At 42.3% G+C, this 121,896-nt stretch overlaps 1 protein-coding gene across 12 annotated transcripts; it reads left to right on the top strand.

Moving 5' to 3' along the window:
- The first annotated feature begins 1,344 nt into the window (after positions 1-1,344).
- On the top strand, positions 1,345-101,497 carry LOC121147703 (cytidine monophosphate-N-acetylneuraminic acid hydroxylase-like). 12 transcript variants are annotated; one of them, XM_040967601.1, is made up of 17 exons: positions 24,917-24,938; positions 45,607-45,698; positions 47,068-47,168; positions 47,409-47,612; positions 50,555-50,646; positions 71,202-71,311; positions 73,179-73,369; positions 77,451-77,598; positions 77,969-78,050; positions 78,848-78,985; positions 79,776-79,911; positions 87,354-87,494; positions 88,613-88,787; positions 90,996-91,112; positions 95,557-95,672; positions 98,058-98,154; positions 101,264-101,492. In XM_040967601.1, exons 3-16 carry the CDS (start codon positions 47,161-47,163, stop codon positions 98,131-98,133), a joined length of 1,734 nt encoding a protein of 577 aa, XP_040823535.1. In that variant the 5' UTR covers positions 24,917-24,938; positions 45,607-45,698; positions 47,068-47,160; the 3' UTR covers positions 98,134-98,154; positions 101,264-101,492. The 12 variants fall into 12 exon arrangements, with proteins under 12 accessions (XP_040823541.1, XP_040823535.1, XP_040823534.1 ...); XM_040967600.1 differs by lacking the exon at positions 24,917-24,938 and adding an exon at positions 28,665-28,814; XM_040967599.1 differs by lacking the exon at positions 24,917-24,938 and adding an exon at positions 41,682-41,763.
- The last annotated feature ends 20,399 nt before the right edge of the window (positions 101,498-121,896 follow it).

Below are 121,896 nucleotides of genomic sequence, written 5' to 3'. Positions count from 1 at the left end.
AATTGGGGCCCGGCGCGGTGGCGCAAGTGGTTAAAGGTCCTCGCCTTGCACGCCCGGGATCCCATATGGGCGCCGGTTCTAATCCCGGCAGCCCCGCTTCCCTTCCAGCTCCCTGCCTGTGGCCTGGGAAAGCAGTCGACGATGGCCCAAACTTTGGGACCCTGCACCCTTGTGGGAGACCCGGAAGAGGCTCCTGGCTTCGGATCGGCATAGTATCGGCCGTTGCGCTGACTTTGGGAGTGAATCATCGGACGGAAGATCTTCCTCTCTGTCTCTCCTCTCTGTATATCTGCCTTTCCAATAAAACATAATAAAAATAAATCTTAAAAAAAAAAAGAAAATGCTAAATTGCCCTCCTACCCAAATTTATCAGTTTATATACTGTGAATGTTATGAGCAGGTTCCTTTTCCAATGAGCTCGCAGCACTGAATGTTACTCATCTTGATAGGCGTTCTCTTTACTCATGTTCCTAGAGACTCTGACACCCTTCTAGCTACCAAGAGAGCTTATGTATCCCCTAGGTCCTCCTAGGCCAAACTACATTCACACAACACAGTGTGAAGGTGAGCCCCTTTTTCTGCAAGGCCCTCCCTGTAGTGAAAGATAGTCTTGTGCTGCTGAACATTGCCCACAGTACCTCCAGATCGTCTTGGCCCAGCTCGTGCTGGAGGGTAATTAGAGCTTGCATGATTCCGTGTGCTCTTTGATTTAAGTTTTGCTCTGATAGTTATAGCTATAGCATGTGATGTCTTTAACATGTTTATGACTCTCTAGCATGGCAGTATATGTAAAGTTTTCATTTTACACTCATAGAAACCTAATTCAAAAGAGTAAATGTTCTTTCAGTAGTGAATGCTAACCACTTACTGTGTTCAGATGACCAGTGGTGGGGGGGGGAGGTGGTTAGGCATTCAGTCAGAGCTCAACAGGGAGAGCTAGCCACTGCTTTCTCTCTGAGGCTGATCTGGAAGACTCAGCTCCCAAAGACTCAGCTCCCAGCATGGCATCACAGAGAGGTTGGTGCTCTCAGAAGACTCAGGTTGATGGGTCTGGGCTCTTGGTTGGAGCTGTGGGCAGAAGCTCAGGCCAGGTTCCTGCTTGTAGCTTAGGCTTCCTCAAGACCTGAGGCATGGCTAGCATGACCCACTTGAAAGAAACGCAGTGAAGGAAGCACCATCTGTTGTAAGAATAGTTCAGAAGCCACAGAACCTCGCTTATCTCATTCTCCATGCTTGGAGGCTGTTACGGGCTCTGACACAGCCTGTTTGATGCAAGCCTCACTCACCGGCGGGGAAGTTCAGCCAGGCTCAGCGAGAAGGCACATATGCAAAGACGCAGCAGAGAGTTTGTGGAAAGTGGAATTAAAAAGTAAGTTTTATTTTGCTACAAAAACATTTTGAAATCCATGCCTAACATTTTTCGTAAGATGTGCTTACCAAGAACTTTCTGAAGACTGTGTATGCGTGGCTCTTTCCACAGAGTTAGGACAGCCCTCTTAATACTTTCTCAGGAATTAGAGAGAGGTATGTGGCTAGAACCATCTTTACTCTGTTGCAAAACTTGGTGCAAAACCTGACAATTTGGGTAGGATTCTGTGCTTTCTTGCAAGTGCCGCTTGCTAAGTATTACACCTAGGAATCTTTGTCACTGAATTTGGCTGTGGAAAGATGTACGCATTTTTCTTAACATGAAAATTTTACATGGGATTTCAAACATTAGAAATTATATTCACATTCACATCATCTTCATGTTTAAAATGAAAATTCTTTTATTAAAAAAATCTATGTTTACCTAAGAAATGAAGTTCCAGGTAGCTTGGCACCCTGAGATAGAAGAGGTGTTCAGAGAATAGCTAGTGCCTCGGTCTCTTTTCATATATATATGTTTAAAGATTTATTTATTTTTGATTGAAAGGTAGAATTACAGAAAGGGATAGAGAGAGGGAGAGAAAAGAGAGTGATCTTCCATTTGCTGGTTCACTCTCCAAATGGCTTCCATGGACAGAGCTGAGCTGATCGAAAGCCAGGAATATCTTCTGTGTCTCCCATGTGGGTGCAGGATTCCAAGGATTTGGATCATCCTCTGCTGCTTTCCCAGATCATAAGCAGGGAGCTAGATGGAAAGTGGAGCAGCCAGGATGTAAACTGACATCCGTATGGAGTGCTGGTGCTTGCAGGTGGAGGATTAGCTTGTTGAGCCATTGTACTATCCCCGAGAGTGCTTCAGTCTTATTTGCATCTGGTGACTAGGAGCAGTGAGGAGGTTCCTGCCTGAGCAAGGGCTTCCTTAATTTCACACATCAGCTCTCCTATCAGTTATCTCTCTGCTTGAACACAGAACTAACCTCAAACACCTGCTCCTGGGAGCTGCCACTCTACAACTTAGACAAGAGCCTTTTTCCTTAAGCCTGACAAGCAGAGTTAGCAAGAGTGAGAGACAGAGAAAGAAAAGAGACAGAGGTCTGTCTTGGTTTACTCTTCAAAGGCTGGAAACAGCCAGAGCTGGGCTAGTCTTGAAACCAAGAAATAGACACTCAGCCTACATCTTCTGTGGAGGTGACAGGGACCCAAATGCTTGAGTTATTCCAGTATTCTCTGTGATTTTGTCTGCCCCAAACATCTCATGCTGGTGGAATTGTGCAATGTATGCTCTTTTATGTCTGACTTATTTCACTTAGCCTAATGTCTTTAAATTACATTCACGTAGAAGCATGTAACAGAATTTCATTTTTTAATGTGTGAATAATCCACACTTTTGTTTATATATTTGACCATTACATACCATATTTTGTTGTGATCAATGCAATAGCATTCCGTAATATAGTTAGTGATTTGTATAAAATTATCTGTGTCAGCCTTGGCTTTCAATTTAATGTATTACATATATACATGTATATAATATTATACACACACACACCCCTAGGAATCATCTATAATAATTTGAAAGCACAAGAAGCGTCTCAAATACTAGGAATGATAAGAAGCAGACTGATATGCCCAAAATTCACAGGCAGATGAAGGTGATGATACATCATGCTGTAGGCCAGAATAACCTTTCAACAAATCATGCAAAGGTCTTCAGGAATTACTGTTACTAATACTCAAGTCTTTTGGAGGTGTGGACAGTAAAGAGGAGGCATTGTAGGATGAGCAACATGTAAAGACTTTTCTTTACACAGAATATGCTATCTGGTGAATCCAGATTGGAGATTGAATGTTGGAGCACAGTGTTTCCAGGCCATGGCTAGGAGCTTCCTCGCTGGAGTTTATGGACTGAAGATCATGAGTAACTGGGGGGTCATTGGTGGATTTGCCTCAAGTTAGACCTACAGCCTTAGAGAACTGACTTCACGTCATAGCTCTGAGAAGAGGAATTAGCAATGTGAGGTGTTCCAGGGTTGGATTGAGGATGCAAGGTCTTTTTCAGTTCCTCAAAACAAAACAAAGCCAAAACAAAAACAAAAACCCAGAACTGTAGGTTGCTCTTTAAAACAAAAAATTCATGTTTGAAAGCCAGTGTGACACACAGAGAAACAAACACACAGGCCGTCCTTCTGCCTGTGTGTTTAAAGAGTCACAGCAGTTGAGTTTGGACTGAGTTGGACCCAGAAGGAACTCCATCCGGGTACTCCTTACGAGTGGCATGGCAGAAACTAGAGCACTTGGGCTATCACCAGCTGCTTCCCAGGTGCATCAGAAGGGAGTCGATTAGAAGCGGAGTGTCCAGGACTTGAATTGACACTCCCGCTTGGGATGGACGTCTGGAATAGCAACTTACCTAACTGTCTCACAATACCTGACCCTGCTTTTTTTTTTTTTTAGTTTTTTTAGGGTTGAACTACTGTTTTTAGAAAATCTTTTATGTCCAGGCGTCTAGGCTGTGTTGATGTGTTGCCTGAGCTAACTCCAACTCCTAATTTTAAAAGCTATTGTCTATATCTATCCTGCACACACTTGCTGAGTTAAAATTATGCAATGTGGATGTATCTAACACAGCAAATGTTTCCTCAGGGAATGAACTGTGGGCAGAGCTACTGGATTAGGCAACATTCTAGATCCTGGTAGATTTTTATTATATGTCAGAACAAATAATGGCTCTTTTAAAGGTCATTCTACCCTTGCAGTGGATTTGTGAATACACCTGCCGCTCACCAGCATTTGGCTTTTTCTGTACACTCTTCCTGAAATGACAAATCTGAGAAATGCCCAACCCTCATCACCCTCCCCCAGGCATAGGTATTGTTCAATTGTTTCTCAAGTATACGATGTGTTCATTTATCCGTTAGAAATGACACACCATTTTGGACAGGATCCCATAGTACAGCAGAACAACTATGGCCAGCAAAGATTGATGAACCATTTCAGAATTACTGGAGAGAGAATTTTGAATATTCCTAGCACAAAACATAAATATCTGAGATGACAAGGAATTCTAATTATTCGAATCTGATCCTTGTACTGTAAAGATGTTTTGAAACTCAAATGGCAGGGTCCAGCGCAGTAGCCTAGTGGCTAAAGTCCTTGCCTTGCACAAGCTGGGATCCCATATGAGTGCTGTTTCTAATTCCGGTTGCTCCACTTCTCATCCAGCTCCTTGCTTGTGGTCTGGGAAAGCAGTGGAGGATGGCCCAAAGCCTTGGGACTCTGCACCTGCATGGGAAACCTGGGAGGAGGCACCAGGTTCCTGGCTTCGGATCAGCGCAACTCCAGCCATTGTGGCCACTTGGGGAGTGAATCAAGGGATGGAAAACAGTCGGGGATGATCCAATGCTTTGGGACCCCGCACCTGTGTGGGAGACCCTGAGGAAGCTCCTGGTTCCTGGGTTTGGGTCGGCTCAGCTCTGGCCATCGCGGCCAATTGGGAAGTGAATCAATGTGAAAATCTTCCTCTCTGCTTCTCCTTCTCTCTGTATATCTGACTTTCCAAAAAAAAAGCAAAATAAATCTTTTTTTTTTTTTAAAGAAAATAAACTCACATGGCATACCCCATAAATATGTACAACTACCAGGTGCCATAAAAACACATTTAAACAGTATTTCATCATACCTGATGTTGAAGATGTAACAGTAAAGGCATGGCCTCAGCTCTGCTTTCATCACACCTGGGGATGAAGTGGACATTTAATAGGTAATAACAGAGTGATGAGAAGGAGGAAAGCAAAGTTCTATAAACTATAGAACCTTATGGTGGAACTTCATCAGTCTTGAGAGAGTTCTAGCTGAGTGGCACTTAAGCCCAAATCTAAGTAATGAGTAAGAGCCAGCCTGGCAGCAGTGGGAAGGGAGAATATCTTAATCACAGGTAACAGAGATTAAAAAGTCCAGGGTTGTCGGGCCCGGCGCGGTGGCGCAAGTGGTTAAGGTCCTCGCCTTGCACCCCCGGGATCCCATATGGGCGCCGGTTCTAATCCCGGCAGCCCCGCTTCCCTTCCAGCTCCCTGCCCGTGGCCTGGGAAGGCAGTCGAGGACGGCCCAAAGCTTTGGGACCCTGCACCCGCGTGGGAGACCCGGAAGAGGCTCCTGGCTTTGGATCGGCATAGCATCGGCCCGTTGCGCTCACTTGGGGAGTGAATCATCGGACGGAAGATCTTCCTCTCTGTCTCTCCTCTCTGTATATCCGCCTTTCCAATGAAAAAATAATAAAAATAAATCTTTAAAAAAAAAAAAAAGTCCAGGGTTGTCAGAAAAACCTGAGACCTTGCTGGCTGGAATGAAGAAGTTTGGGGAGAGGAAGAGGACACAGGCTGGTTGATGGATCAGCTCGGGATGCCCTTGGCAGGTCACGGCAAGGATTCTGAACTTGATCCTGATGTGTGTTGGATTTATGTTGAGGACTTAGGGAAGTGATATGATTGAATCTGACATTTTTAAAAAACCTGTTCAGCTGTGTTATGGTAAGTGAGTTGGAGCTGGCTTGAACGGAGAATTCTTTCTCAGGAGAGAGAGGGTGAGTTGACGGTGTTGGTGGTAAGGAATTCTCTATAGACGTCTTCCCTTAAGGATGTGTATCCCTCCTTATTTTCAGATGATGGTGTCCAAGACCTCCAGGGCAAGCCTGAAGTCTTAGAAGTTACTAAGCCCTTAAATCTCAGGCTGAGCATCCCTAATCTGAAAATACAAAGTCTGAAATATTCTAAAATCTGAAATTTTCAAAACAGGATTTGTTTATTTTACTTGAAAGATTTTTATAGAGGGGGTGGGATTTAGAGAGGATTATCCGTCTGTTGATTCACTCCCCAAATCACTGTAACCAGCTGGAGCTGAGCTTATCTGAAGCCAGGAGCTTCTTGTGGGTCTTCCACTTGGATGCAGGGTCCCAAGGCTTTGGGCCATCCTCTGTTGCTTTCCCAGGCCACAAGCAGGGAGCTGGATCAGAAATGGAGCAGTTGGAACTAGAATCAATGCCTATATGGGAAGCTGGCCCCACAGGTGGAAGATTAGCTTTCTATATCACCACACCAGTCCCTAAAATTTGGAACTTTCTTTTTCAAACATACAAAACTTTACTTTAAAGATTTATTTTTATTATTTTTTCATTGGAAAGGCGGATATACAGAGAGGAGAGACAGAGAGGAAGATCTTCCGTCCGATGATTCACTCCCCAAGTGAGCGCAACGGGCCGATGCTATGCCGATCCGAAGCCAGGAGCCTCTTCCGGGTCTCCCACGCGGGTGCAGGTTCCCAAAGCTTTGGGCTGTCCTCGACTGCTTTCCCAGGCCACAAGCAGGGAGCTGGAAGGGAAGCGGGGCTGCCGGGATTAGAACCGGCGCCCATATGGGATCCCGGGCGTGCAAGGCGAGGACCTTTAACCACTTGCGCCACCGCGCCGGGCCCCAAAACTTTACTTTAAAAACTGCCTTTATTATAAATTTAAAAGTCTCAAAAAAATTTTTTTTGCCTGCACATAGAGTTCAGGGTGGTATCCAGAAGCACACTCACTTTTAAAAGATTAAAAAGGAACACAATGGTATCCAAAGGCATTAGTCCAGCATTTAAATAATATAATCAATCCCCAGAGAATACCCATGTTAGTAAAATTGCCTTAACCAGCAGAACTTATTACTTCATTTCTTTTTTTTTAAAGATTTATTTTATTTTTATTGTAAAGTCAGATATACAGAGAGGAGGAGAGACAGAGAGGAAGATCTTCCATCCAATGATTCACTCCACAAGTGAGCCCAACAAACGGTGCTACACTGATCGGAAGCCAGGAACCAGGAACTTCTTCCAATTCTCCCATACGCATACAGGATCCCAAGGCTTTGGGCCATGCTCAATTGCTTTCTCAGGCCACAAACAGGGAGCTGGACAGGAAGTGGAGCTGCTGGGATTAGAACCAGTCCCCATTTGGGATCCCAGCTTGTTCAAGATGAGGACTTTAGTCGCTAGGCCACCTGCCGGGCCCACTTCATTTGTTGAGATGAAAGAAGCACAATTAGAACTCCCAAGGGAAAAGCTGTTCACAAAGGAGGACCCTGGCTGAGCCTCCATACTCTGCCTGACACGTTGAAGAATTGTTTTCCATTGGCCCTTGAGATGCTTCTCCAGACGTGCTACCTCTTTTGATATAAAGTTAAACCAGAACATTCTCTCGATGGAGCACCCTATTAGAGTATGACCTCTGATACTTAGAAAGACTGGTTCATATGAAAATGAACTTACAATAAGGATACCCCAAATGCGGTCATATTTCCGGGTGGCACAGGAAAAGAGCGTATAGATGAATTAAAAGTAACTAGGCAACACTCTGGTTACAGGACAGCCAGCCCCAAGGTATAGTTCATGCATCTGGGGTTGCAGTTCATCCACATAAGGTGTTCGTTTATCTTGAACTTGCAGCCAGTGTTTGGTACAGCTTACAAATTTTGTAAACTGCAAACAGGCACAAGAAGCAGGAAGGGCCCTCCCAGCACATCAAAGACCTTCATAATGTCAGATCTAGAGCCAGAGTACTGCAGGAAGCAGGACATCTAAAACTTGGAACTTTTGGAGCTCTGCCTCAACAGCACAAGCAGAAAATTCTACCACTGACCCCATGTGATGGGTCACAGCCTAACATACAGATGCACTAAAAATACTGTACTGAATTACTCTCAGCTTCTGCATATCATGTGCATGTGAAACATGAGAGAATTTTACGTTTAGAGCTCATGTATATGTAAATAGTCCAGCATTTGGAAAAAAACAAATCTGAAATCCAAAGCATCTCTGCTTCCAAATGCCAAATGTCTCAGATAAGGAATAGTTAACCTGTATTATGTTGTTTGCTAGATACACACACCCCTGATAATGAATAATTTCTAAGTTAGACCGAGGAGACTAGCAACCATTAACAAAAAATATAGAATAATTATAAAATATTATAAAATATTGCTTGGTGCTGAAGGGATGAAGGCCTCACAGGCAAGGAACACTGCTCCTTTAAGTGTCTCTGTCAGTGTAGAACAGGGACCTGCACAGGTTCTGTTCCCAAGGGCAAGCAGGTGGTCTTGAAGGTCTGCAGACCTTATTTCTCTGAGGTTTAGCATGCATATGGAAATTAGCCAGCTTCTGTGGAATAATTAGGTGATACCAGAATTTTTCTCTCCTACCAGCAAAGGATAGAAATGGTCTCACAGCATTGGTAGGAAAGAAAGATGGGCAGTGGATACAGGACTTACACACGATCTAAGGAGCTATTTGTTAGTTGACATTTATTAAGCCTTCGTTGTGTGGGCCCAGGCACTCCGTCAAAGATGAGCAGCAGGAAGAAGTAGCAGAGTGCTTGTTCTTCAGAGCTTATCATCATGACTAGGACGAACCTGGCTTTCCCTGATATTTCCTTGAGCTTGTTCTGTGAGGGGTTTTTTGTTTGTTTGTTTGTTTGTTTTTTGTTTTTTGTTTTTTTTTTTTGCAAATAAGCCTTCCTCATACTTGAGTATCCACTTGCTAATGGTTTGGCATATAAAGGGACTTCAAATAATTTGTGAAAATATTCATTCTGGATTTGAAGCTTGTGGAGGTGTGGAGTTTTCAGAGAAGGTTCCCTTAGAAAACCCTCCTTTCCTTTCATATGAAGAGGTTTTGGTCTCTAGAAACCATGGGTCAGGCACTCTGTGATATGATGAGAGCTGTGCATCAAGGCACCTCATGCATGGAACAGTAAAACCAGAGCTAGAGATTCACAGGACAGCATGTCGGCAGATTTCCAGGAGGAGAAAGCTCCTAGGAGGCAATGGGGTTCTGAGTAGGATAAGGGATCTCAATAAGGTAACCTAACCAGGTTCTCTTTGGATTCCCATGATGAGGTCCTTGCTTGCCTCTAACCACAGTCCTGGTCATATAATAGTGCAGAGACAGAGAGGAGGAACAGGGTGATGAAGAAACGTGGCAGTTGGAGGAGGAGAGAGCACCTTTGCTAGAAAGAGGCCATCAACTCCGTGAGGATTGCTTGAAGGGGACGGAAGACAGATGAGCTGAGTAGCCACGAATATGCACCGCCTTGTTCCACTGCAGGGAGGTTCCCGGAGACATGGGGCCAAGAGCGTCGCAGTGCGGGGCGGCAGGGATGCTGCTCTGGAGTACAGGAGAGAAGTGTGTGTTTTGAGTCCTTGTAAGTCTGAAGAGGTCTTGATTTGGTAGGCAGCTTGAGTCACTGGCTCTGGAATTCTCCCAAGGAAACTGGAAACAGCACACAGTGGTGTGCTCTTGCCTTGAGTTCATGAGTAAGTTGGTGATGTCACTGATTTCTCTGTTCCCTCTAGGGGTACCTGGTATCAGGGAAGTCTTTTGTGGTGACAATGCAGGGAAGAGCATAATCCAGACTTCTATGAGATTTCTTTTAGGCTTTTTTTTTTTTTAAATTTGGGAAAGGATCATTTATAAAAATTATCAGAATATCTCCAGTATATGTATTTCCTATATTGCTTCAACATATATGTTAAAGATATTTGCGAGGCAGAAGGATCAAAAGAGAGGCAGACACAGAGCTCCTACCAGGTAGTCCACTCCCGGGAAGCTTACCATGGCCAGAGCTGTCCCCCCAGGTCTCCTGCAGGGTGACAGGACAAGCAGGTGAGTGAACACCTGCTGCTTCCCAGGGTGCCCATGGACAGGAAGCTGGAATCGGAAGGGAAGAGCTGCAAGGTGGCCCCACTTAGCTCTGACGTGTGACATGAGTGTCCCCATAGGTGTCTTAACAGCTGGGCCAATTGCTACCTTCCCTCCGCCCCCCGCTTTTTTTTTTCTGTTCTCTGTTTCACAGATGCTGTTCTTTCTTTTTTCTTTTTTTTAAAGAGTGTTATTCCTGCTACTTACAGCATCTGCAGAAGTTTCTGGGGGGGGGACTCAGGACTTCTATTTTAAAAATCTTTCAGCTCACTCATTGCCCCTCTTTCATCTATGCAACCTTTCCTTTGACATTTCAGTAAAATGCCTCTCTTATTTCTGGAGAGAAATCACAAATTTTTCTTTCTTAGTATTTTTTTCAAAAATTTCTGAGAGCTTTTGTACTTCGAATTCTCCCAAGGTCCAATTTCCTTTTTTTGTGATATCACCCTTTGCTACAACTTACCTGGTTCCTCAGGTGTGGGACACATTTCTTTCCTTTGCTGTTTCCAAATGCTGTGTATGCCATGCTCCTTGTTGGAGTGAGGGGCCAGGGGCTCACTTGACTAAAGGTCTGCGAAGGGGGAGGGGACCACCCCAGGCTTCCAGACAGTGGAGCCCTGTTCTCACAGTTCTTCCATGTTTCCTGTCAGTAGGGATGAGGTATTAACACCTGCCTTGCTGGGAGGCACCATTCTCTGCCCTTCTTGTCCTCCATTTGTTCTCAGAGGTGACTCTTTTGTCTGAATTCTCAGCTTTGTTTTCTTGGTCAATATTGGAAGTCAGAGTGTGATGCCAACCCTGTTCTCTTAAGAAGAATCTAAGCTTCTCATATTAGAATGACGGCATTTCTGCTCTGATGCACCAGTTTTTAAAAGTTTAGAAAGTTCTCTTGCTTTTCTCACTAGATCCACCTTTGGGAAAAACTGAATGAAAGTTCAAGGAATGTGCTAAAATGTGAATTATGAGAAAGTTACACATAATTTTCATTTTTTCACCAAATTTTAAAAAATTTCTTTTTGTCATGATTTTTTGAAGTACCACTGTATCTTTGGTGGCCAAGGTTGCTATTCTTGCAGCTGATTTGCCCCAGAAGTTTAATGTTTTTCATATAAAATAGATCATTCTTATTTCTAAATGGGTACAGGTTTCTAGGTATTGGAAACTGACGTGGGTTCCCTCATCAGTGATGCATGGTAGGGTGGTTTCCTGCTTCCTTTTTAGCTCATGGAGATTTACTAAATGCATAGTAAATATGCAGCCATCGGCAATGACGTGGCTGTAGTGATGCGTCTGCTCTTTGTTCTGTATCTTGAGGAAGTCATTCCCTTGAGCTGACAGACCTATCCCCAAGATGCATACTGAACTTAGCCCGCAGCTGGTCATTATCTGTCAAATCATTGTACACTCAAGCACTGTCAAAATGGTCTACACCAAAAGCCTGCCCTCTCACAGCAAGCATTTTTGTGAGGGATCTAGAATGTGCATGTTATGAAAAATTGCAGATTCCAATTTTTTAAAAGTTTATTTTTCAATTGAATCTTTCTGTGAATAATAAAAAAAAAAGGTTTGTATTTATTTAGAAGGAAGAGTTACAGAGAAAGGAGAGAGAGAGGAGAGAGAACAGAGAGAGAATTCTTTCATCTGCTAGTTCACTCCCCACATGGCAGCAATGGCTGGAGCTGAGCCAATCAGGAAAGAGGAGCTTCTTCTAGGTCTTCTGTGTGCATGTGGGGGCCCAACGACTTAGGCTTATCTTCTGCTGCTGTCTCAGGCCATCAACAGGGAGTGAAACAACGGGGACATGAACTGGTGCCCATAGGGGATCCTGGCACTACAGTTGAGGCTAGGCTTACTATGCCATGACACCCGCCTGGGTGAAGTTTTTCTTGTTCCCCCATACACTTGCAGCTGGGAGTGTAGAAAGTTGATTGGCCACACTTATCAAAGGTAAATGTACACATGCCATGTGGCTCCTACCCCTAGGGCTATTCCTAACCTCAGTGAGTACTTATCTCTACCAAAACTTGTGTTTCAGACTGATCATGGTGCATTTAATCATAATACCACAAAACAAGGGGCATTTCAAGTATGCAATGGTACTGGAATAGGTAAGGATGCACATTTACAAATTAGAATACTACACAGGCACAAAAAGGAATAAATTACTGTTATGCACAGTCATGATGTTAGAAGGAGAAACTACATACAAAAGAATATAAAGTCATATGATTTCAGTTGTCTAAAATTCAAGAGTAGATTAATCTATGGTGATAGTGGTTAGAAGAGTGGTTACTGGTGCACATGTGGGACAGGCGTTAGTGATGCCATTCCATTTAGTGGTGACTGAGTATGAGCCTTTAGGCCTGATGACCTCTCCAGCTTCTAGCTAATGCGTCCCTTTGCAGGTGATGGCTCAAGTGCTCGAGTCCCTGCTACCCACATGAAATGCCTGAATTAGTTTCTGTTCTTGGCTTCTACCTTGCTCAGCTCTGGCTGTTGCAACCATTTGGGGAGAGAACTAGTGGAGGGAAGACTTTTTTGTCTTTATCTGTCTCTGTTTAAAAATGAAGCAGCCTTCAAATAAGATGAAAGTAAATGTTTAAAAAACTGAAGAGGAGATGTGGCTTCTTTGAGCGAGTATTGATTAGGAACGAGTTGACTATAGTCATAGAAATGATGATACTTACATAGATGTATGAAAAAATATAGTACTGTACAGTCAAGATTAGTGCACCTTACTATATATCGGTTCATACTGCAATTAAAAAAATAACGTGTAATGCCTTCAAAGGGGAGAACAAAATTAAAGACTTGTTGGTTTGGAAAAGAAAATAATACTTTAAGAGCTAAATTTGCCTAGAACAATTGCCTTTTTCCCACCAACAAGTATTTTGGCAACTAGAATAGATGTGATAAAAACTTTCCTTTGCACTTTACTGGAGATTGTGTCATCAAGTTATTTCCTTCGTATTTTCTTTTTTTTTTTTTTTAAGATTTATTTATTTTAATTACAAAGTCAGATATACAGAGAGGAGGAGAGACAGAAAGATCTTCCGTCCGATGACTCACTCCCCAAGTGAGCACAAAGGCTGATGCTATGCCGGTCTGAAGCCAGGAGCCAGGAACCTCTTCCGGGTCTCCCACGCGGGTGCAGGGTACCAAGGCTTTGGGCCGTCCTCGACTGCTTTCCCAGGCCACAAGCAGGGAGCTGGATGGGAGGTGGAGCTGCCGGGATTAGAACTGGCAGCCATATGGGATGCCGACGTGTGCAAGGTGAGGACTTTAGCTACTAGGCTGCTGTACCAGGCCCAACCATTCATTTTTTATATTTACATTCAGTGAGATGTGGACAGCTATGTAGAAATATGATGGGATAAAAAAGGAATAATCTAGTGCTCTATCGAGGGAGGAAGCTAACACGGCCTGGCTGTTCAGAGTCCTTGACCCCTTTGAGTGTTCCTTCCTCCAGGACCCTTCTGAAATGAAAAGTTTAGTGTCTATGACCAGACAAGCTGGGGAGTGAATGTCTTTATGGGAAATAGGTGCATAGTCCTCTTAGGTTGTTTTTGAGAAAATTGAGTTCTGCTTTCTGTGTTCTCCACGGGAGGAGAAAGTTTGATTTTTGTGGTTTTCCCTGGGGGAGAATGAAGCTTGAGAGCCAGGAGGACAGGAATCGCGCTCTCTGCTGCAGGATGTAGGCAGCTCAAGTGGTGAAGCTAACCACTAAACCAAACACGTGCCCTTGAGTGTTTCCTCATAGAGTTGTTACCCGTTTGCACTGCTCTCTCTGTGCAAAGCACTTTGTAAAAATGTCCCTGCTGTCCATTTCTTAGCTCGATTGCTTGCTTTTTTGCCACCCAACTTTTGTTTTTCAAGATTTGCTTATTTGAAAGCACAGAGCACCAGAGGGAGAAATCTTTCATCAACTATATTACTTCCCCAAATGGCCACAACAGATTGGGGAAGGGTAGTAAAAGACAGGAGCCTGATACTCCACTCAGGTCCCCAACAAGGATGGCAGGAGCACCAACTCATGGGCCACTGTCAACTGTCTTCCCAGAAGCATTAGTAGGGAGCTGGATTGGAAGTGGAGGAGCTGGAAGTCTAATTGACACTCTGATGTGGGATGCCACTGTCTAAGTGGAGGCTAAACCACTGTGCTACCACACAGGTCCCCATTGTTCAGTTCTTTTAGTTCTTTACATCTTCTGGATTGTACACCTTTATTAGATACACAATTTGCAAATATGTTCTCCCGTTGTATTGGTTTCCTTTAACTCATCTTTTTTTTAAAAAAAAGATTCATTTATTTGAAAGGTTTAGTTTCAGAGACAGAGTGAAAGGGGGAGTGGGGAGAAAGATCTTTATTCCCTGACTCACTTTCCAAATGGTCACGCTAATGGGGACCAGGCCATCAATTCTGGTCTCCCAAGAGGGTGCAGAGGTCCAAGGACTTGGACCATTCTCTGCTGCTTTCCCATGGGTACCAGCAGGGAGTTGGATCAGATGTGGGGTATGTGGAACTTGAACTGGTGCCCACACGGAACACTGGTGTTGCAGTCAGTGGTCTAGCCTACTGTACCACAATGCCGGTCCCAATTTCTCCTTCCTCTGTTGTCTGCTGTGCAGAAGCATCTTGATTTTCTATAATTCCCTTGGTCTGAGTTTCCTTCCGTAGCATATGCTTTGTGGATTTTAATCATTGCCTTACAGATGTCTTGACATGTTTTTCCTGTTTTCTTTGAGTAGTTGTATCCTCTTAGGTCTTATCCTTAAGTCCTTAGTTCATTTTGAAATGATTGTTGGATGGAATGAGAGCAGGGGTAATGGGGTCAAACTCAGACTTCTGTATAGAAAATCTGCCTCCCCAGCACCATTCAGTTTGGAGTCTGTCCTTTCTCCAGTGTGTATTTTTGTTGTATTTGTTGAGAATCAGTTGACTGTAGATGCATGGATTTCATTTTTGGGGTCCTCAGTGTGTTTCATTGGGCCCTGTGTATGTGTTCATGTCAGAGCCATAGCCCAGTGCTGTGTGTTGAGATCAGGTATTATGGTGCCTCTAGTTTGCTTATTTTGTTCAGATTGCTTTGGCTATTTGGGGTCTTTCAAGTGACTTTAGGGGTTTTCCCTTAGTTTTGTGGGGAATGAATTTAACAGTTTGGGGATTGTATAAAATCTGTGATTTGCTTTAGGTATTATGAACATTTAAAAATAATTCTTCCAAAAAATGATAATTCTTCCAATTTATGGTTTTGGGAGGTATTTCCAATTTTTTGTTACAATTTTTTTCATGGCTTGTCTTTTTTATTATAAGAGGTCTTTCGCACCCTTAGTTTAACTGCTTTTATTTGTAGCTATTATGAATGGCACTCCTGTTATAATTTCTTAGTAAAATGTGTAAAAGTGATACTGTCTTTTTGTGCTTATTTTGTATTCTGTAACTTGACTGAATTCATGTGTCAGTTCTAAGTCTTTTGGTGGAGTCTTTAGGTTTTTGTTTATAAAGAATCATATCATTGAAAACAGCCATTGTTGGGCTTGCCCTTTTTCAGTTTATATGCCTCCTATCTAAAACTTTCAATGTTTCATTGAATAAGAGTGTTAAAAACTGATATTCTTGTTTGGCTCCACATGTTAGAGAAAATTCTTTTAGCTCTTCCTTGTTTAGTGTGATACTGCGTATGGGTTTTCATGTATAGCCCTCCCCTCTTTTTGGGGGGTTTAGTTATATATTCTTTATATACCTGGTTTCCTCAAGGGTTTTGTTGAGTTTCATCAAATGCTCTTTCTCCATCCTCCGAGATAATTGTATTTTTGATTCTTCATTCTGTTGATGCAATGTGTTACATTTGTTGACTTTCATACAGTGAATCATTCTTGCAGTCCTGGGATAAATTCTGCTTGGTCACGGTGAACGATCTTTTGATTCTTACTGGATTCACAACCACAGTATTTTGTTAAGGATCTGCATCTATGTTCAGCAGGAATATTGATCTATAATGTCCTTCCTTACTCCCTCCTTCTTTCCATTTCTCCCCTCCCCATCTTGTTCCCCCGCCCTCCCTTTTTGTTATGTTGTTATCAGTTTTGGAGTAAAGGTAATTCTGGCCTCATAGAATGAGTTTGGAAGGTTCTCGCCATTTTGATTATTTGCAGTAGTTTTGGGAATTGTTAGTTCTTTCTTAAAAGTTGGATACAAAGCAGCAGTGAAATCATCTATTCCTAGGAATTTTTTTTTTTGCAGATGGTAAGACATTTTATTATGATTCAATATTAAAACTTTGTTCAGGTTCTCTATAGCTTCATGGTTTAAAATTTGTAATTTATGTATGTTCAGAAGCATATTCATCTTTTCAGGTTTTCTGATTTGTTGGCAGTAGCTGTTTTTAATAATCCCTAATGAGGGCCCGGTGCCGTGGCCTATCAGCTAAAGCCCTCGCCTTGAATGCGCTGGGATCCCATATATGTTCCAGTTCTAATCCCGGCAGCTCCACTTCCCATCCAGCTCCCTGCTTTTGGCCTGGGAGAGCAGTCGAGGATGGCCATTGTGGTCACTTGTGGATTGAATCATTGGATAGAAGATCTTCCTCTCTGTCTCTCCTCCTCTCTGTATATCTGATTTTGCAATAAAAACAAATCTTTAAAAAAAATCCCTAATGAGCCCTGATATTTCTGTAATGTCAGTTGTAATGCCCCCCACTTTTGTTTTTTATCTCCAAATGTATTTGTTGTCTTTCTTTTTTCTTAATTTACCTAAAGTTTATTAAGTTCATCTTTTCAAAAACCCAAATCTTCATTTCTTTGATTTTTGTAATACTTTGAGTTTCAACTTACTTGTGCTCTGATTTTATTTATTTCCTTCCTTCTAACCATGGTTTTGGTGTGTTTTTACTTTTCTTGATCTTTGAGATGCAAAGCCTTTTTATTTAGTTATTTTTATTTGCTGTAAATTTCTTAGTGTTGCATTTGCTGTTTCCCATAAAGTTTTGTTATGTTGTGTTTCCATGGTCATTTGTTCCAAGAAATTTTTACTCTCTTAATTTCTTTAATGAGATTTTGTTCGTCCAGAAGCATGTTTTTAAGTTTTCATGTGTGTGTGTATAACTCCGAGATGCTGTTTTGTTTTCTAGCTTTATGTCATTGTGGTAAAAAAAAAAAAAAAAGATAGTTGATGTGATTTTATATCTGGAATATATTAAGAGCCATTTTTTATCTAATATATGATATATCTCTGTGCTGATAAAAGACATATGTATTCTGCAGCTGTTGGAAGGAATGTTCTGTAAATATTTAATCAGAAAATTTGGTCTGTATTATAGTTCACCTGTTTTCTTGATTTTTTTTTGGTATGATTTTTTTATGGATTTCCCCATTGATGAGAGTGGGGTACTAAGATTCCCCACTGATACCATATTGCAGATTATCTCTTAAAATATAATATTTTGTTTTATAAAATTAAGGGCTCCAAGATTAAGCGTACACACCCATAGAATCATTATATAGTGGCCCTTTTTTGATCTCATAGTTTTTAAAAGTCTGTTTTGTCTGATGTAAAGATAACTGCTGCCCCTCACTTTTGGTTTGCATTGGCATGAACTATCATTTTCCATCCACTCACTTTCACTGAAGTGTCTTCACTGGTGAAATATACTATTAATATGCATTGTATGTGTATACACACACATATGAAAGATAGCATATTGTTGGATTTAAAATAAAGATTGATTTACTTATTTTACTTGAAAGAGAGAGATCTTCCATCTACTGGTTCACTCCTCAAATGGCCGCAGCAGCCAGAGCTGGGCTAGTCCGAAACTGGGAGCTGGCAGCCTCCTCCGGGTCTCCCACGTGGGTGTAAGGTACCAAGGCTTTGGGCCATCCTTTACTGCTTTCACAGGCCAATATAAGGGAGCTTGATTAGAAGTAGAACAGTTGGGTCTAGAACTGATGCTGGTGCTGCAGGCAGAGGATTGGCCTGACATAATACCACTATGCTAAGTCTTTTGTTTTTAAGTGCATCCATCTAGACTGTATCTTTTAATTGAAGTATTAAATGCATTTTTATTCAAGGTTATTTTTGGCAAGTGATGACTTATTCCTATCAATTAAAACTTTTATTTTTAGTAGCCTTTGTTCTGTTTCTACTAGGCTTTTTTGTTTTCACATGCTTTCATGGTGGTAATCATCTTCTGTATGTAGCACTCCCTTAAAAATCTTTTGTAAGGGTGATCTTGTGGTGATGAGTTCCCTCTTTCCTGCTTGCTTTGGAAAGCCTTTATTTCTCCATTTATGAAGTATTGTTTTGCAGGGCAAAGTATCTTGATTGGTAGTTTTTTTTTTCCTTTCAGAACTTAGAATATACAGAATTATAGTCTCTTCTGGCCTGTAGGGTTATTTGCTGAGTTGAATGGGGTCCCCGTTAAGTGTATCCTAGAATCTCGTCTTTGTGTTGCACTTTTGATGGTTAACCCATAGGCGGTGAGACTCTTTTCTGCTCATGTTCACTTGGGGACCTGTGGACCTCCTCAAACGTGTCTGCATCTTTTCCATATTAGGAATGTTTTCAGCTCTTTTTTCTTTGTGTAGGTCTTCTATGCCTTAACTTCTCTCTTCCACTGCGGAGTCCCTACAATTTGAAAACATGTTCATCTAATGATGTCCCTAAATTTTTGGAGGCCGTCTTCATTAGAACACTTATTAATAATGCATTTACTCAAAACAACTTGAAAAAGATTAAACATCATTTTTATTTGGCCAGGTTTCCCATATAATTGAGCATATGAAATAAGTATAATCAATGTTTATAATCAATCTTTAGTTTTCACAAGGTGAGAAACATGTCTTTTGAAATTTTCTTGGGTTGTAAGTAGAAAATGTTAATTTTTGGTCAAAAAGGTTTAATTGAAAGTTTGATTTTGAGAAACTTGTCAAGGTCAAAGATTTAAAACAAGTGGTCAATAAATCATGGTGAAAAAACAGTTTTTCATTTAAGCAAGGTGACTGCAGGAAAAGACTTCAGAAGCAAACAGGAAGCCAAACAGCTGCACTCCCACCCAGTCTCTTTTAAGCAGGAGGGTGAGCCCTCCCAGGCAGCAAAGATGCAGAAGTGACAGAATACTTTGCATTTTTCCCCTGAGTTTCATATTAAGATGAGGAAATTTTTTTCTTTTGAATATTATTTTACTTGAAAGTCAGAATTACAGAAAGAAAAGAGAAAGAATCAGAGAGAGAGAGAGACAGGGAGAGAGAGAGAAAGAAATCTTTTACCTTCTAGCTCACTTCCTAAATGGTCACACTGGCTAGAGCTGAGCAACTCTGAAGCCAGGAGCCAAGAGCTTTCTCTGGGTCTCCCTTGTTAGAGCAGGGACCCAAGACTTTGGCCCATCTTTCTCTGCCTTCCCCAGCCACCATGGAGAAGCTGAGACTTGAACTGGTGTCCATGCCAGCACCAGAAGTGGATTATCTTGGTATGCCACCACATCGGCTCCTATCCCATCTCTTATGAACGCTGCAAGAAAATCTTGTTTTAAGAAGTGAGCCAAATGTTTGCATAGATATATTCTTGACAGTAAGGCTCAGTTTTGCCTGAAAGTCAGTTTGATCACACAGGATCCCTGCCTCTGCTGCCGCCACCAATTTTCTGTAATTTATTCATCATTTGATTCAATTGGAAGCAGCCTTTTAAATTATGTCCAAACTAAATAAAATTCTTTTCAACCTGAAAAACACTTCTTGTAACATTTTAAAAACCAAAATGCATCTTAAGTATTTTTATGATATTTGCACACTCAATTATTTCACTATTTTACTAGCTTTAATTATACATGAATTAGATTTTCAAACTGGGAGATAACCCTGTCTCTCCTGGGGAGGCCGACTGACCTCTGGAGGGTGCTACTGTTAAGGAATCGTGTTAGGCTGTTGTCATTCAGCAACTGATTTCACGTGAGCGACCAAGAAAAAAGGCAAGCAAGCCAGTGGAATGTATGAGGGTTAAGCATGCTTAAACAGATGGCAGCTCGGCTGAGGCCTGAGTCCGCTGTGCGAAAGCAGGAATTGCTACGGGCGAGGTTTCCTCTTTGCTCCTCTTCTCCTGGGATGCGGATGAGATAGATGAGCCTCCTTCTGGGGTTTTATCAGTGTAGTGTTATTGGACCTAATCGCTCTCCTGGCTTACATTAGGAACATTTCTCTGGGAAGTCTCTAGGAATGGGGACCTCTCCCAAGGTTATCAAATGTGGTCTGGGGTTTAAATGTGTAAATGTTAGGCTGCTTTTGGATCATGTTCTAAACGTCTACATCCTTTTTCTCATTTCACCCTGGACGAAGTTCTGTTTTCCTTCAGTGCAGCTCTCACACAGAGACTAAGATCTGCCTTCCTACCGAAAGTGCTAAAGCTTCACCGTGGCCACCTGTGCAAAGCCCGACACCAGAGGCTCAAAACTCAAGTCAGGCTCATTAGAAGATATATGTAAGGCTCAGGGCTTCAGCCGGTAGGTCAACACAGGATGCAAAGCATTCCCATGGCCACATTTCATGACCTTAGAATTTCTAGCAAGGGCACAACCTGTCTGAGCAGCAGACTCAGCCAAGGAAGTCTGTTAAATGAAAATTCTGACACCTTTAAAGACTGTTCTGCATTGTCTACTGCTCTCACATTACCTGCATCTAGCATAAGTAATGAGATCACATGAACTAAATGGCACCTGAGACAGTATTTATTTCCTTATTCAAGAATGGCGTTTGGGACCTCTTGGCTCTCAGCGCAGGTCAGCAGGTGGTGGTGGCGATGAGATCTCAGGCTACTGAGCATTTCTGGAGACTCACCAGAGTGGGTAAGATATCCATTTCTATTAAAACTGTTGTGTTTCCCTCTAATTTAGCCTTAAGTGTTCTCTCAGGAGAGTGACCATCACTTCGTTCTAGTGAGTCAGCCAGCAGAGACCAAGGGAGATCCAAAATGACAGGGAAAAAAAATACAGAGACATTTGCCACAGGAATTTGCAAAAACATTCAGAGATGCGCTTGGGGCAAAGTTCAGCCGCCTGTTCAAAACAGCTTGTGAGTTGAATCTGGGGCTGCATTGATTTTGGTGTGTCTCTACGGGGATGAATAACCTCAGGAGGAATTTGGATTTCTTAATCAGGGATGGAAACCAGGCATGATGCCTAAAACTCTGAAAATGGCCACAAACACTGAGTCACACCCAACCATCGCCTTGTCGGTTTAACTGTTGACACCTTAGAGCATCTTAGCTTCGCCCTCCCCCTGCGTGATACTGTCACTTCTGTGAGTTTGTGTTTGATGCAGGTGTTTGAGGCCTTTCTTACCTAAGCACACAAAGAAACAAAGAGAACAGAATCTACATATTTGAATTCTGAAAGCTGAATTTCAGTAGTTGCCTTAAGAACTGTGGCTCCTAGTTTAGGTGTTTGGCACAGTAGGGAGAAATCTCCGTATCCCCTGTTGTTTCCAGCCTCTGTTTCCAGCTTCCTGCTTGTGTATACTGGGAGGCAACACATTGTTAAGGCAGAGAAGCAGATATAAGCCCAGGCGTGTAAAAGGAACTGAAAATAAGAAAAAAAAAAATTAATGTGCAATGGAATGAGAAAACAAGTCCAGCAAGTAGGAGCCAGCTTCCTTCTTGTCGGTCTCCCCTAGCTCGTGGTCCTTGTCTGCCCATTATTGAAAGGAATTCACTGCATGGAGCGAGCAATACAGCAGGTCTTATAAGGTCATAATTTCATATTATATTGTATCTCCACTAGATAAGACAGTCAGTGTTGTCCAGAGGAGTTTGTTTAGGGGAATTTCACATCCAAAACTCCCATTTACACTTCCCCAGAAGAGAGAGCAGGGGAGAAAGGACAATAAGCCCATACTCATGTCCGTGAGAATGCCAATCTGCATACAGTCCGTGCTTGTGGTCCTTTATGAGATGCTTGCCTGAAGTAGCAGGTGCAGACATTTCTGTTGCTTCACTTTTTTTCAAATAAACTATACGAAACTTGCCTTCACTTCTGCTTGTTCATCAGCCCACATTCTTCATTGCTGATAGAACAAGTTCCCAGAGTTTAAATCAGTAGTAATAAGATGATGGCTCAAGTACGTGGGTCTCTACCACTCACGTGGGAGTCTTGAACGGAATTCTAAACTCCTTATTTCAACTTGGAATAGTCCATTGTTGGGGACATTTGAGATATGTTTCTCTCTCTCTTCTTTCCAAATAAATGGATTAAATAAAAAGTTTAAAGCTATTACACATTTATAATGCACATAGGTTTACAAATGCCCAAAGCAGATTTTATAGATTTTAAAAGTCTTGTCCCTAAAACAAAATTCCTTTTCTTTTTCCACTTTTTAAAAGATTTATTTATATTGGTTGAAAAGGTAGTTCTACAGAGAAAAGAAGAGACAGAAAAGAAATATCTCCCATCTGCTGGTTTACTCCCCAAATGGCTGCAACAGCTAGAGCTGAGCTAATCTGAAGCCAGGAGCAAGGAGCTTCTGGGTGTCCCACGGGGATGCAGGGTCCCAAGGTTTTGGGCCATCCCTCTATTGATTTCCCAGGCCATAAGCAGGGAACTGGATGGGAAGTGCTGTAGCCAGGACATGAATCAGTGCCCATATGGCATCCCAGTGCTTGCAGGGGGAGGATTAGCCAACTGAGCCATTGCACCAGTCCCCTCTCCCCCATTCTTTCTTCTTTTTAAAAAGACTTATTTATGTTTATCGAAAAGTCAGATATACAAAGAGGAGGAAAGACTAAGAGGAAGATCTTCCATACGCTAATTCACTCCCCAAGCGACCACAATGTTGAGCCAATGTTCATCCAGATGTTAGTTATCGGAGAATCAAATGATTTCATGAGTGCTTTTGATAGCCACACCACTCCCTCAACTCACTGAGTTAATTTTAGTAAGGTTGACGTGTCAATTTAAAAGCAAGGCAAGCCCCAGGATATAAGAATTAACCTACAATGAAAAGTTATTCTTCTACATGGCTGGGAGATACCCCAGTTGAAGCATGATGTACTTGGGAAAATTCGTGATAGACACACATTATGATTCTAGAGAGGAGAACAGAGGGGAACAGAGGGGAAAGCTCACTGCCAATTAAATTGTATCAAAAACCAATAAAAGTTATAAAAAATAAAAAATAAAAGCAGGACAAGGACACTTTAAGGGAGGGATGCTGTAGGAGGCTGGTGAGGACTTGCACTTGATTCAAGGTATTTGTGTAAGGGTTCAGTGTCAAACATTATTCTTGAGGGAAAGACATAGCCAGACAGACTAGGCGAAAGATGTTCTGAAGCGTGTTTGTTCCTGTAACAAGAATGGCCTTACTCTCCCTGTAACTGCCAAGTGGAGCAACCCAGAGGAAGTAGCTGAGAGGCAAGCCCTGTGGGATTAGCTTAACTGGTGACTGGGGCACACACCATGCAACATGCCCATTGCTGACTGCTGTGATTAGCGGAGTATTTTCTGCTTGGGATTGGAGCTACAGAGAAGCCTTGTCAATGTTGCCCATCCTCAGCTCCCTGACTCTGTGAGTTCCACAGGTAAAATACTATGCCAATAAATAAGAAGATGGGGAATGGTACAGAGAATAGTCATTCCAGGAAATGGAAAGTTTTAACAGTTCCTATGCAATATGATGAATTAGGAAAACATTGATTATATGAAACCAGGAGAAAAAGAAAAGGGAGAGTCAGGGGCTCATTCTGGTATATTAGAAATAGTTGGTCAGAAAGGTACATGGAAATTGATGGGACTGAAATACAGCAGATTAAAACAGCAGATTGAAAGTGGAATGGACCAAAAGAATACCTTTAGGAGTTCGGCATGGTAGTCTACTAGTTACAGTCTTTGCCTTACATGCCTTGTGATCCCATATGGAGTACCAATTCATATCCTGGCTGCTCCACTTTCCTTCCAGCTCTCTGTTTGTGGCCTGGGAAAGCAGTAGAGGACAGCCCAGGGCCTTGGGACCTTGCACCCCTGTGCGAGACCCAGAAGAGGCTCCTGGCTTCTGACTTAGGATCAGCTCAGCTGTAGCCATTGTGTCACTTGAGGAGTGAACAAGCAGATGAAAGATCTTTCTGCCTTGCCTTCTCTCTGTAAATATGCCTTTCAAACAACAACAACAACAAAATCTTTTTTAAAAAAAGAATGCTTTTTGGGTTCACTAATATTAAAATGTTTCAAACAAGTTTTCTGCATGTACTCCAATTTGGGGAAATTGTAAAAATTTAGAAATCAGAGATTATAATGAGACATCCAATCAGAATTTATGTAGGATAATAGGCAGACTGACCCAGATAAAAATCCATCAAAGGACCAGGGTTTCTTGGCTCTGCACAGTGGAGGAGTAGAGAAGCTAACTTCAGACACACACGCGCGCAAAAGGAAAGGCTTATTGGGGGGCTATTAAAGTTGGAATGTTTACACAGGTTTTACATAAAGAAGTTTTATCTCCTTTACCTAAATGATTTGTGGGCATAGCTACTTTGTCTTACTTGAGAATTCTCCCTTATCCAATATTGTAAAATTCTGTTAATGAGGTCCTAATAGAGGCTATAGTCAGGAATGTAAGGGTTGATGGGATTAAGTTTCATAGAAATGTTGGTGCATTTGGACACACTTCATGGTATTGTGGCATACACTTGTCTCCCACCTAGGTTTATTTCAGGTTCTAGACTTGGTGTGAGAGAAGACTTCAAAGCAGACGTTACAGGATGCTGAAGGTGATCTTGGTTATTTGTCTCATGTTAAATAACTTCCATGTAGGCAAGGACATTAAGGAAAAGAAGACTTAAGTGAGAGACCTCCAGCTACAGCATTTTGGAGGTAAAACTCTAAGGGAAGAGTTTTCTACTAGATTTGCCAGTACTGGGCCTTTTATACTTGGAAGAGGCTACCTAGATCTAACAATTCAAAGGCAAAGCAGAATAATAGATAAACCATTCAGACACCTAGAATAGCAATCAGGAGGCTGGCACAAGCAATCAGAGGCAAGGACGAAAACCATCAGAGATGGAAATGTTACCTTGTCTAGCCTATTCTCATGATAGAAAGACTAGACATAAGGGATTTATGTTCACTAAGGCCAAATTTTTCTATCTTTTAGCTTGTACCCATGCCAGGAAGTGGTGTGAAAAACATTTTTATATATATAACAGGCATTTTTTTTTCTTTAAGCTCTAGGATCAAAGGGATCCCAGTGTCTGTGGATATACCTTGTGAGAACGTTTGCAGTAGATGGCTTATTTCCCATGTGAAACAAAAGGATAAAAACAGAAACATCCATAAATTTTTCTCTTTCCTGAATTGGAGACATATTTTGAACTTTATCAGTGCCTATGTCATTCAGATATACACTGAATCCCACAGGAAGGGGAAGGGAAGAGGTTGCAGGTGGGAGTAGCACATATTATCATTATCTGTGACGTGACTTGTGATACTAACACATGCAAGGCCTGACAAGTTATCTTTACTGGTGGTGTGTGAGAACTGGAACTCAACCTGGTCAAATAGATACTCTCGTTCTGACTCCCTTACCCAAAGAGAAAGTTACTCCGCCTCTTAACCTTGAGTCATATCCTAAGGGTCTAACTGATAACAAGCTTTCATAACAAAAGCCTAAATAAAGATGTTTAGAGCTAGTTTGGAGGGAGGGCACTAGTCCTGGCCACTGCTTGGATTGGTGACTGGGCAGGCAAAGAGATAAAGGAACATGGTGGGGGAATAAAAATTCTCCCCAGTGAGCTGGGAAACACCTGAGGAGAAAGGAAGAGTACACCAGAGGTCATGTCAGAGGACCTGCCTTCCCAAGTCCAGGTTATGAGAAGAGAGCTATACTTACTGAAGTGTCTGGAAGGAACGTCTGCCTTTGCAAAAGGGATATCCAAATTTCGACCCCCAAACTAGCCATATGTTCAAGGAAATAGCAACTAATGGGACGAACAGTTTTGAGTTTGTAAGAAATGAGGACAGGGACCGGGGGCGCGGTGGCGCAAGTGGTTAAGGTCCTCACCTTGCACGCCTGGGAACCCATATGGGTGCCGGTTCTAATCCCGGCAGCCCCGCTTCCCTTCCAGCTCCCTGCCTGTGGCCTGGGAAAGCAGTCGAGGACGGCCCAAAGCTTTGGGACCCTGCACCCGCGTGGGAGACCCGGAAGAGGCTCCTGGCTTCAGATCGGCATAGCATCGGCCATTGCGCTCACTTGGGGAGTGAATCATCAGACGGAAGATCTTCCTCTCTGTATATCCGCCTTTGCAATAAAAAAAAAAAAATAAAAATCTTTAAAAAAAAAAAAGAAATGAGGACAAATGGTGAGATAAGGAGAGCATCTGGAGGCCATGGTGTAGTGTGGCAAGCTGAAAAGTGAAGACCTTGTCTGAGTCTAGGTTAAAGAGTCCTTGGGGCGTGGAGGCCCATGGTCTCAGTCCAGATTACAGCTGCTCTCACCCACAAGTTGATCTGACAGAAAGAACAGGGCGTAGTTTCCAAGTTGACACCCTAACAGGTTGTTGGGTGCAGGTATCCAGTTGAGGAGCCTTTGAAAAACATCAGCGTGTTTCCATTTCCTGATTTTTGCAATTGTTTCAAGACTTCCACCCAGTCTTGTTGGACAGGTTGATACTCATGAAAAGAAAACAGTTGGCAAGAACATTTCCAGAGCTATGATGAGAAGTAGGAAGGGTGGAATTGCCCATGTTACAGTGGATGAGGACTTCAAAATAGCAGGTAGTGAGTGCTTAGGTCTAAGGTAAAGTAAGAAGTCATTGGGGCATGGAGCCCGAGGCTTCACCCTAAACAATGCCCAGTTTTATTAGCGCTGCTCCCTGCAGGGAGTATGTTTCCCAGTCTGCCACTCTTCCAGCTGGATCTGGGTCCAACTTAAAGACCTTCAGTAAGCACCAGGATGTCACTTGGTCATTTCAGGGCTATTTCCAGCCCCTCATGATGGGCTGACCTGAGAGAGATGTTTGAATTGAGTCTTAGCTCCAGGGGATCACTCCAGCCCTCGTCAACAAGCCTGACCTGAATCTTAAATTGACAGTTGTGCTTATTTTGACTGATAAGGGCAGAAAACTTGTGTTCTTGAGAGTTGCCAGGGAGGAGAATGAATCTCTCTGAAAAACAAGCAGATGCAGTCCACTTGTCCACCCATCTACAGGCTGTAAAATAGAAGCTAGAAAGTGATGTGCTGAAATTCTCTGTTAGGTAGCACTTTGAGAAACATTTACATAGATCATTTGGCAAAGTCCTGTGAGTACCCTGACAGGTATGGCTACCGAAAGACCTTGGAGTAGGGAACTTATATGGTTCATAAATGAGCTTGCTACTGAAGTGGTCAAAGGTGTAGTAATTTGTATGTTTTTGGCTCATGTAAAGACAAACATCCTAAGTGTAGACACATGTGAGGTGAACGAAATGATATAATTCATGAGAAAGTAAGAAAATGAATGCACATGCACACATGGGTGTGGGTTGCCCCTCATAAAGAAATACCCATTTTCAGGATAGAGGATTGTCCAAAGGAAGGGGGTGTTGGGGAGAGGAGAGAGAAATGGCACCAGTATAGCACCTCCAGCCCTGGGTCCCAGCAAAAGAGAGCTCCTCACAGCCGCTCTGTTTCATGTGGGAGGTGGTGGAACCTCTGCAGATGTGAAGTCACCTGGGAATTATACAGTATCTCCACAAGTTCCACATGGAGCTTGATTCCCACATTTTCATGGCATTCCCCTTTAGGTCCGATATAAAGCAGGTGCATCCTGGGAAATGGAGCATTTTAATCGACAAGTAAGAGGACAGAATTATACGTGGTGCCTTGCAGTGACTTTCAGCTCAAGCAGACCTAAAGTAGCTACCTAGTTATGCCACATTACTACCTGTCAAACTCAAGTGTATTCTCACCAGCAGGGAGTCTGTTTCTCCCAGGACTAACACTGGAACCATTAGAAGCTGGATTTTACTGAATGCTATAAGTAACTCTCACCTGTCACCAAAATCGGGAATGTGGAGGGAAAGTTCAAGGCAGATGAACATCTTTCTGTGTGTAAGGATGACTCAACCCTGGATAAATAGAGCAAAACCAAATGTGCTCACTGGGGCTGGACTATATGCTGAGGAATTAAGTAACAGTGAAGCCTGTCTCATGAATAGTTGCTACAGAACAAGGCTTGTGCAAACCTGGGTAGGTTTCTACTCCCACCCTAACATTATTTTCCCCTGAGAACAGGAGGACTTAAGGACAAGAATCACCCCAGATATGAATCGGCGAGATCTATAAAGGCTGAAACTTGTGCTTAAATAAACATGCCTCAAACCTCATTACAGATTCATTCCCTTGCTAAAAATTACTCCTGTGACTGTTGACAATGGACCTGGCAAATAGTAGGAGTGACCATAAAAAGGAAGGTTGTTCTTGATTGGGAATTATATTACCCCATGAACCAGGAAACTGTGATTGTTCTTATCTATTAACACGCCGTCATGCTCAAATTCCTGTTGCCTGACAGCCATAACTCCTTAACCCTCAGCTGGATGCTGCTGCTTCTCTATTTTTAGGCCAATGAATAAAGCATGTAAAGCTGTTGCTCATCTTTGGCTATGTTGCTGGCTTCATAACAGCCAGTGGCAAAGGATCTGATTTTGGAGTCGCTTACCTTAACACAGGGAGTAACACTACAAGCAGAAGGACCAAGGAAGCCTACCCAAGTAAGGGGACGCCCCGATTGGTCATGTCCCTATAGAAATTTGAGGGATGCATTAGGACACGTTATTTGTCATTGGTAGAATGCCTTCCAGGGCCTGAAGGTGGCTGGAACTCAAGAGTAGTTATTTCCACCTTCTCAGTTAAGGTGGTGGCTACCTTAGCCCACACAATGAGTGGATGGGATGACCTGCTGGAACAGACATGGGCTGGAGGTTGACATGTTCTTTTATGTTCCAAGGTACAAGGTGTCAATTGGAACTGTTCTATTTTCCAGCAAGAGACAGACTGCTGAGAGTTACAGCAACCTCTTATACATTTGAGAGTCATTTGTGTATAAGAGATAATGGAAACCAAGGGAATGAATTAGTCGCCGTGAAGAAAACCACTTAATGAAAAGGGGTAGGACTAGTTGTGGACCAGAGTAACTATAGCATTTAATGACCAGGAGGAAGAAAAACATGTTTACAAAGGAAACAGAGGATGACCAGAAAGTTAGTAAGCTGATAGGTCGGGGGAAAGCAATCTCTGCTTGGCCTTGGAAGTACAGGAGAGCAAACAGCTGGAGGGTGTGTCAGGCTGAGACATTCTTTTAAGAGATTTGAAAATTTTAAAAGTTCATGTAATACCCTAGAGGGGGTCTTTATGGAGTTGATGGGAGGACCAGCATTGTTGAGCCATGGCTACTGACACTATCACCCTGTGAGAGAACACTGGATCAAGTCCTGGCTTAGTACATGAGCCAGCAAGCGTGATTGGTACATTGTCAAAATAGCCAGGCGTGTTCCCATTGTACTATAAGCCACAGCTCTATTACGTTTAGCTTAGCCCTGCCCATCAGGTTCTACTGGTAGGGAAGGAGGCCTAATCTAGAGGTCACCCCAAATACAGAGAATGTGCTTTCTTGTGAACAAGCAGTGGCAAGATTAACCTTTTGTACAGATGGCTTTCCCTTTCTTTTGATCTTTGATTTCTTTGAACAATGCCTAGTAATTTTCACCAAGCAAATCATGCAATTTTGTTAAATCTATTCCATAGTGCTTATTCATTTTGATGACTTTCAGAATGGATTTCTTTTTTCTGTAAGAGCCTTATGACAAGTTAATGCTGGTGTATTTAAACGTAAGATATAATAAGCATTTATGAGAATTACTAGTACTAAAGCAAGAAGCAATAAAAAAATCTGGGAGAAGAAATCCAGCAACCATAAAGTAAATTACAGAAATAGTAAAAGCAATAAGAAAAATCTCCCCCAAACAGTACAAATGCAGACGATTCTACAGAAAAGGTTTTAGCAGCATTTACTTTTAAAAAAGCAAATGATTTCTCTTTTGTAAATAAAAGTCAAGATTCTCAAGTTTCTCAGCTTCAAATAAACATAACCCTGGTATCTAAACTCTAAGAAACAGAAGAAAAATCTTAAAAAAAAAAGTATGTATAGGGGCAAGAAGAGTGGCACAGTGTTTAATCCTCTGCTCTGTGGCACCAGCATCCTATATGGGCACAAGTTCATGTCCTGCTGCTGCACTTTCCATCCAGGCTTGTGACAGGGGAGAACAGTGAATCATGGTCCAAGGCCTTGGCACCCTGTACCTACGTAGGAGAACCAAGGGGGTCTCCTGGATTTGGATCAGCTCAAGCTCTGGCCATTGTAGCCACCCAGAGAATGAGCCAACAGATGGAAGATCTCTCCCTCTCTCTGTCTCAACTCCTTTCTCTGTAAAATCTGCCTCTAAAATGTAAATTAAAAATCTCAAAAAAATGAAAGAAATAGTTAAACTCCTGTTTAAAGGAGAGAACTGCTGGAGATATTCCTTTCGAAGTTAGAAATCAGATTTGATCTTTTGTTTTCACTAGCTTTCGCAGTTTCATTTGCTAGTAAATTCTTGGCTAATAAAACCAAAACATAAAGCAAGAGGAATTAAGATGTAAATATCCCAAAGAAAAAACAAGGTTGCCAAGAACATCAAAGCACTGAAATAAATAGAAGAGAACTTTAAAAAATATGCTCAGGGTAACAGAGTCCTTTCCAAAACATAAAAGTTAGACTTGGCTACATAGTAAAAGATCCTCTACAATGAAGGGCAAAGTTTAAAAGATAAATGATAAATAGAGAAAAAACCTGCAGTATATATAAGACAAAGGATTTAGCATCATAAAATAGAATCCTACTAACTTGAAAAAAGTTTTAAATAAAAGTTTACTTATTTCAAAAGCAGATTGACAAAGACAGGATGGTAGACAAGGGAGAAGAGTTCTCCTCCATCTGCCGATTCACTCTCCAGATGGTCACAACAGCCAGAGCTGGGTCAGATGGAAGCCTGGAGTTAAGAAATCCATCTGGGTCTCCCATATGGATAACAAGGACCTGTGTACCGGAGTCATTATCACCCACTGCCTCCCAGGTGCATCAGTAGGAAGATGAATTGGAAGTGGTACAGCTGGCACTCAAACTTCAACATAGGGTGCCAGCTTTTGCATTGGTGGCCTAACCAATCTGTGCCACAACATCAGTTTCAAAAAAGTGTTAAAATCTCACTTTGGGCAAAGGCAGAAGCAAGCTAAAGATATGACCAGATAAAGAGGTAAAAGAAGCAGTGAGTATTTCTCACAGTGGCATAAGAGAGGAGTCATTGAACAATACCCCTTACAGTGTATGCGTTCAGTGTCTTCCACCTAGCATTTCCACTTCTTTTTTTTTAAGATAATAGAATTATTTTATTTTTGATGATGTTTATATAGTTGAGAAGGATGCATGCCCATGTGGACTGTTGATTAAGGTGGGAAGGGTCAAGGAATGGGGAAAGCGGATGAGACAATTGTTTCCAAGTTTTTTCTGTATCTGGGAGAGGGGGAGACAAAAGGGGAGAGAGCTGCACTCACCAGCATAACCACATCAATGCCCAGGTATGGAGGAAGGCCACCTGATGTCATCCCAGGGTCCCTGATATGGACCATATGCCAAGGATACTGCTTATGTGGTTTCAATAGTTCTGAGATGCTGTTGATTTCCTTGCTCCAAGGTTGAGAAACTTCTTTCAGGGTCTGTTGGCTGACATAGTGCACTTTAGAGTCTCTACTTGTCCAATTTGTTTTGCCCTGCTATCCAGCCCTTACTTATGTCAATGGGTATTACTGCCTGTCTCTCTAGGCCAGCTCCCAACCCTAGTTCTCCTGCTCACTAGTGGGAGCTGTAACCCATCACAGGGATGCCCACAATTTCCCTGCAAGGCCTATTCTCAGCCCCTAGATGTAGTACTTTCCAGGGGTTCGGTGATCTAGCCTGACAGGACTTGCATTTGCCAGCTGATGCTGCAGCAAAGCCCGACTGAGCTGCACTTACTCTGGCTCATGCATGCACCAGTGGATATAGTTGCTTAGCCCAGACTGACTCTCCCCCAGCCTAGCTCACATGCTAGTGGATTTTGTAGCTCTGCCCAGCCTGGTCCACCCCAAGCCCAGCTCTCACACTTACTAGTGGGAGCAATAACCCAGTAGCGGAGATCCTGCAGGCCCCCTACCAAGCTTGTCCCCCACTCCGGTGGTCTTATATGTGCTGGTGGGTGCTGTGACTCAGTCTGGCATGGCCCACCTTACCTTAGCATTTACTGGCTACAGCCTAGCCTGACTGGGCCTGCCCCCAGTTCCAGCTCATGCTGGTGCATGCTGCCACCTAGCCCAACCCCCAGTCCTGGCCCTAATGTAAACTGGCTGGTGTTGTGGCCCAACCTGGTCTCTCCTGCACCCTGTCCTGGTTCTCACATCTGCCAGTGGGTGCTAGGAAATGTCCCATCCTAGCTCACCCCCACACTGGACCCACATGTATGTCAGCGGGTCCAGTAGTCTTGATTCTTGAGTTCACCTGCAGGGACAGCATCCTGACACAGGAGTTCCCCAAATTCCTCTATCAGGTCACCTTTCAGTGGCAGAGCTCACACACCCTTGGGGTTCTTGGCCCAGCCTGACTTGACCCACTTCTGTCCCTGCAGGTGCAACGACTTGCCCAACTGACCCATACACATTCTGGCTCTTACTAGTGGGTGTTACAGACTAGTCCCTCCTGGTTCAACCTAGACCCAGCCCTTGCATTGTTTGTGGGTGCAGAATCTAGCCCAGCTTGTCCTACAACCACTCTGCCTCTCGTGAGCACCAGGGAGTGCTCATGTCCACACCCATGCTGAGGAGTGTTGCAGCATGTCCAGCCCAGATCGTTGCCCCCATTTTGGCTCTTGTGCTCATTAGTGGGAACCACAGCCCCACTAGGACATCCTCTCAGCTTTCCTACCAAGTCCTCATCCAGCCACAGATCTTGGGCATACCAGTGGTTGCTCCTACCCAGCCTGGCATACCCCAACCCCTGTCTTTGAATATTGAAACCTGGCCTAGCCCAACCTGCCCCTAGTCTCAACTCACTGGTGGGTGCTGCAGTTTAGTTCTGCCCAGCCTGCCCTCATTCCTAGCTTTCATGCAAAGCGGTAGGTGTGATAGCCTAGCCTGACATGGCCTTTACCCTGTCCTGGCACTTGTGCATGCCAGAGTGTTATGGTTTGACCCAACCCTCACATCTGACAATTGGAGCAGCCCTGATCAACCTCACCAACACCCAGCCCTGACTAATGTGCTCACAGTGGGAACTATGGCCCACCAGGGGAATTCCGTAAGTTCTCCCACCAGGCCAACTCCCAGATCTCACTCATGCTTTGGGTACTGGGCTCTTTTTTTTTTTTTTTATTGTTGTTAACATTGTATTATGTGATACAGTTTTATAGGCACTGGGGATTCCCCCCACCCCTCCCATACCCCTCCCCCCATGGTGGATTCCTCCACCTTGATGCATAACCACAGTTCAAGTTCAGTTGAGATTCGTTCCTTGCAAACACATATCTAGCATAAAGTCCAGCGTCTTATTGTCCAGATAAGTTCAGTGGCCTCTTGGGGAGACCTTCTCTAGTCTGAAGATAGGGCTAACCGAATAAAGATCCGGTCAGTTAAAAGCCCCAACAAAACCTCAGTATCAATATACAACATTATGGAATTAATTGACATAGTATTGGGTAAACAATATGTTAAAAATAATGCAAGTTCCATTCTTCGAAACATCTGGGTTGAGACAGTATCAATGACAGATTCAAAAAATAACCAACAACCAAACAAAAATTACAAGTTAAATCAAGGCAAACATGTGGTATCTAATCTTTTGGGATTCGCTCATTTCCCTTAGCATTATAGTTTCCAGTTGGGCCCATTTAGCCACAAAGAACTGCATTTTATTTTTTTTAATAGCTGAGTAGTATTCCATGGAGTAGATGAACCAAAGCTTTCTTATCCAGTCTTCTGCTGATGGGCATTTCGGTTGCTTCCATGTTTTTGCAATTACTGATTGTGCTGCTATGAACATAGGGATGCATGTTGGTTTGTTGTAAAACAGGTGTTTTGGATATATTCCTAGGAGTGCAATTGCTGGGTCATATGGTATGCTGATTTTCAGTTGTTTGAGTGTTCTCCAGACTGATTTCCATAAAGGCTGTACCAATTTGCAGCTCCACCAGCAGTGGAGTAGGGTTCCCTTTTCCCCGCATCCTCGCCAGCAAGCGTCATTGGTATTCTTGTTTATGTGGGCCAATCTAACTGGTGTTAGGTGGTACCTCATCGATGTTTTAATTTGGATTTCCCTTATTGCCAGGGAGCTGGAACATTTTTTCATATGTTTGTTTGCTGTTTGGACTTGTTCCTTTGTGAAATGTTTGCCCATTTCCCATGCCCATTTCTTGAGTGGCTTGTTTGTTTTGGTTTTTTGGTTGTTTTGAAGTTCTTTGTATATCCTGGAAATTAGCCCCCTATCGCCTATATAGTGTGCAAAGATCTTCTCCCACTCTGTGGGTTGCTTTTTCACTTTGTTGATTGTTTCCCTTGCTGTGCAGAAACTTCTTAGTTTGATGAGGTCCCATTTAATGGTACTGGGCTCTTAATTGGTCTAGCCCATTCCCCAGGGTTGGCCATTGTGTATGTGGGTGGATATTGTAGCCAAGCCTGCACCACACCCAATCTTGCATGTGCCTATAGATATTGAAGCCTGGACCAGGCCAGGATGGTCCCAACCCTGCAGTACTCATGAGTGTCGGTGAGTTTCATGTCATGCTTAGTTTGGCCTGTCACCACCTCCAGCCCTCAAACAAACCAGTAGTTATTGCAGTCTCAATAGGGGTGAACCAATATATACTCCACAGAATCTGCCACCAGACCTGTTTCTCTTACATGCTGGCTAGTGTCATGGCCCAACCTAATGTGACTCATCCCCTGTTCTGACACTCACTGGTGGGTACTGTGGTTGAATCCTGCCAGGTAGATCCCTCAGTCCTAGCTTTTGTGTGTGCCAGTGGGAGGTGATTGGTGGTGGTCGATGCTAACTAGCCCAGCTCAGGTCTCCCTCATGGCAGGTGCATTGATATGACCCAGAAGTTCCTCCAATTTCTCTCTTTGAAACTATTCAGTTTTAGCTCTCTTGCTTACGCACAAGTCCAGTGACCGTGTCGGAGGATGTTCCCTAGAAGTCTTTCCTTACCTGCACTGTATTCGCTCAGTGGTCATCCCTCCCTCATTTCTCATATCCCCTTCCCTGAATAATCCATACTCCTAGTGCCTCCAAGTACATGGGTTCCCCAGCCTGATCCTCTGGTGGTGTGCTGTGCTGGAGCCTGCCCACCCAGGACCTCAGCACATGCATGGATTCCCAGACCTAGTCCCCTGGCATGCGTGCCAGCCTACGACCTTGCCTACCTGCCCGAGACCCAAACACATTCACGAGTCCCTAGGCCCAGTCCACCACGACACCATGCCGACATGCCAATTTGGGGCCCTACCTCTTCCTCACCCCCCACTGGCCTGCTCACCACCCAAACATGTTGGTGAGTCCCCACACCCACTCTACTGGTCCCTCACCTGGCGTGACTTCTCCAGACCCTGGATCACAAGCAGCCTGGGTCCTGGTGAGCCAATTAGAAAGAAAAAAAATAGAATAAAGAATAAACAAATATGCTGGCATACTGGTATAGTTGACACAGATTTGGCATTAGCCTGATGCAGAATGCCTGCCAGCTAATGACTGTTTTTTTCCCAGCAGTGTAACACTTGCCTAGGTTCAATGCAGCCTAGGCAGTTGTCTACAGCTGAGCAAGGATTTTTTTCTTAGTCTCTTTTTTTGAATTATTCCTTACTAGCATATAAAAATGCAATTGACTTCTGTAAATCTTATACATGTAACTTTGTTGAATGTGTCTATTACCTCTGGAAATCTTTTAGGGAATGTCTCAGGATTATCTATATACAGGGTCGTGCTTTAAATGGTCCTACTGTGCTTTTCTTCCTTGGGTGCTTTAATTTAGTTATTTGGTCTAATTTTCCTGAATAAAACCTCTAGTAAAATGGAAGGATGTAAGGATGTAAGTAGACATTGTCTTTTTTCCTTGGTTTCTTTCGCCATTTGATGAAATATGACCTATGGATTTTTTTTAGAAATTCCTTTAATCAGATTAAAGAAATTCCTTTCTGTTCTTGGTTTGTAAAGTGCTTTTATATTAATCTTACTGAAGGGATGAGAAGTGATGTGTAAAGTGCTTTTAAACCATGAAACGGTATCAGATATTCTGTCTTTTGAGACTGCCTTTTAGTTTTCCCTTATTTTATTAACATGGCACATTACATTTGTTGATTTGCAGATGCTGAAGCAAGCTGGCATTTCTTGAATAAATTTGAAAATTTGTATGTAATCTATATTATTCATCTAGAAATCTTTGCTAGAACTCAGCAGTAAGCCATCTGGATCTGTATTTTTCTTTCTTTTTTTAAAGATTTATTTATTTTTTATTACAAAGTCAGATATAGAGAGGAAGAGAGATAGAGAGGAAGATCTTCCATCCAATGATTCACTCCCCAAGTGAGAGTAACAGCCGGTGCTGTGCCAATCCTGAGCCAGGAGCCAGGAACTTCTTCCAGGTATCCCACATGGGTGCAGGAACCCAAAGCATTGGGGCATCCTTGACTGCTTTCCCAGGAAAGCAGGGAGCTTTCCCACAAGCAGGGAGCTGGATGGGAAGTGGAGCTGGCGGGATTAGAACCGGCACCCATATGGGATCCCAGCACGTTCAAGGCGAGGACTTTAGCCGCCAGGCCCTATCTTTTTCTTATAAACATATTTTAATTACTATTTCAAGTTCTTTACCTAGCATAGGTTTATTCCGGTTTTCAATTTCTTCATGACTCAGCTTTAGAAATTCATATTTTTCTGGGAATTAATTAATCTAGTTTACCCAAATTACCTAATTTGTTTACATATCATTTAAAATACTCCTTTATAATTTTCTTACTATTTGGTGCATTGATGTTGCCCCTTTGTTTTTATTTTTTGTGACAAAATTTTAAAAAAAATCTATGCCTAAATATTTGGTAATTTCATTGAGTTTTTAAAAGAACTGATTTTGGCTATACTAATTTTTCTATTTTTGTTTTCTACTTCATGATGTCTACACTCTTGCTTTCTTTCTCCCAACTTAGATTTCGTTTACTCTTCTTTTGTACACATAATTTTAATGCCTTAAATGATTAAGGTATTTTTTCTTTTCTTTTTTTCATTTTTAAAATTATTACCATTTTATGATACAATTCCATTGGCCCTGGGTTTTCACTTACTGCCTCCCCAAATCCCCCGTGCACACTGAGTTCTCTCTTGTCACTACAACAGCATAGTTCCTTACAGTCATAGTTCCTTACAGGCACGGAGAGTGGAAGAGAGTCCAGCATCCAATTGACAATACATATCCAACAGTTTAATTGGGAGTCCATTCTCGGTCTGGAAGTAGAGATACAAACTGCACCATATCCTCGTGTCTGGACATGTCAGTCTCACCTACACAGTCACTATGAAACCCCGAAATGAAAAGCAACAACAAAATCAACAATAGGAAGAAAAACAGAAAGTTACAATGCCATGAAGTTAAACAACATGCCACTGGATATGACAGTCTCCATTACACAGTTACTATACATCCCCTTAAATGAAAAGCCACAAAGCAAAATCAACAACAGGACAGAGAACATCTTTGAGTATCCTTTGTAGGGCAGGTTTGGAAGAGGCAAATTCTTTTAACTTATTTTTACTGTGGAAGAATTTTATTTCACTTTGAAAGACAAAGGAAAGCTTTGCTAGGTACATTATCCTGGGCCTACAATTTTTTGCTTTTGGAATCTGGCATATGTCACTCCATTCTCTTCTTGCCTGTAGAGTTTCCTGTGAGAGGTCTCCTGTGAGTTTAGTTGGCATTCCTTTATATGTCAATTGATTTTTTTCACATGCACACTTAAGGATCATTTCCGTATGTTCAATTGAAGAGAGCTTGATGATCATGTGTCTTGGTGAAGATCTCTTTTGGTCAAGCCTATTGAGAGTTCTGTGCTGCTCATGGATGTTGTTTCCCAATTCTTTCTCCATAGGAGGGAAATTCCCCTTTACTATTTCATTAAATATAGTTGTAAACCCAGCTTCTCTTTCTGCACCTTCTGGGACTCCCATAACTCTTATATTTGGCCTTTTAATAGTGTCTTTTAATTCTTGAATACTTTTTTTTTTTTAGCTTGACCTAGATCTGCTTGCAGCTTTTTGATTGATTCCCCATTGTGACAAGAAATATCTTCCAATTATCAGATTCTTTCTTCTGCTTTACTCATTCTATTTTGGAGACTTTCCACTGAATTTTTAATTTCCTGTTGTGTCCTTCATTTCCAATAATTCAGCTTGATTTTGTTTCAGTGTACTATTTTCTGTGTGACATAGTCCTTGCATTCTTGTATGTGCTTCTCATTGTTGGTAAGCTTTATAATAAGTGTTTTAAATTCTGTATTCCCCATTTCCTCCATGTACTCCTCCTTTCCAAGGGAGTCTTCAGTAACATTAATGTGCCTTTGTCTCTTCTTTTGCTTTTGGTCATTGTGCTTCTGGTTAGCAGATTCTTCTCCTTAGGGCAGATTTCTAAGCTCTGTCACCCACAGGTCTACAGTTCAATTTTAGTTATTGTGGTTGGTACATGGTTCTTTGTTTGCAGTCACTTGTGCCACTCCCTCCAGTGAGTTTCAGGTCTGCAGCCTTGTGTTAGGTTTCCACCATGGTCTCCGTAGCCCCAGTTTCTGGCTTACCACTCTCCACCTTGTGATTCCATCTGTGGCTGCACCATTGTCTGTACAACCTGTCTTTCACTTCCGGTTGAAGCAGTTCCCAGGATTAGGGAGACACCAGGTATCCTAAATAACTGGTGTGCTGGTAGTGCTGAATTTGCTGGAACCTGCTGGCCATTAGATCTGAGGACTAGTCGGACCTATTTTTACCCGCAGAATACCAAAATCAGTATTATTTTTGATGTGGGAACAATGTAATACACTGGGTTCAATGAATTTACTTTCAGCTCAGCACATGTGTAGCCCACTCTTGTCCCTGCAATCTCAAAGCCTTTGCCACACTGTACAAAATGGAACCTGATGTGCCAGTGATGGAATTCTTGATCTGGTGGCCAATAGGTCTGGGGGCTGCCTGGAGCTATTTTGTGTGAAATCTGTAGGATGCCACATTTTTGGAATTCACTGAGCCTGAAATGAGTTTGCTCCCAGCTTAGTGTATGTGTAGTCCTGTCCCATGTCTTTGCCTCCCTACAGAAGATGACGCCCAATTCAACTCTACTGGGAGTTTGAGCTGTGAAATTCACCGTGCTCTCACACTGCCTGTTTGATCTGCTGTTCTGTGTCTGCTCCTGGTCAAATCAAACAAACCAGCAGGACAGGCAGTTCTTTCTGTGGGTACACCTGCTTAGTTCCCAGTGAACTCCTCTTCCTGCCTTGTTGGTGGTGGAGTTCTGACCATGGATGCAGTTCAGATTGCCACTGGCTGAATGCTGCTGGATGTCTGGTCACTGCAATACCACACTGTTGTTTTCGTTGCTTTTCTGTGTCCATCAGTCTCCAGGTGCCTCTATGCCATTGGTCTGTCCTCTCCAATTTCCCAGAATGTGCCCTCTCTGCTCACCCTGGCTGTGCTTCTCTGTCTGTTGAAACACGTCTTCACCCTATTCTGCCATCTCGATTCCCTGATATTTTTTCTTTTCAAGTTTAGTCATTTAAAACTATTGATTTTTCTATTAATATGTTGTAAAAATTTTCTCACATTTCCAAACAATGTAGTTCTTTTGAATGAAATTAATTTTTTTTGAATGAACTTTATTTGAATGAAATCACATTTATATATATATCAGTGTCTGGTTTGTTCTTTTTACCTAACATTGTTTTAAATGCTGATACATATTGTTAGACCTGGTTGATTTACATTTTGTGTTGTATTCTGTGGCATGATATTCTAATATTCCAATGTGTAATTTTGTATAATGTATACATATTAAATTTACCACTATATTGATAAATAGTTGGGTTATTTCAATAGGGTGCTATATGTAAATAATAATGTGACATACATTCTTACAAAGATCTCTTGGAGAACATTTGCATGATTTCTCTAGAGTTGAGATTTATTTAAGAGTGAAGTTTCTGGGTAACAATATATGCATACTTTTAATCTTCCTAGAAAATTCTATGCTGTTTTACGCTGTGACTGAATCACATTGTATTCACATTAGTAACATAGAAGAGTTTCCATTGTTCTCCCACATCTACACACTTAGTATCTTCAGTTGTGTTAATTTCAGTTATACTAGGGTGTGTCGAGTTTCTCATTGTGGTTATAACTTTCATTTCCCCGATCACAACATAGGCTGAGTTCTATTTATATGTTTATTAACCATCTAGATATCTCTTCTTGTGAAGAACTTATTCAAATATTTGTCTGTTTTTCTTATAGACCATCTGTTGATTACTCATTTTTTTTTGTTCTCGCATTAATTCTTTTTTTTTTTATTGTATAATAGTTAATTAGTGTAAAAAGGCTACAGGAACGTGGGTGAGACTATTATTTTTCCATATTGTTTCCTTCATGTTAAAAGGTGGGTATTAAGGGAGAAGGCCCTCCCAATTTCCCACCCTCCCCAGGTCCCAGATGTAGGGTATGCTCTGAGAGTCTTGCTGAAGTGGTTTTGATATTTCAACAGTTATGAATCGCTGCCAATCTTGCCATTCCAAGCACCATGAGGTCCTTGAAGAATCCACTGATTGACCTAATGCATCATAGTCTCTGTTTGCCCAGTATTTCGCTGCCAAGATATAGCTGAGGTGGTTGGGTGACTTGGTCTGTCTTCTCTCTTTTCTTGGTTTGGGTTGTGAGTCCGGCATTTCGATTGGGGAGATCTCCAAAGAAACTTTGTCTGAGGTGTCCTCAGACCAGATTCCTGTATGTGCTAGCAAGTACAGGGCCCGGCATAGTCCATTGCCCAGTTCAGCTGGTGGTTGCAATTGCTGGGTTGGTTCTGTTTTCCCTCACGACTTCCACTGGAACCAATGGGTGTTGCAGTCCAGCCTGGTTCTGCACAGCACATACTTGGCCCTCACCTAAACCAGTGGGAGCTGCAGCCTAGTTGGAGCGACCCGCAATAACCCCCACCAGGCCCGCCCCCTACCCTGGTTTGCCAGTATGATTACTGATTTGTAGAAATTTCCAAATCTTCTCCATAGAAGTCCTGCGTAATACTCTGTTGGAAATATTCGATTTTGCGGTTTTTCACTCTTTCATGGTGTTTTGGGTGAATATAAGTTATCCTTTATATTAGTATGAACTAAAATACGAGTAGTCTGTTTAAGTCTTCAGCTTTTTGCTTGCTTGTTTGTTTGACGCTCTGAGTACTTACTCAAACCTCCTCAATTTTATCTAATGTCTTTCTCTGTTTCAGGATCACATTATTCTCGTGCAGGTCTTCAAACTTTTGTTTTTGATGACCCTGGATGATTTTAAAAGATCCTGACTAAGTTTTTGTAAGATACCTCTCTGTTGGAATTTCTCTTGTGTCTTTCTTATGATTATAGTGTGTGGATTTGTGGGATGAAGTCTACAGAGATAAAGTACTGTTTCTACCACATCATATTAAGGTTATACACCATATGTTTTATCACTGCTGATGTTGATGTTAAGTAGTGATTGTCACAATTCTCTATTATAGACATGAATCTTCATGTCCCCTTTCCTGCCCAGTTTTTCATATCATACTCTTTAGAAAGAAGTTGTTGTGTGGAGTTCACACATAAAGGTTGGAAATTTATGTTCTACTTCCTTAATAATTGATTGTCCTCACATATTATGTGGAATTATTATCTAAGGGAAGTTTACTTCTTTCCCCACTCATTTATTATTTAGTCACTTATATCAGTATGGTCACACAAATATTTGTATTTTGGGTTCTAATTCAGTACTACTTTGGTTTACTAGTGTGTTCTAGTTTGGGCAGTTGGGAGCTTCTTCAATTGACATATCTATTTTGTATTTGATTTGCTGTTCTCTTTTTAATTTCCTACATTGAAAGTTTGAATTACTAATTTTTAAATGAATTTAAAAAAATGTATTAGAAAGGCAGAGAGTGTGAAGGAGAGACAGAGAAGAGAGAGGAATATTTCATCAGCTAGATACTCCCCTAAATTGTTACAACATTCAGGGCTTAGAAACTCCAAAGCCAGGACCCAGGAGTCCCAACCTGCTCTTTCATGTAGTGGCAGGAGCCCAGGCTCTTAAACCATTGTCTGTTGCCTTCCTAGGTTTATTAGTAGGAATTTGGATTGGAAGTGGAATAGTCAGGACTTGAATTAGCGCTCTACTACAAAGTATTCGCCTTACAAGAGGCAGCTTAACCAACTTTGCTGTAACACTCACCTCTGGACTATTGAATCTGTCACTGGAAATCCCAGGAAACAGAAGGTAAACCTTCTTTGAGCCCCAGAGTTCATATTTCAGTCTTGCCAGGGCATTCTTTAATTTTCTTGAAGTATACTGAGCACTTCCTATGTGACAGCGATAGCAGGTCTCAGCCTTCCTGGAATGTGTATTGCTGTGAACAGAAAATATCTTCCCATTTAATACGAAACGAATTCAGTCTAGTGATGACATCATGGACACTGAAATGTTAGGACAGAATTTTCCTCTATCCTTTTTCATCCAGTGGATTCTAGTCTTAAGAATGCAGTATTTATTGGGGTTCTTTGCCTCTCATTCCTATCCCTGTCTCTCCCTGAAAACAGAACTTCAAAACCTGCCTTGTCCTCTGCAACAGCCCTCTGGATCTGTACTGGCAGCAGAGTAACAATAGTTTTACCTCAAAGAATTCTACTCAGTTTTTTCCTTTTGGAAGTCTAGATTTTGAGTTTTCAGAATAGGTTTCTAAATCATCACACTTTATGCTCCCAGTGCTGGAGAGAGCAAAGTAACAATATTGTGTTGGATAACATAAATGGTTTTTTGTGATCTCTAATGGAGTGGATTTTAAAAATTCATCCATTATATCCTTATACTGGTTTTTATTAATCTAAAAAAGCAGGGTGGAGAATTGTCAGGTAGATAATTCAGGACAGATATATGTGATTTTATGGAGATGAATTCAACAAATTTCTGCTTAGACAGAACTCATCTTTAGAAAACAACAGAGCCAGAACTGGAGGCATGCAAGTGAGACTTGCCTTTGTGGAAGATTCAGGGGAAATAACAAAATGAATAATCAAGAATAATATTTTAATACAGGGCCCGGCGCAATGGCGTAGTGGTTAAGGTCCTCGCCTTGTGCACCTGGGATCCCATATGGGCGCTGGTTCTAATCCCGGCAGCCCCGCTTCCCTTCCAGCTCCCTGCCTGTGGCCTGGGAAAGCAGTCGAGGACGGCCCAAAGCTTTGGGGCCCTGCACCTGCGTGGGAGACCCGGAAGAGGCTCCTGGCTTTGGACCGGCATAGCATAGGCCGTTGCGCTCACTTGGGGAATGAATCATTGGATGGAAGATCTTCCTCTCTGTCTCTCTCCTCTCTGTATATCCACCTTTCCAATAAAAAAAAAGTAATATTTTAATACAAAATTTAGAAAAATTCAAAATCACAGCCCAAATTGTAGGATTGAAACACATCAAAGAACTTGAGATGATCCATTGCACTGCTATACCAAGCCAACCAGTGTGAGACAACAAGAAAAGTAGGTAATCCTTTGAAGATATAGATATGTTTCTGTATTTTAATGGTTATTTTTAGGAGCTCATCACCATGGCATAGTAAGTTAAACTTCAACCTGCGGCACTGGTATCCTATGTAGATGCCTGTTTGAAACCCAGCTGCTCCATTTATGACCCAGCTCCCGGCTAATGTACCTGGGGTGGGGGGCAACAGAGGATGGTCCAAGTGCTGGGACCACTGCACCTATGTAGGAGACCCAGAAGAAACTCCTGGTTCCTGATTTCAGATCAGTCCAGCTCCCATTACAGCCATTTGGAAAGTAAACCAACAGATGGAAGATCTCTCCGTTTGTCCTTTTCTTTGTAAATCTGCCTTCCAAATAAAAGTTAATAATTATTTTAAAATGTTTCTTTTTAAGAAGACACTAGGTTCCAGAGTGGTAGCCCAGTGGTTAAAGTTCTTCCCTGCAACCACTGGGATCTGGTTCATATCCCAGCTGCTCTACTTCCCTAGCTGTCTGCTTGCAGCCTGGGAAAGCAGTAGAGGATGGCCCAAAGATTTGGGACCTTGCATTCATATGGGAGAACTGGAAGAAATGCCTAGCTTCTGGCTCCTGGCTTCAGATCAGCTCAGTTCTGTTCATTGTGGCCACATGGGGAGTGAACCAGAAGATGGAAGATCTTTTTTTTCTGTCTTTCCTTCTCTCTGTATGTCTGCCTTTCCAATAAAAAACAAATACACCTTAAAAGAGAACACTAGGGCCCTGGGGCGGTGGTCTAGAGGCTAAAGCCCTTGCCTTGAATGTGCCAGGATCCCATATAATCACGGGTTCTAATCCTGGTGGCCCCACTTCTCATCCAGTTTCTACTTGTGGCCTAGGAAAGCAGTCGAGGATGGCCCAAAGCCTTGGGACTGTGCATCCTCATGGGAGACCCGGAAGTGCTCCTGGCTCCCAGCTTTGGATTGGCACAGTACCGGCCATTGTGGTCATTTGGGGAGTGAATCATCGGATGGAGGATCTTTCTCTCTGTCTCGCCTCCTTTCTGTATATCTGACTTTTCATTAAAAAAAAAAAATCTTAAAAAAAAGAGAGAACACTAAAGTATTTGAACATGTATTGAATTGTTGAAAAGTAGGTATATTAAACTCTAACTTTTGTTAAAGTATTTGCTTATACCAAGACTAAATCTACTATAGTTTTATTGCCTGATTCTAAAGGAAATAAATTGAGCAATAGTGTCTTTAAAAACACATTTGGGGGCCCGGCGCGGTGGCGCAAGTGGTTAAAGGTCCTCGCCTTGCACGCCCGGGATGCCATATGGGCGCCGGTTCTAATCCCGGCAGCCCCGCTTCCCTTCCAGCTCCCTGCCTGTGGCCTGGGAAAGCAGTCGAGGACGGCCCAAAGCTTTGGGACCCTGCACCCGCGTGGGAGACCCAGAAGAGGCTCCTGGCTTCCGACCAGCATAGTATCGGCCGTTGTGCTCACTTGGGGAGTGAATCATCGGACGGAAGATCTTCCTCTCTGTCTCTCCTCTCTGTATATCCGCCTTTCCAATTAAAAAAAATAATAAAAAATAAATCTTTAAAAAAAAAAAACACATTTGGGTAAAAGTAACCATTTAGAAATATACACATAGGCACCTATATGGGAGTGAACATTTGTTTCTTTTGCCTTAGGCTCCAAGGTGACTTCACACAGTAAGACGATGGCAAACTGAAAAGTGGAATTAGAGCGGCCATTGATTGATTGATTCCAGTTGCTTTTCAAGGTGCCTGAACAGATCCAGGTCTAACCCAGGGCTTTGGCTGTGTGAGTCATTCCATCATGTAAAGGCGTCAAGAGATGTTTCCACACATAATTAGTGGGGGCTAATTCTTCTGGAAAAATTGCTCTGTTTACTTTAGCTTTGTGTTAAATATTTGTAGCCAGAAAAGGAAGTTTAGAAAGGGTTCTGTTCCATCAGAAGCATTTAGAGCATAGTTGTGGAGCCTCCTGGTATCTATCCTAAGCGGAATTGCCAGGATGTGAGATAGAAGTGGCAGTGAGAATCTGCTTTGAGGAAATGTGTCCCAGTCACAGAGCTGTGCCTTCCTCAGGTTCATCTGCAGCAGCTTCTCTGTTCCTCTCCACGCTGAGGCGTTTTAGTAATCATTTTTACCCTATGCTTGAGAAAATACACAGTCTTACTAAAACTGAAAGTGAAAACACTGTAGATGGGCTTGAGGTAGAAATGTGTTTTAAGTGACTAGAAGAGAACTTGAGCCACTTTTGGTTTAGAGTAGAAGGTACAGGTGCAATCTGCACCCAGAATTGTATCAAAGTATATGAAAGATGCATTTTGAAATCCTTCTTGACAAAATGTATTTTTCATTGTAATTCAGAATTATACAGGAAAGAGTGTGCATTTAGAAAACAGGGATTGGACAATAGCAAAGTGCGAAAATAAAAGGGCAGTGTCTCCATTGTTGCCATTGCAAGAGCGTTTTATGGGGTGTTCGAGTGCAGTGGGCAGGTTAATTTGTTCAAGAGCAAGCTGGTTGAGGGTAAAATGCAGGCGTCTATTAAGTGATGGAGAGCAAGAATTCAAAGAGATCCAGGTTGTAGAAAGCGTCCTCACGTAAGGCAATGGGGCAGCGTGCCACCCATTGTATTAGATCGTTTTGTCCATTAAAAATGCACCCTGAGGGCCCGGCACCTTGCACGCGCGAGGATCTCATATGGGTGCGGGCTCTGGACTCCGGGTTCCTAGTTCTGGATCGGCTCAGCTCCAGCGGTTGCAGCCGCTTGGGGAGTGAATCAGCTGCCGGAAGATTTTCCTCTCTCTTTTCCTCTCTGTATATCTGACTTTCCAATAAAAATGAAATAAATCTTTTTTTTTAAAAATGCACGCTGACGATGCTCCCTCACCCAGGGGTGTCTCGGGAGGCTCAGTCAAAGGGGACGGGTTTGGCTGAAATGCGTTTGAACCCGAGACTGCGGGTGAGTGGGGAAGAACTTCCTCTGGCAGGCAGGTAGTTCAGATGCCGAAGCAGGCTTAAGAGAGCACGAGCTCAAAAGAGAAGCCTTTTCAAAGAGGCGTGGCGGGGAGGAAGAATGTCTACGGAAACAGTGAGCGGTGTTAAATGCTGTCTCTGCAGGAAGACTGATAGTAGCAAGCAGGCACCAGAAGCAGAACGAGCAGCCAGCAGCGGTCATTCTTTCCAAACGCCAGGAACAGGAGCCCGCCGAGGATGGACAGGCAAGTGCAGGAGGTCGTGGTCTTCTAAGAAAGTGGAGAAGAACATGACCCATGGGTTGGCAGTTGCGGAGAGAAGGGGAGAAAGTGCACGGTCCAGTAGCTCCCAAGCCTGGGGGCTTGGAGAGAGGGGCTTGCAGAAAGTTTCTAATGAAAAAAGGTTTTGCACTGTCAGTTTCAAATGATGATCTCTAGACTCACAAGGCTGCTACTAACTCCCTCCCAATGTTTGCCTTTACACAGCATTGAACAAACAGCGGAGATCCTGTTGTCTATATCGCCTGCTCAAGTTGCTGGTCTCAAGGAAGGAATCAATTTTTTCCGAAATAAGAACACAGGCAAAGACTACATCATATACAAGGACAAGAGTCTCCTGAGGGCATGCAAGAATTTGTGCAAGCACCAGGGAGGTCTGTTCATAAAGGATATTGAGGATTTAGATGGAAGGTACAGACAGTCCTTTGCTATTTAACTCACAATCCTATTTGGGATTAGATTGGGCAGAAAAGGTGCTCTTGTAGGAACTTTAAATTTACTAGTTGGCCAGTTTATTGCCCTGCAAGTTTTCTAATTTTTACCCGCTTTGGACAGTTCTTGACCTTAAGATGGAATATCTTGCTTAATTTTCCTGTGACTCCTGAGAACTTTGATTTAAAAATGATGTCCAGTTTGATAGATTTCTTTCCTCCTCTCTCAGAAGTGTGTGTGGTGTAGGGGGTAAGCGAAATGTCATTTTCTCGAACTGGCTGAAGAGAAGATGAAAATTTCCTTCACAAATGAGCTGTGATTACGATAATAGCAGAGCCCCTGCTGTCAGTGTGGTGGGAGTTGTCTCTGTTAATCATGTCTTAGGACTGATTCTACATACATATCTGTGTGGGGCTCCCTTCCCCAGCACAGGAGCCATACCGAGACAGAATGTCTTGTTTGGATTTTAATGCCTGTTAAGAGATGGGGGGCACTGGCTGGCAACTTCAGAAAGTACTCTTGGACTTGCGATTCGATAGGCTGATATCACTACCAAGAGGTCCAGCCTAGCTTGATCTAGGTGGATTTTGTCATTTCGTGATGGACCTTTTTTTTCTTCCATTGTATAATCAGATCTATTTATCAGGTAGTTCAGTGCCAGGGTTTGAATTGTCTAATACTTGCCTTTTATGATTGTGTAAAAGGCAGCCACCCAAATGCAAATTGTTCTTGCACCTGCACGTAGATTTGCTTTGCTGAACACAGTTTCAGGCCCCAGCTTCACCTATTATTTGATTTGAAAATGCCAACCACCATGCACCTGTGGTGTGTGTGAGTCCCCCATGGGAAAATAAAAATATATGCATTTGCATTCATAAAACAATGCATTACTATAGCTATGTCCCAACTATTTGGGACATTCTTTGAGCTGCCAGCTTTGTGGTAAAACCTCAGGTTAAATGGCATGCAAAGGAGTTTCAGAGGTGCTTCTTGTTATTGGCTGACTTTGGCAATAGTCATGAGTGGTGAGGCTCCAGTTTTTTTGTTGTTGTTATTGTTGTTTTCTTCTCATCAGTTTCATGTAGTGACTATTCAACCATTTAAAGAGCTTCCGAAGCCTAGTGACTAAGAACATGACCCCGTCTATATTGTTCTGTTTTAAAAGCCTGGCTCTGCCACTCACCTGCTTGGTAATCACCGCAGACATGTTTCTTAGCGTTTTTGGCCTTCGGAGTTTTCTCATTTATAAAATGAAGATGGAAGTGTTACCTACCTTGTCAGGTTTCTGAGAGGATTAAATCAAACAAACACATTAAAAACCAACACTGAAGAAGGCCATCTGGTGATGTGTGGTGTGGTTACTGTATTATTACTAAGTAGTTACTTGTGGAGCAGGGTGAAGGGATTATTTCCAGGGGCTTGCATAATTTCTGTACCTTGCTGACTTTTCCAAACACGGTGGTCACTTTATTACACACTCCTTTTTCTGCAGCCTTGGTGGGGATGAATCTAATTTCATCTTGCTCTAGCAGGCTAGCCCTGTCTTTTGAGGTCTTGAGAGAAAGAAACACGGTTCTCATAGCTAGTCCCCACGGTAGCTCACCAGGCATACATATGTTGAGATGGCATCCCTGCAGTCTCATCCACAGCTACAAATTTAGTCATTTCTATTTACATTCTCTTTGTAACTATTCAGCTAAAAAAAAATGTCCCTTCCAGAGTATGATCAGTAATGTTACACCTGTTCTTTCCTGCCCTCCATTCTGTCCTTTTGCTTTCTGATACCCAACCAAGATATCCCACCCTATTCCAGTCTCCACTAGAGCACAGGGTTCTCCCATTTTCCGCTTCCATGACCCAGAAAGCAGCATGGCTGAATCTGAAATGCTCTCTTTTTAATTTTTTGAAAAGCTTCGGCCACTAATAGATGAGAAAAAGTTTATCATAGAATAATCTTTTGTATATTGAAAATTCAGATATATTTTTGCTTTGTAGCTAAGAAAGATCATTTAAAAGTTACATAAAGTGAAGTTTAGAAAGGGCAACATGATCCATTTGTTCAAGTAGATGGTTTTAGATTAAAAAATGTTCCTTTTAAAGCCTATTTTCTTCCTCTTTTTTTAAACCTTTAACTCTTTTAAAATCCGATGGAAGGGGGGCCTTCACTAGAGAAATTACCACTAAGCTAAGAAAAAATGGGACTGTTTATACTTTACCTCCAACCACTCGACTCAGTTCAAAACTATGATAGGAAATAGAAGAAAGAAAAAACAGTAGACATCCTGTTTCAGTCTGGTTCTCATTCTGAAATAAGATTACTACAGCTAGCAGACAAAAATACAGAATATTTGGTTAAACTTAAATTGCAGGTTAATAATTTTCCAGTGTCAGTGTGTCTTAGCTATTATAAAACATACTTATATTTGAAAGTTAATCAGTATTTAAACAGCCTGTATTTCACCTGACAAATGCCTTCTGAAATCTTAAGCCACAAGGAAATATTTTCCCTTTGTAATTTTCTCTCTGAACACTACTGTAAGAGTCAGGATTATAAGCGGTTGTAAATCATGCATATTTACCATCATATTCTTTCCTTGTATTGGCCCCAGTTGGATCTTAATCCATCTTAGCTTTTACAAGGGAGCCATTTCTGAAGATCACTTTGTTCTGTTGCCTTTGTTGTTCTCTAATACATGTCACTTTGCGACATAGAATTTATTTTCATGTTTTAAAATCACATGTTAATGATTTGTCTCCATGTCTTTGGATATTTGCGTATTAGTTATCCATAGCTTTTCTTTTGCTTATTCAGTGTTCATTCAACCAATTTGTTTTCATTGTTAGAAAATTCATTTAAGCCTAATCAAATTCAGTTTTTATTTTTACTATTTTGTAAAGTTAAGTGTAACCTGTTTGCCCAGGTCTGTTAAATGCACAAAGCACAACTGGAAGTTAGATGTGAGCACGATGAAGTATATTAACCCTCCAGGAAGCTTCTGTCAAGATGAACTCGGTGAGTAGCATCAGTATTCATCAGTGTGGTCCACTATTGCTGTCTGGAATTATTTCCAGTGTCACTGAAATTTTGGGAGCATTTTATTTCATATATTTTTTTTTATTAATAAATTTTATTTTGACATTCTTTACATAGTTAATTAGGGTAAGAAGGTTCAAGGGCTACAGGAAAGTGGATAATACTAGTATGGTTTCCATATTGTTAGCTTCATATTTAAAGGGGGGTATTTAAGGGAGAAGCCCACCCAATTTCCCACCCTCCCCAGGTCCTGGATGTAGGGCATGCTCTGAGGTTCTTGCTCAAGTGGTGTTGATATTGCCACAGTTATGAATCGCTGTCAATCTTGCCACTCCAAGCACTATGAGATCTTTGAAAAATCCACTGATAGGCTCTTGTACCTGCTGGTCTGTGGGAGCCAGGGACGCTAAGCCACAGTGTCTAAGGCAGAGTTCAGGACAGGGGAGGGGCTGTGCCAAGCTGAGTCAGAGCATCCATTGGCAGGCATGTGATCTATGGCTGGGAATAGACCCGGTTGGGGAGCAAAGGGGACAACCCTAGCTGGGCTGAGGTTCCCACCAAGAGGCGCGTGGCCTGGCAGGGGGGCTGCGTTCTGATCTGGAAACAGTTGTAGTCTCCCTTGGCACAAGTGTGGACTGGGATTGGATGCACCGAACTGGGCCGGACCCCGACTCCCCCTGGTGTTCTGGAGGACCAGGGCAGATGTGGGATGGACTAGGCAGGGTCTCAAACCCCTACTGAGCCATGTGTGAGCCATACGTGGGTATGGACAAACCATGGCTGGGCTGGAACATCCAACAGCAAGAACCAGATTGGGTGGAAGGCCAGTCAGGAAAAGCCACAGTTCCTGCTATGACAGGAGGTGGACTGAGTAGGGTTGGCTCATGGACCCACTGATAAGCGTGAAACCTGGCATTGGGAGAGGTTCTGATGGAGGAGCCTGGGCAACTCCTCTGGCAGGACACAGACCCAGCAGGTAAACACAAGAAACATGATAGGAAACAGCCCAGAAAAAGCCATGGAAAGCTACCCACTGGCATACAATTGGCAGACGTGGGGGCAAGACCAGGCTGAATCTGTCCACATCATCCACTGGCAAATCCAGGCACCAGTGTGGGTCGACCCAGAATCGATCGCAACAAAGACTATTTCATATATTTTTAACTGGTTAACTATCCAAATGACCACAATGGCTAGGGCTGAGCCAGGCTGAAGTCAAGAGCCTAAACACTGATTGGGTCTCCTGTGTGGGTTGTAAGAGCCCAGGAACTTTTGGTTTCCATCTGCTGCTTTCTCAGGTATGCTAACAGGGAGCTGGACAAAAGTGGAGTGCTGTTCATGTGGGATGCTGACATTGATGGCAGAGGCTTACGATGTTGCTGGTCCCACATTCTATTTTAAGTTGTTAGATTTCTCTCTCTCTCTTTCTCTCTCTCTCCATTTTATTGACAGGCAAAACTATAAATATGGGTTTTGCAGCTGTTAATTGGCTTAATAATAATTCTAGGCTTGAATTCTGAAGCAAAAATGATTCAGAATGCCCCACCCTGCAATATGTAAGGCTATAACTATAACTACAATATAGGAAGTTACCTACAGATAAATCTAATTGGTTGCTATCAGCATTTGCTTTTTATGGTCATGTTTTAGAGTATCTTATTGGCTAGAAGTTCAGCTGCTATGATTTCCTATTACTCAGTTTCTTGGCTACAAATTATATTATTACGTTGAATTGCAACTTGTTTTCATATTGAATTTGGATTCAATTCATTTAATTAGGAGGCTGCTTTGGGTCAAACTTTACAAGATGGATTTAGATCAAACTTCAGTTATAGAGTTCTAACTTATCAAAATTGTTTTGTTGGTAAAAGAAGATACCTGTGAGAATCCCTAAAACTGACTACCTCTCAGCAGTAAGTTAGGCATTTAAGTCTATGACTGCTAAGAAATTTTTTATGAGTAGATTTTGGAAATTACTGAAAACTTCATGCCACGGATAGTGTCTGTATTGATATTTAAAAGATGATCAGAAGTTCAACAGGTATACAAGAGAAAAAAGGGCATTCGTGGGAGAAGGAACAACTTAGCGAATATGTCATGTGACTAAATGTGTAGTTGGTTGGCTGGAATTTGGGTCATATTCATCAAAGTAGTGAAATATAAGACATCAAAAATACATTGCAGAGAGAATCAAGATGGCAGAATAGGGTAAAGATACGCTTACGGATGGAGAAACACTCAATCAGGATGAAGCAGAGAGGACACATTCCAGGAAATAGGAGAGGACAGAACAACAGCAGAGGGGGGTACCTGGAGACTGACAGACACAGGAAAGCAGTGAAAACAATGGTGTGGTGTTGCCGTGACTGATACTCCAGCAGCATTCAGCTAAGGGTGATCTGAACTCCACCAGCGACCAGGTGGGAAGGGACTTTCACTGGGAACTTGGGAGGTGAACCCAGACAAAGAACTGTCCGTCCTGCTGGTCTGTTTGATTTGACCATGAGCAGAGACAGAGCAGCAGATCACAGAAGGGCAGTGCGAGAACAGCATGGATGTCACAGCCCAGTCAGCCCCCTAGAGCTGAATTGGGCGCCATTTTGGTAAGGAGGCAAAAGCAAGTGAAAGGACTAAACATACGCTGAGCTGGGAGTGAACTCATTTCTGACTCAGTGAACTGCATCAACGCGGCATTCTACAGGTTCCACCCAAGACAGGTCTGGGTAGCCCTCAGACCTGATGGCCAGCAGATCAAGAACTCTAGCAGTGGTACGTCAGGTGCCATTTTGTACACTGTGGCAATAGCTTTAGGACTGCAGAGGACAACAGTGAACTGCGCATGTGCTGAGCTCGTGAGAACTCACTGAGTTCCGTGGATTGCACTGGTCCTACAGCAAACTAATACTGACTGTGGCATCGTACAGGTCAAAATAGGTCCGTGTGGCACCCAGACCTAATGTTCAACAGGTTCCAGCAAGATCATCACCACCAACAGCCTAGCTATAAGGGACACCTGGTGTCTCTCTAATCCTGGGACCTATTCCGACCGAAAGTGGGAGACAGGTTACAGACAATGGTGCAACCTCAGCACGGTATCACAGGAAGTGGAGAGTGGTGAGCCAAGAGCTGGGCTGTGGAGACCACGGTGGATATCTGACATAAGAACCCAGACTTGGAACTTGCTGGAGGGACTGGCACAATTGGCTGCAAGCAAAGAGTTGCGTACCAATTGCAATAAGTAAAATCGAACTGTAGACCTGTGGGTGACAGAGCTTAGAAATCTGCCCTAAGGAGAAGAATCTGCTAACCAGAAGTACGATGACCAAGAGCAAAAGAAGAGACAAAGGCACAATGAATATTACTGAAAACTCCCCTGCAAAGGCACAAAACCTTTTACTAACCTCAGAGTTAATTGAGGAAGACATCAAGAAAATGGGGGACACAGAATTCAGAAAACTCATTTTAAAGCTTCTAATCAACAATGAAAAGCACATACAAGAGTTCAAAGAATTTAAGGAAGCAATAAAGCAAATCAAGGCTGATATATTAGAAATTAAGAACATAGTAGAGCAAATTAAAAGTGCAGTGGAGAGTCTCCAAAGTAGAATGAAGCAAGCAGAAGAATCTCAGAATTGGAAGATATTTCCTGTCATCAGGGAGAAGCAAACAAAAAGCTGGAAGCAGAACTGGATCAGACCAAAAAAAGTATTCAAGAATTAAGACACTATTAAGAGGCCAAATAGAAGAGTTATGGGATTCCCAGAAGGTGCAGAAAGAGAAACTGGTTTTTACAAATGTATTTAATGAAATAATAAAGGAAAATTTCCCTAATCTAGAGAAAGAATTGGGAAACAACATCCAGGAGGAGCACAGAACTCCCAACAGGCTTGATCAAAAGAAATCTTCACCACGACACATGATCATCAAGCTCTCTTCAACTGAGCATAAGGAAAAGATCCTTAAATATGCATGTGAAAAAAAATCAATTGACATATAAAGGAATGCCAGTTAAGCTCATAGGAGATCTCTCTCAGGAAACTCTATAGGCAAGAAGTGAATGGAGTGACATATTCCAGATTCTAAGAGGAAAAATTTGTCAGCCCAGAATAATGTACCTAGCAAAGCTTTCCTTTGTCTTTGAAAATGAAATAAAATTCTTGCACAGCAAAGAAAAGCTCAAAGAATATGCCCCTTCTAGACCTGCCCTGCAAATGTTACTTCAAGATGTTCTTTTGACAAGTGAAGAGGAAAAAGCACCCACCAAAACCAAAGGCAATTGTGGGGAACATCCCAGTGAAATAACAACAGAAGACTAAATCAGTCAATGAACAACTCATCACTAAAATGACATGACCAAATTACCACCCATTCATATTAACCCCAAATGTAAATGATTTAAACTCATCAATCAAATGTTGTAGATTAGTAGACTGGATCACGAAACAAAACTCAATTACCTATTGCCTTATGAGACACATCTCACTAACAAAGATCAGCGAAAACTATATCATAGATTTTGATGTTTTCGGTTTTCATTTCATTTGTTCAAAAGGGCTTTTTAATATTAAATCATTCACAGACTCATAGGTCATACGGTAGCATCATTTTCTTCAAGAAGATTCCTGATTTCCTTGTTCAATTCTTCAGCAACACATTAATTATTCGGTAGCATATTGTTTAACTTTATGGCATTGTAAATTTCTTTTTTTCTTCCTGTTGGTTTTGTTTTGTGGCTTTTCATTTAAGGGGATGTATAGTAGCTATATAATAGAGACTATCATAGGCAGATGTGATGATACAATGCAGTATGCATTTCTACTTCCAGATCAAAAATAGATTTCCAATGAAACTATTAATATATCTTGACAATAGGATGCTGGACTCTCTGCTATTGTCCATGCCCACAACGATGGACTTATGCAATTATGGGGGCAAATCAGTTTGGGGAGGAAGGGATTTGCAGAGGGATAGGGTAAATTCCGGTACAAATGGAACCATATCATAAGATAATGATCATGATAATAATAATAATAAATGAGAAAAATGTTTTTGGGAAAAGCAGTTAAAAAAAATGTACAAACCTCTTTTGGTGTAAAGACCTTCAAATCCATACGTAAGTTTTCCATAAGGTAGACATGAACTTTTGGAAAAACTTTCATGTGAGTCTGAGTATATTCATTCACACCAATACTCTCTACAAAAAAGAAAAATTAGAAACAAGTTTAATGTTAGAAGTGATTCTAACACATTCCCAAAGTGAGAGTACTGTAAAAACCAAAATACCAATAAAGCCAAAAAAAAGGAGTTACAAATATTATTTACAATATGATCTAATTATGAGAAAACTATACACCTAAGCACATGTAAGCAAATTTAAGCACGGCCTTATGTGTATTAGAATGAAACCAGGTGCTTCCTGGACCGCACCCCCATCTGTGTACTTTGCTTGTGCTTCCTCTAAGTTGGTTCGGACTCAAATCCACACCATTCTATACAGTGTGGAATGTCAGGGTCACTCTGACCCATGGTTTTCTGTAAGAACAGCCTAGAGTGAGTTTTGGAAAAAGCATGTGTGCACAGGTGTTCTGCATTCCCATCTGTACAAATGTGTTATTCATTGGGATGTGAGGTTTCAGTCATGCATTCCAGTGAGGCACAATGCCGTTATGGGGAGAGTTGCTAACTGCAACACAGCACCCTTCCCCCACCTTTTGCTTGGACTGAAGAAACCCCACCACAGTATGGTGACCTTCCCCAGAAAGTCTGCAGACTGATCTGGGACTAGCAGCTATTTGTTATGCTGTACATACAGTTAAGAATATTGTATATAAAACCCCTAAGAAACGTAAGTGCGGCTATAAATTTGGCTTCTGTAAAAGAATGGACAACTGACTGTCATTTTGTGAGTGTGTAGCCCACAAATCTATAGTTGCCTAGAGGGTTTTGTGAAAACATTCTCTGGGATTAGATCTGTAGGGAGATACTACAGTAAAGTGGTGCAGAGTGATGCAGTGGGCCAACCAGTCAGTGAGATGGTCCTGTCTCCAATGTATGGTCAAGAAAAACTAGATGAATTAGTCAGTCTTTTTAAGATTTTTTTTCCTTGAATGTAATCTGGAGATAATGTAGCTAATAACGATCTTATTGGGTTGCCATAAACAGTTTTTAAAGATTTAGCTTGTTTTTATTTAAAAAGGTAGACTTATAGAGAGAAACAGAAACAGAAATATCTTCCATGCAGTAGTTCACTCCCCAGATGGCTGCAACCGCCAGAACTGTGCCAGTCTGAAGCCGGAGCCAGGAGCCTTTCCAAGGTTTCCCACAATGGTGTTGGATCCCAAAGCTTTGGCCCATCCCCTACCGCTTTCCCACACCACAAGCAGGGAGCTGGATGGAAAATGGAGCAGCCAGGACATGAACCAGTGTGCCCATGCAATCTTGGCATTTGCGGGGCAAGGATTAGCCAATTTAGCTTTTGTACCAGACCTGCCATAAGAATTTTAAAAGTTATTATTTGTTAAAAGCATGGGACTTGATACAAAACATGATGTATTTGAATATGTATGCCTGAAAAATCCACACATATCATTGGGATTGGGGCTGCATGCACAGAAGGGAGATTTTCCTTCTAATGGAAAGATGGATCAATTGTAAAATAAATTGAGACTGGAGCTAACACCAAGGGATGGTGCTAGAAGTTCTGGGCGGTCAGGATTGGGGTTAGAAATAGGGAGGTTGAGAAGAGCATGGAGAGAGGGCCTGCAGGGTCAGTTGGAGTCAGAACATGAAGTTTTATTATTATTATTATTATTAATTACATTGCATTATGTGACACAGTGCTATGGGATTCCCCCCACCCCTCCCCAAACCCTCTCCCCATGGTGGATTTCTCCACCTTGCTGCGTTACCACAAGAACATGAAGTTTGATCTTTGATCCAATAAGGAAATATTGCAAGGATGGGAAAATTCATGAATAGTGTTCACTCGTTCAGTGCAGTGCTGCGATCACTGTATCCTGTCCAAGGTGTTAAAGGAGGGCTTGGTCCATCTAGGAAGAGGTTATCAGTCACGAGTATAAGGCATTATTGGTATTTTAGGGAACAACATGTGGACATAAAAAGGAAATCATAAATCAAAAAAATAAAAGAATCTCCTCTACCCATATACCTTGATTATTTCACTATATTTCATTCTTGTATCACAACTCTCTCCCTCTGCCTATTCTCAAAGAGAAATAATCCATTTATCATAAAACTAATCCCTTTAAAATGTGTGATTTAGTGGTCCTTGTTATGTTCACATATTGTGCAAACACACCCACTTTCTAATTCCAAAACATTTTGTCAGCTGAAAAGAAGCCTTGTAACTATTAGCTGTCCCCTCATCCCCTTGAAAAACCACTACTGTATGTTTTGCCTCAATGATTTTCCCATTTTGGACATTTCATATATTTGGAAAGGTAAATTATACCTTTCCATCTTTTTCGCATCTGCCATTTTCACTTTGCATGTTTTCACACTGCACCCATATTGTAGCCTGTATCTGTGCTTAATTCATCCTCATTATGGCCAAGTAATATTGCATGTAGAGAAGGTCACATTGGTTCAATGAATAACGGTCTTGTAAATACTCATGGACACATTTTTTATTTGAGCGTATTTTTAGTTCTCCTGGTTCAAAACTTAGGAATTGAATTGCTAAGTTATAGTTAAGTCTACGTTTAGTTTTGAGGACCTGTTTTCTTTTTTTTTGTAATAAAAATTATTTTTATTTTCACTGATGTCATTCAGTGAATGGAACCTAAGGATGCTGCAACTTTACTTTGAATAAACTGAAAGCCAATGGAAATTGTCATCTGGAAGACATTAAAGTATGCTGATCAAAATCTACTTCTACAGATATGAGAATTTAAAAACAAGTTTGACAACAAAATCAAATACAGTCATTTTCCAAGTCATTTCTCATTCTTAAATTTTTATCTCTAAATTGCAGAAACTTATTCTTGAAGTCACCTATATTTCTACTCAGTTTTACAGTGGTAAACAGTATATCTAGTATATCAAGCTTTGTTAGCTCAAAGTATAGTGCTACTGACTTGCCATGACAAGAAAATCAGCAAGTTGGAACAATGATCTTTTTCTAAGACATGATATTCACCCTTATGTTCAATGATTTTCATCTTTCTTGTATGAGACAGTATAAAAACCATAAACCCCTGTGTGGCACAAAAAACATCCTGATCATTTCCCAGCTCAGCACTGAATATTAAGATTCTATATAGAATCTATTCTACATTGTATATAATATTCTATATATTGTAAAGCTACATTCTTCATGGAAAAAAAACCTGCTCTATTAATATGACACTTAACCTTTGTGCCGTGTAGTATAAGGTTCTCAGCCTTCAAGAATTTGACTGCAAATACTGGAGAAATAAATTTTATGTGGGGTGGTTTCCTCTTAACCTGACCTTGGGGGGGGCGGGAAGGTACCCTTACCACAATGGCTACTCCACCAGCGACTATTGAAAGTTTTAGATATTCAGACTTGGTGTGTTATCTTGCTATAACTTTCCTGTAATAGCTCATCACAATAAAAGCTTGGTCCCTGTGACAGTTTAATCTAACACACTAACATGTCCCTTTTCTGGGTCTCGCTTCCTAGGTAGTCTCCATCATTCCAGGTGGCTTTCTGACAACGGCAATCTATATTTACAGCATAGTACAAAGAACTCAAAGTTGAGGCTGTATGCCTTAAGTCTCTCTTCTGCCTGGTTCCCCTGGAGCCCTTGTGGTGGAGCACTCCTTCTCTGAGTCATTGTGCTATGAGAAACAAGTACAAAAATAGGCCATGCAGAAATGGGTTCTGTTGGCCATCTCAGCTGAGTCTCACCCTCAGTGAAGCACCAGAAATATGAATGCAGAAAGATATCTGAGGCTGATGCAGGCTGCAATCATTGCAGACACTTCCAAGCATTCAAGTTTCCCCTGCTGAGATCCCAAATGACATGGCACAGACACAAGCCATTCTCATGACACCGTGACCCACTTAATCTAAGAATATGACAATAATAATTTTAAAAAAGATCTTTTGCCACTAAATTTTGGATGGTTTGTTTAACAAGAGTAATTGAAATAAACCTTATTTATCTCGCTATGGGAATATAATCTAACAAACAGCATATGCTCTGGGATATTGAGGCTTTTTAAAAAAATCTTCCAAATGCATCTTTTTTTTAAATTGCATTTAATTTTATAACGTTTCATAGGCTCTGATATTCCCCCTTCCCCTCCCTTTGCCCTCCCGCCATGGTGGATTGCTCCACCTTATTGCAGCATTACAGTTCAAATCTAGTCTTGTTTCTTTCAATGCAAGCATGTGCCTTACATAGTGTCCAGTCTCTTATTGCCCAGCTGAATTCAACAGTTTCTTGAGGAGACCAACTGTGGTCTGGAGACATAGCTGGCAGATTATCGTTCCGGCCAATTAAATGCCATAACATAACATCACAACCGCTTCCAACATTATGGGGTTAATTAACAATGTAATACTACATTTCACAGGTACCCTTTTACAAATTGACAGTATTTCAACTTAAATTAAGGCAAACACGTGGTATCTGGCCTTTTGGGATTGACTCATTTCCCTTAGCATGATGGTTTCCAGTTGGGCCCATTTAGCCACAAAGAACTGCATTTCATTTTTTTTTTTTTTTAATAGCTGAGTAGTATTCCATGGAGTAAATAAACCATAGCTTTCTCATCCAGTCTTCTGTTGATGGGCATTTCGGTAGCTTCCAAGTTTTTGCAATTATTGATTGTGCTGCTATGAACATGGGGGTGCATGTAGGTTTCTTCTGTAGCAGGTGTTTTGGATATATCCCTAGGAGTGCTATTGCTGGATCGTATGGTATGCAGATTTTCAGTTGTTTGAGTTTTCTCCAGACTGATTTCCATAAAGGCTGTACCAATTTGCAGCTCCACCAGCAATGGAGAAGGGTTCCCTTTTCCCCACAACCTTACCAGCAAGTATTGTTGGTGGTTTTTTTGTATATGAGCCATTCTTACTGGTGTTAGGTGGTACCTCATTGATGTCTTTTTTTTTAATTATTTTTTTATTGGAAAGGCGGATGTACAGAGAGGAGAGACAGAGAGGAAGATCTTCTGTCTGATTTTTCACTCCCCAAGTGAGTGCGACGGCCGATGCTATGTCGGTCCAAAGCCAGGAACCTCTTCCGGGTCTCCCACGCAGGTGCAGGGTCCCAAAGCTTTGGGCCGTCCTCGACTGCTTTCCCAGGCCACAGGCAGGGAGCTGGATGGGAAGCGGGGCTGCCGGGATTAGAACCAGCACCCATATGGGATCCCGGGTGTGCAAGGTGAAGACCTTAACCACTTGCGCCACCGAGCCGGGCCCTCATTGATGTCTTAATTTGGATTTCCCTTATTGCTAGGGAACTTGAGCATTTTTTCATATGTTTGTTTGCCATTTGGATTTGTTCCTTTGTGAAATGTTTGCCCATTTCCCGTGCCCAGTTTTTTGAGTGGTTTGTTTGTTTTGATGTTTTGGTTTCTCTGGAGATCTTTGTATATTCTGGAGATTAGCCCCCTAACACCTATGTAGTGTGCAGATTTTCTCCCATTCTGTGGGTTGTTTTTTTACTTTGTTGATTGTTTCCCTTGCTGTGCAGAAGCTTTTTAGTTTGATATAGTCCCATTTGTTTATTTTGGTCTTGATTGCTATTGCTTTTTGTGTTCTATTTAGAAAGTCAGGGCCTACATCTAGCTCTTGCAGAGTGTTTCCTACATTTTCTTCCAGAAGTTTGAAGGTTTCTGGGCGTAGGTTTAGGTCTTTTATTCATTTAGATTTGATCTTAGTGTATGGTGAGAGATGTGGGTCTATTTTCTGGTTTCTGCAGGCTATCAGCCAGTTGATGAGGACCTGTTTTCCAAATCACCTTACCATATTACATAGCTGCGAAGAGCAAGCCTTTTTATGAAGTTTATGTATTTGTTTATTTGCAAGATAAGGCAACACAGAGAAGAGATGAGAAATCTCCTATCTGCCATATTCTCTCACTAAATGCCCACAACAGCCAGGCTGGGCCAGGCCAAGGTCAGGAGTCAGGAGTTCTGTCCATGTTTCCCACATGGGTGGCAGGGAGTCTAGTGAGTTATCTTCTGCTGCTTCCCAAGACATTTAAGAGCAGGAAGCTGGATTAGAAGCCGATGTGGGTTAAGCCTCTACCTGCACACTATCATTCTATGTGGGCACCAACTCAAGTCCTGGCTGCTCTGCTTATGATCCGGTTCCCTGCTAATGTGCCTGGGAAAGCGGCAGAAGATGACTCAAGTCTTTGGACTTCTGTACCCATGTGGGAGACTGGGATAAACCTAGTCCTGGCTATTGTGGTCATTTGGGGAGTGAACTAGTGAATGGAAGATTCTTTGTCTATCTCTCTGTCTCTCTCCCCCTCTCTAATTTTGCATTTCAAATATAATATAGATATACATATATATATTTTAAACCAAAGGTAAAACTTAATCCCAGGCATTCCAATATGGAATACAGGCATCACAAGCCCCAACTTACTGTTTTATCAAACACTTGTCCCTGATTTTTTTATATGCTTGTTGTTCCATAATATTTTTTTCCCCGATAGAAACTGAGTCACTAACAAATACATTAGCTGAGGTGCACACAGGATTAAAATTGTGAGTATCATTGTCTTCCACCTGTGTGTCTTCTTCCACTGGAAGGTGGTCAGGCACAGTCACACACTTGATGCTATGGTTGCTAGAGGACTGACCTGAGTCTCTTCTTGATGTGAGTTTTTTCAGAAATGTCCACAAGGGTGTGTTTGGTTTACTTCCTTTTCTTATCATATATTTGCATATAAACATAATACAATGTGAAAATTTCCCTCTACTCACAAAAACCTTTCTATGTTGGGGTGCATGCTTGTTAACATTTTAGAGCCTGTTGAGATCCTGAGAAACCCATTTTCTGCTAAATCCATCTTTTTCTTGTGCAATTTCCTTTTCTCTTGCCTTTTATTCAGCTAAGCATGCACTAAATGATAGAACTTTTAATCATTGTAAGTTGTGATACTCTCATCCTGTTTGGCAGTATCTTGTTAACCTTAGATTCTATACACAGCACGTGACTATAGAGTAATTTAAAAATATGGTCCCATCAAATATTAACTTACATAATTTATTTAGTCACCACTATTGGAATGTTAGCTATTATTTTTTACTTTCTTGCTTTAAAAATGGATAGATTGTGTAGTTGGACTTGTTTATATAAAGTAATTGAATTACTAGCAAAAGGATATGACTAAAACTTTTTCCAACTGAATACTTTATAGAACTCAATCTAAAGATAAATTTCACCTAGATGTAAAAATAAGACTAAATGCCAAGAAGTTAATTAACAAAACAAAAAGGGAGAATAGCTTGTGACCTGGAGACAGGGTGGTATATCTCAGTTCTTCACATAAAAGCACACCTTATGGGGCAAAATATCATAATAAAACTTATAAATATGAATGAATGGGACTTCGTGGACACCAAAATTTCTGCTTAACGGAGGACACCATGAATAAAATTACAATACACAAAATCAGCTTGAGAGATTATTTTGCAATATTTATAACTGACAAGAGATGATAGCTGGAAGTAATGCAAACCGACAAGGAAAGACTGAAGAAATCCAGAGGCCATTGGGCATATACGTTTACTAATTAAATGCAGTGAAATTAGGAAACTACAAATTCTTTGTAATCAGAAAATTTCAAGTGATACACGAACTTTTGCTGTCATATCATTTTGACTTGGCAAAACTTAGAAACCTGGACAATGTTAGATGTTTTCAGAGGCTTAGAGCTCCTTACACATGTGATAGGTGTTTGGCTGGTACAGCTGTCCTGGAGAGTGACTGATGATAATTAGTCAGGTAAGGGTTATGAGCATATTAGGATCCATAACACCACTCCTGTTCATAGCCCAGAACATTCTGTCATGGAAGAATCTGGGGGTCCACTCTGGAAGAGCGCATAGATAAAATGTGGTGGAGGTGAATCAAGGAGTTAGGAGAAGTGGGAGGAGGTATACAAGACAAAATGGCTGGATGTTAATTTGCTCTGTTGAGTGAAAAAAAAAAGAATAAGGCACATACTGAGGACCAATACACAGACATTCAAAATGGTTCTCTGTATGAGACATAAATGGAAGTGGGAAATGGAGCTAAAGGCAGGAGCTGTACATGAACCACATATGACATGGACTGAAAAGCATGGCACACAACCTTGTTGCTTGATATCCTAAATCAATCAATGAACAACTTCATCATTTCTTTTTCCATTCTTTAATAGGCATTGTGCTGTCATCCATTTTATGAAATGGACTAATTTTTGCTCCTATCAAACAGTACATCAGTATGCCTTTTCTCCCCATGTCTTACCAGCTCAGCATTCTTAGTCATTCATATTTTTTTCACTTGAAGCGAATATTTCATCTTATTTTTTACTTATATTTGCCTATCAAATATGCTAATATTTTTCTAACTACTAGATGTTAATATGTATTTGCCAAAATGTTTCTGGTGTTAGAATTTGAAATTTTAATTTACATATTTGTTCAGATTTTCTATTGAAATTATTTGATTTTATTTTTTGATTTTGGATGATGTTAACATAGTTGATCAGGGTGGCACTGGATTAAGGGTTAGGGAAAAGTGTGTGTGATAACTCTTTCCAAGTTTTCTATTTATCCTTTTTGTTTTGTCGGGGTGGGACATTGATGGGGACAAGGGAAGAAGCCATACCCAGTTTCCCAACTGTTCCAGTACTCAGGGATTGAGAATGGCTACACACTATTAAGCCAGGGTCCCAATGTGGCACACACTCGGAGGGTTCTGCCCAGGTGGTTTCAATGGTTCTGAAATGTTGTTCTCCCCGATCCCAGGATGAGGGACCCCTTTCAATGTCCACTGGCTGACACAGTTGGCCTCAGAGTTTCCATTTGCTCAGATATTTTTTGTCATCATTTGGTTGGGGTAGTTGTAGAATTTGTTCTGTCCTCCTTCCTCTGGGATGGTACAGATGTTCTCTTGAGGCCTCAATGAGTTGTCATATCTCCATGTGGATTTGGGCCTGCTGTCTACTACTCTGTCTTTTCCTCTGAGAAGGACCAGTTCTCACAGGTAGGTTAGGGACCCCAGCCAGGTGACCCAGGTCCCACTAGCCCCGCCACACCCAAGGCTCACAGATCTGACCCCCCACTGCACAGGCAGGCTATAGACCCACGCCAAGCAATTTGGGCCCTGCTAGACTCCCAGTCCCCAGAGCTCATGGACCTGCCCCTACCATGCCAGTGGATGTTATTATTAACTGGCCCAGCCTAGCCCGCCCCTGGACCTGACCAATAAGCATGCCAGTGGGTATTGTGACCTGACCTGGTCTGGGCTGCTCCTTATCTTGGTTCTTGCTCTCATCTGCAGGGTCTGTGTTCTGACAGAGGAGTTTCCCAGGTGCCTCAATCAGGTCTCCTCCCAATGGCAAATGTTGCACACACCAGTGGGTCTTTGGCCCAGGTAGGCTTTGTCCATCTCTCTTTCTGGCAGGAGCAGTGGCCTTGCCCAACCAGCCCACACCCCTTCCAGTTCTCACTGTAGACATCTTTGGTCTGTATGACACAGCTCACATGTGGTTCAGCAGGAGCTAAGACCTAGCCAAGACCATTCTACACCCATGCTGGCTTTCATGCCTACCAGTGGATGCTAGAGTGTAGCCTAGTCTGGAGCTCCCCAGAACCACTCCACACTCATGCTGAGGGAGATTGTAGTCATGTCCAGCCTAGACCATGACACCCATTCTGGCTCTGACATGTACCAGTGGGAACCCCATCTTAGCTGGGGGGTCCCGTTAGTACCCTAACCAGGCCTGTTCTCAGGCACTGCTTTTGCATGTGCCAATGAGATTGTTGTTCCACAGGAACTCATATGCCCCAACAAATTCCACACAGAGTCCTGATTGCTCAGTTTGGGCCTGGATATTAGAGATCCTTCAGTTCTCCACTCTAAACAACTCAGTCTTAGCATTCTTGCTTATCGGCTAGTACAGTGGCAATATCCATGGAAGTCCCTTGGATTCATTCTCACCTTGACATGAACCCTCAGGTTCCTACATGCCACCACCTGTGCCATCTGCCAGATGCCTTATAGACATCTTCCAAGTACCCAGAGCTTCCTGCTGGGCAGTCAGAGGACTTTACCCAGTACTATTGGTGCCCTAGCTGCCTGACCCAAGGATCTGCTTTCCTTTGCCCCAGCCACCACCACGTGCTACTGAGGGAGGGGAAGGGAAATGGAACTCCTGATTGGCGCATTGATATTATTTTCTTCACTGTTAAAAGACCTTCTTGAATTTGATATTATATTTTATCACATATTTTATTTTTGAATTTTATTTTTATTTATTTAATTTTTAAAGATTTATTTTATTTTTATCGTAAAGTCAGATATACAGAGCGAGGGAGAGACAGAGAAGAAAATCTTCCATCCCATGATTCACTCCCCAAGTGAGCGCAACGGTTGGTGCTGCACCAATCTGAAGCCAGGAACCCAGAACTTTCTCCAGGTCTCCCACGCAGGTGCAGGGTCCCAAGTCTTTGGGCCGTCCTTGACTGCTTTCCCAGGCCACAAGCAGAGAGCTGGATGGGAAGTGGGGCCACCAGATTTAGAACCGGCGCCCATATGGGATCCCGGCATGTTTAAGGTGAGAACTTTAGCCACCACGCCACCGCTCTGGGTCTGTGTTTTATCATATATTTTCATGCTTTCTTTTGCATCTTTCATCAAGTGAAAGACTTAGATAACCAATTATCATGGTATTATTAACTTGTCCTCTAATGTAGCTTTTAGAATACATTAAGCAATGTTATAAATTAAGACCTTCTTCAAGTATACTGAGATCAGTGAGTAATAATTGAGTTTTGTAATTTTCTGTATGCATTTACTCCAATTCTCCTTCACTGTTCTTCCTCAATAAAGAGCTGAAGGAATATTATTTGCTTACTGTTCTGGAGATTAAATTTTAACCCAGATCACCTAGAGTTTATTGGCTTTTGAGGTCAAAGTAAGAGTAGGGCTTTCTCCCTACTTTACTAATGGTGGCAGGGAGGTAAGAGGAAGTTGTGTTCTTCCTTACCACACATATACAGTTTATCCTATTCAAGGGGCATAGGGAATTGTACGTTATTGCTTCAGAACAACACTTAATGGTTACAGACCTTTTTTCTACATCTCTTGAGAGAAACTCTGAAGAAGCACCCTTTGGAGTTGATATCTGTTCAAGAGTTTCTTGAGGATCTTCCATAGCACCATTGTTTTCCATGTCTTTTTTGCTGGTATATTAGGCTTTTTGTTTTTGTTGTATAAGGTACTTTCAAACTCTATTCCTTGCTTTAGTTCAATATAATTCCTGTAATGATGCCATTATTTACTAAATGTATACTCTGTGCCACATAGACGCTAGATACTTTAGGATCTACCTCATCTAACTCCCACAATGACTCTATAAAGTGTGTATCAAGTTTCTATGTTTAAGATGAAAAAAACCAAACCAAAACAAAACACAAAAAAACAAAACCCTGAGGGTAAGAATACTGTTAGCAAGTCAAGATCTCTGATGCTGAGCAGCAGGATTAGCACTCCAACTTGGACGCTCCAAGCCTAGCATTCTTTTTGGTTCATGACACTGATTTCTAGCAAACATGCAACCTGGAAATGATTATAATGTCTATCTTTATTATACTGCTTGCATTTTCAACACATAGTTAAGTAATAATTATAGAAAGCATTTTTAAAATATTCTGGACTTTATTAGGAAATCCATTTTTATTTTACAAATAGGTGGATAAATTGGTTCTTAAAATTTTGACTTCATTGAGTTTCTTAAGCAATACTTAAAGGATTTTCGAAATGCAGTGAGCACCTTCCTACTCAGCACTCAGTTGATGTACACATCAACAACACAAGAGCCTTACAAAGGTTTCCTTGGCCACATAGCCTCCTCCATGCTCCCAGAGGGGATTGCTCCTAGGGACGTAGGTAGGACAGTTTTTTTCTTTCCTAATCCTGAGCTTGACTGAGGCATAATTAGTTGATATACAAGAATTGTATATACAAGAATTGTATATATTTAACATGTATGACATGATGTTCTGATTACACATAAATTGAGAAATAGTCACCAAAATAAAGGTAATTAGCACATCTGCTACCCCACATAGTGTACATTACAAATACTTGAAATTTGCTAGAACAGTAGATTTTAAGAATATTATTTTATCATTATATTAGAATCACAAAAGAGAAACAGGTTGGACCCTCATGTTAGGATAATTTGAGAAAGGCAGACAATTGTTCCTTAGAATCTGTGGGGGATTGGTTGCAGCATCCTGTATAGGTACAGACATCCATGGATATTCAAGTCTATTATATATAATTATATACTATTTACATAGAGTCAATTTATACTTTAAATTATTTTTAGATTATTTGTAATCTTTACTACAATGTAAATGCTGTGTAAATACGTGTTATTCTATATTTCTTAGGGAATAATGACAGGAAAAAAAACTTGGATATAATGAATGCAATTAAAAAAATCTTTTTTAAAAAATGACTTTTCATTGGAAAGGCAGATTTAACAGAGAGGAGAGACAGAGAGAAAGATCTTCTATCACCTGGTTCATTCCCCAAGTGGCTGCAAAAGCCAGGAGCAAAAGCTTCTTCTGGGTCTCCTACATGGGCACAGGGCCCCAAGGTTTTGGACCATCCTCTGCTGCTTTCCCAGGTCACAAGCAGGGAGCTGGATGGGAAGTGGAGTAGCCAGTATATGAACCAGCGCTTATACACAATCCCAGTGCTTGAAGGAGAAGGACTCATCAATTATGCCATTGCACTAGGTCCTAAAAGTTTTTTCTGAAAATGTATTTATTTGAGATAGAGTGTTTCTATCTGCTGATTTATTCCCCCAGATACCTGCATTAACTGGAGGGTTGAAGCCAGGAGGCAGGCACTCAGTCCTAGTCTTCCATATTGTGTCAGAAGCCAAATTGAGCTATCATTACTGCGTTTCAGGAGTTGGGAATTGAACTCAAACCCTTTGACGTGGGTTGTGTTTATTACTAGATCAAATGCTGCCCCTAGGAAATATTTTCTATCAGCGGTTAGATGTATTCACAGATGCATAACTTCTGTACCAACTGTACAAATATTTTAAAAGTTTGAAATGGGAAAATAGAAATTAAAGATAAGTTTTATCATATAGCAAAACTTTGAAATCATGTGTAGTTTTGTTATCTATTTTTATGAACATTCTGAAGACCTTTCACATGCATGGATTTCAAATTCTACACTAAAACAATCTTTCAATTCCATGTTTCACAAAATTTTCAAATAGCCTCGTATTTATAAAAGGACTTTTCATAAGGTGTGGCTGTGGGACACCCACAGGAGAAGGTGTAGTACTCAGGAGTAGAGCTGGGTCAGCTGCATTCAAGCCCAGAGTTAGTAGGAGAAGGAGCACTTGGCGGAACTTAGAGGAAGAGATTTGGGGAGGGTTGCGTCCCATAAGAAGAGCAATAGCACCTGCTGGGGTCTAGCACACTGCTGGAACAGTGGCCTCTCAGGGAGAGAGCAGGAGGAGTAAATTGCCCAGCCATGTTTCATCTCCTGCTGGAGCTTCCCAATGACAAAACTCCGCGGAAATGGAGAGAGAGGAAGTCCTTCAGTGGCACAGCAGGTAAGCCTTCTGCAGCAGAGTGGGTGGATGAGGCTACAGAAAGACAGTCGGGCTCTGTGGAGTCGATGGAAGACACTTGGAGCAACCTCTTGCTGGTTTGCAAAGTGTTCTTTTAAAAATGTGTGACATATCTTAATTTTAGTTTGCTTTGAGGTAATCCTATGTTTAGATTTTCTAAATTAAGGTGTCATGTCTGTGCAATGCCAAGACCAAAAAAGAGGACTGTGTAACCTGGAATAGTCTGAGAAGATGAAAGCTGAGACTGTTAATTAAGTAATTCAGATATTATGTTTTGTTACAATTTTTTAAAAATTGAGAAGAAAATACTAGAGAGGCACAGAGGAAAAGATATAGAAACAGACAATTTACATCTGTTATTTCATTCCCCAGATTTCCTGGCATTTGGCTGGGACCAAGGCCAGGAGTCAGGAACTCCATCCAGGTCAACCCAACTGCCTCAACAAATTACCCCTATGTCTTGAGGTCTACATTAGCTGAAGGCTACAGATTCCAAGAAAAGATGTGGGCATTACAAGACAAGATGCAGGCGTTTTAATGTACATCTTAATTGCTAAGTTTAATGTCTAGCTCTTGGTGCTCTGTCAACTCCATCACAAAGAAAATGCAAACATGATCTTGCAGTCTTGTGGGAGAGATGGGCAGTAACCAACTCATTTATAATATATCTGATGATAGGACTGATGATGGGTCTGGGAAGGAAAATTTGGAAGGCTGGACAAGGCTAGGACTGGTACACCCTGGACAGCACTGTTTGACATGGTGTATGGTGACAGGTACAGGAGTGCAGCTGGACAGGAGGAATGCCTTGTGATGGCCTTGTAGAAACAGTATGGCTGATAACATTTAAGTGTACATTTCAAAATAGCTAATAGGGAGGATTTTTGAATGTTCCTAATGGCAATAAATGTGCAAAGTGATGGATATGACAAATATCTTGACCTAATTGCTGCATATTATACACATGAATTGAAATACCACAATGTGCCTCAACCAGGCACAGTTATTATGCATCATTTTAAAAAGTAAATTGCAAGCAAATAAAGACTGCAAGCCCTGTCTGAGCAGATTACTTCTGAATCCCCAGTGCAGAAGGAACTAAACAGCACTGACAGCTTTCCAGGCAGTTGGTCTACCTGAACTGTCAGCTTGTCAGCGGGCAAAGAGAGCCCTACTTGGACCAATTACCACATCCCTAGGTCAGAAACCACCAACTGCTTTGTGAATGTCGAGGTTTCGCATGCCTCCCCACCTTTGTAAGTGCTGTTCTCTCACCCCACTTGCCTGACGTTGTATTTCCTTTGTCTTTATAGCCTCTTTTTCTTGTCAAGCCTAGTGGGAGGTGACTTCCTGTTTGAAATTTTCTTTGACTCTTCCAAGTAGATCAATGCTCCTTTCTGTATACTCTCTTACCACTTGGAGCTCATCTCTGCCAACATTTCATTCGATTGCAACAGCACTGTGTATGTCTGTGTGTGTACTTGACTGACTTTTCAGGGATTGTTCAAGTACAGTATGAAAAGAGAAATGAACTGGTGCTTTCTTAAGCTGATCACAGCACTATTGCTTGATCCAACTGAATGCTGCCTTTTGTGATTCTCTGCTGATTTTTGGCACATTTTTACTTGGACCATTCATTTCTACTTCACTGATTCTTTTCAAAAATTATTTTTGGTACTGATTTGAATTTGTTCCATTTGGTTTTAGTGGTTGAAATGGATGAAAACAATGGGCTTTCACTGCTAGAACTGAATCCTCCTAACCCCTGGGATTTCGAGCCCAGGTCTCCTGAAGATTTGGCTTTTGGAGAAGTACAGGTAAGGCAACAATACAATTATAATATTCTCTTTTTTAGATTTATTTATTTTTATTTGAAAGGTAGATTTACATAGAGAAGGAGTTATGGAGAGAAAGGTCTTCCATCTGCTAATTGACACCCCATGTGGGTGCAATGGCTGGAGCTGATCTGATCCAAAGCCAGGAGCTTTTTCCAGATCTCCCAGTGGATGCAAGGGCTCAAAGCTTCAGACCATTCTTCACTGCTTACCCAGACAAAAATCAGGGAGCTGGAAAGGAAGTGGAACAGCCAGGACACAAATTGGCATCCGTATGAGATGCCTGCACTGCACGGTAGAAGATTGGCCTCTTGAGCCACCATGCTGGCTACAATCTTAATATTTTTAAAATGTGAATGAAACTGAGATGTTCATGGTAGTGTGGTAGTTTAGTGACTAAAGTTCTTGCCTTACATGTGCAAGGATCCCATATGGGTACTGGTTCATGTCCTGGCTTGTGATCTGAGAAAGCAGTGTAGGACAGCCCAAAGCCTTGGGAGCCCTAGCTTCAGACTGGCTCAGCACCAGCGTTGTGGTCACCTGGGGAGTGAACCAGCAGTTGAAAGATCTTTCTCTCTTTCATTCTCTCCATAAATCTGCCTTTCAAAGAAATAATTCTTTAAAAAATAAAACAAATATGTTCATATTATCATATCATATTATACTTATCTTCCATAATACCCTGACTGTTCTTTGAGGTAACTTACTAGAACATAGGATAAAGTCATTCAGCAAATTTTTGAGAAATTTTCCAGAATTTGGCATGTATTGCAAGAAAATGGATCTAGAAGAAGATCTACAAAATGTTAGAGGAAATCACAAAGAAGAGTTGTGAAAACTACCAGAGGTAGTTCAGAAATGATCCTTGATACTAGGTTGCTGTCAAAAATAATGACATATTCATCTCTTTTCTGTTGCCATAAGAAAATACCCAGAACTGGGTGCTTCATGAAGTAAAGGGTGCCTATTTAGCTCACAGTGATGGATATTTAAGAGCATGGTGCCTGCATCTGTTTGTCTCTGGTGAGGCATTCATGGTAGGTAACACACAATAATGGGAGCATGTGCAAGACCAGTGAGCACTGTGTGTGGCAGGAGTCATGGAGAGTTCCCATTCTTGAGGGAACTATACCAGTCCTGAGAGAATTTCAACAATCTCTCCTGATTGCGATGTCACCAGAAATGACCTCCCACTATGACCTGCCTCTTAAAGGTTCACCACCATTTAACATCACCACAGTGGAAACCAAGCTCCCATCATTTGTGCCCTTGGTAGAGCAACAACATAGTAAATATAGTACAAAGGATAATACATGTCTAGTTGTATATCTTGTTTTGCACGGCCCATTTGCATGTGACCATAAGATCTTCTACACATTTCTTGTATAGTTTTCCAGGTTCAGAAGAGAGTCTGCTCCAGAGAAAACGCTTCAACAGTTTAGGAGAGACAAAGACCCAACCCTGCACTTTCTCTATTTTTGAGAAGCTTGTGTTTATGGAACAGTTGCTATTTTTAAAAAACAAGTAGTCCACTCACAATAGGTATCATAAAAATAAATTGGATTTCTTGATCTTGTCACACCCATTTGGTTGGCTGTTCACACATAAGTTGTTTTTACTTTATTTCTGCTTTTAATGTATTCTTTGTCTATGAATGTGCCAAACTGTTGCAAGGGATTGGGGATTAGTTTGGAATTCACTGGCCTGGCTTGGCCTGTCTCTAAATCATTATTTGTAATCATGCACAGAGGAATTTGGCATCCTGTTAGCCAATCTGGCTAAACTTTTCAGGGTTATGCCTGCTGACCACTAATGATTCAATAACAGGAATCTCACTCTCTTCTCACAGATAACATATCTCACTCATGCCTGCATGGACCTCAAGTTGGGAGACAAGAGGATGGTGTTTGATCCTTGGTTAATGGGCCCTGCTTTTGCCCGAGGATGGTGGTTGCTACATGAGCCTCCATCTGATTGGCTGGAGAGGCTGTGCCAAGCAGACCTCATTTACATCAGTCACATGCACTCAGACCACCTGAGGTAATGAAGTCCTGAGCATTTAACCCCACAACAATGCTGCAGTGAGGGCATAGGGGCTGTCAGATTCTTCTGAAATCGCTGCTCCTGTTCAAGTAGGTTCAGTTGCAATAATAGAAGAAGACTACTAAATATTAATAATCACATTTGCATGGACATTTCAGTTTTCAAAGTGCTTTTACATTTTATACCATTGGGCATCTGAATAAGGAACTATGGTGGCAAGGAACTTAGGGATTGTTAACCTTCTCACTTCTCACATTCAGGTCATATGTTAGCCTGTGGTTTTTGTCATTTTTGTATCTTATACCTGAGGCAGACTCATTTTACAAAGCAAAGAGGCTTATTTAGTTTTAAGTTCCATGGTCTATGGGTGTTGCGTCAGAATTAGCTCAGCTCTGGTGCCAACCTCTCTGTGGAAGGGATCACATTAGTATGAGTGCATGCTGGGGTGAGAGAGCACACTGCTTCTCTGGAAGCCAGAGTACTACGTGGCACCAGCCTTACTCTCACCACACTCTTGAAAGAGTGAACTCAGTGTCCTCTGAGGACTATTTTAATATGTTCTGAGGATGACATCTCCAATGGCGTAGTGCCTCTCATAAGGACCTATCTTCTAAACATCCCACTAACTCTTCTTATGGCCACACTGAGGACCAAGCCTACAACACTGGAGCTCTTGGAGGACAAAACAAATCCAGACCACAGCAGACCACATGGTGCAAGTCTAGGTTTAATATTATCACAGATGATTTCTTTTGAAAACTCAGGATTTAGAGCAGGAATCAACACATATTTCTCACAGAGGCTTGGAATGAAACTGCTTCAGGCTTTGTAATTCTTACAGTGAATGTCACAGCTGCTGCTCTGCTGTCATAGCACAAGCCAGCCTTGGATGGATGGTCCCAAATGAGAATGAAGCTGAGTGTGCTCCAGGAAACTATGTCATCATGTCTGAACTTTGTTCTTTTCGTGTGTCACCAAACATCATTGTCCTGTTTTCTTCACAAACATTTAAAAATGCACAAACCATCCTTAAAAAATAAGGTTGTATGAAAGACAAGCAGCTGGTCAGATCCAGTTCACACACTGTGGTTTTCCAACTTCTGATATGTAAAAAGCTTCCTAGCATGGAACACCCAATTTACTAACCCTGACTCAACTCATCTAATTGTTTTATTGAGCCCAGAGACCGGAGCAATGTGATACTGATGATCTAACTGAAAATTCCCTAATCCAAGCAATGGACGAAGAGAAAGAACTTCTCTTTCTAAAGCAGTTGAGGACGGCCCAAAACCTTGGGACCCTGCACCCATGTGGGAGACCTGGAAGAGGCTCTAGGCTCCTGGCTTTGAATCAGTGCAGCTCCGGCCTTTGCGGCCGTTTGGGGAGTGAATCAATGAACAGAAGATCTTGCTCTGTCTCTCTTCCTCTGTATATCTGACTTTCAAAAAAAAAAAACTTAAAAAAAAAAAAGATATGTGGGGAATACAGGGAACACTGGACCAGCACATGCCACCATCACCAAGTGGGGTGGGGCAGGGGCTGAAGATTGCCTAGGGAGGGAGGTCTGGGTACATATTGGAGTGGGAGCAGTTGAGGGCATATTTGACACAGGAGGAATGACTTCTTGGGTTTTCCACGAACTGTGCCATTGCACTCAAGGTAGGCAAGGGAACTGAGATAGAATGGTTTAGAAGGGGGAAACCAGAGGGCATGTCTGCATCAGGCCAAGGCATTGGCCCACATGGGAGACCTGGGCTGGGCTAAAATATAGCATCACCTGCTGGATGCTGGCCCATACAAAACCCGGGACTGGGTCATGCCTGGCTGGACTAGTCCACAATACCTGCACACAGTGTCAGAGCAGGGGGTGTGCCACTTTCAGCTAGGTCACAGTACCCACCAGAACATGAGAGAACTGTATCTGGGGGCAGATTCTGAAGGGGACTTGTGGGCTCTGTTCTGTGGGACTGCAGCACCTGCCATTTGGCTGGTGTAGTGTAGGGGAGACCTGGCAGTGTTGATGGGCTGAATCAGGCTGGACCATAGAGCTCATCTGACAGGGACCCACTTGATGCCTGGAAGTCAAGGTTGCGGGTGGGCTGGGCAGGACCAGGCTGGAGCACCCATCAGCACATGCAATGGCCAGGACTAAGGCCAGATCATGCTAAACAGGGCCACTGTACTGCCAGCATGTGTAAAATCTAGGGCTGGGAGTAGGCACTGGCTGGTATGCATGAGGATGAGGTCTGTATTGAGCTGGCTGGGCTCAGTCACAGCACCTGTTGGTTCATGTGAGATATGGGTCTGAGGTAGAACTGACCAGGCAGCTGCATATACTGGTATATGCATTGGCTGGTGTAGGTGACATACCAAACCTGACCCTGCAGTGACTGGCACACACAAGAGTCAAGTTTGAGGTCACCCCAGGCGAGGTTTCTTGGGGGTATTCCAACGAGACCACTGGACTCAGATCCTGAACATGGGAAAATCACAAGATGTGTCGTATGACCTTGGAGTGCATATATCAGGACTGGGTCTCCTCAGTTGCTGATACCTGTTAAATGGTCAGCATGCACAGACGCACATGGGGGACATGACAGCCAGCTCATCTAGGCTGGCAGAAGATGTTGACCGCCTCATCCAAGGATGAAAGGCAGAACAGGTTGGACTATCCTTCTGGCCAAGCTTTGCAGCAGTTCCTGGGTCTGTAGATATAGCTAATGAACCTTGGATTTTTTTCAACCATGGAATACAGAAACCAACAACTTCTCAGAACTAGCAAAACTACTCAAGTAACACTCTTGAGACACCTTTCCCTCATCAGGGTCTCTAAGACATGATCAGATTACTCTATCCCCAGGTACTACGTGGTTTGACAGCAAGGAGCGTCCCCATTTCCTCCTCCTCCCCTGTGGACACATGGGGGGAAAAGTGCTGAAACATTTGTCCCATCCATCTTTCTCCACACCTGACCAACCCCACCCTAATCAGAGGCTCACAAAGGGCATGCACCTCTCTCAACTATGTAAACAATATTAAAAAGAAAAAATTTTTTAAAAAATCGTTGATTTTGGATCTTTTATCTATGGGACAGAATACCTACTGACTTGATTTAGCCCTCAGTTATTTACATTTATTACTCATATTTCTATCACCCCAATAGTAGATTAATAGCTCTTATGTAATTATATAATGACTACTACATAAATGAATGTTGGTTTATTGTGTAAATGTATTCAAAATATTTGGATGATTGATTATGTAGTGGATTGGGATTAGTATAAATGTTAAGTACAGTTTTCCCCTACATTAAATTTATATATATATATATATATATATATAGAGAGAGAGAGAGAGAGAGAGAGAGAGAAAGGGAAAGAGAGAGATTCCATCCACTAGTTCACTCCCTGAATGGCCACAATGACTGGGGTCGAACCAGAGTGAGGCCAGGAGCTTGGAACTCCATCTGGGGCTCTCATTGGGTAGCTGGAGGCCAGGTACTTGGGCCACCTTTGGCTTTCCCAGACACAGTTTCAGGGAGCCGGATAAAAAGTGGAATAGCCAGAACTGGAACCAGTGATCATATGGAATGTCAGCATTGTAGGCAGCGACTTAACCTACTATACCACAATGCTAGTTCCTATTCTGACTCTTTCCTGTAGCTGCCGGTCTTCATGTCATCTTACTATGCCCCCTTCTCTTCTTTTACTAGGAGATGATGTTTGAGGAATGAGAAATGAAGACTATAAGCCACTTCATTTTCCAGTTGATATTTCCTATGCTCGACCTTCTGTTACTCTTTTCTTATTCAAAGCAGCATCTTTGTGGAAGATAGCACTTGTACATCTGGTTGACCTGCTTGTTATATGGCATTTTTTTTCTGGCAGTAAAGAGGAACCTCCTTACGCTCCCCTCAGCATTATAGTCAACGATGAGCAGAAAGTCTTTTCTGAACTCCAGAATCTGATTCTCTGATTCTTTGCTTTTCAGTCAACTTGGTGGCACAGGAAGCAAATCGCACCTTCTTCCAGATTGTGTTTTCTTTCATCTTTCAATTATTCCATCTTTCTGATTGTAGTTACCCTACACTGAAGAAGCTTTCAGAAAGAAGACCAGATGTTCCCATTTATGTTGGAAACACAGAAAGACCTGTATTTTGGAATCTGAATCAGAGTGGTGTCCAGTTGACTAATATCAATGTTGTACCATTTGGAATATGGCAGCAGGTGAGAGGTCTGCCTTACCACACTTTTTTGGTATGCTTTGGGGGTGAATTTTAAGTGCAGAGTCACTGTACGATTAAGAGAAAAAATGACCAGTGCTGTCTGAACATGGACCAGGTAAATATCACTGTTATTTAAGCTTTCAATGTTAGACACAACTACCCTTAGTGAAAGATGGTGTTCTTTTTTTTTTTTTCTTAGCAGCAGTTGTAACTTTATAAAGCAGGCTAATACCTCCAGCTCTGAATAAAGAGACTTCAACAGATTAAAGATCTATTGGCCAGTCTTTCCAAAACAGACAGTGATCTCCTCACATGCTTAATTGAAAGCCAAACTGACACACACAGTTGTTGATTTTATTGTTGAATTCCAGGTAGACAAAAATCTTCGATTCATGATCTTGATGGATGGCATTCATCCTGAGATGGACACTTGCATTATTGTGGAGTACAAAGGTACTTTCTTACCCTCCCAGAAAATGAAAAATGAAAAATAATCTTGGTAGGAAAGATAGGAATTGCTATATGAAATTTCATCCTGTGTTCATCTTCTTCCAACTTCATTTCGGGACTATTGGGTACAGTATGTTCTTGTCCAAGAAAACTGAGCTATCATTCAATACTCTTTCCAGAGAATAAATTATCAATTATGTAGCAACAAGTTCAGATTGCTTTTTCATAAGGCAAAAAATATTTTTACCTATTTAATTTATTCAATACTACCTTTATGAAATAAACAAATGCCTTAGTTATTTTCTTCTTGAAATACTGTGCAATCTGATCATATGCTTTTGCTTTTGATATGAGAACATGGTCTTACTGCCAAACAATCCTTGTAATAGGAACTTTTCCTAGACTTTTAGAAAGGGATGGGGATTTGTGTTGATTCCATGATTTTCCTTTGGATTTTTTAGGCTCAATATTTGGAGACAAAGGGTTGAGGAAAACAGTCAGGTTATGATGTTAAGTGGGTTCAAGTTAGTTTTCTTCATGAGATACCTGGAGTCCACTGAGTCAAAGGAACTTATTATTTGTATGGTATGTTGCAAATAATTTACTGCTGAAAAGTATATACTACTAAAAAATCTTAGTTTTTGAAATCTCACTCTTTGTTTTTCCTTAGACCTTGATTATTCTATAAGCAAATAAGTCAAATTAAACAGATGGTTCATAGAGGATTTGCTTGCCTGGGAACCCAGACTATGGCTTCATGATTTAATCCTCAGTACTTGGGCCATTTTTTTTCTCCTCAGGCCACAAAATACTGAATACAGTGGACTGCACCAGACCCAATGGAGGAAGGCTGCCTGAAAAAGTAGCTCTAATGATGAGTGATTTTGCAGGAGGAGCATCAGGCTTTCCAATGACTTTCAGTGGTGGAAAGTTTACTGGTAATATTTCAATTTTTTTTTAAGTTTCATCTTACTAAAAGAGAGAGGATGAGGAAGGAGAAAGAAGAGAGAAAGAAAGAAAAGAGAACGAGAGGGAGAGGAGAGTAAGAGAGAGAGAAAGAGAGATTTTCCATCTGCTAGTTACTCCCTAAATACCCTAAATGCCTTCCAACAAACAGGGCTGAAACCAGGAGCCTAGAACTCCACCTTTATGGGTCACAGAGGCACAAACACTTGAGTCATCATTTGATGCCTTCTAGGCTACATTAGCAGGAAGCAGGTTTGGAAGTAAAGGAGCTGGAACCCAAACTGACACCACAATATGGAATGCAGGCTTCACAAGCAGTGACTTAACTTACTATGCTACAACATCTGTCCCTGAAAGTATTTTATGTCAAAGAAATATGAAGTATCAAGCATAACGCTTGGCTCAATACTTGGAGAATAAGTACAAAGACAACTGAGACATGGTCCTTCTCACAAGAAACTTAGACTCTTGGTGCGAACCAGGCTTGTAAGTTGGACGTATTATGAAAAACAGTCCTCAGTTCAAAATATAATAGGGCAATATCTTAGGAGCCAACAGGACAAGTCATTTGGATTTATGGGAAGACCAGGAAGGGTATGAAATTGGGAATCCAGGCTTCAATGCTCAAGGCATGTAGTCCAAAATGGGCTATATGCAACTCACCGAGGGCACATCTTGTTGGTCCTGTTGAGTGCTCACACCAGTTTGCTTTTCTGTGCTGTCTGAGCAGCAAAGACTCTAATCCAAAGTTTGTCATTTCAGAGGAATGGAAAGCCCAGTTCATTAAAACAGAAAGGAAGAAGCTCCTGAATTACAAGGCTCAGCTGGTGAAGGACCTGCAACCCCGAATTTATTGTCCCTTTGCTGGATATTTTGTGGAATCCCACCCATCAGACAAGTATGACTTACATTTTGGTATCTTTAAATGCAAATTGGTGTATGCCAGTCTGGGTGCCTCTGCTATGAATGCAATGTGAAGTGAAAATGAAAGGGATGTGGGGGCATCAAGACCTTTCTAGCAAGCTGCCAGAGAATGGAGGGTGTGAATGAAGGCCACACTTGATACTCAGAGTTAACTCAGAAAAAGACTCTTTGAAAGGGCCCCAGGAGAGAGAAAGGCAAATGACATTTAGTAAGTGTGTGCCAGGAAGTAAACTGAGGACTTTTAATCAAATCATCCTGTATTAATCACAATGACAGGGAGGAAAATGGTTTAAAACCTTTTCTTCAGATGGGCTCAGGCAGAGGCATGGATTCACCTTGTTGAGAATATTGGAGGTGAGGAACTGGGCCCTGGTGTGCAGAGTTCCTGAGCTCTTTCACTGTGCCTCATTGCATCCCAGAATAGAATGGTGTTGTAGCACCCGTAATGTGGGTGTCTGCTGTAATTTCTCTTGCAGCAATGTAACTTCTATAAATGATGTGAATCATCACCAACTGAAGAACAGTTGGAAGAAGACAATGTGATGATTTTGATGATGTGCTCTTTACCAATGGCACTGGTCAAAGAAAGACATCTACGGTTGATTCCAATTCAAGGTTTTCTTGAAACAACAGAAATACTTGCCAAATATTCAGAAGCCCAAGATAAACTGTGCAGTACAGCCTACATTTTCTCATTGATATCACAATGTGCGTAGAAAAGCTCAGTCTGAAGCTCAAGTGAGGATTTGTAACATGAGATTATCTGTAGCCTGGTTATGCAGGTGTATGTGTTCTATTATTCTCCCACCGCTATTGTAACAAGCACCACCAATTGGATAATTTAGAACAACAAAATTGTATTGTTGTGCATTTGTAGATGCTAGATGTCAGAAGCATGAGATCAAGGTATGGACAGGGCTATGGTCCATGTACAAGTACCAGACAAGGTCTGTTCCAGACCCTTCTCCTAGACTCTAGAGCCTCAGATACCGATTAGCTTGTTGCTGGCCATCCCTACCTGGTACCTCTTCATGTGGCATTCTCCCTGGTTGTCTCTGTGTCCAGGCTATTTTTTCTTTCATATAAGGATACTAGTCATATTAACTCAGTACCCAGTCTAATGACTTCACTGCACCTGATAATCTCCATGAAGATCCTATCTCCACAAAAGGTCACATGCTGTGGTCCTGGCTGTTTGTCTTCTAAGAGGTGTTTTTTCAGGGGAACATATTTAAATTCGTATCAAGTAATTTTTGGTTAAAAGTTGAACTTTTCATAATGTAAATCAATGGTAATGAAATTACCCATTTAAAAAATCAGGAGATAGAAGATTTTATTTTAAATTGATAGCACTGAGCTAACTGAAGAATTAAGGGAAAAATTTAGAGAATGTTTTGTAAGTATGATAATTTAAAGTTGATTTTCAATTTAAGTAATACTCTTTTGAATTCAATATTAATATTGATGAGTCGACCTAAAATTTAGTGAAATTGCTAAATTTGGATAAAGTTTTGAAACTAAAATTTTACTTCAAAGTCAAATTAATTATTCTAAAAGAATGAACCAGTTTGTTGATGTTGATTTGAATATGACATGAAAAAGAATCTTTGCTCTTTTCTGTGACTTGATTCTGCTACTGGAAAATTTTAAATATAGTTGGAACTGGATCATGTGAATCTACTGTTTGATCTACACACTTTATGAAATCTAAAGATGATCAAATATTTTTATGCAAATTTATATCTGAATTAAAACATATTGGACATTGAAAATATACACTGAATTTCAAGAACTTGGTATGCAAAATAGGAGGTATAATCTCTCCCTTATAGTCTTTTCAGAGAAAATTTCAGAGAAAAAAACATATATTTATCATATACATCTGGATATTTTAAATTATATAAACATTTTGGAATGATAAACTAGTTAACATGCACTTTATATGATCATCGTTTTGTGATAAGAACATGTGATATCCACTCTCTTAACATCACAAAAGCTATCAATGAAGTAAAACTATTATTCAGCTATGTGGAGACCCTGGCAACTGGATCATTTTGGTTGTTGAAGTGGTGCTAGGTAGCAAAGTTTTCAATATAGCTAGTTTATTTCTCTATATGTAAAACTTGCATGAGGTTGATAAAATTGACTTCTTAAAAAAGAATATTAAGCTATAATGTATATTTCTTTGTTGCAGTGGAACCAGTTTTCAAAGTCCTAGAATCTGGTGCAACAACCTCACACCCCTACAGTCCATGAGGGAGGCTATAGCACAACACCGTGTTGTCCACTGAACTGTCCACTAAATGGCTCTGGGCAACGAAGGGTTAAGTGCATTTGTGACAGATTTATTCTGTGGCTGTTATATTGCTCCTTACTATAATGGGCATTTACAGGCAGTCTTTTTTTTATTTTTAATTTATTTTCTGTTTTTAATCACCGAAGAAACTAAAATCCAGAAATTGACTCAGTGACACATTCTTGTATCAGGCTGGAGTCCGTACACATGAACTGGGTTCCAAGAAAGTTGGCTGGGGAAAGTCTGTGAGACATTTCATGGATGACGAATTTCTAGACTAAAGTCATGTTAACGATTTTAGTAGATTCTCTTACATTGTAAATGTGTAGGAACTTTGCTTTTTTAAAGATTTCTTAATTACATTCTCTATAAACAAGTTCAAAATTCTTGAAATGAAAACAGTTGTTAAACATTAAACTAATATTAAAACCAATTTTCTCTTTAGTTTTGGTTCTGTATGAAAATGGTGAAAGCTTTGAAGATGGAACTGACATTGGCACCACCTCCCAAAAAGGAGGAATAGAAGTTGGCAGCATGAACCTTGCCAGTTTGGTTGAGTCTGGTTGATATCTTATGAAGGAAGTTTAGGTTTTTGTTTTAGCAGATGGTTTCCTAAGATAACATTAAAAGTGTCCAAGATACAATTCAAAATTATTCAAAAGGCAACAACTGGTAAACATAAGATGACAGGTATGTTGGACTCAGAAAAATAGAATTAACGAGATTGCTTAGGCGAGCTCTAATGGCCGTACTCTTGAAATGAATGCAATAGGAAAAGGCACAACAGAGAAAGGTACAAGAAGAACCAAGTGGGGGTTTCAGAACTGAAAGATACACAAATATGGGAAAAAAAAAAGTCATGGATAGATTCAAATTCATAATGGAATTGAAGAAGTAAGTTAACCTGCGGATAGCTTATTAGATATCAGAATTATAAGGAGGAGGAAAATATAATTAAACAAGAACACAGTTTCTAAGGTGTGTGGCACAATACTGAAAGGTTTCATAATCATGTCATTGGAGGCTCAAAAAAAAAACATGGAAAATGTGATGAATAACTGACACCTTCCCAAATTTGTCAAATACCATAAGCTTAGATTCTAGAAGAAAACCTCAGTGTAAATTCAAACAAGTGCCACTTACACACCTCAAAATAAGATCGCTGACAACTAAAGATAAAAATAATTGTCAAACTAGCCAGATTAAAAAAAAATACATTGCATACCTGATACCATTAAATAAGTGAATTTTAAATTGGAACACACAGACTAGATAGTGTTAGAGACCAGGAGTTGAGTAAGCATTTGACCACAAAGGGGGAATTTGAGGAAGTATTGAAGGTGGTGAACTAACTGTCAAATAAACTGTGGTAGTTACATGAATCTATACATTTTATTCATGCACAAAACTCATAGAATTTTACCTCTCAAAAAAAAAAGACAAAAGCAAAAGCAATGATTCTACCTAAATTTAAAAGATTGAGGAACGAAAGAAGGCTGATTGATTATTAAGGAGCAGCTTAGGCTATAATAGTTATAACAAGAGTGTTCAAGTTGTGTTTTTGATATATTCAAGTTAAGTGACATGCACCTTTTATAGAATTTATAAGCTGGAAAAAAAACATATATACCACATGTGTATTCATTTTATATTTGGAGTGTTAGTTTTTTTTTTAACAAAAAGATTTATTTTTACCTTTTTTTAAATTGGAAAGTCAGATATACAGAGGGGAGGAGAGACAGAAGGAAGATCTTCCATGCAATGATTCATTCCCCAAATGGGTGCAACAGCTGGAGCTGTGCCATCTGAAGCCAGGATCCAGGATCCTCTTCCAGGTCTCCCACGTGAGTTCAGGGTCCCAAGGCTTTTGGCTGTCCTCCACTGCTTTCCCAGGCCATGGCAGGGAGCTGAATGGAAAGTGGGCCGCTGGGATATGAACCAGCGCCCATATGGGATCCTGGAGCATGCAAGCTGAGGACTTTAGCCACTAGGCTACCACGCCAGGCCCTGGCATGTTAGTTTTATCGTTTTAAATGCTAACCATAATCCTGCTCACTTTTGTGAGGTTCTGTTAATTACGTGTAGAATTTATTTGGCTTTAAGCAAACACAGTGACTCAGTCCCTTATCTACAATGTTTTTCTGAAGAAGTGTCACGAACTTTGCAAAGAGCCACAGGATAATACAATTACTATAATTGTCGCATGAATAGAGGTAGTAGACAGGGAATGTGTCATCCAACATGTCTCCGCACTTCTTTAGATTTACTGAGTAATAAAGAAAGCAGCCTATGAGGTAAATTTTCATGATAAAAAAAGGTGTGTAGGGATGGTCCTTGACGTCTTGCTGTCTGGAGCCAACAATGCAGTGGTATGGGCAGCATTCATAGAATTTAGATTCTGGTTCAAGCATGATTCATTGGGACCAGTTATTTGACTTCTGTGGACTTTGTCCCCTCCATATGTCGCATCCTGTCTATCTGAGGCTGTTCTTCCAAACTTATCTGCCCTGTTTGTTCTATGTGCCCTGTTGATGATGTGTTCCATTTGTTTTTAGATTTATTTTATTTTTATTGGAAAGGCGGATATACAGAGAGGAGAGACAGAGAGGAAGATCTTCCGCCCGATGATTCACTCCCCAAGTGAGCGCAATGGGCCGATGCTATGCCGATCCGAAGCCAGGAGCCTCTTAAGGGTCTCCCACGCGGGTGCAGGGTCCCAAAGCTTTGGGCTGTCCTCGACTGCTTTCCCGGGCCACAGGCAGGGAGCTGGAAGGGAAGCGGGGCTACTGGGATAGAACCGGCGCCCATATGGGATCCCGGGTGTGCAAGGCGAGGACTTAACCACTTGCGCCACCGCGCCGGGCCCGATGTGTTCCATTTTTAAACTTCTTATTTACATTATTTGCTGTCTTGTATCTCCCAAATGGTTCCACAAAGATTGGTCTAAGGTGAAAAACTCATTTCTTCTCATCCATACTGTTCATTAGCCCTTAATTCACTTATCATTTACTGAGCAACACTGCACTGGACCCTGGGGCACTAGAAAGGAAATGATTGTTCTCAGAGTTATGGACCACCAGAAGAGGTGTGTTATACAGAATGATGAGTGTTAGGGTGGACAAGAGGATGCAATCAGGGCTGAGACTGAGTGAATGAAAGCTGAAAAGTAAGAATATAAAGATGCTCAGAGTTTAGGGCAGCTGTGAGGGGAAGGTGGACCATGGGCGGCCACATCCTGGATTTTATTCTGAAGGGATGCCAAGTCTGATAAAGAGCGTAGAGCGGGACAGAGATGGAATCAGGTGTGAGCTGGAGAGATTGATCTATGTGGTAGAAAAGAAAAGGGGATGTTGTTCCTGGTATTTTGAAAATCCAGGTAACCTAAGAAGGAATGATGACAGATGGAGGATGAGAATTTAGACAGAAGAAATATTAACTAGACTGGACTTCAAGGACTTAGAGAAAAGGTAGATGTGTGAAGGGGCTGTGGTGTGCTGGGTTAAGTCACTGCTAGTCACACTGCCATCCTATACTGGAGGCTAACCTGCTGCAGGTCCAGCTCCCTGCAGGTGCTCCCAGGAAGGGAGTGGAAGTGCTTGGGTTTCTGCCAGCCCTGTGGTGGAAAATCTGGATGGAGTGGTTTTTAAGTTAAATCAGTATTTTTAAAAAGAAAAGAAAAAAAAAACAGCAAAGAAAAAGAAGTGAAGTTACTAGGTGGGTTACTTGATCACGGAATGTGATGCCGCTTTGCTAGGCTACTGAAAGCCATACTTCTCTGTGTGTCAATCACCAGCATGTGTTGCCCTCAGTCCCTGCAGTGCCCCCTCAGAGTGCCCCAATAACATCCAGATATTGGTTTTATTATGATTTCAGGGACAGACAAAAAGGAGACGTGAAGGAGCCATGGAGCATTGTGAACAACATGACAGGCTTCAGGAAGCGTAATGGCTAATGACGTCATTTAGCAAGGGAAGCCAGGGGCTTGATGACCAGTCAGTGAGCCCATTTGAGACAAAAGGTAGCAGGAAGATTAAAAAAAAAAAAAGAGGGGGCTGGCACATTCTAGAGAATGCAACTTAGACAGGGAAGGAGGTCCCTGTGGGTGCAGGGCAATGCCTTCACAAGTCCCCAGGAACTGATCCTAACAGCATCAGAGTGTGTGTCACCTTTGTGATATAGGAATACAAATCCTCAGATACAAACATGCGGTCTGTGTCTAACTCCTTAAAAAACCAAGTCTTGCTTACCAAGGTTTAGTTCAAGAAACTCAAATTCCCTCTGATAGTCCTGTCAGTCTGGACAACCCAGGTGAATTTCAATAACAAATTCTTTGTCTCTGATTTTCCCTTTTTCTCTTTTATATTACCACCACCAGCATCTTGCAATATGGTATTGAAACCAGTGAGTTACAGTTTTTGAGAAAGACTGCTTTGGAATTAGATTGGAGAGATGGCCAGCTCTGATCAACAGTGCAACTCAAAACTAGATTTTAGGATTAATTAGCACTAGGGATGGATGTGTGTGTGTGTGTGTGTGTGTGTGTGTATAATTCTAACGAGTTTAAATTCAGTCATTTCAATGTTTACTCCCATAGTTGGGGAGAAGCCCCTCTTTGTGGGTCTTGCAAAGGCCAAGCCTGCTGTGCCCACTTACGTGGCTGGAGGCTGGAGGGAGCTAGAGCAGGACTGTGGTTTGGCCTTTAAGCAAGTTTTCTGATCTCTCCTTAGCCTTAGCTTCTTTCTCTATAAAGTGAGAAAATAATAATAATGGCCCTTTCATGGGATCACTGTGAAAGGAAAGTAGCTGGTTTATATTAAGCACTTAGCATAATACCTGTCAAACAGTATTTATTATTAAACACAAGAGTGAAGTTCTTGCCTTTTTGTAAGTCTTTAGTATTCAAATGCAATGCCCAATATCATGATTGTACTTAAAAGTGAAGTATGACTTCTTTGACTAATAATTCCCCCTTACCTAGGGACATTAGCCAAGCATAGTCCTTAGTAGAGGGGGATGGAGAAATGGGAATGTAGAGAAGTTGAAAAAGTCTGTCACAGTTCTAATCAGACCATGCATCTAAGAATAAGCTTGCTTATATGGAAATACTCTTTTCTCAGGTATATTAAGGATACAAACATCAAAAATGACCCAAATGAACTCAACAATCTTATCAAGAAAAACTCTAATGTGGTAACATGGACCCCACGACCTGGTGCCATCCTGGATCTGGGAAGGGTGCTAAAGGACCCAACAGACAGGTTTGCTTTGAGTGTTTATAGAGGGCAATCGTGTTTTTGAGTGTTTTTTTTAATGGTAGGAGGAAGTAAAAGGATTCCATGATATCTTGATACTTTCCTACTTTGTAGTAATATTAAATTTTTGTTGACTAGCACATTAAGCTTTTGTGTAATAAAATCTGTAGATTACTTTTTTCTTTATTAGGAGTTGGGTGTGAAAATTCTTTCCTATTTAAGATTATTTTTATCTGAAAGGCAAAGTTAACAGAGATAGTAGGAGAAAGAGAGAGATCTTCCATCTGCTGGTTCACTCCCAAATGGTTGCAACAGCTGGGGCTGGGCCAAGCCAAAGACAGGAACATGAATCTTCATCAGATCTCCTAGATAGATGCATGAGTCCCTGCGTTTGGATTATCTTCTGCTGCTTCCCTACATGTACTATCAAGGAACTTGATTGGAAGTGGAACAGTTAGAACTGTTCAAATGGAATGCCAGTATTGTAGGTGGGAGCTTGCTACCCTGTACCATACTGTCAACGTCTATAAAGCACTTACAGATCATGTCCCATTCCATTACCAAGACTCAGAATTCCATGTTTCATGAAAGGATCTTATCTTTACATGGGATAAACAGAGCACAAAAAGCTTCATTACCCAGATTGCTAACTGGGTTCAAGAAAAAAATTGGCCTGTATCTGACAGTTGAGGTTTGGATGGACTGAAGTAATTCACTTGTTCAACCAGTATTCATCGAGCACCTGCTTAGTGCCAGGTTGTGGTTGCTGCTTTCAACAAATTCGTTCTAAGCAAGGTAGGCAAACAGCCATAGGGTCAACTAGGCCCAGCTCCATTCAACATTCCCATGATTTAGTTATTTGAACATAAAGCATCCAAGTGAGTTGTGTTTTAATTTTTTTTCTCAGATATAAACTTTATTCTCCGAAACAATTCTGTGAAACCCATCATGCTAGATGATTGGCAAGTGCTTCTTTTATTTAGATCATGGTGGGGCCTCTGATACATTTTGTGGGACTTGGAATTTTCTGAGCAGCATCAAAGTCACTGGGGTGATTGTTGCCAGTTAGGTGTTCATCTTCATTGTCTGTCTCTTTGTTATTATGCCATCTTTGTGTCTTTAAGCAAGGGAATCATTGAGCCTCCAGAGGGGACAAAAATTTACAAGGATTCCTGGGATTTTGGACCATATCTGGACATCTTGAATGCTGCTGTAGGAGATGAAATTTTTCTTCATTCATCCTGGATAAAGGAATACTTCACTTGGGCTGGTTTTAAGAATTATAACCTCGTGATCAGGGTATGCTATTATATATTATTTGGTTTTGCTTTCTTGTATTAGAGAAATATATGAAAAGCTCTTTTCTTATTTATTTCTCATAAATATTACATTAAGTACTCCAAGTGCCCAATAAAGATATTTTTATAACGTGGTCAACAACCCCTCCTTTAAAAAATGCACTTGTTTTTATTGTAAAGGCGAATTTACAGAGTGAAGGAGAGACAGAGAGAAAGATCTTTCATCCACCAGTTATTGCCCATGTGGTCACAATGGCTGGAGCTGAGCCAATGTGAAGCTAGGAGCCAGGAGCTTCTTCCAGGTCTCCCACATGGGTGCGGGGTCCTAAGCTTTTGGGTCACCCTCTATTGCTTTCCCAGATCACAAGCAGGGAGCTGGATGGGAAGCAGAGCAACTGGGACATGAACCGGTGCCCATATAGGATCCTGGGTGTGTGCAAGGCGAGGATTCAGCCACTGGGCCATTATACCAGGCTCAACAATCCCTCCTTGAACCCTGAGGGAACATCAGGGCTAGAAGGTGAGAGTCAGCCAGATGGGAGTCAGCCAATGAGAGTCCACCAAAATAGGAGGTGGTGACCTGGGACCAGGTGAGATGGAGGCAAGTGTCCCTATCTTTAGCTAGTGGACGAAGTGCTCAGACCAATAGAAGGGTCTAAATGAGGAACATAGATCAACCACAACACATATGCTAGGAGCCAGAAGCTGAAAGTCCAGTGCTGGAGAGATAACAAAAGCAAATAGAACAAACAGAGGATATGAGAAAAAGGGAGGCCTGGGCTGGACCAGTCGTAACTGCAACGTTGGTAAACAACCAGCCACCCCTGCATATGTATTTCAATGACCTAAGGATGTACAGGGAAGCAGGGTTTAGGGATAATCAGAAATGGGCACACACAATACCCCAAGTTAACCTTCTGACCTCTGAATACTAATCCAGGAAACATGTGCGATTCTGCCAAAATAGTGAATTCCCATACCTGGGAGTCAAAGCCGATCTGTGACAAAATTGTTACTGTCAGTAAGGAAATCAGTAAGAGCAAGGGAATACATGTTGGGACAAAGATATGCACTCTGTTTTCTTGGGATAGATTTATTATTCCAGGATTAGCTTTTCTCTTCCCTCTCTCTCTCTCTCTCTTTTTTTTTTTTTTTTTTTTTTTAGCATCAGAGCAGTCTTCTGTTGAAATAAAAGCACACTGATATAAGACTTTTTAAAAAGTCCTCAGTTGGCAAAATTAGGTGTTGGTCCCTATATGAATTCCTAGGCATCTTTAGGAAATAGTCTTTGAAGACCAAATACTTGAGAAATACTTGTCCAAATTACAATTTTAAGTAGACAATTAGTATGAAAATCAGAAAAACCTCTAGAATTTTCAATGAAGCTATTTAATTGCTATATGCTAATATTTTTAAAAGTTATGGAAAATGAATTGAAAAGATGAGTTCACTTTCAGGTAACTATTTTTGAAAGCCATATATAATTTGTAAAATAATACATATTCCACGAGCTTTTTGAGTTCACATTTTTATTCTTCACCTGCAAACTAAAGGCAATGTTGGATATCTCAGTACTTAATATAATAATATCTTTTTCTATGAATTTTATTAATTTTAGTGATGTGAAACAATTTTGTTGCTGTAGAATAAGATTTGAATGTTGTCCTATCAGGAGAGAGAGAGAGAGAGAGAGAGAGAGAGAGAGAGAGAGTCTGAGAGAGATGAAAGAAGAGATTGGTGGTTTTTTTTTTTTAAAGATTTATTTTTATTATTTTTTATTGGAAAGGCGGATATACAGAGAGGAGAGACAGAGAGGAAGATCTTCCATCCGATGATTCACTCCCCAAGTGAGCCGCAACGGGCCGATACTATGCCGATCCGAAGCCAGGAGCCTCTTCCGGGTCTCCCACGCGGGTGCAGGGTCCCAAAGCTTTGGGCTGTCCTCGACTGCTTTCCCGGGCCACAGGCAGGGAGCTGGAAGGGAAGCGGGGCTGCTGGGATTAGAACCGGCGCCCATATGGGATCCCGGGCGTGCAAGGCGAGGACTTAACCACTTGCGCCACCGCGCCGGGCCCGATTGGTGGTTTTTAACTTCATTTTCATTGCTACCATTTAAGGCCTTTTCAGTTTTACTGATTCATTGGACTCTTAAAAGACTCAGACTACCTAACTGATACTCCTCTTCCATTTACCATGTTTTTGTTTGCAGATGATTGAGACGGATGAGGACTTCAACCCCTTTCCTGGAGGATACGACTACCTGGTTGACTTTCTAGATTTATCGTTTCCGAAAGAAAGACCAAGCAGGGAGCATCCCTACGAGGAAGTAAGCAGTGGTGGTGGTTCCTCCCTCCTTCTCTACTCACTTTTCCACACTTCCACCGTCCTTTTCCTTCCTAGTCCTTCTAACTCCCCTCTTTTCTTTCTCCTTTCCCCCTCTTTCTTCTATATTCCTTCCCTTATAAGTAAGCTTATAATTTTAAAATAAGTTTAGATTTACAGAAACATTGCAAAGATAGTGTAACATATTTGTTAACATCTTACTACATATTTGTCAAGACCAAGGAATTTCTATTGCAACATTGTTATTAGCTGGTGTTCACATGTGTTTCTTCTTAAATCTTTCAAAGATTCTCTTCTCCAAAAGTCTGCTCTTCCTAAAGTGTTAGACTGCAAGCTCTGATCTCTCTTCCGTTGCTCGGTGGTGTCTCTATCCCTGCTTGCCATAGGAGTCTCATTGAACTCCGGTTTTAAGCCACTCCTTCACCTGTGGCATTTTGGTTCAAGCAATGAGCCCAGGCTTCAGAGACATTATTAAAAATGTAGTTTAAGAACAAACCTATATTATTTGAAGTTGTATTGAAAGCTCTTCAATTAGTGAGTCACATTATTAAATAGTGTATGCAATAAACTTAAGCGTAGATTATACATCCACTTAACATATCAAATGATTCTTACACTCATATAGAATTTGAAATTGCAATACACAATCACATACATTACACCAAGGGAGTCTCACAACAAATGATAGGGTGAGAATGAGCCCGAAGGAAGGGGACAAGGTGAGACTTTCACTTACTCAGAGCCTAATAGACCGTAATCTTGCCTGGCAAGGAAGGGCAGCAGATATTTAGCCTGATAGTTAAGACACCATATTTCACACTGGCGTCTGTAGTTTGGGTCCTACCTGTGGCTTCTGACTCCAGCTGTATATCAATGCAAACCCTGGGAGGCAGCAGGTAATGGCTCCACCCATCTGGAAAACCTCAATGGAATTCCCAGCTCCCAATTAGCTCAGTCCAGCCTTTGCTGCTGTGAACATTTGGGGACTGAATTAGTGAGTGGAAGTGCCCTTTTCTCTTTGCCTCTCAAACTTTTTTAAAAATAGATTTAACTGGGGCCCGGCGCAGTGGTGCAAGTGGTTAAGTCCTCACCTTGCACGCCCGGGATCCCATATGGGCGCCTGTTCTATCCCGGCAGCCCTGCTTCCCTTCCAGCTCCCTGCCTGTGGCCCGGGAAAGCAGTCGAGGACAGCCCAGAGCTTTGGGACCCTGCACCCGCGTGGGAGACCCGGAAGAGGCTCCTGGCTTCGGATCGGCATAGCATTGGCCGTTGCGCTCACTTGGGGAGTGAATCATCGGACGGAAGATCTTCCTCTCTGTCTCTCCTCTCTGTATATCCGCTTTTCCAATAAAAAAAAATAATAAAAATAAATCTTTAAAAAAATAGATTTAACTGAAAAAAAGGTCACTTTTAAACAATCATAAATAATGCATCTTTTGGATAAAATAAGCAGCAGCTCTATGACAAATTTAAATTTGCATTTACCTTGGGCTAAATCTTGCCTGGCACATGTCTTTTATTCTTTAAGGTTACTTTGTTGATAGAAAAAGCAAGGTGAGGGAGAGAGGAAGAGGCAGGAAGAGAACTTGCAGGGCTTTGGTGAGAGCTCTGCAGGCTGAGGTGTGTCTATACTTGGAGTTGCCTCTTCTTGCCACCTGGTATCTTGCCTATCTCCTCCCCGTTTGTTTGTTTGTTTGTTTGCATTGTCTTTCGCCTTCCTAATCGTATTTTCTGTCACATTCACTCCTTGTGCTTCTGTGTCTCAATCTGTAGCAGTGCATGGTCTGCGTGGGCCAGGTGAGCTTCTCTCACACCCTGCCCTGTCTTCCCTTCACCTGCTTTCCTTGATTGTGGGACTTCCTGCCTCCTGCCGTGTGATGGTGCAGCTGAGCATGAACTTCTGGATCACTGATCATGACACCCGAAAGCAACTGTTCCTCTGGCATCCAGGTGCACGCACCGTTTCCTCTAAAGAAAGTTGATGCCACGCTGATCCTTCTTCCCTTGCAGGTGACCTTTCGTAATTATGGCATTCATCCAGATTTCCCAATCAAACTTTCCAAGGTATTTTGGTGCTTTGGTTCTAGGTGGAGGATTCATTATCCTGTGAGCTTTCCATGAAGCAGGGGTTACAGTCTTGAATGCTCACAAGTGGCCCAAGGCCAGGCTCATAAACGGGATAAGCTGGATAGGGGGTGCATCCAATGGTCAGCACATGCCAAATCAGGAGGGCACAGGCTATACCGCACCCAGTGAAGTTCTGAATTTTCCAGAAAGAGCACTTAGCAATCTGAATTTTCATAAGAATTACTGAGAGTTACAAATACATAAAATTAATTCTATTTTTAAGAGGACTATGGACTGCATGAAACAAGTTCTAGGATGTGTTTGAACTGGGGACTATGAGGATGCCTTACATCACGAAGTTAGTAACCAGCCAGGAGGTCTGGGGATTCCTCAGTGCTCTGAGCATCACAAGTACACATTCTGACCTTGTTCTCTCCCACAAACTTTATTTATTGAGAAGACAACTGAACTAAATATATTTGGTCATTGGCTCCAGGCATGTGTGTTTGGGTTCATCTGTCTCTGCTTCTGCTGTTTCTAGTACCTGCCAGTCTTCACTGCCTGTCTGAATGCCCTCCACATACCCTCTGGGGTCACACAACTTCCGCCCTGGTTGTTTTGCTGCCGCTTGTGTGCCTGATTTCTAGACTTGTAGGGTTGCCTGAAATCTGCTGGTTGCCAATGACACTTCATTGTTGTATCCGTATAGTTGCTCTGTCAACATTTTGGGTTGGATCTGGAAAGGCAGAGGAAACAGGCAGTGTGTATGATTTATCATTGTTTTGAATAGCAAGTCCTCTTTGTCTCTTCAGTGACAATGCCCTTAACATTTCTTCTTTTCCTGACTTTCTCCTGCATTCTAGAATCCCATCACCTTCCTCCAGAGTATTGTGCTGAACCCATTCTTTCTCTCCAGTCTCTTCCTTGGTAAGCTCATATATTAGTCTCATTTCTCTGCCACTGACTCCCCACCCGCATGCACAGTTCTGTGAATGCAGCCCAGACTTCCTGGCTCCCTCCAATCCTGTCAAGCTTTGGATTCTCGACCACTGACTGCCTGCTGGATAGCATCATCCAGGTTTCTGCATCCTTAGTAGTTAACTTTCAATGCTTTGAAATTTCAGCTCTTCTAAAAGCAGTTACTCTGTGTTGCTGATGATGTCATCTGCCCAGCCAACCAAGCTAGAAACAAAGGAATAACCAGCTTCCCTTTTCCTTCAGCTCCCAGATTTAGTCAATTAACTAAGACCTCCTGACTGGTACCAGAAGAATGTTTCAAATCTGTCCCCAATTCTGCCATGTGCTCCTTTCCTGATTGAAAAGTCACGAAAGAATCAACAAGCTTAAGGTCCCAAGCTTAGTTTGTGCACTGCTGGAGATGTGGCATGTCTCTATAACCCAGGACTCTTGGTTCAACACCCTCTGGCTTAGAAATTAGGAATTCTGGGCCAGGCACAGTAGTGTAACGGCTAAAATCCTTGCCTTGAACGTGCCGGAATCCCATATGGGTGTCAGTTCTAATCCTGGCAGCCCCACTTCCCATCCAGCTCCCTGCTTGTGCCCTGGGAAAGCAGTTGAAGATGGTCCAAAGACTTGGAACCCTGCACCTGCGTGGGAGACCTGGAAGAAGTTCCTGGCTCCTGGCTTCAGATTGGCTCAGCTCCAACCATTGTAGTCACTTGGGGAGTGAATCAATGGACGTAAGATCTTCCTTTCAGTCTCTCCTCCTCTCTGTATATCTGACTTTGCTATATAAAAAAAAAAAAAAACTTAAAAAAAAAGAAATTAGGAATTCTGACAGGTGAAGGCCTCAGCACCTGATTGAGGGCAGGCCTGTTTTCTGGGAGGTTGGGGTTGCGGGCTGCAGGCTCCACTCAACCTCTGGGTGCTCTGCTAGAGACTCACCTCTGCTTTTGCAGTATTGGTGGGGGCAGACATTTACTGAATGCATATTGCATGCCCGGCCTTGTGTTACGCACTCTATCTGCATCAACTCATTAGATCCTCATAATAGCTCTGTGAAGAATGTTATTTTATTACCTTCATTTTAAAGAGGAGGGAGGTAAATCCCAGAATTCAGATCACACAGCCAGAGCCTGGATTTGAACTTGTCAGTCTCATGCCACTGTCTGCCCTCTTAGCGGCTTGCTTGGCTCTTGACTGCCCCTCCTTTCCTTTTGTGTTTTCTGCTGTGCTCAGCAGCACCCTCCTGCTCAGCCTGTGGTGCCTGTTCCAGCAGGCTTGTGTTCCAGCCTTCGCACACCTCCGCCAGCACGCAGCTGCTTCACCTAGAGAGGAGATGGCTCACTGCTTTGTGCTGCCTGAGTTGTCCTTGTGAGCATGTCCTATGTCTCTTTCAGATTCGTAGCCGGGTTGATGTCATGAGACATGTGGTGAAGAATGGGCTGCTATGGGATGACTTGTACATAGGATTCCAAACCCGGCTCCAGCGGGACCCCGACATATACCATCATCTGTAAGTCTGAAAACACCTGTCCCTGTCCCCCTGGGGCCCTATCAGGGATCACTTGTGGCCCTTGAACCTGACAGACACACCGCATCTGTCATTAGTGTGTCACACTTTTGTTAACTTGTTTTAATGTAAACCTGGTTAAGAAAGCATCATGTTTTTAGAGAATCATCTACACACTCATGTGTTCTTGATCCATTGGGAAACTGGTTTGGTTTAAAATGAAAAAAAAAAAAAAAACAAAACATCAGAACACTGGAAGGGTGTGTTTGACATGGATGAGAAGGAGCCATCTTTATGGCCAGAATGTGGCCATTGTGTCATGCTGACCTCCATCACCTTTCACGTAGACTCAACCCTGAGTATCAGTCTGGTGGGTCGGTGGTTGACAGAAATGGCCCCCAGAGTTTCTGCCTGTCTGTGCTTCAAAACCACGTAATTTCTTACGAACATGTTTGGAATATTTGCATTGAAACCTCAGGAAGAGCCATTTGCAGTCTTTATATTTTGTAAAACAGTCACTTGTGGAAACAGGACTCTATTTTACCATTGCTCCTAAATCTTTAAAACATGCAGAAATTTTATTTAGAAGTTTCAGTCATTTAAAATGTCTAAACAAAACCTACTGTCTAGTTAATGCTCTGAACTTCCAAGCCCAAACATTTATGAGAATTTCTTTTTCATTGCTCTTCCCTTGAATGTTTTCATTTGTATTAAAAATGTTAAAGAATGTGGAAGTGCACAAAACAATGAGCAAGTGACCCCACCTGGCATCCCTGGGAGAACCTGGCAACAGCTCAGTATGAGCCATCCCAGGCTAATTTTTGGCCTGTCAACTTCTCTCAATGGTTTGATCTCCCCGTCCCTAGAAGTGGGTGAGGAAGGGAACAGCATTGTTGCATTTTTCCTAAAGCAGTTCCAGTCCATATGTTCCGTGACTTGCATTTTTAATTCCTCAACTCATCCTCAGGATTGTCCTTGTTGCAATGCACAGCTCAGGCTCATGTCTTGAACAGCTGTAAGACATTCCAGGTTTGGTGCACGTTCAGCAGAGCAGACACTTTGCATTTTGTTCTGGCAGAAATAGAATATGACTGTTTTCTGGTAGAAATAGAATATGGTCCTTGTCCTGGCAACTTTTGGACTTAGATGCTCACAACCACCTTGTTAAGCTGTGTCTCAATAGCAAAGGTGTTAATAGAAGAAGATCCCATAACGGGTGTTGGAAAACAGGTGCAACTCCACTTAGCTTGATTGCTCTCAAATGGAGTTTATGAGTTTACTGAACATTTTTTCTTGTTATAAAAGTAGTATATATATATCCAATGTAAAAAAATTGGAAAAATATTTTAAAATGCAAAAAAACTGAAATAATCAATAATCCCACCACCACAGAATGCGTCACGTTGGTGTGTCTGGTTAATTTTTCTTCTTCTGTTTACAAGCGCACATACATGCACTTTTGCTAAACTGGGGTGATGTTGTACCTCTTTCAGTGCTACATGCTTGTTATAGTAATTCTCTCCTTTGTCACTTTTCATGCCGACTCTCCTGTTACCATACACCTGGATTTACATGTATTTAGCGTATCTTTAAATTTCCATGGGTTTGTAACTTTGCACGATGTGAAACAATGAATGAACAGGCAGGTGCATCTTGCGCTCTTATGTCTTATAGGGATCTCTGCAGGATATAACCTTCGGTGTGGGGTTGCACTCAAGGTTGGGTTTTTGGTCCCTTCTGCTAAATTGTTCACAGGGAATCCAGTTAACTTTCCCATAAATAACATCTGGGGGATGTATTTTCCCTGCAGATTTCCTATGTGGGAGATTTTTTTTCTTCTTTTTTAAGGTTTATTTTATTATTATTATTATTTTATTGCAAAGGCAGATATACAGAGAGGAGGAGAGACAGAGAGGAAAATCTTCTATCTGATGATTCACTCTCCCACTGACCGCAATAGCCAGAGCTGAGCTGATCTGAAGCTAGGAGATTCTTCCAGGCCTCCCACATGAATACAGGGTCCCAAAGCTTTGGTCCGTCCTCGACTGCTTTCCCAGGCCACATTAGGAAGCTGGATGGGAAGCAGAGCCACTGGGATTAGAACCGGCACCCATATGGGATTCCGGCACGTTCAAGGCGAAGACTTTAGTTGCTAGGCCACCACTCTGGGCCGGCCGGGGAGTTTGTTGAAGCAAGACACATCAGAACACAATTGAAAGCATACATTGTTGCAATGTTTAAGGGACTGTCCATATCTGATATCTTAAGCTAGGTGACTAGCTGAGACAGGACAGCTTAGGGACACCTAGGGCCCAAGACCAAGATGATGCTGAAGGACCACAGACCTGCAAGTTTCCCTAATATCCCACCTGCTTTATCTTTTCACAGGTTTTGGAATCATTTTCAAATAAAACTTCCTCTAACGCCACCCAATTGGAGGTCGTTCCTGATGCACTTTGGTTAGAGTAGACCTGGAATGTCCCAGGTAAGATGTTCTGTGGGTTGTAAAGACACATACCATGTGCCTGGGACCCTGTTCTTACACTTGGATGAAGCAGGCACATGCCTGTCTGAAAATCTGACTTGTTCCACTATAAACTATGTAAAGCAAATCAGGAGTGCATCCAATTCAGAGTCTGCAGGCCCTTGGGTCTAAAGGAGATGAGCGTAAAACCCATTGGCAGTAACACAGAACCTGTTCCAGGCTATCGGTGAGTGTACAGCAGCCCTCAGTACACAGGAAAAACTTCAACTACAAGGAAGACAGAATGCTAGAGACAGAATCATTTGGAAAACATCGCTTCCCATTTCCTCTACGTCTCTGGGTTGCTGGAGATGAGCATGTCTGGCACAAGGCTGCTTCCCATTGCTTTCAATGGTTGTTGACATGGTCTTATTAGCTAGATTACAATGCCTATTTCTACATGTTATGACCTAAAGGACCATATAATGTCACTGCAGAAAATCACGAATTATTTGATTCGTGTATTTTTATATATTCATTTATTCATTCCACAGACACCTGTCATTGCACATTTTATTGCAGTAACTCTCCCAGTAGAGGAAGAGTTTCTTAAAAGCAGTAACGGTGTTCTACAGCATGTATTTTATGAATAGCTAAAAAAGCTCGAAGTTTCCAAACATAAAGTAATAAAAGGATTGAAAATTATTCTAATTCCATCATGACACTTTAGGCAGGTATATAAATATCATGCTGCACCCCACAATAGGTATAATATGAATTAAAAACATTTAGGGTTTAAGAAACCAGATGTTGCAAGTTAACATGCTTCCTGAGTTAAGCATAATTATCTTTAATCTGCATTTAAAGAATAAAGAAAGGATCAGATGAATTTTGGTCTCCTCTGTTGGCATAACTCCTCTTAAAGTTGGTTTCATAGTCTTTAATCAATAATATTAGGGTCAATTTAGAAAATCTTTTATATTCTTTCTAGTTGTAAAGTCTTTTGTTTCATACTATGGGCTATCACAAAGCTTGGGGTTGGATTTGTAAGTCATGATTATAAACCAGAAAGGAGGCTCTGAAAATTGCAGTCAATTATATGACAGGGTAGACTCTCCAAAGCAGAGTATTTATAGTGCCAGGTAAGTGTAGAGAACACTGAGATCACATCTGATGACTTTGGACAGCTAGCAACAGCACTGCAAAGAGGTAGGGTATGGGGGAACTAAGCGTAGCAAACTGTAGACTGGCTTAAAGTGAAGTTTTTACCGATCTGGCAAAAAGAGGGGAGGGACAAACAGAGGGATACTCCAGAAGTTGTAGGTGATAGTAGAAAAGGTGGACGTTATAAGGTGAATTTCAACAATGCCTAGTTTTCTTGACATGGCAGAGAAATAAGGAAAGGGGCATGGTTCTGAACTGGGAGAACCAAGAAGGCTCAACACAGACATGAGGCAAGTTGCATGGCTGTGAAAGATGAGGAAGGATGGAAGGTAGTAAGGCAGCAGATAGAGTGCTAAGTCCAAGGCCTTGGGGATGAAGCATTCTAGAAGAAGATGGGCTAAACATAGGTGCTTTTAGGTAAGTGAGTGAAGTGAAGTGGAGATGAGCCACAGGAAAGGTCAGTATGTGCATTTGAGTTATTTAGGACAGTGCGAACACGTGGTGTTTAACACTGCTGGCTGGGAATCTGGGTTCTGGGGTTAAAATCCTGCTTCTGCTTCCTACCAGAGGATCTTGTGGGTAATTTACTTGACCTCCTTGTATCCCAGATTCTCATCTATGGAAAGACATGATAGCAACACCTCACAGGGCTGTGTCATAAGCATAAAGCATGCCTGGCAGAGGGCCTTGCACAGATGTTGAGCGTGTGAACCTTGGGAAATAAACCAGACAGTCACAGGTGAATCCACAAGAAATTGGAAGGATTCACATTCCAGTGTTCAGTTCTCACTTGCCGTAATCATCACAGAGTACAGAGCCTGAACTGGAGAGAAGAAACATTTGCCTCAAGGGAAGACAAAAAATGGAAAAGTGTTACACCAAGATCCACGTTATTGTTCGTTAGTAATGTCTTTTATTCACAGGATGCCAAGCCATGTGAAAACTTCAAGAGTTTGCTGATGTTCCAAATAGAAGACTCTTCACATATCTTGCATATGCAGCTCACTACATAGTCATGTTAAAAAATACTTAGTTTATCCACAGTTCTCTGTGAATCCTCTTCTTGGAAGCAATAAATCCAGTAACAACAAATTCTCTGTAGAAATCAAAATACACTAGAAATTGTGAAGTTGGACACAAGCAAAGGGATGCTTCCAAGCCTGCAATGAGAAAAAGAGAGGGAGGGGAACAGAGGTTATTTAAAGAGAAAGGGAGGAAAGAAGAGAAGAAAGGAGCACTTCAAAAAACTTATGGAAAATGGAATTTTGATATAAAAATTCAAAATCTAGAATTTTCCTCAAACTTTTTGAAGAAATGGCATAGATCGATGAAGGACCAAAAAAAGGGGGTGGGGGTGTGATGGGGGAAAGAGAAAAAAACTAATGTAGAATTTTAAAAGAAGAAGGAAAAAACAAACATCCTCTTTCTTAGTAAGTTGATTCCCCCAAATAGGGTCCAGAAAGATATGAGTAGTTGAATAAGAAAAATCTATGAGTAATTTTCAACTTTTCAAAATGCTTTGAATCATATACTTCCCAAAGCAAGGCAAGAGAGACTGGCAGCTGGATGAGCCAATAATAGTACATCCATACGAGGAAACGCTATTCAGTAATGATTTTTATTCAGTTGCGAAGTCTTAACACAGTTGATCAGTGCTCTCAGTTAAGTCATACTTTGATGAATAAGACATGTCCATATTAACTAATAACATGAGTTTTGTGACAAAGAAGTATTTCAAAATCAGTAGAAAAGTTACTAGGATATGTACTTGGGAAAGTTAACTCCTTTTCTGAAAATCAAATAACATTATTTCAATGACTCAAAGAGCAGTTTTCAATGATTCTCATGATTGTTTAAACAATAGTCTTATGGTTTGTTACTCCAAAAAATTGTTATCTAGCATACCACTGATTTGAACATCAAGATCTGTTTTCTGATTTTCTGTCTTACTTCTTTAAATCTGAAGGCACAAGAATCTGGTGGCAGAGCTGGCTTCCCTAATCTCTAACATCATTGGTAACAAAACTTGTGATGATCTACTGCTTCTAATGAAGACAAACCACATCTGATTCTAGTGCACTTCATACATCATGAGTTACAAGCAATCTTGGAATTCAGAAATTGTATTTTTGATCTATACTGTACAGTAATTTATTCATTTATTAATCAAAATAAATGTTATATTAATATAAAACGTGCTTGATATGCAAATAAAAGAATATTTCAAAATAGGATTTTTTTTTCTCACCACCACGTCGCCTTGTGTTCTCAAGCCATCTTTCTGGTTCTTTCCTCCCAGTATCCAGCAATTCCTTGATATTACAACATCAATCTCTTGTGTCCTCATCCTTTCTCTTTTCCTAGTTTACACCCCCACAATACCTGCTGTCACTTCTCAAACAAAACACTGTTATGTAAAATGTTATGTCTTGCTGTCATATCCCCATCAGTAAAATCCTGTCATGTTCAACCTCCAAAATATACCCAAGAACTGGCCATTTCCTACCCTCTCTGCTGCTACCAAGAACTGAAGATGGAGGAAACCCAAAGGTAATTTTGACCTTGGGGGCTGACTTTCCATCACAGGCACCTGTCAATTTCAGAAAATGTCAAATGGAATCCCTCTTGTTGGGTACCAAGGAACCTACTAGCTATCAGAACTGCTGCTCACATGCTGTGGTGGAGCCACTTTGGAGGAACTGTGTGCCTTGGTGGCATGGCAAGGGGATGGCACTGGTATCCTTCTAGCACTCTGTACACTATTAGATAACCTTGTTCCAGCTGGCAGAGGAAACGTATACGTTTTTATATAACTAATATTAATAGTTCATTTGGAATTGAGAATCAGTAAGTTGATAACTGACACAGGCTTGATAAAAAATGTATGTTGCAATCTTCCATTGTAACGACTAAAGGAGCAATGGGAATGTAACAAGACAGAAGGTGTGGACATTGGTTGACACCACTTACAATGCCCACAGCTCATATTGGAGCTCTCTGAGATTGTTCTCTGGTTCATTCCCCCAAACAGCTGCAGTAGCTGGGGCTGAGCCGGCCAAAGTCAGGAGCCTGGAACTCCGTCTCCCATATAGTGGCAGGCATCCAGGCACTGAATAAATGTTAAAGAAAGAAACTAGAAAATCAAATTTATTGAACCAAAACATACTCATGACCTAAGGCGATTTAGCCCAGAGATGCGGGGATGGTTTAACATATTTTAAAAAACGCATACTCTATTCATGACCCAGAAATTCTCTCTCTTCCCTGTTTACCTGAGAGAAATGAAAAATTTATGTTGGTATCAAAATTCAAATGAGAATATTTGCAGTCGTTTTTTCTTTTTGTTTTTTTTAATTGGCCACAATCAGTGGCCATTCCCATGTGTTTGTAATTCCCACCAGCAGCTTGACGAACCAACAACAGTACATCCATACCAGGAAACACTACTCAGTAATGCTAAGAAATAAACTGTTGACACAGACAGCCTGAACAAATCTTCTATTATCCTTGATAAATGAAGCCAGGCCTAAAAACAAACCTACTGAGATGGAAACTAGCAGTAAATGTCAGATGTCAGGGGCAGTGTGAGAGACCAACCACCAAGGGAAAATGTGAGTGACTTTTGTGGCTTGATGGCACGGTTTTATACCTTGGTTATGGTGGAGATTAGACAGCTCTATGCATTTAACAAAATTCATGGCACTGAACACCAAAATGGGTGAACTTTATGTGAGTTCAAATTATTAAAAATGAATCTCTGTCCACTAAAAAGCATCACTAGATGAATTTTTTTTTAAAGCAAGCCACAGAATGTCTCTTACACATTGAACGCAAGAAGTAGTGGAATCATCGAAGTTTGAATGTGTCACTTCCTTTGCTATCTAAAGGAACAGTAAGCTTGGGGAAATGTCTCGATTCATTCACCCATAGGGAACGCAAATGAAAACTCAACACATACTACCCCCATGGACCTGGTTGGGACAGCAGCGTCCAACTGAGCCCACAGTCGTGGTACTCTTCACCCCAGGCACTTAGGATTAGAATAAAATGTTGTTAAAGAGTGAGAGAGACCACGACAGATGCAAGCATAGGATGAAGGAGTCTTTATTAGCCATGCTTGGCACCCGCAGGTCCTGCTACCACACCGCATAGCCAAAGTCATCAGGCGTTGTTAAGCTCCCATTGACACACAGCAGTCAGGGATTTTCCAATCACCTCAGGTGGTGCGTGTTACAAGTCAATCAACTGAAGCGACACATAATCCAATCAACCTAATCCTTAGCTCAATCAGCTAGTTAGTGTGCTTACAGAAGCAGATAGCTGTGGTTAGCCACGCTGCCATGCCCCAGCACTGGCCCCCTTCTCTCCTCTGAAATATCACATGTGCTCACTGCCACAGAGTGCCATCACTCCTCCATAGTGTGTGTGTGTGTGTTTTAAACATCTCTCATGGAGCAAGGGAAAGGATTGATGATATCCAACTGACTTCACATATTAAAGACCTTGAGCAGGTGTCACATGTGAAATTTGCATAAAGCATTTCTGTAACCGAGTTGAAAGCTAAGCTCGCCATCTTTGGAGACCACAGTTGTTTCTGGAAACAATGTCCAACTGGTTACCTTGAGTTGGGCATTTGGCAGACAGTGTCCTTCACATGAAAGAAAGGAACCTGTCACTTTAAGGAAAACATTTCTTGAGAACGATATATGTATTTTAAAAGATTTATTTTATTTTTCTTTGAAAGGCAGAGCTACACAGGGAGAACAGAGAAGTATCTTCCATCTGCTGGTTTGCTTCCCAAATAGCCACAATGGCCAGAGTTGGTTGGTTTGAAGCCAAGAGCCAAGAGCTTCCTCTGGGTCTCCCATGTGGGTGCTGGGGCTCAATGACTTGGACCAACCTCTGCTACCTTTTGAGACCATTAGCATGGAGCTAGATGGGAAGTGGAGCCCCTGGGACTGGGACCGCCACCAGTATGGGATGCTGGCACCACAGATGGAGGCTTAGCCTGCTACTCTGTGGTGCCAGCCCTGAGAATGGTATCTTATAGTGAAGGCAAAATGGTAACTTTGGAACCTATACCCTTCACTTGTGACACATGTGCAGTGACACTATATGATTGGGCACCCTGCGAGAGACACTGTGGGCCCATGGGGTCACCCTGAGAAAGGACATCTTGTTCTATCTGATGGATCAATCCATGTATCCCTATGTCAGTGTCCGATGTTGCATAACTTTGAGTAGCTTCATAGCATGTTTTGAAAGCTTATGAGGCAGTCTGGACTTAACCCCCTGGCTGCAACTGCTACCCCAGGGAGGCAGGTCTTGAGGTTGGATTACTGAGTCACAGGTCAGGAGCAGGTGTCGCTTGGGTTGCACCTTTTCACTCTTCCAGTGGTGCACAGGTCCATGCAACAGAGGGACATCATTCATGGCTCTTCGCACCATGTTGATTCTCCATGTTAGACCCATGAGTTTACTTCTGCATAACCTACCTGCCTCACCACTGCCAAAGATGGTCCATATACTTTTTCTCTTCTAAAACTTTCCTCTGTCTGTTTAGGGTGATGATGGTTTCTGAAAAGCAGCAACAACAAACCCTTTAAAAATGTACTACTAGGGCCTGGTGCAGTGGCGCAAGTGGTTAAGGTCCTCGCCTTGCACACCCCGGGATCCCATATGGGTGCCGGTTCCAATCCCGGCAGTCCCACTTCCCATCCAGCTCCCTGCCTGTGGTCCGGGAAAGCAGTCAAGGACGGCCCAAAGCTTTGGGACCCTGCACCCGCGTGGGAGACCCAGAAGAGGCTCCTGGTTCCTGGCTTTGGATCGGCATAGCATCGGCCGTTGTGCTCACTTGGGGAGTGAATCATTGGACGGAAGATCTTCCTCTCTGTCTCTCCCCTCTGTATATCTGACTTTCCAATAAAAATAAATAAATCTTTAAAAATAATAATAATAAAATAAAATGTACTACTATTGACCCCATTATGATGTGGCTAATTCTCCCATTGCAAGTGCTGGAATTCCATATGGCCACTGGTTCCTGTCCCCACTGCTCCACTTCTCATCCAGCTCCCTGCTTGTGGCCTGAAAAAGCAGCAAAGCATGGTCCAAAGCCTTGGGACCCTGAACCCGTGTGGGAGACCCAGAGAAAGCCATTGTAGCTATTTGGGGAGTGAGCCGCCAGATGGAAGATCTTTCTCTCTGTTTTTCCTTCTCTTTATCAATCTACCTTTCCAACAAAAATAAATATATATTTTTAAAGGTACTACTATTCTAAAGCGCTGAACAAATACTAGAAGGCAAAAGATACCAGGACACTCTCTGCAGGCTGTATCCATTACTATTCTGATAGATGACAATCAAGGTTAATTTACCCAATAAAATAGGCAACCCAGATCTGCAGGGATATGCATTTCCCCTGGAACTCAGTGAATCCAATCTAACTAGAGAAAGTGCAGTGAGGTGCGTCGGGACTCCGCAGCAAGCACATGTTTTCGGCAGGGGGCGGCAGAGCACTGCATCAGATCCCAGTCCCATTTTACTGGTCCGGCGGCACGCGCAGCCAAGGGCCCCTCTGGCTCTAGGCGGCTGCGTCTCAGCTGTTCAAGAGTCCGCTTTGGAGTGTCTAGAAAGAGCCGTTTTTTCGGGCACTCTCCTTGATCCTCCTCAGGCTGTCCCCAGATCCCCGCTCCCCTCCCCGCCACACACACACCCTGGATCCGGGTTTGCACTTGGCTGGTGAAATTGCACTCGCTACTGCCCCACAGAGGGCCAGCCATTACGGTTTTACACTAAATGTGATTTTGCTCTATTCTGGTGGAAATGCACCTACAGAAGGCGCCTTGAAGTGCGTGCAGTCCCAGTTAATTGTTTTCTGTTCTCAAATGCAGTCTCTCTGTCAGGGAATACCAAATGTGCTTAGGAAAATCTCTCTTTCCATCAACATTTAGGGGATGTGGTCCCACTCCTGGGAACTCATCCCAGAATAAATTTCTGCTCTGATTCCCCCATGCCTTCCCTGCCGCTGTGCCCCAGCAAGTGTGGACTGAACAAAGCTGCAGGTCCAGCCCTTGGAGGCCTCCCACAGACGAGGACACCCTTGGTAAGGAAGGTCTGGTCTGCTGAGGGAACCTTCCACAGGTAAACATGCAGGTGAGAGTTGGAATAAACCCTGGCTTCTAACCAGGAATGCTTGTTCTCCCAGAAAGTTGTCCTCAACTGTAGGAGGCAAGGGGGCTTTTCCTAACATGTCACGGGAGTTCACACTTTGTTGGCCAAAGCATTTTGACTTCCTGTTCTTTGACATCTTCCCCCTCCCCAGTCCCACCTTCCTTCTCTTCTCTGTTCAAATTGTGCATCTTTGGAAGACAACTGGGAATTTTACAAAGAGACATTTGCCTCTTTCTCCTGCCCCCTACACCCCACTTTCCTTCTGTTTGAAAGGTAGAGAGACAGAGAGCCCCAGAGTGCTGATTTGCTCCTGCAATGGCTGCAGTAGCCAGGAATGGGTCAGACGAAAGCCAGGAGACTCAAACTCAATTTTCCACATTGGTGGTCAGAGCTGCTTGAGCCATCATCTGGCGCTTCCAGCAAGCGGGAGTCAGGAGTCAGAGTAGGATTCCAGGAGAAGCACTCAGGTGTGAAATGATGGCATCTTGATTGCTGGGCTCAATGTCCACTCCCAGACTTCCTGATGGACGTGTCCTTCCATCCACAAGATGACCTGAGCAATGGCTTGTCTCACAGGGTGTGATCTCAGCAGCCTGCTCAGCCTCAGTCTATGTGCGAAGGCTGTTGGGTGGTTTTGCTCTTTTATGTATGTGAGAATTCAAGATGGGTAGGACACCTGTTGAGTGTGACCACAGAGATCACATCATGGAAGGGTGTCGCCCTGGGAAGGACTTATGTGCTAACCATAATCTCTTAACCATAATCTCAGGCTTGCAGATATGGTGGCCCTGCCCACCAATGAGGTGAGAGGAACTAAGCACAGAATTTTATATTTTTGAGGGGGTGGTATGTGGACCTTCCTAGCCTGAACTGGCCATGATCTTGTTTCCATGACGACAACTTGCTGGAACTGGATTGCAGGGGCGGTAATTGAGTCAGACAGACAGGGGCTTCTCAACAGGGAGAATGTGTCTTTGTCATGTGAAAAAACTCAAGGACTACAGTTCATAGATCCAATGCCTACCAGAAGATCAGTCAAGGAGCAGTGTCCCCAGGATCTAGAGCCAATATTTGAAAAGAAAAATTATTAGTGGCATCACAAACTAAGAAAAAGCATTCCCAATAGGCAGATGTTTTGAGTATGTCCGACAGCTGCTGGAGATACAGTGATGAGGATGTTGGAGACATCTGCCACAGGAGCAGGGGAGGGTCCCAGCTGCCCCATGCCCACCTGCTGAAGTACCCACCCAGAATCCACAGTGAATTCTAGAAGTATACCATGCCTCGTGATCATTATTGTTTTTATGGCACACTTTTTAAAACATGTTCATATTCCTGCCCCAACAAGAAAATCATTTTAAGCCTATAGTCCCATCTGGAATTCATACCTCCTATCCAGAGGCCCCAGGGCAAAGTTGGCTTTCATCTCTGTGCAGTGACTGGGGGATGGGGTGGGGTGGGGTGGGGGCAGAAAGAGGCAACTGGGACAAAAAGAGAGAGTGGTTCAGAGTGAGGAGACAGATCAGTGCTGCTGCATTGGGCAAATAAAGGAAGAAGTGCTATCCCAGGATAAAAATTCATCCAGACTGCTTCTTATGGAGCACATTAGAGAAAGCCAAACCTCCCCCACAGTGTAATTGTACATCCTTGAACTTGCAGGACTATGCCCAAAGGAAGACTTCTCCCTGGTGTGTGGTTAGGCAGCATTAGCAATTATGCGAATCTAGCCCCTGGACACAGAGATGGAAGAAACTGGATGGCCAGAGATCAGAACTCATAGCAATCAGCTAGGGGTTTCCACTGGAAAGAGTGAAAAATTCATTCCAGAAACTCATGAGATCGCTTACAATTTATCATATGCTCTTGGTCCCTAGTCTGTGATGGTGTTCCTTTTGTGTGGAAGTGCAGCCATCTAAACATGCTGCTTTTTCCCTTTCAGTATCATAATCAGTCCATTATATGAGGGAGTCAACACTGTATTAGGAAATAGAGTTTTTTATATATGGTGGTGCCCAGCTATAGGCTAACATACAGTGTTCTGAGCATGCTTAAGGCAGGCAGGGCTAAGCTACAATGACAGTGATATTTGGTAGGTTAGGTATAGTCAGTACCTTTTGACTTACAGTATTTTCAATTCACCATGGATTGGCAGGGCAGTAGTGCCATGGTGAGGTGAGGAGCAGTGTCTGGAAGGAAAATGGCCACTACTTCTCATCGGTATGTGCATTGAATCATGCTGGATGCGCTCAGTTCCTAGACTCAGCGTGTGAAGGAGCAGTAGGTGGCGGTAGACGAGATGACTGCTTTTGGGGAACTTGCATGTTCCCTGGACAAGGTTTCTGGCTGTTGGCTAGGATAGATCTGCTGCAGCAAAAATGGTTCCTGTCCCTTCTCAGTATCCCATGCCCCGTTGACCCAGCACCCTCTTCTCTTGACTGCTTCTGGCTCCATCTAGTGTTTTCTTCCTTGGGGTCTGTTGAGACCTCACCTGTCTACGCCTGCCTGCTCCTGTCTCTCCTTCCCTAACTTCCCTCTCCTTCCCTCACTTCCCCCCGCCCCCCGACCAACCCCACCTAAACTGGAGGTCAGGGATTGTGCCTTGTGTCCTGTAGTCACACTGCCTGACACAGTGATGTTCTCAATTACTGCCTGGTTGTAATAACAGTGAACATTTATTAAACCTTATTGTGTGTCAACACATCCTACTAACCACAGTATGCAGTGTTCTTTGAAGATGCAAGCAGTTAATCATCCCTATTTTCACAATGAGGACATCAAGGAGTTAGTTAACTGATTCTCTTAAGGTGGCACCTTGCAGCTGGGCCCAGACATTTGCATTCGAGTTTTCCTGTGCATGCAGTGGGTTTCTCCCCCCACCCTCCATCTTCACAGGATGAAGGCTGGTGGTGCTCATGGGATTCAAACGATCTCCTCTGGTCCTAGGACTTTTGCAAGATCTGGAGTGCCCAAGACATCCAGAAATGAGCTCCCAGCAGTCTGGCCTCAGTTTAGGGCGAATTGGGGCAAATGACTGAAGAACTCTGCCCTCCTTCCTTCTCTCCACACCAGATCTACTGCAAACCCTCCCCTTTGCACTGAGAAGTTTCTTTTCTTCCCTCCCCTGCCTCTGGTCTGTCTCTCTCTCCTCTCTCTCTCTCTCTCTCTCTCTCTCTCTCTCTCTCTCCTAACTGTCTAGGTTTATGGACCCATGTGAAGATTTCATTTTCCCAGCTGCAGCCAGAGCAGCCTGAATATTTCAGATTCTTGGGACTTTCAGGAATGGGCTGTATCAACAATGTTGTCCTCTTAGGGTATCAGACAGCATTAAAGATTTTCATTCTATGCTTGATCTTAGCCAAAAGGTCGAAAAGCGATAAAGATTTTTCATTTTGAGAATCCTCCCAATATATGGCGAATTAGAAATATGTAGGTCCCAGGCCAGCATTATGGCATAGCAGGTAGAGCTGTTGCCTGCAGTGCCGGCATGCTATGTGGGTGCTGGTTCATGTTCTGGCTGCTCCACTTTTGATCCAACTCCCTGCTAATGCACCTGAGAAAGCAGCATGGTCCCAAGTGCTTGGGACACCACACCTACGTGAGGGACTTGGAAGAAGCTCCTGGCTCCTGGTTTCGGCCTGGCTCAGTCCTGGCCATTGCAGACATCTGGGGAGTGAACCAATAGATGGGAGATCCTCTCTCTTTTTTATTACCTACTTTCTGTCAGTTCTTCTCTCTCTGTAACTCTGATGAATAAATAAATCTTTTTCAAAAAAGAAATACATTGGTCCAAATTAGTACCTTCTAAGTTGTAAGTGTGAGATAACAATATTATCACATATTAGTTATTATTATTAAGGAAGTTAACATCTATCTAGAACTTTCTGTTGACTTCTAGTCAATATGTTAAGCTTTTAATAATCACTATTTCATTTAATCAGCACAGAAGTTCCCTTAAATTGACTCATTTGTTAATGGTGAGACCGCAGACCAGCTCCTTAACCCCAGCGAGATTCCTTGCCCTGATATACAAAATGAAAGTGACTGTGGTGTCTACCTCCTTAGGTCATTGGGAAGAGGAAATCAAATAACCCGCATGAAGTGCCCAGACCTCTAGCAGAATAACAGAGTTCACGTGGTGGGAACTCGTGTCCTGATTTTACATGTCAGGCCCTGAGATCCAAGGGCAGCAGGGACGTGGCCCAAAGTCCCAGAGCTGAGGGCGAGTGAGGCCCACTACCCATTCTGAGCTATTAGTCGCTTTAATTAAACCAATTAATCATTTAGTTTCTTTGTCCCCTAATCATAGCATGTCTGGGTACAAGTTTGTTTGCTTAGAGCCCAGGGTTACAAAGATCAGAGCGGTTACCACATCCCGGAGAAAGGGGATGAAGGTGGCTGGGGCAGAGGTGAACACACTCATCTTCTAGTCTGTCTGGGGCATGTCTGTGTGAATTGCCCACAGCAGTTTTGATTTACTGCAATTCTCTCAGCATCGTTAGCAACCATGACTTCTCCTCCCGCCCCAACCCCGCCGCCTTGCAGGAAGCTGCTCTCAGCTACGTGTTACCGCACTGGTATGAGAACTGAGAAGCGGGGTGGACAGGAAGCCTTCTCTCTGCTGTGGGTGCTGAACCACCCCCTCTCACTCTCAGTATGAGAGGTTTGTTGTAACTAAGCCCTCCCCCAACTGCAGCACACAGGACTGAGGCTTCGCTCATCGCACTCGCTGTGATTGGCTCAAGGGGGTCCCTTGTGACTCACAGAAACAGGCCTGAGGCAAGGGTGAAGGGAAAGGGCCATTCCTTCCTTTGTGAGGCTAGGTGAGTAGGACACTTCCTGGAGTCTTGGAGACTGACACTCTCAGAGAGAAACCAGAACTGACCTACGGGATAAAAGTTTCTGATGACATTGTTTTGGCACCTGATCCAGCTGTGCCTGAGGCCTGCCTATCACACTGATTACTGAGCCAATCAAATCCTGCTGTATGCTTATAGCATCTTGAGTTCAGCTTCTGCCACTTGCAGACAAGATTCCTGCTAATGCAACAAGGAGATTGGGAAGGCTTACAGTTTGACATTGAATGCTTCTGCAGCTGAAAGAGATGAATTTTTGAGATAGAATGGTCATTTATCAGTGTCAAGCTCAGGTGGCTAGAATAGTTTGGGACAGGGCTGGGAAGGAGGTCCTCCAGGCCCTCCCACACTGGCTTTCACCCAGTGCACAGAGGCCAGCCAACTGAGCCCACTTCCCAAAACAGTGCCTGGGACCCTGCCACACGAGCACAGTTGTCACCAAGTGCTCCTTCTTGCTGCCAGCAGCTGCCAGCCCTGTGGTAAGAATTACAGGTCACCAAGTGAGGCTCAGCGAGGGTGGCAGCTCATCTTAGAAGTGCATCCTGGCTTGCTTTGTAGCCTGCCTGTGCAGCTGCACATGACAGGGGAGTTTAGTTTTCTGAAACTAAAGATGGTATTCAGGAGATCTAACCTGGTTAACAATCTGGTGTTGTATGCTTGAACTTCCAGGAGAGCATGTAATTTTTCTTAAAAAAAAAAAAAAAAGAGATTTAGGGCCCACACAGTAGCCTAGCAGGTAAAGTTCTCGCCTTGCATGCCCGGATCCCATATGGGCTTTGGTTCACATCCCAGCTGCTCCACTTCCCTTCCAGTTCCTTGCTTATAACCTGGGAAGACAGTAGCGGACTGCCCAAAGCCTTGGGACCCTGCGCTCATGTGGAAGACCTGGAAGAAGCTCCTGGCTTTGGATCAGCTCCGCTTCAGTCATTGTGGCCACTTGGGGAGTAAATCAGAGGGTGGGAGATCTTTGTCTCTCCTTTTCTCTCTGTAATCCTGACTTTCCTTCTCTCTCTGTAATCCTGACTATTTAAAAGGCAGTTGTAACATAGAAATTGGGGTAAAGAGGCAGGGAAAGAGTGAGCGCACATAAGAGCTATTTCATCTGCTTGTTCACAATGGCCGGAGCTGAGCTAGTCTGGTCAGGAATCAGGAGCTTCTTCTGAGTCTCCCATGTGGCTAAAGGGGACCAAGCACTCAGCCATTTTTGTTGTTGTTGTTGTTGCTTTCCAAGGCTCATTAGCAAGGAGCTGAATCAGAAGTGGGGCAGCTGAGACTTGAACAAGCAGCCTTTTATGGGATGCCAACACTGCAGGAGATGTAACCTGCACACCACGAGATCACATCTTACATGTTTTATGCATTCTTACCGTAGACACAAAAGTAACCTCTTGAGAGATGTGCTAACTAACTGGATTGTGGCAATCATTTCACAACACATACTGATATCAAACCATCACAGCTTACACCTTCAACTTACACGGCTTGATCTGAGATTTAAAAACAGATACAGTGTCCATGACCTATGAATAAATAAGCGGTGTTGGCAGAGAAACATGCAGGATAATGACATTTTTGTAAACATACCTATCCATATTTATATCTGTGTATGAATAGGCATGACTGGGAGTAAACACAGTGGTGCCAAAGTATCGCCTTCCCAGCTGGCAGGAGGAAGTGTGGGGCCCAGGGCGGTTCCAAGATCGAGTCACACACCAGACTTGCCTTCTTTGTATTTTTAAAGTCAGAGCCACTGTCCTGCTTATTTGCTTTGGAAGCAGATCATTTTCCGCAGGCAGAGAGAGGGCTTGCCAAGAGCCTTTCTTGGTGGGGGGGAGGACCTCTGCAGAATGCAGAATGAGAAATAAAATTCCCCTCAGAGGATGGGGGCATCCTGTTCACACGGACATGAGCTCCATTCATTCCAGCCACCCGGTGAGGTCAGGCCTGGGTCTTCATCTCTGGGCTTGTTTTACATTTGCAGGAGCGGGCCCTGAGACCAGCCAGGCTGTGTGATTTATTAAGGAAACACTCCAGGGGGAGGCAGCAAGGAAGGGGATGGTCCCAGGGTGCCGAACTAGGCAAGGTTCCAGCCTTGTCTCATCCTGCAGGGTCCCTGGAAGGCAAATTGTGCCAAGCCAAAGGTCAGGAGCTGACCTTTCAGAGCTCATCCCTGGACAGAGGCAGGCACCAGGTAAGGGCTGCCCTGGAGTGAGAGCAGACACAAGCTCACAGTACCTGTGGGCTCCTGCGTGTGTAAGCAAAGTAACTCCAGGTGACCCAGGGCAGTGCGGTGTTAAAGTCCTCAGAAGGGACTGAGGGGACGCAGCCCCCAGATGCATTGTTGGAGGGTCGTCAGAGAGCTGGGCAGCAGATGGCCAGCCGGCAATCAGTCAGAGCTGGTTGTGCATAAGACACCTTGGATAAGCTCATCTGGCTATCAGCACAGCCTGTCCAGTAAGAGCCATAGTGACTTTCTTCCAAGGCCCAGGACACTCAGGCCTGAAGTGGAGTTTGCAAATAAGCCATGAATCCACCATGGGGGGAGGGGTATGGGAGGGGTGGGGGGGATCCCCAGCGCCTATAAAACTGTACTACATAATATAATGTAAGCAACAATAAAAAAAAAAAAAAAGCCATGGTCACACAGCTGAAAGAGGTGAGGTCAGGCTTGAGCCCTCTCTCTTAACCCAGAGCCCTGGGCTTTCCTCAAGGCCAAGGGGGTGTCTGAGTGCTCCGAAGTGGGGGTAGGAGCGGGTGGGGGCTTTGAGACTCCTGCAGCAGGAGAAGATCTGGCAGAGTCAGCAAGTGGTTGCCTGGGTTCCTCATGTGCATCCTCCTCCCTCAGACACTCACCTAAAACATCACTACCCCTCTACCCCAAACACACCTTAATCTCATAATAAATACCCCGCATCCTTTTTTTTTTTTCATAGTGATATGATTTCAACACCGGTTTCTTCTTGTCTATTGTCGGAGTGTAAGAGACTGACTTGTGAGTGTTAACCTTGCATCCTGTATCTCTGTTGTACTCATTTGTAGGTTCCAGTATTTGCAAATAAAGCTCTTGTCTCTTCCCTAGTCTACATGTCTACATGTTTCTCCCCCTACCTTTGATTTTTTAAAATCAATTGTGATTTATAGGGGATTCCTGTTACTTGCATCTAAAACATGCAGGTCTTGGTGAAATGAGGAAGAAACTAAAATTTGTTCTTTTGCTTTCCAACCCCAGAAGTTCCCACTTCTGCCCCTGTGTTCCAGGTGGGAGGCACGGGGTTTACCCAGGTTAGATCCTCAAGGGCAATGGCTGATGATGTGGCATCCACAGCTAGAACCCTGCCACACCTCTGCTGCAGCTCTCTCTGTGTGGCCCCGTGAAGATGAAGGTGGAAATTCCCCCAGGAGTAAAGGGGAAACAACCAGGAACCCCAGTTCTAAGAAATCAAAGACATTAGGCTTCAGGAACTAGCTTCAGTGGAGTCAGAGGGCCTTTGCTTTCTGCAGCTGTAAGAGAAAGCTGGAGGGCTCTCTGACAAGAGAAACTGAACAATAGAGAGAACAACAGTATAGGGCTGCCGACCTCACCCAGAGTCAAGTTCATTCTGCAGCCAGTGTCACGGACCGACTTGGTTATGACAAACATGCAATGTAAGTTTACAGGGGGTTAAGCAAATTAGTATCCTAAAAATACAAAATATTCTTGGGAAATTGTATGGTGTCCCTAAGGAATACAATATAAAGGAGTATAAACATACGATTGTCATTGCTTCTGTAATCGCTTTGTTTATAATACATCTTAAGTGTAATACTATATGTATATAAACATTGTGACATAGATACATACGTTGAATTTCTACTATATTAGAATATAAATAATTTAAAATTCTCTTTAATTTTGTAGAGCAAGAAATTTTAAACAAAGCTTTTACATTCTTTAAGAATTTCTGTCAATAGTCATGCAATCCTTTATGTCCAAGACAATTGTAGCTTTTATCTCTGAAACTAGGGCTAAAGAACTATGTCTAAAATTTCTGATTTTCAAAGTAAAATTCATAAAATCAATACCTTGAGAGAAAATATCGTAAAATGACAGTTCAATGATAAAGCAACTTAAAAAAAAAAAAAACGATTTTGTTCATCATCTTAACCACAGATGGCAAAAATCTGGCACAAATGAATCACTGCCTGTGGAAGACCGTGACAGAGGTCCCCAACACATTGGTCCATCCTCCCTCCCAGAGCCTGGGGGAGATCTGCAAATGCTTTTCTGTGCAGTGTTCCAGGCGACCAGCATCAAGCTGTTGCTGATGGCATCCTGTATCCATCTGGATCGGTCCACATTTTTGTAGTAAATTACACGATCTTCTAACTAATGAGTGCATAGTGTTATAAATGGTTACCAACAGCTGCAGCACTAAGATTTGCACAGGGCTTGAGTGTGTCTCCAGGATTTCAGGTATTGAAGTTTAATCCCCCTCAAGGGATGTTCAGAGGATGGAAATAGAATTTGACTGGCAAGGCCTTGGGAAGACAATCAGCAATAAACTAGGTCAACAGGTGGATGCCTTGTGATTGGATCGTGGCGATCACACTGGAGGGACAGAGACCACAAGAGAAGTCCATACACGTGTTCCCTCTTACCCAAGATGTTCTGCACTGCTTCAGAATCTACCAGCAGGAGAGCCTTCATCACATGCAGCTCCTAGGCTGGAACAAAACTGTGAGCAAAAATAAGCCTCTTTTCTTTACAGTGTCACCGAGCTTCTGGTGTTTTGTTATAGTAACAGAAAGCAGCATATCCTAAAAATCATTGGGAGGGTTGCAGGTACACAATATAGCCTGAAGTTTTCAAAAGATCGCCAGGACCCCAGAAGCACCACACGTATATATGTCCACAAATTTCTGAGCCCACACATCACCCTAACCTTCCATGCAGTGCCACAGAACCGGCCACTTGGCTCTTCTCCCTGCACTAGGCCACTGGCATTCTTTGCTCCCTTGCTTACTCAGGACTCACATTGTGTACTGACTTAGCAGACACTATCACATCAACAGTGTGCAGAGTGAGCTCTCCTGTGACAGAACAGGAAGACACACAAGTGGAGGGGAGAGAAACGAGTGAGCCTGTCTGCAAATCTGCTTCCCCACCTCCAGATGAATGCATATAGCATTAGAAACGAGGTAATTAGAAAAGCCTAAAAGATACAAAAATGGGAATTTGCTAGCATTCATCCAAGTGCTTCCCAGGAGAGCAGGTGCTCCAGTGAACTGATTCAAGAGAGAAGAAAGGAACTTTAGGCCACTCTAACTTGTTGCAGTTCAGTCATCCCTATTTGCCAAACCTGAAGGGTTTCTGGGATTAGCAACTTTCACTTCTAGATCTAGGGATCTTACAGGCCAATCAGAATGAATTGTTGGGTCAGCCTAACTTGAGGGCACTAACCATTAGCATTATATAATTACTGCACTTGTTAAATGTTCTTTTGGATTGTAATTTGGCTTCCCAGGTGTGAATGACAGTGTCACAAAGATATTTAGCACAAAATCTAGCATATGGTCAATACTCAGTAAGTGTTTGCATTTTTAAATTCATTTTATTTTTATTGGAAAGGCAGATACACAGAAAGGAGGAGAGACAGAGAAGAATATCTTTTGTCCACTGGTTCACTCCCCAAGTGGCCACAATGGCCAGAGCTGCACTGATCCGAAGCCAAGAGCCTGAAGCCTCTTCCAGGTCTCCCACATGGGTGCAGGGTCCCAAAACTTTGGGCCATCCTTGACTGCTTTCCCAGGTCATAAGCAGGGAGATGGACAGGAAGCGGGGCCACCAGGATTAGAACCAGTGCCATATGGGATCCTGGGTGTGTACAAAGGGAAGACTTTAGCCACTAGACTACCGAGTCTGTACTTTTAATATTTTAAGGTTTATTTCATTTTTAAATGTATTGATCAGTTAATCCAAGTGTTTCATTCTCCCAGCAGTGTTTTTCTGCCTTTGAACACATCAACATACTTCCTTACCTATAGACGTGTGTATCTGTTTTCAGCTCTTGTTGAGATCTTGCCCAATACCAGCACTGGCTGGAGATGCACCCTATCTCTTTGCTGTGCTCTGGATCTGGAGCTCAACAGCCCATGCAGCCCTTGTCCGCTGTCCAGTGCTGCAAGTGGCAGCTGCAGGCCTCTGGCTCTGCAACCACCTGTGTCTCCTGAACCTCCTAGCTGGGTCCACAGGGGCATGCGGAGGAAGCATGAGAACTGTGGGTGCTAAGGAAGAAAAGGCAGGATCCCACACAATAACAGGGCCATGGACACCACAGTGAACTTCCTCATCTTTACCACCAACCAAGGCTTGTTCTCCCTGCAGCTGTGACCATCTCAGGCAACGTCCTGTCCAATGCAGAATGTCTCATCATCTCCCCCACAGCCTTTGCCCACATGCATGCTTGGCTAAGGGTCTTTCTCCTCACTTCTCTCCCTCCCTTGAAACACTGCCTGTGGTTGCAGGAAACTCAAAGGGCACCTCCCCACATCTGCTTTGATTTTTTTTTGATCTTTCTCCTTCCATGTCTGTAGCTCCACCTCGTGGGTTCACAGATAACTTCAGACTGCGGCTCTTCAACTAGTCACATAGGATCACTGGATTACGTGCATCTGCCTGCATGCCCTGGCTGGGTGTGCTACTCTCCAGAGTATACCTAAGTATCATTCATCTCGGTTTACCCAGTGCCTGCCACATTTATTAAAATGAGTTGGATTGGCCTGGTGAAGAATAGACCTTCTGACATCTGTGCCTTCCCCAGGTGGGCTGGATGGACTGAGGGATTCCTGTGACTCAGAGACATCAGAGAGGGAAGGTGCTCCTGCCTGCTGTGGCATTTATCTCCTGCAACCACTCCCTCTCCTATCCTTCAAAATGTGTCAGAATGCATTTCACTGTCAGCAGACTGTCCGTTTGGAACAAACTGAATGCAACTTTTGAGGATCTCTTTCACATTACTTCCAAGATAGACCTTGCAATACTGTTTACTCAACACATACACCATAATGTTTAAAACAGTGCCGAAGACATACATTTTATAACAGAATTCTGATTTGCAATGGCTGGTAAATTTGGAAGCAACCATGAATATGCCTTCTGAGGCTGGAGCTGCTTCCTCTTCTGTGAAATGAAGGTATGGGTGGTGGTGTCTGAGGGCTCCTGTGTTGTAACATTCTAGAAGATTCTAACTCCCTCATGTTCTTCTGGATGGAAAGAAGGCAAGCTATGGATCTAGATTTTCATCCTTTTCTTTTTGCTAAGGCTGAGAGAGATCCAAATCCAGCATCCTCAAGGTCAAAGAAAAATGTCACCTTCTAAAGTTAAGTGTACTAAGGAGATGATTCTCCTGTATATCTTCTTCTGTCTCCAGAGCAAGCCTCCACTGCTGCTGCACTGGGCTGTTGGCATAACAGAACTGACTTCGTCCTTGTCTCTGCTATGCACTACAAGGGAAAGTAGTGTGGCTCCCCTGACCCAGGCACTGTCTGCATAATAAATTATTCTAATATTTAAAACACCTGGGCCTTTCATTACAGAAGCAAATAACCTCTCTTCCGTGAAGCCAAGCAGTGGTTGTCAATGAAGAGTGCTCTGGGACAGCCCTACGGTGGCTAAATGAACAAGTTCAGCCCCAGCTTCTGGCCCAGTTATTCCTTATTTCTACTCTGGCATTATTTAGAGTCCTACCTTATGAAGCTTAGGGGAACTTTCTCTCGTGCCTGTTATTGTTATTTAATTTGAAGAGTTAGTACAGGTTGTCTTTGGACATATGGGCTCCAAATTATCTGGTTTCAAGCCCATCTCAACTGCTGGCTGGGTCCGTAATCCAAGAAGGTTCCTGAACTGCTCTTTATCTCTGTTCCCCATCTCTGAATTGGACTTGGGAGTCTGGCCTGAAAGGCAACTGTGTGGATTAAGACATACATGGTGTGCTAGACATTTACTGTTTAGCCACCCCTTAATCTTTCACTTTTTATCTGTAAAATAGGGTTTCCAAGAAGTAGTTATTGACAAAAATGTAGGGAAAGGAAATAAAAGCATATGTGTATGTAAAGCATGGGTAGGGAAACTTTGGATATTATAACATGAAACACACAAAGTCATCACCTTATAATAATTAACCTGCCATGGACTTCTTGAATTGAAGTCCTATGGATGCCCTGGCACAGCCAGACTGGGTGATTTTTCAGGCCCTATATGGCCTGTGGGTGCATATAACACATGGCTCATTTCTTCATCACTACTCGACAAATGAGTAGAGATAGCCAGAGAGAGAGCCCCAACTGGCACTTGACTCCTGGTGCCATACCCATAGCCTAGAATAAATGGAGTCCTTCTGTTCTTTTTGTGTGTGGATGTGACAGAATAGAAATAACTCAGGTGCTGTGCCACTGTTTTCCTCCTGAGGTTGATTAGCTTTTATTTCAAACTAATGGCAAGCTCTCCCTGGCAGCTCCCTTCAGCCCAGCAGCCTCCGTTCTCACTGTGTAATTGAAGGCCTGCTTCTCCCCAGGATAGTTTGAAAATGGAAAAGCACAAGCTGGTGCTTTTTTTTCCCCAAGGCTAACAGCAAGCTTCCATTTATTGAAAATGAGTTGGAGGAAGAATGAAGAATCACATAATTATGCTTTATTTCCTCGTATATTCTTTATATATATAACACATTGCTTCTAGCAACTTTATGTGTTTCTGCTGTGAAATCCTTCAACTTGTGAAAATTTAATAGCAACAAGGGCCCAAAGAAGATTAAAAGTTGATGTTCTGCACTTGGTGCAAATGTTCCTTGAGAGAATGACACTTCCTGGATGATTGGTTCCAGGCATTGAGGAGAATGGTCTGGCAGGAAGGACCAGTGACAGGAGAGGAACAGCCCTGTGCTTCTGTCCCACGCACCCACCTCTCATCCTGGCATGATTTGTATTTAAATTCACTAGAGAAGCGGAAATGCACAGTTTGCAACTCCCTCGTGTTTTAGACCTGACTGTACTTTCCGCCCCCTCTGCTGCCTGCTGCTCTTGTTCAGCTGCTGCCGTAAATCATACACATCTGAGATGTGGATGACTCATAGGAAATATGCAGCTGAATGAGGAAGAAGTAAGAGCTGAGACTGGATTTTTGTACCACGTTCTCCACATTTGAGTTTATTGTGGATCCAGGCTTTCATGGCCAGATAATGAAAGAAGGTTATGGAGGCACATAGCCACAGTGCCCTGACCATGTCTCAGAGAAGTCTCTTCTCTCAAGTTTGCCTGTTTGGCAACTGCCTGATTCTATTTATGTTGAAGTGCTTCTGTGCAGCAGAAAGACATCGCAGTTAATTGTAGAAGTCAGAATAAAGGAGATTGTTAAAACAACATCCATTTTATGTCTCCCAAATAGAGTCTGGCACCTGGTTCGCATTCTAGGGAGTTGTGTGTATTTGCACTGGTAAAGAAAACCTCAGGGCTGGTACTTTGGCATAGCAAGTTAAGCTGCCACCTGCCTTACTGGCATCCTATATAGGCACTAGTTCCTTTCCTGGCTACTCTACTTCTAATCCAGCTCTCTGGTAATGGCCTGGGGAAAGCAGTGGAGGATGGCCCATGCGCTTAGGCCCCTGCCACCCACTCATGGCTTCAACCTGGCCCAGCCTGGTAGGTCATCTGGGGACTATAATCAGTCATTGGAAGAACTCTCTCAATCTCTCCTTTTCTGTCTATAACTCTGCCTTTCAAATTAATAAATCCAAAAAAAAAGAAAGAAAAATCTCCTTAGCTATGGTATATGGATTCAGTTTTGACCTTGATTTCTCCCCTCTCTTCTACACAGAAAAGACTTCAAGAGCAAGCCCAACATGAGGGACTAGGGCCCAGAGATGATGGTTTTAATTTCACCGCCATGTAAGGAAAGACCCAGAGTGGTAGGTCCTTGGCCAACAAAGATAATCTTAATTTAGCCACATAAGAGTTTAGCTTCCACAAATAGAAAACAATAAACCCATGGGGTCAGCATTGTGGTATAATGAGTTAAGTCACCATCAATGATGCCAGCATCTGATATGGACTCCTGTTCAAATTCTAGTTGCTCCACTTCTGATTCAGCTCTCTGCTAATGCTCCTGGGAAAGCAGTGGAAGATGGTCCAAATATTTGTGGCCCTACACTCACGTGGCAGACCTGGAAGAAGCTCCTGGTTCCTGGCTGCAATCTGGCCCAGCTTTGATCATTGTGGCCATCTAGGGAGTGAACCAATGGATAGAAGATCTATCTCCTCTTCTGTCTGTAACTGCCTTTCAAATAAATAAATACTTAAAAATGAATCTGCATTGTTTTTAAGCCACTGGATTTTTGGCGATTTGTTTTACCTGCAGTAGGAAATGAGTAACCAGGACTTGTGGCATGTTATATCCCAGATTCCACTCCTTTTGTACATCAAGACACTGAGTCCCAGTGAATTGGCCAACTTTCATGAAGTCCAGGGGCTAATTATTAACAGCCACTGACAAAGAGAGCAATTATGCTAAACATAATTCTTAGTCCTGGAATTGCATTAACTC

The sequence above is a fragment of the Ochotona curzoniae genome, unplaced genomic scaffold, assembly GCF_017591425.1.
Source record: "Ochotona curzoniae isolate NIBS_2020 unplaced genomic scaffold, NIBS_Ocur_1.0 scaffold_461, whole genome shotgun sequence".
NCBI lineage: Eukaryota > Metazoa > Chordata > Mammalia > Lagomorpha > Ochotonidae > Ochotona > Ochotona curzoniae.
This window is presented reverse-complemented; position numbering and strand designations above follow the sequence as displayed.

What these genes read in the sequence shown, in the direction of transcription:
- LOC121147703 (XM_040967607.1), top strand. An exon ending in CATTTGGAATATGGCAGCAG is followed by an intron (nt 77,599 to 77,968) that starts GTGAGAGGTCTG and finishes GTTGAATTCCAG; the next exon opens with GTAGACAAAAATCTTCGATT. An exon ending in CTAAAGGACCCAACAGACAG is followed by an intron (nt 87,495 to 88,612) that starts GTTTGCTTTGAG and finishes TGTGTCTTTAAG; the next exon opens with CAAGGGAATCATTGAGCCTC.